This window comes from Macrosteles quadrilineatus, unplaced genomic scaffold, assembly GCF_028750875.1.
Source record: "Macrosteles quadrilineatus isolate MER2022 unplaced genomic scaffold, UCM_ALF_1.0 Scaffold_3__2_contigs__length_128488019, whole genome shotgun sequence".
Taxonomy (NCBI): domain Eukaryota; kingdom Metazoa; phylum Arthropoda; class Insecta; order Hemiptera; family Cicadellidae; genus Macrosteles; species Macrosteles quadrilineatus.
In genome coordinates this window covers 98,799,218-98,943,396 of record NW_026542596.1, presented here as the reverse complement: position 1 = coordinate 98,943,396, position 144,179 = coordinate 98,799,218, and the positions used below count along the sequence as shown (strand labels likewise).

The window sequence follows — 144,179 nt, the reverse complement described above, 5'->3', positions numbered from 1 at the left end:
AACCCTCACATCCATCAGCTGTTTCACCAATCTCTCCCAAAACGTAGGAAATCGCTGTAAGCCACATCACATTACTGACACCAACGCCTGTCTGGTTATCAAAGGTCAGTTTGTCGCTGAAGGCACCCTTGTATGTTATTATACAGTACTATGTTTAGCGCTCTACTGATGATATGACAGTGACAGCTGAGCATAGTCAAGGTGTAGGACTTCCCAAATCCACCTCCAGACATTCATAATTGGCTTGTAACTTGGCTTAAACAATTTTGGTGATTGAAATTATGTGGTTTGATCAGTGAGGTGTTTAATTTTTGACTGCGCGAGATTTGCATGATGGATATGAAACTACTTATTCAGATATTATGAGTCTACGATTAATTCTCTTGTTTAATTTGTCACATGTATATTTTACACGGAGAGGCGAAGATGGTATGGATGAAATGTAATTTGGTGGTGTATTCCTGTTATAGAGTAACAAAGATCTCTACGTTAAACTAATTTATTGTATAATCAATCATTTCCCTGCTTGGATTTGATATCAATACTTTTAATCTTATTTATGTCCATTTATCATATTGATATCTTGGAACTCTATTTTGTGGCCGTGTTCCTTCATGTTTCATTTTTATCTTGTGATTTTCACGTTTCTTATGGATCGTAGGCAGTTCCAACAGAACTCTTACACTGGATTATACCATTATATAATATTCAGTTATTCTGAATTAAAAATACAGCTTGTGAATTTAAAAAAAGTATCAAATCCTATACCGTATTTATTTTGATAGTTTCAACGCCAATAGTTCTTGGGTAAATTGTGGAATTTACTCAAGTTAAAGTAGTTTAGTAACCAATAGCAAATTATCAAGATACCAAGAGTCTTCCAATAGAGTCAAACATTGAAAAATTTTAGGCCTTAGTCACTGTGGTCACTAAAAAGACTACAAGATCGCGCCACTCATCCTACACTCATCTTCATTCATACTTGGCTTAAAATACCTACTTTGTACGGTCGCCATTTCACTGAACAGTATTAACAGTATGTTTGAATTAACTTAAACAATTCAAGCCAATTATAGCTTGCATTTAAAGGACATGTGAAGCTAACCACATTTGCAGGCAAAAGGTTCAGTATCTGCGAAGAGTGAATCAACGGTCGAGTGACGAGATAGAGGGCGCCCCTCGCCTCTTCTGCCCACCAGGATCTGTACCACGTACTTGAGACCGGTCCACCGACACGTGTGTGTGTGTGTGTGTGTGTCAAGTGTAGGTAGCAGACTCTACCCACGTGCTACACATTCGCTACCGAGGCGCCCAGATACCTGACAATCTGTAAACCTGTTGGCTTTTTCTCGCCGGTGGCACCAGCTCCCGCCTCACTTTTAATAAGCATCAATCAACCCCAGAATCACTTAACTCTGATTCTGGACGCCAACTCCTGAATCGGAAGGACAGAGTCGGCTCTTTCACTAATCGGAACATTATATTCATTTTGTTTGCGGTTACCACATCTGTTATACATCCAAGTTTTTTTGCATAATTGGTCGAATACAACATTTACAGCTTCACTCTTTAATACTTCGTCGTATCGAGGACGTGGTGACATATCTAACGATCGCAGGTGGATTTCATTTACCCCACCTGGGCTTTCAGTGCGGGGGAGATTCAGATCTTTGATTCAGGCTCTTAAACACATATTTAACGTTCTGCTGAGTATCTTCCACTGAACCTAATATTAAAGACTCTCTTTTAACTACTGTGAATTGGTGATCAATTACATGACTACGGAATTCCCAACAGCCTTCAGCGAGCGTTAAGTCCTTGTATCAGGTTCATATTTCAAGTGGTAGCAATGTCTTGCTAGCCTTAGATAACTTTGCCTCTACACTAAGGCATTGATTATACAACACTATTTAATATAGTGTTATATTATAATCTATTCAATGACTAAAGGTATTTTTATTTAATTTATATTGGAACTTGTACAGATAACAATGGCTTTTGAGATGAACTTACTAAATTCAGTAGTGAATATAGTTGAGGCTAGAGTTTTGGAGTACCTTATATCACGTAGTATAGATTTGGCCGGAAGTTTACTGATATTTCGTGATATCAAAGACGTCCAGAAATATCTAACTGTCGCAGATGGGTAATATTTACGTGCCTCAGGCTTTCAGCACGGGAAAACACATTGATAAAATTTATTTGCGATGACATTGATATGAGCTGTGAAGAAGTGTAAAGTTCATTTTGGTCTGTTCAAAGGTTGACGTCTTTGTGATTTTATAACAAGTAACGTTGCAAATCTTCAAAGGGTCATTGTGCGTTGTATAACAAATCTACAAGGCAGAGAGGCGAGAAATACTTTATTTTTTGCCACTACATAACTTCACTTATATTGCTCTTTCTGTTCTACCCAATACTGTTCAATTATTTTTATTGTTGACTCATTTTTACAAGGGGCAGATTTTTCTCTTAGAAAACATTCAACTTTTGTACCTACTAATAATTGAATGTTTACCAGTTTAATTATATATTATTAGTTCACTAGGTACCTCCATCGTCAGTCATTGAACAGGTATGCCAAATAACTTGCCACTTGAGAACTAAAACTCAAATAATTACATGTCACTAGATATCATTACTTGACCTATTTAGAATATCAAGTTCATAGCTGGTATGACTCTCATATTTATAACGCTGAATAGTTCTTTATGCTACAAAAATAATGTATAATTGACTCCTGAACATGTAAGATTCTGAACTTTTATTTTAGAGCAGTTTTGTGTTAATATTTATCTATACTATTATATAAAAATCTAATGGTGTCTGTCTGTATGTGTGTTACTAATAGGTGCAAAAACTACTGAACCAACTGGGCTTAAATTTTACAAAAATAAAGCTACCATATCAAGGACCATTATTGTATTATTCACATTTCGATACTGACCGTAGGCTTTGCCCCTTTGGCTTTAAAAGTTCTGAGGTGAACATTTTAAAAGTAAATATTGATTGGTCTCCATGGCTGCTATGAGAACACTAACAATGTTTGTTTACATTTGCTTTGACATTTAAATGTAAAAAAGAAGAACTGCTAAACTGCATATTTCACAATTTCAGACAGCTGATACAAAGAAATTAAATATAATATTTTCCATAACTATGAGGTAGGCTTATTTTAATCTAACCTTTTATCATGGATTATTTATTCTAAAACTATGTCAATGATTATAGAAAAACAAAAGATTCTATAACCATTGCTGTATCAACTCAGGCCCTGCTTTGGATTTTTAAAGCGTCTAATGAAACATATACTGTATTTGCTATTACATTTTTACTTTCTCCCCCTATACCATAGTATATGGAGAAAGTATCCATTGACATAGTTTTAGAATAAATAATCCATGATAAAAGGTTAGATTAAAATAAGCCTACCTCATAGTTATGGAAAATATTATATTTAAGTGGTTTTCGAAGTGATGTCTGTGTGTGTGTGTGTGCGTGTGTGTGTGTCTGTGTGTCTGGATGTGTACAGAGCTAGAGACCACACCTGTGGTCCGATTTTGATGAAACTTGGTATGTAGGTTCTAATCCATAGTATCTCCAGGCGTTTTTTTCATTTTTTTGAAATTTTTATTTTTAATGGGGATTTTCCCATAAAAACCCATAAAAAACCGGAAAAATCGGATTTTTTCGAAAATGGCCCGAACGATTTTGATAAAAATTTAGTATGTTGTAGCCCTTTAAATTCGAAATAAAATGGTACAAATCCCATATCTGTAAAAATTACGGTTCAAAAGTTATGGTCAAATATGTTATTTTCCCATAAAAACCCCATAAAATAACGAAAAATAGGATTTTAGAAAAAAATCCGGTTTTGATTTAACATTGTATGTTATAGGCCTTACAGTTTTTATAGTTTTTTTTTTATTTTTTAGAAATTTTTATTTTTAATTGGAATTTTCCCATAAAACCCCATAAAATAACGGAAAAATATAATTTTCCCAAAAATGGCCCGAACGATTTTGATAAACATTTAGTATGTTATAGTCCTTTATATTCTGAACAAAATGGTACAAATCCCATTTCTGTAAAAATTACGGTTGTTGTAAATTATGTCATTTTCCCATAAAACCCCCATAAAATAACAGAAAAATCTGATTTTCCCAAACATGGCCCAAACGATTTTGATAAAAATTTAGCATGTTATAGTCCTTTAAATTCTTAACAAAATTGTACAAAACCCATTTGTGTATATTTACTCTCACCACTTACATATGATTAAGGTTTTTGACAAACTTATAGGAGAAAGTATGTGTCAGAATGCTGATACCGTTTATTTAGTCCTTGATGCTTTGATAATCATACTAGTTTTTTTCCGCTGTCTTTAATGCTAAATTATTTGTTTTACATTTTTTATAGTACCTATAGATATAGTTTCTTTAATATTTCAAAAGACTGTATTGATAAGGCACAGCAATATTTCTAAAGTTTATAACAGATGACTTAGTTTTGCTAATTATTTATTGTGAGTGAAGAAACTAAAGATGGTAAGGATTTGTGATTTAATATATTATAGAAGAGATAAATTTAAAAAAAATGTTATTTAAACTTAATAATTAGTATTTTTGAAACTTCAAAATTGAAATTTAAAATGTCAATAATAAATTAAAAGATATGTAATTAAGGGAGATGAAGGTAAATCATGTATGTCAAAGTTTTATTCTAAGATTTCAGTTTTTCTCATATCAGCCTACACAAGATTTAAAATTAATCAAAAGCAAAATGGTGGTATCCACTACTTACCAGATTTAAAAGTCATAACTTAAACGTTTCTATTAAGGCCATAAAAGTTGAATTTTGTTTCTAAAAGCGTTGGTGGATGTGTAACTATTATATGCAACAGATGTTAAGATTAAAATGTTTCTATTTTGTGTCCTCTTCCCGTTGCAAAGCACGGGTACAACAGCTAGTTTCCTATAACTAAATAAACATCCAATAGATAAAATGCTTTTCCCGTTTCAATTTGTAGCCTACGTTCAAACAAGCCAACGACAAAAGCCACAGACACAGTTTTATTACAAATCCACCAATATCAGTAGCAGCACATCCTACGAGTGCAAAATAGCTAGGGATATCTACTTCTACTTTAGTATACGAAGTGAACCCTTGAACTATCTGGATTAACAATTCTACGACGTATTATCTCACCAGTTGTTCATCCTCTCTTGTTGTACCATCTGTGCAGGTCTTGACACGTGTCGCGTACATTCCAGAGTGTTGACCTCGGCCGCATGTCTCGGCTCCAGGAGTTGCTAGGAGGATCACCCTCGGTACCCCTGGAGTTTCACCCCTTACAGGACCTCAGGAGGGTCTCCGCCACTCCTCCGATCATCCTCCACCCTCCCCGAGGACTCTGCACCCCCAGGTGTTCATGGTGCGGATGGCGCCTTGCCGAAATCCCCGGCCCACGTGCAGACCCACGTTCCGCCCACCGTCCCACCTGTCCTACACACTGCTGGAACTCTCACAACAGTAATTTGTTAGCAAATTGTTTTTGATTTTAGCGAATTTCCCTATAGGGAAGTAGCTATTACCGTAGGTCTCATGGTAAGACCTAAGCCCGGGACCGATTTACTTTTTCATTTTGATGTCCCCAGAGGCCAAAAACACCATTCGTTCAAATTTTTATATATCTATATATAGAGATATATATATATATATATATATATATATATGTGTGTCCATCCGCACGATAACTTGAGTAATTTTTGTCCGATTTTGATAAAATTTGGTTTAAAGGTGTAAGGCGGGATAAACTTGAATGAGTTCGCGAACCAGCATGATCGGACTATGGGAACGGGGGTTTATGGGGGGTTTTATGGGGTAAAAATAGGTTTTCCCATTTTTGACCCTAAAAACACAAAATTTCACAATTTCTTTTCAAACCATTTTGTAGAGCTTAAAAAAACAAATAATTTAGTATATTGAAGCGTTATTATGCGCCTAATTGTTACGGAGAAAATTCAAAAAAATTGAAATTTTAAAATTCCCATGTTATTCTTATGGAGAATAAGTCAACTGTTGTAGTTTGCTTGTTTATGGACATATTTTGATCAAATTTGGAAAATACATTAATTTCTTACTAAACCGCAGTACCTTTTAATATTTTACATAAAAAAACTTTTTTACCCTCCCTGTTGCAGCAAACCTAAGTACTCATTAAACTAATTCTGTTTAAATAGGGAATAAATGTGATATTTTTAAGGAGACATTTTAGTTTAAATCCAATCAGGCAAATGGAAATTCGCTAAGTCTGCAGGTTTGCTGCGGCGGGGGTATTTTATAGAAGTTGTTTGCAAATGTTTTCGTGGTCCACGTAAAATTGTTTATTTAAGGTTCTTAGATTTGTCTATATTTATAAAAGAGGATGTTGGTTTGTTTGTGTGTTTGTATATTTTTGGCAGTGATAATCTCAGACACCGCTGGACCGATGGCCACGAAACTTGGTAGATACGTGTAGAATTTCATGGAATCTAAATATATAAAAGGCAAAGCCCTCACTGACTGACTGACTCACTCACTCACTCATCACTAATTCTCCCACTTCCCATTTACCTAGGAGGCTGAAATTCGGTACACCGATTCTTTGGGCATTAAATAGGAAAACTAAGTAGTTTTTATTCTGATCGGGCTTTCGGGCTCCGCCCCAGTGGCTCTGAAGTTTCCCATGTTAACCTTATGATTTTTCATATTTTTAAAAGGAATTAATGAATGTTAACAGCTGTTTCAATTAAACAAGTTGGTTCTGTTCTATGATGTTCAATAGCAAGTTACAAGGATTACCAACAGGGTGCAGCACTATTATTTTTTATTTATCATGACAACAGCTAATTTGCAAGCAAAAGGTGAGTGAGCGTAGCGAACGAACTTCAACCTGGAGGCGAGTTAGCGTAGCGAACGAGCTAACCTGAAGGCAAGTGAGCGTAGCGAACGAGCTCCAACCTAAAGGTGAGTGAGCGTAGCGAACGAACTTCAACCATGACGTGATTGAACCATGCTAATACTTGTGAAGTTAAACGGGACAAAGCCCGCGGGTACAGCTAGTAGGTTTATACACCATCAATTTAGTGATCCGTACAAACGGCTGCGTCCAAGGCCCCACTATAGTGGGGCCTTGCTCCGTCCCAGTCGCTTTGGAGTTTCCCCTTATTAACCTTATGAGTACTTATAAACTAGGTGTACAATGCAGTTGTCTGCTTGCAATATTGAGCGGAGCCAGCATATTCAATATCAATGATTTTTTTGCATTTTAAATAGAATGCCTATTTGCAGAGGTATCCAAAGTCAATCATAAGTCAGGATTAAGTGAATGAATCGTCTACTTGCAGGAACCGTATTCTATGTTTCATCTGGTTCTCATAAATTAAATGTCTACTTGCAGTATCCAATGCCAATGATATATTTGGTTCGCATAAATGGAATGCCTATTTACAGATTCTAAAGTCAATAGTACGTATGGTTCACGTAGACGGATTGTTTACTTGTAGTATCCAAACCCAATGGTACATGTAAATGAATAGTCTACTTGCAGTATCCTCAATAAATCAATGGTCCATTTATTTTGTTCACATAAATAAAATGCCTAATTGCAGTATCCGAAGTCAATGGTAGGCTTAGGCCTACTTCTGCTTCACTTATATGGGATGTCTATGTGCAGTATTCAAAGTCAATGATACGTCGGGTTCAAGTCAACGAATTGTGTTATATTTGGTTCACATTAGTGGAATTCCTATTTGTAGACTGCAAATAGGAATTGAACATGTTCCAATCAGATAGATATTCAAAGTCTACATTAATTGCACGTCTTGCTCACATAAAATGCTGTAAGTTATTTACAGATTCCAAACGCAATATGGTGCATCAGAACCCTTATTATTGGTTTAAGTCCTGTGGTCCGAATATTACCATTTCAGATTTATACCTTCCCATATGGTTGGTTACATGACTGTGCCAAATTTCCTGCAGATCGCTTAAGCCTGTCAGGTGGAGCCTGACCTGTATTTGTAAAACAAAGGCAGTGAGTGTAGTATAAGAGCTTCGCTTCACTCCGCTCAATAATTTCGATACTGCAAATGAATCATGGTAGGCCTAAGCAATACCTGTATTATTAAAAGGCAATAACGATTATTATTATATTATTATTACCCATTGTATGTAGAATTTGCTTTTCTTTATTTTTTTTCAATGTCTTCTTTCTTCATTATTAAAAAAAGAATCATTTATTTGTACAGAAGACTTATTTGCATTGAACATCCATAAAACTCACCAATTCTATTACCTCAATAACTGTTTACCAGTATTATTGTTGTGAGGGATTGGGGTTAGCCTCACTTAGTATAAGCCTATAACTTAGGTCTAGTTTTATTTTAGCAGTTAAAAGTAAGAAATTGTCGTCAACCACTTTCAAAAATTCCCTATTGTGCAATAAAATTTATCAATACAACTATTTTATTGTCTAAGTTACACCATTTAGTCTTAAACCTTACCTGTAAACCACGTGGTTGTGATTTCATTTCGTAAAACGATTTTGTATTTTTAGCTACAAGAACATTTTTTACAAAGTTTCTTGCAAATCAAGGGCGGTGTGATTTTTGTTGGTATAATTATGTTGTAGTGTTTTTTTAATGACCTCGTTTTATCTTCTCCTTCTCCAAGCAACATAAACTTAGGCCTAATTAGTTAACTATTCATTGTTGTTAAAAAGAACAGAACCATTTTACAATTAAATATAAACGGCATGGAGTTTAATCACTCAATATAGAACTGATTGTTAATCATTTCGTATTACATACAATATACTATAATATGCTCTTTAGTATTATCCAATTTTTTCTTTTGTACTGTATTTATCATGTGGTAGATTTGTTGACTAATGTTGAGGCTCTTGTTTACTTTTTAGTGTTTACTCGCAAATAATGACATGGCGACCAATTAACCCATAAGGCCCATGTTAAATTTCCAAAAGTTTGCATTCATGTAGGGAAAAGTCCTATGGTCCGATTTGTACCGTTTCAGATTTATACCTTCCCATGGTTGGTTACTATGACTGTGTTAAATTTCATGCAGATCGCTTCAGCCGTTCAGGAGGAGTATTTGTAATAAAAAAGCAGGAGTGTAGTATAAGAAATTGAAGAATCTTAACAGCTGTTTCAACTAAACAATTCGATTCTGTGATGTTCAATAGCATTCAATTTACCAACAAGGCGCCGTAGGTTGTTGTTTAAATTTATGACAACAGCTAATTTATACCAAGCAGCAATAAAAAGCTGTGATACAACATGAGAACTGTCAAAATAGGATGTTTATGTAGCCAGTTAATACTAATATCAAATTAATAAAAGTCTAAATAAGTTACATACAGCAAACCTAGGGAAGAAATAATTGTTTTCACAAGCTGCTTGCCATTATTTTCAAGGAACCAAAATTGTCTCTTCTGCATCTTGACCCCGTTGCAAGGCACGGGTATAGCGGCTAGTAATAGTATAATAGTATATTTCATGACTAGGGCTCTAAAAGGACTTTTTTCGGCACATGCTCAAGTTTTAAGATCGAGGCGAGGAGCTGAGGTTTTACATCCCTAGGGCTGCAAAATCAGCCAGTTTACTTTCTTAAACCATGAATAGGCTACATATTAAATAAAATTAAAAAGACAGTTAAAGAACGACCATCACACATTGCCTTTGTTTCCTGTTTGTATTTTACTGTGCACAGTTAAGAACTTTTCCTGCTAAGCAAACGAGAGGGAATCAGGAAGACGATTACGATCAGAAAGTGAACAAATGCATGGACGTTTTTCAAGCCATCACAAACAAATCCGCCGTCAACGAGGCAAGGAGGTTCGGGCAATTGCTCCTGATTGGTCGAGTGACTTCTGATCCCGTGGCGAAACCGAGGAAGGAAACATGACGGAAGCGGTGAAGAAAGTGATAACCATCAAACAAAACGTAGTGAGGAAGGTCTAGAGAGACAGTCGAATCATGGCATCTGCAGTGAGCGTGTGGGTGGTGGTGTGTCTTGTGGTGTTGGTGCGAGGAGAGAAGAAAGGAGATGTCTTGGAGATGATCAGCAACCCCTTCAGTGGACTGTACGCGAGACCTCCTGCGCAGAGGAGCAAGGAGAACTTCCGCTTCCCAGGGCCAGGACATCGAACACCTGACTCCCCGAGAGTCTACTCTGCAAGAGTCCAGAGGGAGGAAGAGGAACCCCAGCTGAAAAGAACTCCAAGATTCAACCACGGTGAGATGTACTTTCTACCAGTCAGGTTCGACATAAATAGAAACTCTTTCTCCGAAAGAAGCATCAGGTCGGACGACTACCAACCTCCAAGCCCTCGGTTGGTTATGGATAAAGACTTCAACATCAGGTTTGACAACCCGTATATTATTCCTCTGACAAAACCTTTGGCTCTCGTGTTGGATAGTTCAGTCAAGGCCAGACAAGACGGGTATTCCGGGGAGAAAATGATGATTCCATTCCCAGTGCTGGTCAAAGCCAGGAAACCTCTTCTAGACCAAGAAGGGTTTAGAGATTATCAAGACGACGACGACGTCCCAGAACACAGAAGTAGTTATGACGAAGAAGACTTGTACTTGGACTATACTTCAACTCGCAAACCGACCAAGAAGTTGATTCCTGCTAGAAGAGCTAAGAATAACGGAACCGCAGGCTATCACAGCTCGTATGAACAAAAGCCTAAAGACAGTTCAAAAATTGTTGCAGAACCGACACACGATCATTTAGTTCCAGAAAGCAGGATAGTTAATAATAGAAAGACTAACGAGACGATAGATGGTACCCAAGAGTATAGCATTGACGATTCTTCCGATGAAGTCACACCGACTGATCCGTATCCAGGGAAGATATTTGCCGAGATGTACCACAAAATACCAACATATCCGTTTGATAGTTTAGAATCACAGGAGGTGGGTAGTCACAAATACAACAGCTCTCCTACAAAGAAGTACACCAACGAAGTAACTACAGAAGAAACAAATACACTGCAAAGGCCCAGGATAAAGTCGGCCAGCAAGTATCCGATCAACAGCCAAATGTTTTCAGCTTCTACGGACTTTGAGTGGGTAACTCAAGCAAACTCGACGAAGGCTAAAAAGGTACCTAAAAGTAATGGAATACACAGTAGAAGAATTATAATTCACGATGTCATAGAGGATCCGTTTAGTGCAACGATTCTGCCACTGTTATCTACAACTTCCCCTGGAGACATAAACATCAGCGAGCAGTTTTGGAGGCAAATATAAAGAAGATGTTTTGACAGAGACAACATCGCAGTGAATTATGTTGCAATCTACTTAATCAAAGACTTATGTTTTAGTTTATACGTTTGTGTGTTGGATGTTGATTTACGATGGATTAAACTGTGTTAGGTTTCACACACAAGTTAATTTTGTAATACATTATTATTTTAGAAAATCTTGCAGTGTGTTCTTTCTCCAAGTGAAAATCGCATGGAATTGAATACATACGAAAATTGGCAATCCTGTAACCAATGTATGTACAATTATTACAAGTTTCTATGTTTAGTTATATACATATAAAAATTAAACTAAGTTTAAATGAGTTCGTAAGATGTTAAGCACTACTAGCTGTGTACCCGTTCTACGCACGGGGATCTTATAATATTCAGTTGAAACCTTCTTATATAAAGAACAGCAGTTGGTTTGCATATTTTAAGATATGCTGGCCAAACTATTATACATAGCTTCATTTTATGTTGTTTTTTGTTGTTCCGGATCGGTATGACAATCAATAAAAGGTTAAATTACCTCTGTGTCTGCCGGTCGATCCTATAACGGTAGGCTTACTTTTATTTTTACTATCTGATCTCGTTTGCATGGCTCAATCACGTCCTGGTTGAAGTTCGTTCGCTACGCTCACTCACCTGTATGTTGGAGCTCGTTCGCTGCGCTCACTTTCCTTCAGGTTAGCTCGTTCGCTACGCTCACTTGCCTTCAGGTTAGCTCGTTCGCTACGCTCACTCGCCTCCAGGTTGCAAATTAGCTGTTGTCATAAATGTAAAAGAAATAATAGTGCTAGTGCTGCACCCTGTTGGTAATCCTTGTAACTTTAATGCTATTGAACATCACAGAACAGAACCAACTTGTTTAATTGAAACAGCTGTTAAGATTCAATAATTTCATTTCTCATAAGGTTAACATGGGCTTCCAGAAATTCCACGTTAAAAATCGACAAAAACTTGATTTTCAAGGGTTTACTGTTAAATATCTAACTGTCTCATATTCGATGAAATACGTCTAAAACCATCTCATATATGTATAGTATTTGGAAAATAAGTTTCAGGCGGGACAGTGCTATAGTTATTGAGGAGTAGTTGTAATAAAGTGCGTATTTTAGCGTTACCAAGAGAATGACAGATAGACAGACAGACAGACAGACAGACAGACAGACAGAAATTGAGATAAGGTTTGATTCGGTTTCTCTGACCTATGAAATGTAAAAATAACCAAAAAGTTCATTATTCTAAGCAATGTACAGACAAAACTCTAATTTTATTTATATAGATAGATAACACCTTGGCGTCAAAGAAAACTATTTTATTTCTTTTAAGATTAAAATGTATTGCCTATATTGATTTTGATATAAGTTAACATGTAAGTTTTCAATGAATAATTACGATTTTAACTTAGCAAACGCGGAAATTCCCGTATTCCCACGACATATTATTATGTAATCGTTATCAATCCATGCGATGTTGCATTACTACATAAGTTAGATGCTTGTGTTAATATTACGATATTTTAAATTTTAATATTATGGGAATATAAGTAAAATATTGGTGTGAATGAAATAGTTTGTACGGATTACAAAAGTTACAATCAGCAAAGTGAAGGTGGTGAAGTATGTTTTATGTTTAAACATTTTTTTATTCACATTTTATATTTTTGACATTTTGTTTACCGACAATACCTTTAAATTAAATAGTTAACAAAAATAATTAATTAGGTAATTAAATACTAATGTTTTGTATTTTTTTAACTACAACTCAAAATGTTCAATAATGTAAAGTTTTACATAAAATAAATAATTCATACATGTTTCAAAGGCAAATAATGTGTCAATCTAAATTAGGCAAGTAAAGTTATAGAGATGACAATTTAAACCATAAACAACATAAACTTTGCAATAACAAGTTTTATTTTTTTATTTTTAGGAAACTGTTCTTTATACATGAAGATATTACACAGAAACCATCAGAAACTACCAAGACCAACGTATGTATTAAAATTTAATCGAGTACTCGAATTGTAAAAATTAACAGTTTTGATTCAATTACTCAATAACTTAAGTTCATTAACTCAAATTAACATTAATAACGTACCTATAAACCAATGTAACTATATTCAAGCTTTAACAACAACCGGAAAGATACCACCCACAAACATGGTCCTAGAGACAATCGATTTAAATATAGTCCTTTTGAAAACCGAGACTAAATGAATCAAAATCAGTGTGGCAGTGGCTGAGAGGCATGTTTCCTGTAGAGCAGAAGAAGAAGAGCCTATTTCCGTGAGGGAATGTGGCGGAGTTCCCTCCATTGGCGCACAGCCACGACGCGATGTCGGTGACAATATTTCTCCAGGAATAACCGTTGGAGTCGCATGGTTCCATTGATAGCGGAGACTTACTCATGTGTTTAAAACTCTAGAGGTAAAAAGACACTCGGTAGTTACCGCTGAGAAAGTAGGTCCAAGAAATGTAAAGTTTGAAAAAAGGTGCTTTGTGACACACTAAAAGTCTAATTGATCCACTGACAGCAGTAATAGGGTACTATGATCTGTGTAGATAGTTTAGTAAAGAAGACCTTGTTTGTTGACAGAACCATTAATAAAATGATCAGTGACAACTGGGCACATTATTGCAGCATAAAAAGAAAGCCGACTGACGTTTCTCAGGGTAACATTGGAAGATTGAGAGGAACACAAACAACTCAGCTACCCCAGCTCGATTAGGAAAGCTAATTAATATGTATAATAACTAGTGTGCCTGTTGCTCAAAATCTAGCAATTTTCAAGTACCGGTATTATACAAAAGTTATTTTAAACTACATTAATAACAGTCATAATTTTCGATTAATATAAAAGACCCAACTAAATGGTTTTGTAAATAATTGAAATAGTCACAATATTTAATAGCTCTTTGAAATAATAAACGCTTCTTGTAAAAATATTTTAGAATTTTTTGGACCCGGCCTTATTTTTCAATCTTTTCTGGAAATGTTTCCCAAATTAAAGCTGTTACCAGTAAACATTTCTTGCATGTATTTATTTTATCTTACTTTAGTTAGGTTTACTTTACCACTGTGACAACATGATGTGTATATTCTTCATGGTTTTTTTTTACTTCCAAAATAAGTTGCTTAGCATAATTGGCAAAAATGATTCAACTATCCAAGTGATTGTGTTCCTTGGTTTCCCTACCGTGAGACCAGGCCTCTCCTCTACTCTTCTCATACGTATAAGATTTCCTATTAATCGCCTTCTCCTCCTGTTTTCAATATTTCTTCTTTAAACTCAAGAAATTGTCTGTTCTTCTAACAAAACTGATTGACTGTATAGATTTGTCTATAACCTCTTAAATATTACAAACATCAATATTTACTCCCATCAATATGGTGAGTTTCTTTTTATATACAGCTGTTTTTGATTTTAAATTTGTTTTCAATGTAATTCTTATGGGGAAAATGAGACCTTTGAGAGCGTCTCGTGCCCTTTAGGGTAAGAGTTTTTAAATTCTAAAACCTTTATGCAAAACTAGGTCCAGAAATAACGGAGGAGTTTTGTTCACAAAAAACAGCACTCACGTATAACGTACGTTGTCACGTAACGTTGTCTGTTATAAGAGATAAGAGACAGACGGTTTCTGTATATCTATATCTGTCTGTTATATTTTTCATCGAGGTCACAATAATGTATACTAAACCAACTGGGTTTACATTGTAATCAAAGGATCATGGACACGTAATAATTTGAGAATGTCCGTTTCCCTGAAAACCTCTCATACGACGCCACCGGGATGTCAACGGTCTCGAGGGTTAGCTTTTGTAAGTAAATAATGATTGTTCCAAATAGAATAATTACAAAACCATAATTCTTACTTTTTTTAATTAACTTCTGTTCAAATTTCTACAAAATTTATTCTGTTTCTCAACTGTTCGAAATGAACGAAAGAGATTCAAAAACAACAAAATCAATTGAGTTTATAGTAATCAAATACAGGAAAATATGATTTTGCCATTTTGCTGCTACTCTGACCCTGACTATACCGAGTTTATTCACACAGGTTCAGGTTTTAGCACTGAGGGTACATACTGCATACAACTCACACGACAGAATGAGCCAAAGCTGAGGTCATTTACAAAACCTATTGCACGCTCGGTGTATGTGTTTCGTTTAACGGGCATATAAATCAGCCCATAAAGGTTGGAGACATTTATGACACAACGGTCACTCCCACACTACCCTGTTTGTGTCATTTCTACTTGTAAATCATAATTCTATAAATACCATGGTAAAATATGCTCATATTTCCCAATCCCTCTGGCCCAGACAGATTTTTCATCGAAATTCTATATTTAAGTGTTGTGTCTTCGAGATTATGGAATGTTGTTATTTATGACGTTCATGATCAAAGTCGAGCTTGTCCAATTATTTATCTCTCTTCAGTTATCATGGTGATTTTCTTTTGAATGTCTTAGCTAAAAATAAGTAATGTACACTGAAATTGGAATAGCAAGTACGTTGTTTCATAGATTTATCTAGAATTGTTTAACTATTTTAACTGTTTAAGCAAACGGAATTCTAGATTTTTAATCTGGTATAATGTTTTGATGTACTATCTATTTCAATGTTTTGCTATTACAAAGTGTAATCTCAATGATTGTTTTTATCAACTGAATGAAAGGCCAGTTTGAGCCAAGTCACCCTAACGCCAAAGTTACAGCATCTTCATTGCTAAGTTTTCTACCATGCAAAGTTGGGTTTTAATTTCAGATCCTTGCTCAGTTATAAGCTACACTTAGTTTGAACGACCAATGTCAAATCTGTAATACTTTTTAATACTTTTCAATAGCTACTTTAAAACTTTTCAATGAAATGGCAACCATACAAAGTAGGTATTTTAAGACAAGTATGAATGGAGATGAGTGCAGGATGAGTGGCGCAATCTTGTAGTCTTGTTAGTGACTAAGGCCGATATTCCTTAGACACAGCTGTTAATTATTAGCCCATACAGCTAATGGCAACCAAGGGACCTACAGTAGTGGAATCAGAACCAGATTTTTGACTTGGTATATACGAATTGGTCAAATTTTCAGGTAGTACTGCGGATAGTCGCAGAGAGAGTAATGTATACCACAAGATTTTGCCAAGTGTTCTGTGATTCATAGGAGCACATATGAACCAATCTTAGTATTAATTTTGGTACACTCTTTTTTTGGCAAAAGAGAAGTTAAAACGTGTAAATCACAGCCCTGTAAGTAGGACATCGTTATTTTGTTTTCAAGAAATATCATAATCATGTCAAGAATACCTTACTTTGGAAAATATAATTAACAAATTGGTCCAATAGCCTCAAAATCATCGAACGAGTTTCAAAGTAGTTAGTTCCCCTTGTTTCTACTTATTTCCGAATCTAACACAGGCTTAGGAGAGAAAAACACTTGATTTTTTTTTTAAGATCAAATTTGTTTCATCTATGATAATTTTATTGGCTCTAAGCCATTCTAATAACACGCCACCACTATTATAGCCACTTTCTACCTGAATAATACATTTCTATACACTGTAATCAAATAACCAATTTTAAAAGAATGCCAAAACATGTTTCTTGATTTGAACAGCAATCAAACTTAGTCAGAGGTAATTAAAATCAGAGTAGAGTATCATCAAGGGGATCTGTCTTGAGCAGTCAACACTGCCACTAACGATGATCGCTACGGAAGTCTGAAAATACGCGCCTACTAGGACTAGAGGTGGCTGCCAAAATAGGCTTATGAGGCCCAAGTATCCTAGAGTAGCATCAGTCAATCCACTGAAAACATATGATACAACTGTACTGGCTATACATAGAGAGACATTTCATTCCAAACTTGAATTTGTATGAAACTTGAGTTTTAGTATGAAAATTTACTTAGTTGTCTTGTCATTAGTGCTGATTCTTCTATCTTCGTCATCTTCTCATACCGTCTGCATCCTCGATATATATTCTTCACCATTCATTATTCTTCTTATTTAGTTCATAACCACTTTCCATATTTCATCAATTAGTGAATGTTCCTCGTTCTTCTTTTTTCAGTCTCCGCTCCATGTTCTCAATGCTTTGCCCATTTTTAAATTCTGAAAATGTATACGGTTATCCTCTGTTGCAATTAACTATTTACAAAACTCTTTTCTTAGACTTAGTGACGTTATTTTGCACATTTAGCGATTCATGATACTAACCGATGATTCCACTTGAGTAACTGAGTGGTTACAGGGCTCATTTAGCAATCCTGGCCACTGATTCGATCGCGAAGTTATGTCAGTAGCATTTTGATAGTTCTTCCAACGCTATTTTATTAATGATTCAAACCAAGAGCTTCAACATAAATAACCACCAACTCTTGAAAGCTGGATACGAAATACATGAAGAACAAGCAGCTGAGGGGTCCTTGTAAGGTCGTTCAAGGGTGGAGTAGGCGCCAAGGACACACACACTCCCACAGGACTCCTCGCTGAGCGCCCACCTCCAAGGACAGATCCCACCTGATGCCTGTATTCAGCAAGCTGACTTTTCCATCAGACTCCCACAACCACCATATAGGGAGCGGCCTGGACCTGCCCAGGTCGCTGATCCTGGATCTCCAGAGGGAGGTCACTCAAGGTTATCGAGGAAGGGAGGAGTCCAGGGCTGGATGCAGAGGTGAAGGATAAGTTAGTAAACAATTGCGTCGTGTAGATTGTTGATGTTGTGTATCTAATGTTGGAAATTGGGTTTATGGGTTTAATCAGTAACTTCTTCATTAGCGCTTTAAATGTTTGCGCTACGATTATTGCGAAACACATCTTCCAACATTTACAGTATTAGTGTAGCAATATAGTAAATTGCTGGAAAATATATTCTATTATATTCGTGTACTAACCAGTGTAGTGGTCTTTACGACATAGGTAAGACTTCCTTTAGTTTGTACAAATTCCAATGCCAAATTCATTATTGTTTAGGTCTTTAAATGGATCCAACACTAGAATTGTTACTTTTAACTACTCGAAAATTTTTGTTTTGCCAATCAAGATATTCCGACACAAAGGTCTTTGGTTTAAGAGACAAAACGTTTACTTTGAAAACAAAGAAGAAGACTGAGTAAGTTTTCATTTGACCTAATATATTTAACTTTATTTGTAATAAATTTTGTCTCTTATTAAATGTGCAATGGTTTTGGTTTGTTGTCGTGCATGTGCAACAAATACTCAAATGAGTTTTCTGAAATAACTAAAATAATTTATTCCTGTGTTAAGTTGTCTCCTATTTAACAATAAGCTTACATCCTATCAGTTTTGATAACTGTTTGGTAACTGAGTTTGTTCAACGCAAACCAAAATCATGCCAATACATAATGCCACAGTCATGATTATTATTATATCAATATCACCTTGTTTAAGAATTGCATCTAAACGGAGTACACGTCAGAACGATGGTAGTTTTTGTCAATAGGTTTACATTGAGGGATAAAATTACATTTCACAATTGAAACCCCAACCCCAAGCAAGGTAAAGCTCCACAACAGTGTGTGGGCGAGCCAGCAATATGTAACGGCGCTGGGTATGCAATCGAGCTACAGGGAGTTGTACGCATATTGTCTACCTGCGCCTGACAATACCATAATACAATACAACAAAACGAGGTACATAGCATGTGGTTTTCAATTCACTGGGTTTAATTGCTATCTATAAAAAAAAGCTATGACAGTATTTTATGTAGGAAGATATAATTCTTGGGACCATCATAACTGTTCGTAACGCACTACAGTTCAGAAGATTACTGACTCAAAACTAGTTTGATTTGCTTATTTAAGTTGGCTTAAATTCATATAAATTTGAGCAAGGAAACTTTTTGGGGTACACTTCCATATCTGTTGGCACAAACAACCGAATGAGTAATATTGTTAGATTGTTTAATTCGATATATCGTTTGGTTAGTTTGGTTAGGTTAACCTTACCTTATTAAACAAACGATATATAAAATAATCAATATATCGATCGATATTTTCATTCGGTTGTTTGTGCCAACAGATATGGAAGTATACCCACTTCTTGATATATCTGAAATCATAAACTTTGAATAGTGCAAGTATACTTCTCGTCGCATCTGAAGCCTGTTCTAATTTCATTCATACTGGTAATGCGTTGATGTAGGCTAAAACGGATCTCTTTTCATTTAGGGTATATTTGACAATTTTGTATTATCGGTTTCGCTATAACATCAGAGGATAACCTATTTCATAATGTGATGTTCTTATTCGGTTGAAACAATTTTAAAGTTTTCAAATAACAAGAATCAAAACAACTTCTTTTATAATATGAAACGGATGGAACAGATGTTTTTGTTTTTAGATGATCAAAGATGAAAAATCTAGAAATGAGCAAGTTTAATCTGTAATGAAACGCACTTGAGTATTGAAATACTTTGTTGTTAATCAGTTTTGTGTCTTTGTTTTTATTATATTTTTAAAAGTGTAATATCTATCTTCTATCTCCTATATATTAATAGGCAATCATGTTTCTTTAAAACCTTTTTTCTCAGCTCGTGTGCATCGCAGGGGGAATCTACACACACTGTTAGAATGAAATTTTCCTATAGATGTGCAGAATCCCTGTATAAATGGAAAAAGGCTCAAAAATAAGCACAACAAATAAATTGAAAATTGTTTAAAAAATTAACATGGCCCTTATGGGTTGCCATGCTGGTGACGAAATAACAACGAAATTTAAACAGAAATCAAAACAAATTAAAGAAATTCCTATCACGTGTTTTCTTTACAGCGTTGGGTGGAAATAGAGAAGTCTGTACATTACATATTATGTTCGGTCGAGTTTTCGACCACTGGACGACCTCTAGTATTACATTATGGAGCAACCCCTGTCCTTTGCTTTATATTATAAATTGTTACAAATTAAAATTGGGGGACTGATTTGAAAAAATACAAGACATGCAATATTGTCATATTAAATTAAATTAATCCCCAACATTAGATACTACGTCAAAGATGACACACTAAATATCACAAGAATGAATCGATACTATAGAATGGTATTGATCAAAACTTCTTAATTCTTCACTTCTTTGATTGAACTCTTCTTAATATTGTCCAAAAATAGAAAGTTCAATGTTAAAAACAGCAGACTACTGTTTCATATAGGTTCTTTGACGGCGCCGTGCCTGAGGCTAGGAGGAGAGGAGAACCAATCACAAACGAGCTCACCGCTCCCAAGGTTAATGTAACTACTTCGTGGTCAAAACAAGCGCAAGTCAGTGGTTCAATAAAACCAACATCTCTATTTCACGAAACTTCCACATTTAGCTAACCACAGTGGTTATAAAAGGTCCATTTTGCCTTTTAATGTTTTAGTCTTTAGAAGTAGATATATACTACTGCAAACCTCTTTCGCCAAGTATTTTCCAAATATACTCTGAGATTTCAGAAGATTGGTAAACGTTGAAACGATGTTAGTTTAGCATCAAGATCATAACACTATATTGAGTCATAGGCCTTCATGTTTTGTGTACTAAATAAGATTTCAGTGTGAGTGTGGAATCAGTAGTAATAAAGTTTAATGACAAATTACAACTTTTCCGAAATCACAGATAGAATACTAAACGAAGTATATCACGAAGTCGCGTTTAGATAGGAACACAATGCTGCGTGTTTGAATCTTAAGTAATCGAGTAAAATATAAGTGGTTAAAGTGATGCTAATATACCAATAAAAAATTTAAACCCTCCACAATCAACAAAGATACACTATATTGGACAAAAATCCTACAAGTCACACAATTAAAAATACATCAGTGGTAATCTTATCAATGTAATATTGTTTGAGTCAGAGGCACTTAGCTTGGTTTAACACGAATGTAAGGGAAATGTGTAAAATAAAGTAATAAGGCTTGTGTACAGACTAACATAGTAGTTTCTTAGGAATTGTGATTTTTAAGGCCCGGTGATGAATGACAGCTGGGTAAATTCTTACCATCAAACAGGTTACGGAGTTTTATTTGAATTGAACCAGTGACCTTCTCATTATCAGGCTAGCACTATCTCCTCAGTTAACCAGCTTTATATAAACATAACACACAAAATCCATCCGGTTCTAAGTGCCAAACATAGCCTATCAAGTCGTCTATATATACTCTAGATGTACTGTAGATATACTATAATTCCACATGGTATCTTCACGATTAGACCAGTATCCCGTAAAATGTTTGGAACGGCTTTTGTGTAGCCATTTTTATCATAAGTTATTTTGCAACACATTTTCTCTCCAATCCACCATCAGTTCAAAATCTAACATTACACGATCGCTACTCGACACAATCTATCACTCGTATCTTTCAAATCTCCTTCTGAAGTAGGCAACCACGTCTGTCGTTGCAGATATGATAATTTATCCGCTGTCACAGCACAATGAATGATTATAATTATCAACTAACCGATCTCAGATTAAACGATCTCGTAGACAAATTACGCATTCAATTCCAGAGGAAACAAGATATAGCGAGAAGGATCGCATCGCAAACAATCAAAAGTCAGTGAATCAGAGAGCTCATAATTGGCTGTCATAACAACAATGGGGGCCGCCCGCCAATCATTTTGATTATGGGCGGGGCTTAGAGTCCAATTAGTTTTATAGCTTAACGCAAGACTGGGAGTAGCTGCTACTCCAGATATGCAAGCGGCGTTAAATTGAATTTGGATTGCAGGTTTTTGAATGGACTAAGGTAACAACATTTTAGATTTATGTTGGGTTTGGAGGCAGTTACCCAGTTGCACTGATGGTCAGGGGTGGCCCTAATCTCGAATGCCCAGTTGCACCGACGGTCATTTTAGGGTGACGTCCAGATGCACCGGCGCGCGGCGGTCAAAGATCCCTGACACCCTCCTTTCTCATTGAAATGTTGTTAAACGTAGTTAATATGGTAAACTGTTAGGTTAGGTTAGGTTATGTTATGTTATGTTATGTTATGTTATGTTATGTTATGTTATGTTATGTTATGTTATGTTATGTTAGGTTAGGTTAGGTTAGGTTAGGTTAGGTTATGTTATGTTATGTTATGTTATGTTATGTTATGTTATGTTATGTTATGTTAGGTTAGGTTAGGTAAGGTTGGGTTAGGATAGGTTAGGATAGGATAGAGTGTTTGTATATGTGTTTGTAATGTTTGTTTGTAACTCCTTATCCCGTAGCAAAGAAAGGGTTAGCTGCTGTATAGTTCCCTTCATACGGTAACTATTTAGCGCAGGATACATACGATGGAACTAAATGAGGGGATATCTATATAAAAGTATTCGAGGAGGGGAAGGATCATCCAAGCGTGACAGATTGTTGACCACCGGTGCAACTGGGCACTCTTGGGAGGGAGGACTTCGTGGACCCTTGCAAATTCCCTTGACCACCGGTGCATCTGGGCACTCTTAGGAGGGAGGACTTCGTGGACCCTTGCAAATTCCCTTGACCATCGGTGCAACTGGGCATCAGCCGGGTTTGGAATTGGTCGGGGTAAAGGATACAGATAACATTAGTTAGGGTCGATTCTTTAGTGTAGCAGAATATGTGGAAAATATATATAACAATATATGATTACCTTATCTGCTAGAAAATATATCCTCAGATACTGCACTACGGTCGTTTCGGAACACCCCATCGTCGGGTTTATATGGTTGTGTAGTTAACGTTGGCTTTGAAAATTTAAGCAAAAATGATCACACATATTAAATTGCAAACAATCTATTCAGTTAGTCATCGAGTACAAACTTTGCCCAACAACATTACTGTAACGTGAGGTAGACGCCATAAAGGTGTATTTGAAATTTCAATCCAAATATTAATGGGGGATAAGAAAGTAATAAGCCAGCGATGCCTGATGTGTAGCTTTGTCGATCAGCTGTGTCCTGTGTTGATGACAGTGTCGCACACCTAGGTGTAAGAAGTTTTAGCTGCATATGGGTCCAAGATGAATGTGGAATGAATGGTATGATCAGTGTGTACATTTGCCACTGACTGACATATGTAATTTATTTAACGGGAACCAACTATCAAAGGCAGCTGATTCCACGTACGAACAATCTACTGACTTTCTTCAGGATCAGGCTGTTAGGCGGGCAATATAATCACTCAGCTAGAAAAGAGCTGTAAAAACTTTGAGTTGGTAAATTTTTCGTAAACCCCTTTTTGATATTCAGTAACAAGTTTGGATGGACATTTTCTACAAACTTTTATTACTTTAACTTTGTGACGTTTCACACCATAAAAACAACCAAAACATCACCCGTGGCTTAGTGCCCAATAATGCCCACCAGCTCCAGTAGTCAGTGACGTCACCAAGACTTGCCCACTACATTGCCCACATGCCCAGCTGTGAACAGGTACTGCGTGGGCATATACTGGGACACACACACCATACTGGGCAATACACCAAGACTGATATTGCCACAGTAGTTGCATGTCAAATGTGGCTATGTTAGTAATGATAGCTCTAGTTCATTTCCTTGGAAAAGTCAGTATATTTTTTAGGGTTGGATGCTGGACCCAGCTGTTCCAGGAACCATTAAAAATGATCCTGGATTATGAAACAGCTGATCAAACACGGATCATCACACTTCATTATACACTCGTCCTTCACTCATATTGAGTTACAATACGCACTTAGGTGGCGCCCCCATCTCAATTGGTAATAATAATAATTTGTCTGGGTGTGGTCTATTGGCAATGGAGCGGGATTTGTGTTGAGGAGACCCAGATTAAAATACCTCCAGTTAGGGTACACTAAGAAAGAATGCAGAAAATTACGCAAATGGAAATCCACTAGGGCAGTTTAATATCCGCCAAACAATAGTGAAGGCATATTGAGTCAGATGGCGGAAAAGTTGTTGGAGGCAATACGCCTTGTATTGGTTGGAGGTACCAAAAACAATATAATGAGTTTGAGTGACCACATTGCTAAATACAAACAGCACAGCAATCCGTCTTTGTATTGTCAACAATCTTGTCTGGAAACCTTAATGATTCACAAATTACGTAATAACATCGGAGTGATAAAAATCTTCTGTTTTGAGTCCACCTCACCTAAATCTACATTTTTATGTTGTACTAGCTTTGTGCCCGTTCTACGCACGGGGATCTTATCATAGTCAGTTAAAACCTTCTTATATAAAGCACAGCAGTTGGTTTGCATACTTTCAGATATGCTGACAAAACTATTCCTTCGCAAATACAGTATCTGACAGTTTCAAGCCAAAACTAATGCTTCGCAATTAAATGTCACCCGGATCTTGTTGGTCCACATGTTATATCCAATGATTAAACTAAATAAACGGTATCAGCATTCTGACACATACTTTCTCCCATAAGTTTGTCAACAACCTTTATCATGTGTAAGCGGTGAGAGTAAATATACGGAAATGGGATTTGTACAATTTTGTTCAGAATTTAAAGGACTATAACATAATGGTTAAAAGTATTTAAGGTACTACCTCAACCTCTTAATTTAACACTTTATTCGGGTTGACATTTTCATTATCAAGGCGCTCTTGTCCTTTCCGTGAAACATTGAGAAACAAGGACATTAATGCGTTACCATCATACATACACACAAAAATACCGAACTTAATTAGGGAATCTGCTACGCTTTAAGCATAAAAAGGTACATATAAAATTAGTACTTGAAATCTTTGATAATGTCATAAAATTTGATCATAACAATTTATATTTGCTTGGACCGGAGATGACTCGAAATTCTGTCGAAATGCTATCTGAATCGGTTTGCTATATGAAATGAAGTACAGTAGGCCTACTATAGACGATTTAGATTGGTAATTTGTAATAAAAATTACCAAAATAGGCCACGAACTATTGATACATAAACAACGTTCAAAGTGTTTGAACAATTCATGATGGTTTGCTGAATAAATGTTTTACTAAAATGCGTTATAGTTTTCTTAGCATAACATTTTGGAATCCAGACAGAAAAAGCAAAAATTATACAGTTAAGACATCAATTAAATTGAATAGGCCTACGCCTGTAATAAATAAGGTGCAACACCAACGAAACGCGATAACTTGAGTAATTTTTGTTCGATTTTGATGAAATTTGGTTTAAAGGTGTGAGACGGGATAAACTTGAATGAGTTTGCGAACCAGCATGATCGGACAATGGGAAAGGGGTTTTACGGAGGGTTTTATGGGGTAAAAATTGTTTTACCTACGACCGTTTTTTAAAGTAGCCATTTCAGTCCAGTTCTTAGAATTGAAAAGTTTCACTTTACAGCTGTTTACTTTCATATCCGCATAGTTTCATTTCATATCCGCATAGTTTTCTCATATCCACACAGGTAACGTACCAATGAGGTTCAAGTATTGAGAGAAAAGAATTAAAATTGTAATGCTTCGAACGTCAACTAATCAGCTGATCATCTGATCAGTTGACCAATTTAATTGTTGATCCGACTTGTTCATGTTGATACTCGCGTATGCTTAATTAAGTTGGTGGAAGTCCAAAAATAAATGAAATATTTGCCGAATTGTACCTGATACAATATTATTTATGGTAAGAATGCTGCTAGCAATGTAATATTTAACGAAGTTTAACAAACACGTAATTACAGGAATTCAGCTGATTATACAACAAGTCGTTGCATCACTTTCAGTGGCAATGACAATACACGAAATCATAACCTCTCTAAAAAGTTATCAGTAGTGATTGTTAGTAATTAAATCCAGATTGATAGTAATTAAAAAACGGTCGTAGGTAAAGTAGTGTACGCAACTCACGTTAATAGTCTTTACGACACTCGTAGAAGTTTTTAAGGCACTCGCCAAGGCTCGTAAACTACTATTTTCTCATTGTTGACACTCAAAACACAAAATTTCTCAATTTCTCTCTAGACCTTTTTAAAGAGCTTAAACAAACAAATGATTTAGTATATTAAAATGTTTTCATACGGTTATCGGTAACGGAGAAAATTCAAAAAATTATATATTTTAAATCCCCATGTTATTCTTATGGAGAATATTGTTGAATGTTGTAGTTTGCTTGTTTATCGACATATTTTGATCAAACTTGGCTAATTTATTTATTTTATACTAAGCTATTAATATTTTAGTAAAAAATACACTTTATTAGTTTCCTTGTAGCAGCTAGGTACTCGTTAAGTCTAATGTTATTTAAATAGGTTTAATTGAAAATCAATTCAGACAAATGGAAATCGCTTAGTCGGCAGGTTTGCTGCGGCGGGGGTATTTTTTACTAAATTCACCAAACTCTTTAACTATTTAAGCCAGCTGCATTTTACTCGTATTGGGTTTAAATATATGTTAAATGTTTATGGAGAGAATTGTTCAATACCCGGTCCTTTGTGGTCATACGCCAAACTGTTCAAAATGCAAAGATTTAATCATCTTAGGTATACGATTTTACTACCTCGAAAAAATACTATGTTTTGGATTTAAAACCAATAAATTAATTAACTACCTATCCTAACCTAGCCTCCAAGAAGATTGTTTTAAAGGCTTTAAGAAGAAGAAAAATTGCACTGCATGTTTGTCATTGATGTTAAGTTAGTTTCCGGCAATTCCCATGCAAAATCCAAGCAACAGTTCTGACACTAGTCTAGTAGTTATTGCCCCCGCCTGCGCCGTGCGCCTGTTGACTGACATGCGTAGTAGTGATGTAGGCTGTCTGCGCAGGCGCTGCGCCCGCCTACGGTCTGTGACGTCACGGACTGGTCTACTTTATTGATATTGGCACCTATCTCTCATTGACCGGTAAATTGCTCATTTACGCCGTGGAAAGTTTCCTGGTGGATTAAACAGGTTGTTTTGTCTACGTATCCTTGCGAGGGAACATCTATACTTATATCTATAATATATCTATCTATACTTATTTAATACGCAAGCAGGATTTTTGTGACAATTACTCCTCCGAAACTACTGAACCGATTGTCATGTTTTTGGTGTCATTGGAAAGAGCGTAGCATGAAGTTGTGCAGGAAACTTTCTTTTTAGGGAAATAATGTGAGATTGAGGCCCTGGAGCCCTTTAAAGTTTCGTATTTCTCCATAAGATTAACATTGGAAACAAAAATTGTTATGAAACTCCAGCTGTTGTCAGAAATCAAAAGTGAGAAGAAGAGCATAGGTTAACCCTAAACAGTCAATAAGTTTGCTAATATAGTATTATAACAGTTTGCTACAAATATTTACTTAGCAATTGCTCGAATTCGAGCAACAGGGACACTAGTTCTTATTTAATACGCAAGCAGGATTTTTGTGACAATTACTCCTCCGAAACTACTGAACCGATTGAGATGTTTTTGGTGTCATTGGAAAGAGCGTAACGTGAAGTTGTGCAGGAAACTTTCTTTTTAGGGAAATAATTAGAGAGTGAGGCCCTGGGGCCCTTTAAAGTATCGTATTTCTCCATAAGATTTAAATGGGAGACAACATTTGTTATAAAATTCCAGCTGTTGTCAGAAATTAAAAGTGAGAAGAAGAACATATGTTAATTGTAAACAGTCAATAAATTTGCTAATTTAACAGTTTGCTAAAAAAATAACTGACTTGGTTGAAATGAAATATTTTCTATTTTGGTGTAAATATTACATTGGAAAAGAGCGAGAGAGCCTGGATAAATTGATATCTTAAAAAGAAAACTGAATTAACACTGTGCTGCATTTCTTAGTAATCATTGAAAGAGGCGATTTGCAAACTATGGAAACATAGGAAAGTCATCGAACAACACCTTTTTTTTATAAACTTTTTTAAATTTATAATCGTTATTATGGGCAACCTAATGCGGCTATGAGTAAGGCTGTTTGTAGAAAACACTAAAAAACAAGAAATTGTGATTATATTGATCTGTTATGTACCTGCATCATGAGTATTTCCAAAATCTTTGAGTCAAATCTTTCAAAGTCATCAGAAATTATGACTGTTATTCATTTTAAAATAACGCCTGTAATACTTAGCAATTGCTCGAATTCGAGCAACAGGGACACTAGTTATTATTACTTATTTAATACGCAAGCAGGATTTTTGTGACAATTACTCCTCCGAAACTACTGAACCGGTTGTCATGTTTTTGGTGTCATTAGAAAGAGCGTAGCGTGAAGTTGTGCAGGAAACTTTTTCTTTAGGAAATAATGAGAGAGTGAGGCCCTGGAGCCCTTTAAAGTTTCGTATTTCTCCATAAGATTAACATTGGAAACAAAAATTGTTATGAAACTCCAGCTGTTGTCAGAAATCAAAAAATCTTAAACAGTCAATAAGTTTGCTAATATAGTATTATAACAGTTTGCTACAAATATTTACTTAGCAATTGCTCGAATTCGAGCAACAGGGACACTAGTGGTTTTCTAAATTGGGATTTGGGGAAATGATTCATAGTATGTGGGTGAATACTATTTAAATTTGGAAAGACAAAAATATAAATTAGCACAAATTTAACATACTTCTAACTGATGGGTAAGCTATGAGGACAATTTTATTTTTAGTTTAGTTTCGCCCGGTTTTGAAGAGGCAGGTTTATCGTTTACTATTAATTTCTTTCTTATTAATAAAACTGTGTATTATGCCAAAAACTGTGAGAGCCCTGAGGGCTTAGGTAACATGCATCGATGTATATAGTTATATACATCGATGGTCACATGTTGGCCTGACTTGAAGTAATTTGACAAACAATTCCAGGTCTGTGTCCAACAGAGTAGAGGGGGTTTTTTAGTGAGGAGTCTATGATGGATTCAGGAGTCTCACACTACAGGCTGGCTGGCTACCTGTGTGCGTAAAAGCATTTTCCCTCCTCTCCCTTAAAAAAATAAATAAAACTGTTTATTTGTAAATTATTGCTTGTCCTATGGTAATTGTGAGTAAAGTGTGAAGATCAAATCAAATAACGTAATTTAGTCCAGACCAGCACGCTAAACTAAATTAGGAGCACACTCAAGCTAACTATAAACACACATGAATATATAATCTACATTTTGTTGTGGATAGCAAGAAGTCTACTTGCAGCAAAATGTCTGTATGGACATCCAATTTAATATATTGACCAGCTTCTGCAATTTCTTGTTCAAATATAACATAGTTGAATAGTTGAATGAACCCTCTTAGAGTGGGCTAATTTGAAAACTCTACTCTCTACCTTTGTCTTTTAAAATCCGATAGTGTATGCTATAGCTTAAGTTAGGTTTTTGGTTTAGCTTGGTTAAAAAGTCGGCGTATACGACCACAAATCAATAGTCCTAATTGACAGCAGTGTCTACGACTCGTTTAAACTAAGTAGACTCTAAATGCATAATGGTTATAGCTTAAATGGTGAATCCCCCATACGTAACAACCCAAAACCCGAGCTAACTATGTCCATAGTCAAGTAAGTGTGGAATAGAGTAAAATTACCTATATACATATATAGTGTTGCTTTGTTACTGCTTAAGATCATCTGTTTCTAATGTCAGGATAATCTATTATATTGTTGTTAAAGTGATACAATCAAATGTTATGTAAACGATTAAAAATATAGGTATATGGCAGAATGGTACATCAAAATGAAGCTTAGAGTGTGTAGATTTGCCAAAAAATATTGGTATGGACACATCTCTTAAGGAATCTGGCCCTCTGGCACAGGACGATGGAACTGATAAAAAGAACTGGTTTGTATATATGTTGTTTTTTGATATTTTTGTATAGTAGAATCAGAGATGCAATGAAACATATACTGTATTTGCTATTACGTTTTTTAGTCCTTGATGCTTTGATAATCATTTTAGTTTTGTCTGCTGTCTTTAATGCTAAATTAGTTGTTTGAAATTTTTTATAGTACCTATAGATATAGTTTCCTTAATATTTCAAAAGACTGTATTGATAAGGCACAGCAATATTTCTTAAGTTTATAACAGCTGACTTAGTTAGATTTATTGTGAGTTAAAAAACTGAAGATGGAAGGATTTGTGATTTAATATAAAGAAGAGTTTAATATAAAGATATTTAAATTTAATAATTAGTATTTTTGCAACTTCAAAATTGAAATTTTAAATGTCAATAATAAATTAAAAGTTTTACTCGAAGATTTGGTCAGTTTTTCTCATATCAGCCTACACAAGATTTAAAATTAATCAAAACCAAAATGGTAATATCCACTACTTACCAGATTTAAAAGTCATTACTTAAACGATTCTATTAAGGCCATAAAAGTTGAATTTTGTTGCTAAAAGCGTTGGCGGATGTGTAACAATTATATGCAAGAGATAAAGATTAAAATGTTTCTATTTTGTGTCCTCTTCCCGTTGCAAAGCACGGGTACAACAGCTAGTTTATTAATGAAACCTCTGGTCAATGCAATTAACTGGTGTTTGTTTATTTTCTCGAAAAACATGTGTTTTATACTTTATTTAGATTGTGGAAATGTTGTTGTTGTTGTAAGTGAGTTATGTTTTGTTGAAGAAAGGTTATATAAGTTTTGTAGAGTATTGCTCACAGTTTGATTTGTAATTTATTTAATAAGCTATATAAGAGGCTTGACTAAAATTGAAGGATTGTGGTAATACATCTCATTCAGGAAGCATCGATATCACTGAGGTATGTTGTCATATTCTTTTCGATCTATTGATATCAAAAGTAGGGGTTTGAATATAAGTATGTTACACTATTTAATGAGCTTATCAAATTAAGTCATAGAGTTGCTTTATTTTTACACGCACATCAGCACCCACTTAAACACTGTAATGGCTGCCTAGGTCACATATTCTTCCCTCTGCAAAGCACGGATATTTACCCTACTGGTAAAACTGAACTTATACTACTTATGTTATATTGAACATTTTTTGCCTTATCTACCTAAATTAGACTATTTTAAGCACTTTTTACCATTGGCACTTTTGGGGGAAACGCCTATTTCACCCTGAAAATCGTGTTTGAAAATCAAGAAAAATGCTAGAAATCAATGATTCACATGTAAAACTTTTTGGGTAAAATTTCTAAACTGGACTAACTTATATGCTAATATCTATTGAAACTATAAAATTTAAAATAATGTTTAATAATTGATATAGGTATTTACCAGATATATCAGTTATAAAATTAAACTATCATAACCTAACCTAACCAACCAAACTTGCTGATAGTGAAAACATCGAATGAAACAATGTCATGTGTGAAATAATGTGCGTGATTGGTTAAGTTAGTTTATTATAATTTTAATTTGGTTTACCCAAAAATGGGGTAGGCCTAATTTTTGGTAGGTACTTTACTATTTTTTACGATTTTTCAAACCTGGTTTCCTGGGTAAAAACGGCATTTGCCAAAAAAGTGTTTAAAAAGTGACTAATAATAAAAAAAAACCCCACCCTAAGTTAAAAAGAAAATTATCAAGCCCCAAAAATCGTTGATTTCTAGCATTTTCTTGATTTTCAAACATGATTTTCAGGGTAAAATAGGCGTTTCCCCCAAAAATGCCAATGGTAAAAAGTGTTTAAAATAGTCTAATTTAGGTAGATAAGGCAAAAAAAGTTCAATATAACATAAGTAGTATACGTTCGGGTTTACCCAGCTACTTTCCCTCCGCCAACATTTTGAAGGCTCCGCAGCACACGCAAGCTTCTGTATTGCATCTGCTGTGGCACGGCGCGACTAGCAAACTGACAACTATGTCAACATTCTACAATACGTGGTTACTCACGCTTGTACAGATCTGTTACAATTAAACTTATTACTCCAGGCAACGGTGTGAATATACATTAAACACTGTGGAAAAACAACTCAAAAGTAAAAGTTTATGCAAATGTGAAATTCGATAACTCGGTTTATCAGCAATCTATGACGTGGTGGAGAGTGTCCGGAGCGTAGGTCGCACGTAGGACGCTCAGCCACATTAGGCAGTACGTGCAGGAGGCGTAGGTGTACGGACTACGTTGTCAGCTTTACGAGAACGTAAACCTCGTGAGAAATTCGGTGCAAATAAATGTTTATGTTGCGAACACCCTACGTGGGCTCCAAATTGAGGCGTCGTCGGCGCCACCTGTGATCCCAGGAGATAGCGTCGTGGGAGGAACAGGTCGTAGGAGTGGAGGCTGAGGAGGTCTGGGTAGGTTTGATAACAAAGTTTCGCATGTACTTTTCACATAGTACATGATGTCGATGTCCATAGTTATATTGGTCCTGCAGGTAATTGAGCAGCTCAGGATAACTAAGATGGGGATGTGAATATGCGTACTAAGCCCAAAAATTAACCGTGGATTAGTGTGTTGTAAAGTGAGATACATTGTGCTTTGTTAATGATTAACACCATCTTTGTCTTCAGCGAGGATCATTAAAACCCAAATACAAGGTGAGCTGGTCCAGTTTGAAACACACTAAAAACTATTGACTTAATATCGAACCATTGACCTTATGATAGTCAAACCGTCGGAAACCAAAGAATATCATAAACAGTTTGTTGTAAGTCTTAGATGAGTAGTAAAATATCATCCACAATCTTAAAATCTCTGAAATATGTAAAATCTACAATAGTGTTTTTTTGTAGCTTTATATTTCTTAGTTTTTTTTACTTTTCAGCTCATACCCCAATGGCAAGTACCGGTACGAAATTCTTTTTTGTCTTCTAAATAAACGAATTATGTTTACAACTACTTTACAATAGATCCTAAAATAACATGTCAAGATACAAGCGGAGCTGCATACATAGGTCCAGTTTGGATGAGGAACTGGCCACTTACCAGGTGGACCTTGTTCAGCTAAACCAAACTGATTTCGATATACATTTGGGATCAAAGAGAATGTTTCCAATTTGTCAGGAAACGAGAGAAACACAACATGTGGAGAGATTGATAAAATATGTGGTACGAATTAACCTATTTTCTGATCAATTAGTTTTTAGACATTTTTCTAAGTTGTTGTTTATTTTAAATTCTGCCTACTTGCAATGGATAGCTGAGTGGTTATAGTGCTCGCCTAGAAATCAAAAGGTCTCCGGTTTGATCCTGAGAAAATACAATTGTTTTGATAGTTAAACTGGACCCAGCTGTTAAATACTAATGGTGTACATATTCCAACACATTTCAGTCAGCTTGGTTATTAAATAGATTTGGAATAAAAATAGGTTGGCCTATAACCTTTAACTGGTCCGTGTGTTTGTTGTAGGTGCAATAATTTGAATTAGTTATTAGTGTTTCGGGCGAATTTGGTGGAAAGATAATAAAATTCAAGGATTGGTAGAGGAGGCTTTATATAAGGCTCAGAATTAAAATGTATGTTATACGAGAAAACCAGTATAGTCCCTACTGTTACTAGGGTAGAGATATGTTCCAAGGTTTGGGCTAAAATGGAGAGTGGAATGAACATGTGAGTATAGTCATACCTACTTTCGTATGGTCGCCATTTCAGATTACAATTACAGACTGTATTAAAGTGTTATTTTTGTCCTAGAACTCTAGGCACGAGCCCGGGATTGTTGTTCACATTACTTCAGGCTAAACCTATGGGTTGCGGTATTATCACTTAGATAAAATACATTGGTGATTTGGCGGGATTTGGACCTGGTGGCTCGCTCCCCATGTGTAATAACTGTGCTGTGTATTCCAAAGTATCATCTATTAATACATAACCATGTCAATTTATTATGAAAAGCCACTAATACACTTCTGATAGGAGACTAATTTTTATTTCTTGTTTGAACATTCAATACTCAATACTCCCATTCAAATGTTATAACGAACCTAGTAATGGTATATTAGACTCCTGACTTACTGCAGTAAGCGGTCCATCAAGTTTCAAAATGACACAGTTAGATGTACAATAACCAACCGTATATCCACGATATGAGTTACATCTTTGACCTATCCTAGTCAACTTTCACGCAGCATTCAGCATTGCTGATGCTGACGACAAGGTCAACAATGCTGATAGAAATACAGCTGTATTCCATACGTTAACACCCCCTACTGTACCTTCGGCTACGAATTGTGGATATTTATAGGCATGCACTGTGGATGCGAATGCGAGTGAGTACTCGACTATCAGCAGTGCTATCGTGATGATTAGACCAATTCGTTAACTACCAAGGAAAGAATTTGGTTCGGATTCCACTCTAAACTGTAGGTCCCTTAGTTGCCTTTAGCTATTTGGGCTATTAATTAACAGCTGTGTCTAAGGAACATGTCGGCCTTAGTCACTAACAAGACTACAAGATCGCGCCACTCATCCTACACTCATCGTTCACTCATATTTGGGTTAAAATACGCACATAGTGGCGTCCCCATCTTAAATAATTGATTAATTTATTGATTGATTGATGAACACCTGAAAACTGTGTTAACATTTTCATTTTTTTCAGTTTTTGTTGACGATCCTCGAATTTTTTTACAAGCTTATGGACCTGTATATTTTTTGTAAAGTTTAATACTTGCTTATTTTACCATAATCCAATATAAAATTGGCAATTAAATGGGGGAAAGTAGCCTAGATAATCGAGGCATTGCATTGTTACTTACCCAATAAAAAATAGTAATTCATCGCTAAGGTCCTAAAATTACTCTTTCCTACACGAGCCTAAGAAAATGAAAGGTAAAAAAGAAACTTTTAAACTATTTGATAAAAAATATGTTTTACCTTGTATATTGAGGCTTACAAATATGAATAATTTACAAAAGGAAAATTGCTTATGTGGTTTACAATTATTAGTTAGCTTTGGCTTTAGTTATACATCACTCCTTGATGCGTTACCGTAAATGAACAGATATCAGCAATTAAAGAAAGAATATGCAACAGGTATTCAGAAAATACAATGAGAAATCAGAATTACAAAATTATTTTACATTTCAATTAGATTTTCATGGAGTGAACGGATTTTGACAATCATTTGTTTGGTGAACTAACAACATTCTTCTTGTTCCCGGGTTTTATTTGTTTAAATGTCTGTACAAAATAAGGCCTAAAACATACATTAATTCAGATGGTTCATTATGGACAAATACGGTTTGTTACGTATATTTGAAACATATCAAATTAACTAAGAAGCATTCGTGGTCCTTGTGACTATATCAGCCTGACTGGACGAGGGATGTGGGATCAGATGGTTTGTATAATCAGCTGTTTATTTTCGTTCACATATGGTATCGCTCGGGCCGCTGCACTCGTGCTATTTCATTCTGACTCCTTCTGTTACAGTGTATAAATTATTATAAGCATTGGGTGGATGTATTACAAGTTAGTTGCGGAACCTGTTGATGTAGTTGGCAAACTATTGACATGAGAATTTAATTTCCCTTGTTTACATATTTCAAAAATGCGTTTCTCTTCACACTGTCCTCCAGTTATTGTCACATATGAAATCAAATAATCCATATATAAAGCTTAAAGTACCCATGAACCTTTGAGAAAACTAAAAGGCATATCCCCATAAACCATATAGGTACTCAAAATGTTCGTCATGACGAGAAACCTTGCGCAAAACTATCCATTGTTTCATAAATTGCCCTTTAATGTCGTAATTCGTTTCTAAAGAGAACTTTTCATATACCCAATGTTAAAAATACCTCAGCTGTACCTTTGACTATTAATACAACAACTTCTGTATCCAATAGTCAATGGCTGTACTTATTTGTTTGTTATTTTTTCAATTTATTTCCTTACTAGCAGAGTACCCGTCCTTCGTACGGAGTTGGAATATAAGTATAAAATGCTTATTGTAGTTATACTCAAGCTTTGCGATTGCAATGGGTGGAGGACACAGTTTGATAAAATTTGCTTTTTTAAATTTACAGTATTCTATAGTATTACACATCTACCATAGCCATAATGTTCTACCATTTTACCTAAACAATAGAGAAAAATAAATTATCAATTCGCAAAATATCACAAATTATTCATGAAATGAAAAACATATACATAACTGTAAACAATCCTACTTTGACAGTTCTCATTGCGAATCACAGTTTTTTGTTGCTGCTTAGTTCAAATTAGCTGTTTTCATAAATGCAAAAAAAATATAGTGCTGCACCCTGTTGGTAAATCTTATAACTTTTTAATGCTTTTCCATATCATAGAACCAACTTTTTTTAGTTGAAACAGCTGACTAAATTCTTTAATTCCCTTTAAATATGAATACTCATAAGGTCAACATGGGGAATTACAGAGCCACTGGGGCGGAGCCCGAAAGGATTTTTGAGATAAGAATATGCCTATATGTTAATCGGGAATGTAAGCTATCATAATGCCAAATTTCAACCCAATCCGTCCAGTGGTTTATGCGTGATTGAACTTCAAACAAACAAACAAACAAACACACAAACTTTCACATTTATAATATTAGTAAGATTAAAATCAGTTGTGATTATTTGTTTGTATTACTGTATTCTGTTTTGTTTATTTCAACTTAACTTAACCAATCAATAGTTTTATCAATACTTTGAAGCATGACTACTAAGAAAAAACCTTTGAAGTCAAACGAGGTGATGCCCGTGGGTAATAGCTAGTAATATGTCACTTGCGTTTTCAATGTTTTTCTTGTTATTTCAGTTCAATACTTATAACCACAGAAGAGAACGAGACAATATAGATCAATAGCAAACAAACGAAACACACAAGAAAACAGGCATTTTACGACACTAAGTGGATTTGACATTTTGCAGTGTCCAAAGTAAGGTATGACTGTTTTCTAAGTTTATTGATATCATCGATTGTAGATAATGTAAAAGTCTATGTAAATGCATTGGTTATAGCTATGCTAACCAGTTTTGAATAATTATTTATATAATTGTAGACTCACTTCCATTCCAAAAACAGTTGAAGTAATAGTTATAACTTATACTGTATTTACAGCATATTTAGGCGTACAAGGAAACTAATAAAATGTGTTTTAGTAATATATTAATAGCTTAGTGTAAAATAAATAAAATTGCCAAGTTTGGTCAAGATATATCCACAAACAAGCAAACCCCCGCCGCAGCAAACCTGCCGACTAAGCGAATTTCCAGTTGCCTAAATTGATTTTCAATTCAATGTATTTTATTAACATTAGGTTTTGTTAGTAAATAGGCTTGCTGCTACAGGGACGGTATAGTAAAATATTAATAACTTAATATAAAATAAATAAATTTAGGCCTACCAAGTTTGATCAAAATATATCCATAATAACAAGCAAACTACAACATTTTACAATATTCTCCATAAGAATAATATGGGAATTTTAAATTGAAATTTTTTGAATTTTTGCCTTTACCAATAACTGTACAAAAACACTTTGATTACTTTGAAAACACTAAATTATTTGTTTTTTTTTAAGCTCTTTAAAAAGATCCAGAGAGAAATTGAGAAATTTTGTATTTTGAGGGTCAAAAATGAGAAAACCATTTTTTACCCCATAAAACTCCCCGTAAAACCCCGTTCCATGCTGGTTTGCGAACTAATTCAAGTTTATCCCGCCTTACACCTCTAAACTAAATTTCATCAATATCGGAAAAAAATACTTAAGTTATCGCGTTCACCGTCATCAGATTATTCGTAAGGATGATACATTCTTAAGTAAGTAGGCCTATATTTAATCCATGTTTTAAACATAATGTGCTCTGTGCTCCAGTTAGGATTGCCAAACGCAACCCTACGGTGTGTGAGAAACCCAGATCTAATCCCGCAGGAGTTATGTGGGGTTTGTTCCCCGATATGGACTTATAACCGTTTACGTAGAGATTCGCACTTTCGCTGCCAATTATAGAGCAGCAGTGCGGCAACAATGGCGGGTTATCAGTGGCGGGCGGTTGTTTACGCGGGAACTGATCCCAACATGCACACGCAGTTGCTATCGTTTTTATGTGAATGGTATCTGAATTATATCCTTCGAGTGGTATGTGTCAGTGTAATGAAATAGAAACAATTAAAACGATTGAGAGGGACTTTTGATAAGGCATGTCCAGATAATAATCCTATCTTTACCTTAAAGCCGTAGCATTGGCTTTTGTATACTACACTACAGAAGACATACCACCTTTAGGACCACCTTTAGGACCACCTTTAAGACCACCTTTAGGAATAGCTCTAGGACCACCTTTTTTCTAGGACCACCTTTAGGAATAGCTCCAGGACCACCTTTAGGAATAGCTTTAGGACCACCTTTAGCAATAGCTCTAGGAAAACCTTTAGGTCCACCTTTAGGACCACCTTTAGAACCAGCTTTACGACTACCTTTAGGAAGTCAAAATAAGTAGTATACAAATATTTCTTAAATATTTTATACCTCCCAAATACTTGTTAATCGGCCATCTAATAGCTAAATGACGGCAGTTCCACCTGTGTAAGTGTGGCAAGGGGATACATTTCTATCTGGAAGATGAAGATGCTGACGTAGTCACGAGTATTTGTCGTGAAAGGCCAGACAGAGGCTGAGCCTTGGCAGAGACAATAGGTTACCTACAGAGATACAGGTGTGTGTTAATGAAGGGCTGGGATGTCGCAAAATAGGGTTGACTCGTTGCAGATGAAAAAATTAAAACATATTGTACATTGGATCACAAAACTCAAAAAAGACTCTTTAATGTGCACTAGAGAGTCAACGGCGAAAGATAATGGATGAAAAATTCCTCCTAACTCTTATTAATTGTTTTTTATTTCATCTCATTTAAATTTAATTTCATCTCATTTCATCTCATTTTTATTTAATTTCATCTAATTTAATCTCATTTCATCTCATTTCAGCTCATTTCATCTCATTTCAGCTCATTTCATCTCATGTCATCTCATGTCATCTCATTTCATCTCATTTCAGCTCATTTCATCTCATTTCAGCTCATTTCATCTCATTTCATCTCATGTCATCTCATTCCATCTCATTTCAGCTCATTTCATCTCATTTCATCTCATTTCATCTCATTTCATCTCATTTCATCTCATTTCATCTCATTTCATCCCATTTCATCCCATTTCATCCCATTTCATCTAATTTTATCTCATTTCAAAGAATTTGATCTAATCTCATTTCATCTTATCTCAAACATATATTAATATTTTTCACACGATTAGAAAATCAACATAGGTTTCGAGATAAATGGATGAATAGTTAGTGTTTCTTGAGTGTACTGTACTTTTCATTCGCGACTGTGTTGCAAGACAGCGAATGTGTAGTGTTAGTTAGTGGTATTGAGTGTCCAGATGACAGCAATATCGCCACACAAGGGGCCCTGTGTGACTGGTAATGACCAAACCACACCACAGCCATGGCAGATGTGATGCGCAGATGCAGCATCCACCGTTGTACAGGGTAAATATTTATTTATAACAATTTTCTATTTTTTGCCCGTAAGCGGTAAATTTTCAATAGGGTACTTGGGAGCCGAGCTTTTCTTGGGGGAAATATTTAGCATAGTTTATTTTGGGGGAAAACGGTTGTGCATTTACACTCAGTTATGGTGCTATCGTAAAAATCGGGAGATCGAAGGTCGCCAGTCATGAGAAGACTCAGAAGTCTACGCAGCAAAATAATCAACAAACTAAAAAAATTTAGACGCTTTCAATAAAGTGTGATTTCGTACAATTAGGGAGAGATGGTTCCCTATATGCTGTGTAGGCTCGAATACTCGGATTGCCCCCCACGCCGACTTGTACTTGCTTTACCCCGGACCAAATGGGCATTCTAAACCACTCTAGGATACGACTGAGAAACAAAATTGATGCATACATCTTCTCAAGAGGCTTCACTATCATTCGTATACGCGCTATCATACAACAAAACACGTCTTTCAACACAACTTGATGGTGATGTTAATTTCATTCAATCTTTATAGCAACTTAGCAGACGCACAGGTACAGCCTATCTATATATTAATTTGAAACTGTTTTTCTTTGTCATAGCTATTTTGAGAGAACGGCTGGGTGTAGAAACTCGGTAGAGGTGTCTAAAGAAAGGTCTTGGTCTGTAGATGAGCCATCAAAAGAGAAACATGGTGATTTCGCTTGGGGCTCTGACCCAGTGGCCTTTAAATTCCCGTCCCATGTTATTCTTATGGAGGAAAATGGGGTTTTTGTCATAGCTAATTTGAGAGAACGGCTGGGCGTAGAAACTTGGTAGGGGTCTCTAAAGAAAGGTCTTGGTCTGTAGATGAGCCATCAAAAGAGGAACGAGGTAAATTCCCTTGGGGCTCTGTCCCAGAAGCTTTTAAAGTTGCCTCTTCAGATTTGTTTACATTACGACCATATGCATAACTATAAACACTCCTTTTTAATGAAACAGCTATTAATATTTAAATTGTGATTTATTGAATTTGTCAAAATGAAGTACAGTATTTGCAATAGGTTTTTCTGATTTTAAATTGGATTTTCTTCTGCATCATGTCACGTTTTGCAATACAATGTTCTGCCTTTTTTACCACTTCTTGGAGATTGTACGTAGGTGATATTTGTTGGCATATTGCATCTGTAGATGAAAATTGGGTTGGTATAATTATTACAATGGAAAAGAGCGAGAAATCCTGGACAATTTGATACAGGCTAAAAATAAAACTGAATTAACACTGTTCTACATTTCTTGAGTAATCATTGAAATAACCGATTTGCAAACAATGGAAACATAGAAAAAGTCATAGAACACAACCAAGTAGAAGAATAGAAATAATTTTTTTTTCATTTATAATCGTTGTCATAGACAACCTAATGCGGCTATAAGAGAGAAAAATTTGTAGAAAACACTAAAAAAACAAGATAAGCTTTTTGAAAAAAGATAAGATATTTACAAAAGATTTTGATTATATCTAACTGTTGTGTAGATCGTGAGTATTTCCATAATCTTTGAGTCGCCTGTAATGCTTCGCAATTGCTCGAATTCGAGCAACAGGTACACTAGTATCTGCTAATTCCAGGACTAAATAGATAGGAACAACCTTTGACACATATATGCAGTTAATTAATTATAGTTAATTAGTTTGGTTTTGCATAAAACCTTGTTTCTTTTTTGTTAATTTGGTTGTGTAATTTTATATATGTGGTGGAATAAATTCATTCATTCATTCATTCATGCTATATACTTCGAACCGTCACTCCGGTCATAAGGCAATAAAGGAGATTTTTTTTCAGATATATATTGTAAATGTATAATAAACATTTGCGTATTACCACAGTATTACTCCATCCAGCTTTATAGCCTAAGTATAAACCTCCAACAACGATCTATGCAGTTAATTAGTTATAGTTAATTAGTTTGGTTTTGCATAAAACCTTGTTTCTTTTTTGTTAATTTGGTTGTGTAATTTTATATATGTGGTGGAATAAATTCATTCATTCATTCATTCATGCTATATACTTCGAACCGTCACTCCGGTCATAAGGCAATAAAGGAGATTTTTTTTCAGATATATATTGTAAATGTATAATAAACATTTGCGTATTACCACAGTATTACTCCATCCAGCTTTATAGCCTAAGTATAAACCTCCAACAACGATCTTGATTTTTACCGATTTGGAATCGCGATCTGCATAGACTATCGATACTCTAAATGGCAAGTCTTAACGCAATGGAAAAGTATTTCTCACCTTTCCAACTCGGCCGGAGGGGATTGCCCGTAAAGGAGAGTTTAGTGGATTACAAAACCTAACTAGAGAGTTTTTCTCTAAAATGTAACAGATTTAGACTGAGAGCCGAGCGCGACAGAGATGTTCGTGAAGCGATTGACGAAGACAAATTACCCAAATAAGCGACGCGACGATCAGGCGACTAAACATATGGTTTGATAAAATCACCGTTTCTAGGATACTAGGTAACGTGGTTAATCGTACCATATGGGGATGGTTGCCACACAGACGCCGAGACTAAAGCTAAAGGTTACCGTCACATCGTGATTAGCGAATGTAATCACTTGGAATTAGGTTTTTGTATAAGATTTTCCAAGTTAGTTGGTGCAGTGATAAACGGGGTTCGTCTCGCTCTAATAACAGAACACTGAGATATATTTCTTTCACTATACAGTATTTACAATATAGTATTACTCGGTGGTGGAAAAGGGTTTAAAGATTTAAAGATATTATTCAAAGTACTGTATATCGAAGCGTTGTTGGTTACGAAGAGAATAAAAAAACTGTAAATTTCAAATTACCATGTTATTTGGAGAATAAACTGTTGTAGTTTGACTGTTTATATTTTGATTATTTGACAAATCCATTGATTTTATACTAAGCTACTGTATTAAAATTTCAATAAAAACGCAATTTATTTCCCTGCAGCACCAAACCTTAGTAAGTACTCGTTAAAGTTAATGATAAAGTCTGACGATTTAAAGGGAATACTTTAGTGAAAAGCCAACCAGGTTATCTAACAGGTATGGAAATTGTCTTATTCTGTAGGTTTGCTGCCGTGAGGGTGTTTTAGTTTTATTAAATTTCTGTCATGCTTAAAATTAATTTTGTTCTCAAATAGATTTTGTTCCCTAGATAGATTCCGCATTATACTTAATTTTTTTAAATTATTTTTTAAATTTGTCAATGACAATACTGCACACTTTTTTTACTCGACCAGCTCGCCCTTAACAAATTTAACAAATATGTGGTTCGTATACATCATTTTTAGAAATTTTACTTCTTCACCTCATAACCAACAAACTATATATTACTGTATCATATTCACTGTATATTATACTATATTACTGTATTATAGCTACGCAAAGCTAAAAGCTCAATGAATCAAATTAAATCTGTTGGCCAAACCGGAGTTTCGGTCATCAGAAGTAAACACGGCGAATCAGCTGATCAAGATAACAAAGTGAGAACAGCTGGCGTGTCACCTGATAGTGGCGCGAGATGCGCTGCATTCACCCGCCAAATCTACAGACTACACTGTAGTAGCCCACGTGTCAGCCCAGTGTACATTCAACTCGAAACTCGATTGTTATCATAATTGGATTATTTGTGTATTATTTACCAACTATGCTTAGAGAATTTAGGTGCATACCTAGTCAGCTCTATGACTTTAAATAAAGCAAATATAAATCTGATGCTATTGTGGCCAGATTTAATCATCTGTGTTTTATTTATGTGAAGTTGTGTGTGCTGCTGTTACCCCTAGAGAGATATAATTTGTTTTCTGATTGAAATATCAGAGGACAAACAATTAATTGTTTACGAATACCAGTTGGTTTTGGTTAAACAGCAAGAAATAAGTCGTAAACAAAACGTCTACGTAAATAGATCCAGAAAAATACTTATGTAAATAATTGTTATCAGGGATACTGAATGAACTAATTATAAGATATGGCACAGTTCACATTCTGACTCGATTGCCATCATAAACTCCAAATGTTCTCTCATTCAAGTTGTATTTGATAAGTTTAACAACACAGCGCGGTAGGAAGAATAAGAACGCGAGATTCTAGAGGGGGCGTGTTGTCGGAGGTCTCCGTAAAAGGTGTGCAGAGCAGAGTGTTGTGCGCATGCGCGCGGACAGACGACCGAGGCGCGGCCATTTTCACTCAGTCTGTTGTGTGCCCGGCAGTCGTGCGTTCTATCAGCTGTTGCGCGTACGTACTTACAGACAATATGAGTGATACCACGGCCATCAACACACAGAGCATTGCGGACTATCTCGCTCAGCTGTTGAAGGATCGCAAACAAGTAACTGCGTTCCCAAATGTCTTCATGCACGTCGAGAGACTCATTGACGAAGGTAATTGTAAACTCTAGTTGTTCAGTTGGTAGGCGTAGGCACTGTTAGATAACAACTGGAATGTTCATGTAAGGTACGCGTCGAATGTTTTCGAATTTTGATGGCAGACCGAGTACCACAGAAAATAAGTTTTTATGTGGTTTAATTTTTATAAATGGTGGACCAAAGTTACTTAATTATCACCATAATCATCTAGTGATAACATAGTTTTGCGATTCATGTTAGGCGTATTTAACCTATAAACAAAATTGGAACATTATTGTGATAATAATTTTACGTTCTGTCATTGAACAAGACCAACTGTTTATTTATAACTTTTATCATCACGTCGGGTTTAACATTTTTGATAAATGATCATTTTAACAGTTGTTTTGTAATAACTTAAGCAGCGGCTACACTTGCCCGATTCGGTCCGGTCCGGTTCGTTTCGGTCCGGCCCGAATTTGTGAGGGGTGGCTACACTTGTACGAATCGTTTCGGTCCGGCCGGAAGAGGTAGCTACACTTGTGCGATATTTTGTAGGACACACACGAGCACGGGGCACAAGGTAGTTATATATCGATGGGCACAAGTACTGCAATACAGAAAGAGTTTAGTCAGGACCGATTAACCAAATAGGCACGGTAGGCACGTGCCTAGGGCGCGAGGCAATTGGCTTTTTTTGGGGGGGGGGGCAAAGAAAATGAAAAATTAAAAAAAATTTGGTTGTATTTGCTTGCAATTGCGGTAAACTTCCTATAATCCCTCGCGGCCGTGTAGACATTGTAATCGTCTCCCAATATTGCGGCAAAATTCACACTATTTTCCGCGATCGTGTAGACATAATTATCGTCTTCCATGATCGAGCAATATATGAACATGATTGCCTAAATTCTTAGGCCTATGTCCTACAAATAACTATTTTTCCTAATTTAATTCATCACTTTCGTAGCCGAGTGCTTACGGAACCACCCGATCCTCATCCGAATTTCGGGAGTAGGTGGCTACACTTACCCGATTCGGTCCGGTCCGCCCCGAATGCTTCCGCCAAATGCGGATGAATGCTCCCTGGACGATTGTTCCGCGCCGAACCGGACCGTACCGGACCGAATCGGGTAAGTGTAGCCACCTCCATTTAAAAACATGGGAAGCATTGTTCCGCATTTTGGAGGACCGGACCGAACCGGACCGAATCGGGTAAGTGTAGCCGCTGCTTTACGTTTCATTTAAAATCTCAATACACGAATATCCCTACTAGGTTTTTTGTGCACTATAGAGGTTTATAACCGTATAAACGTAACGTAAAAACGTTGAAATACATGAAGTTTAGCCAAACAGAAAAGCTCGTCTGAGACGACAGCCAAGATGCAGACGATCTATTTTTGAAATGGATGGCGCCGTTGCTGTTGAGAATTTCAAACAAAAACCTCAGCTTAACCTGTGAAAACTATCAGGAGACAAACAATATGAGATGGAAAATCACTAAGAAATCGATCAAATCACAATTTAGGTAAATAATCAACAAGATTTGTTTTATCGAAATAACAACGTACGGTTTCCTAAAATGGGATATAAAAATATTAAATACCGTAATAGAACACGTTGCAAAGATTCCGCAGGCAGTTGCTAAATTGTAAATAATTAAATTTAAATGCACCCCTTACCAAATGGAAAACTCTTCTTTCTTATTTTTAAAACAGATAAACATTTTTATTAGGTACAGTATTTCTAAATATGTGTAATAATTATTTTATTTATTATATTTATTGGTAATCAAACGTGCACTGTATCTACTTCAGAAGGAAAACAATTTGGACACAAATACAATAGTCATCTTGCCCTTAGTTTTTTGAACTTAAAAATCTGTTATTTCCACAGAAATTTACATTATGCATCAATGTAATTATCCACAAATGTACCGTACTCATAAAATGCCTCGCATTCAAGAACAAATTTTAAGATAAAATAAACATTGTACTCTAACATAAAATCAACAGTTATAAAGATTTCGTGTAACAGGTATACGAGAAAATTTATACAAAATAAAACAGGTTAATTGGATGTTTCTCACTAAATTGTAGATTAAGTCAAAACACTATGTCAAAACAAATCCACTGTAGCAAGAGTCCATGTCAGTTGTTATCTTGAACCGGTCAAGTCAATTATCGTGGATGACGTCACGGTTTAAAGTACCCGCATGCCGGTCTTCAGCCTCCCTACATCGCGAATCATTGTAATGTATTGTTGGGGTAATGGGTAATTTAATAGAACGCGATCTTAAATGAAGAGAGTTTTATCAGGTGATTTGACCAGCTGATAAAACATATGATTCAAAACCACGACAAAATACAGGATAGTTATTTTTGTTTACACTTGAAACATGCGTACGATTGTTCCCAGAATGTTTCATTGCTCAAGAGTTAAAAGAATACAGTACTGACATTTCTTTTAATGGTACAAAACACATAAAAAATATAGTTTGCTTTAACTTCTGTTTTTTTGCGTAGACTTCTTCCCCGGCCTAAAATAACTTACTTAAAAGTAGCTAGGGTAATTAGGTGCTGCTTGCAGAAACATATTTTTAAAGGCACAAAGTAATACAAAGAGAGAAAACTTAAGGGTTGAGGGTGTAAAATTGTTCCTCGACTATTAAAATGCTTATCGCTTAAAAGAACAAAAAAACTTCTTTTGACAGTAGGAAAAGCAACATAATGTAATGCAAATGCGTAACACAAGTTTTGCTTTTAAAAGAAGGGGATTAACCCAATCACATAGATAACGTTTTTATGAGGTTACAATTGAAGCCAATTTATTTATTATGACGCTACTAACATAATTGGCTCTGTTCTGGCGAACAACCGTTTTTATCATCAGATGGGCCATAAAACCGCTCGTTCTATTGTGCGCTGGAATTTTACTACAATCGTATACTATTCCGCATTTTCATTGGCTGGAATTTTGTTACTGGGTTGCTTATCAAGATTCTGAGTGTTATTGGTTTTGTTTATTAACCGAGTAAATTAAACGAACAGAGAATTAGTATAATATAGCAGGAATATACGTCTACTATGGCATTTATAAAAGTCTATTGGGAAGTTAAATAGCTATTTTGATTAAGTAGTTTTATTTACAGTTGAATATTTGCTCGCTTAATAACTGTGTAGCGCAACTCTAAGTGGATTGCTTGCTAACTACCGGTTTAATACTGAGACAAATAAGTGGCTATTTAATAGTTCAAATTGGACTTATCAGACCATGATTATTGCCAAGCGTTTAATAGACGGTTCTGGCTAAAACAGTTAATGTAATAAGTCTATTTTCACACACATTCTTTCACTTATAATTTTAAAATGCACACGATTGTGTCCTGTTTCAATACAATAAATAAACGGGAAAAGTGCTCAATATTTGCTAAGGGACACACTACTAAAGTGGTAAGCATAAATTAGCGAAATTTTAGATTTTGTGACACAATTTTGAATCAACAAACGCAATTTTTGCATGAATAAAACTTTGATCTGAAACATGTGAAAGCCTAAAATCCAAGTTTGTCTGGTGACATGAAAGCCTTAGGGGATTGAAATTAAATAAATAGGCGTAATATCTTTATTTGGGAGACGTAATTAGGAATAGCAAGTCCTCTAGCTACCACCAAACAAATTTTGAGTTTAAGAGATTGGGGGGAAAATAAGAGGTAAAAATTTACAAATTGCTGTATGTTCACACTGATCAGCAGAAGGATGGAGGCAGGATTTTGCATTTTCACTAAACCGTTGTTTTAAGCGAACCTACCATCTACCATTTATGGAGTCGGATAGCATGACGGTGTTCGGGATTACAAATTTTGAGAGCCGTTATTTACTAGGTGGGCTCCGTGACAAGTTGTCTGACCACTCCGGGCGGCGCCGAAACCCCGAACCGCGACTTGTGGAGGAAAAATCGTAGAAAAACTACAAAAAATCCGTTTTAGTAGGTTAGTGTAGGCGAACATATGCGAAAAATCACTTATTAGTTGCATAGATGAAGCATGCTGCGTTTGTTGTATGACAGTGATGTTTGATATTTTCATACACTCAAATATGGCCAACATGGGGGGATACGTAATTAGACGTTCACTAGGTGAATTTCAATTCATTATAATTTTTTTGTTAATTTTGTTATTAATTTTGACAGACTGTAACTGGTCTGTGCGGTGATCTAAGTACTGTAAGCTCACTTGGACAAGTCAATACAGTGAGTGCCGACCGCAATGATAAGATAACGTGAACGATCTCAAACTGTGTCTATCTTATCAGCCCAAGATGCTACTTAGCTTCCGTGTTCAGGTTTTATCAATTCGCGTGTGTATTTAACACTACCAATATTTCATTCATGCCAGGATTTGTAGAATTAAATCAGGATAGTCTGATCTGAAGTTAATAACTCGAGCTATTTTTGATTAGGTGTCTTAGTAATTTGTTTATACTTACATTGTAAGATGGAATTGGTCGAATCCCTAGTTTTGTTGCTGTAGATCGCACAACTTTTGTTAGGTCATTGATAAAAGTAATCCGGGTCCGAAACCAATCCTAGGAATAGAAGCAGCAACATTGAGATATGAACTAAAACATAAGATAAAGTTTGATACGTTTAGCATCCGTTGTAGTTTAAATACGGCCCTGGATAAAGTAGTAACAAATATAGTTTTTATACCGCACATAGTTCGAGCCACGCAGTAGCCATATTTAGTTAAAATAAATCTTAAACTTTATTTGTTTAAAACATCATGGCATTTAATACAATTTGTCGTCGTTTTATTTAATCTTTAAAATTTCTTCTAACAACACCACGCGTATATTTCCTCTTACATAACTTATCATTAGTTATGTACACTAAGTGCGTATTTTAACTAGATACAGTAGAACCTCGATGACAAGACTCTCATTGAGATTATCACATAATTTTATAAATAATTTATTAGAAGTAAAATAAATATAAGAAATTTTGAAAATGACACTTGTTATCGAGGATGATTCGTTAACGAGGGTCTTGTTATCGAGGTTTCACTGTATGTATGAAGGTTGATATGGTCTTTGTAGCAGTGGCTATCTAATATCAGCTGTTTCTTAAGCTATGGCTATTCATGGAAATCCTAGAACCGAGCACAGCTGGGCATGGTATCAAACCTAAAGTTACTGTACTGTCCAGTATCGAACCGGCGTCCTTTAGATTGCTATTTGCTAGCTACACCACTCATCTGCCTAGTTATATTACAGCAAGTAACATCCACGTCGCTACTCCAGTAGTGTTAGTGGCTACATCTCTGGACTTGATACGACCTGTCTTCCATGACGGGTCCAGTTTCAGTGGCTGGTGGCTGGTTGCTGGTTCTCTACTTGGAACCAGTTTCGCAGATTACTGGTGTATTTCCATCCCGAACTCACATTCATGTCACATGATCGGCGGAAACTTATCACTTACGGCTTATTTCGGGTTTTCCCGTTTCTGAAAGGTCAGTAGGTCTACTTGTTCGACATCTGTACACACAGATTCCAGCTGTTTTCTTCATCAAACTAAAAGTGAAATGAAAATGTAAAATTATGTGGGTTTGAAACTTATTACACTCTGGCGTGATAATATTCGGGGTTTCCGTATAGTTGCGAAAGTCAGTGGGTCTACTCATTTGTGTATTCGAGTACAAAGAGGGATATTATAATGACCTTCTTAAAACCACCAACTAAAATCAAAAGTACAAAGCATTATCACATGTAATTGAATAATTCCACAAATTGAAGAAATTCCACAAATTACATTTAATCATGTTTAAATTATCAAGTTGATTATTAGTAGTAGACTCCCTAATAATCTATATCATGTCACCTGGTTACATACCGTAGTACTAGTTGTATTAGTGCAGTTTCCTTGTTAACACGTTCATATAATCAAATGTGAAGCTGCTATTGTTTACTTTTTATTTGTTAACTAACCTGGCAACCCATATGACCAATGTTAAGATTTCAAAACATCAATATGGAAAGTTGATAAAACTTGCATGTTTTATAGAATTTCCCATATAGGGAATAAGCTACCGTAGGACACCCTGTATATTTTGATATAAACAGAAAATTGTTCATTTTATAGATTACGAAGAAGCTATTGACATTTTACTAAAAAATACACTTTAACTTTCCTGTCGCAGCACACGTAAGTGCTTAATAAATCTAATGTTAATAATAATAATAATGTTAATAAACAAGTTAATAAATCTGTAAGTTTTAAGGAAATGCTTCTAGCTTGTAGGCCTAGTACAAGTCAAATGGAAATTCACTTGAATTCACTTGGTCAGCAGGTTTGATTTGGCGGGGTAATTTATATACAGGTTAGATGAAGTAGTAAAGATGTTGTCATAGTTTAGATTCCGCCATTATATAGATGATAGAGTTTAGATGTCGATATAACATTATACAATGTTGTCATACTGTTATTGCTACGATTTAACACATTTTCACCACATACCAACCTATGTGGCGATGTTTCAACTCTAGCCGTGTACAAGTTCAAGTCTGTACTGACTGCTGGCTGCTGGCACCATGTGTGATGTGTTGCTGGTTACAGATGTTGAGGACTATTTCTGTCTCTCTCGCAGCTTGAGTGTCCGTGAACCCTCTACTCTCTCCGTCTCCTCAATTTACACAGTGTCTTGAAAAATACGTGTAATTGTCCAGTCAGCCGCGACGCGGTTTGAATGTTCTCAACTGTTTTATATGGGTAGCGGACAAATCGCGCACGGTTATAATATTGGTTGGTAGTTGCCTCAAAAACAGTGACATGAACGAAATAACAGGTAATTTCGTTAATGCACAACAGCACGAGCCACACTGAGAGAGGACTAGCGTTAAACGTGTTGTTGCTTTAATACATACTAGCTGGTCCGACAGACGTCGTCCTTTCCTAATGTGGTTTTATGTCAAATGGTCAAATGCTTGTTCATTTTCAAGATGAGCTCGTTCGCATGGGTCAATCACGTCCTGGTTGAAGTTCGTTCGCTACGCTCACCCACCTTTAGGTTGGAGCCCGTTCGCTGCACTCACTTGCCTTCAGGTTAGCTCGTTCGCTACGCTCACTCACCTCCAGGTTAACGTTCGTTCGCTACGCGCACTCACCTCTTGATAAAGTCTTCCTCAGATGTCTCCTGGTCTTCGATTACACCTGGTGATGACCAACATTTACTTTGTGATTGGTGTAAATGTTAAATATATCGAGTAATTTGTCTAGGTGTATTTAATAAAATCCGTAAATCATACGAGAGACATTTTATCATTAGGTAAAATTTCAATGTCTCTAGAAGAAACGCACAAAATATCAGTACAGTAGTTTAAAAAAATTTTTAGTTACTCGGTCTCGAGAATAACGGTCTAATAACCCTCAAGTCCTTGAACTATTTAAGTTTTTCCCCCGGAAGGTTGACATACTCGTACCATGTGCTCCACATAATGCGGTGGCGGGAACTTTTTGCCGCCAAGGAGGGACGACCTTTCACGCTTATAATCAGCTGTTTGGTGCTGGCCTCCCGCGCTGTTGAGTGGTGCTGGTGCTCCTTTGTATCCCTAATGGAATTGGACTGCTGAAAGGTTTATGCCGGTACTGTCGACTATTGCGTGTAAAATAGTTGTGAAGTAACCGATTTTTCAGTGATGTTTCTGTTTTTTGTTCAACTTCATTTTTTACTATGAAAATATTTATCAGGAACCCCTTAAATTTAGGCTTAGAGTTATAATGAACTTTCTAACTCGAGTATATCGATGTTTACTACGCACACTCCGAACGTGAGTTGTGTTATATAGTTCGATGGTTGTGATGTTTGGAAGTTGTATTGAAGTTCAAGCCAGGGCAAGTTGAAATGTACAGCGTACCATAGTGTAATTCAAGTCAGTTACCATCAACTGTACGGATAAGAAACTATGCCGCCGCAACATTCTCGACTGAAGGAGAATCTTAGTGTCCGCAACAGGTGGGTGAACTACAACGACCTTGTGGTACCCAGAAAAGGACCATAACACTAGCTATACTGTCGTACGTAACGCGAACTGTACATGACGTTACATAACGCTGTGTCCCAATGTAAGCAGGGTCCAGGACAATGAGAGTGTCGTGTAGGAGGCTGTCAGGTGACTGCAGTGACCTTGTGATAACATATCGGAGAAGGACCATAACACAAGCTATACTGTCGTACGTAACGCCAACTGTACATGACGTTACATAACGCTGTGTCCCAATGTAAGCAGGGTCCAGGACAATGAGAGTGTCGTGTAGGAGGCTGTCAGGTGATTGCAGTGACCTTGTGATAACATATCGGAGAAGGACCATAACACAAGCTATACTGTCGTACGTAACGCCAACTGTACATGACGTTACATAATGCTGTGTCCCAATGTAACGCAGGGCCCAGGACAATGAGAGTGTCGTGTAGGAGACTGTCAGGTGGCTGCAGTGACCTTGTAATAACATATCGAAGGACCATAACACAAGCTATACTGTCGTACGTAACGCGAACTGTACATCAGTACATGGCGTTACATAATGCTGTGTCCCAATGTAACGCAGGGCCCAGGACAATGAGAGTGTCGTGTAGGAGACTGTCAGGTGGCTGCAGTGACCTTGTAATAACATATCGAAGGACCATAACACAAGCTATACTGTCGTACGTAACGCGAACTGTACATCAGTACATGGCGTTACATAATGCTGTGTCCCAATGTAACGCAGGGCCCAGGACAATGAGAGTGTCGTGTAGGAGACTGTCAGGTGGCTGCAGTGACCTTGTAATAACATATCGAAGGACCATAACACAAGCTATACTGTCGTACGTAACGCGAACTGTACATCAGTACATGACGTTACATAACGCTGTGTCCCAATGTAAGCAGGGCCCAGGACAATGAGAGTGTCGTGTAGGAGGCTGTCAGGTGACTGCAGTGACCTTGTGATAACATATCAGAGAGCGACAGAGCCTGTGGTGTACGTCCGCTGGGATGGAGGAATGTGGTCCGCTTGGAGGGGGGAGAAAGCTAGGAGTGTCCGCCTCGCAATATGGCGCTAAAAATCAACCTGGAGGTGTCCCCGAAGCCGATACTTAGGTGACAAGCACGATGTGACCTCAGGGGAGGGTAAACTGAGGGTGTAGAGGGTCAATGACCTCCGGGACTGCTCCAGGAGGTCCTGAGGGACCATACATCCAGGACCAGATGGGCAACAAAGATGTGTCTGACCTCAATACCGGGCCTGCTTCCTCAACAGCGCGGTCGCGGCTCTCAATGAAAGTGAACCTTTCATCCTCTAAACTCTCTGTGTCCAGCTCTGTGTTAAATTGGGTAAACGTATCATTATAAAATGCGATTAAGACAGCTTTAATAGTCAGCGATTTGTTATTTCAAGGAATTCAAGTCATTGACTTTTGGAGACTGAAGTGTATGAATCTTCATTGTCAATGGTTGAAGTACTAGTAATTCAGAGTGGGGAAATTTGATAAGAGTTCTTTTATATGATAAGTATATTTATTGTCTACCTGATGAAGCTTTCATCTAAACTCATTGTCGGAAGTCTTTTAGTGTATTTTCATCATTATCTACTTGGTCCCTGACACTATTGTATTCTTGAACATGTAAATCATTAACGTATTTTAAGTCATCGTGTTCCAACGTTTTGTACATTCATGTTATCTTTGTAAATTATCGATTTGTATCTGCAGATCTGTAGACAAAGGAGTAATCTTATTTTTCAATGACTTGCTTGTTGGTGAGGTTTATTTTTAGGGTGAAATTTGTATGCTATACTCACCATTTTTATCTTGTCATTTCACTTACTTTTTCCAGGATGCTGGTCTGTATTTGTGTATTCGTATGTGTACCTTCCAGTTCCTGGAAAGCAGATAAGAAAAATTGAAAGAGACTGACCAACTTCACATCTACAACATCATATTATAAATTAATGTCTTTCTTTAACTCCTTCGAAGTTACCTGCCACTCCGGAACTGATCATACTTCGTCTGACGTCCTGCAGAGACGCACGGACCATCGCTTATCCGGCAACAGGTGAAAGTCCGACTTCCTGGTCGCCGCTGCAGCTGAGTGCAATGCGCTGTCCGTTGATCAGACACGGTCTCATCCGCGAGTCAAGGGAATTGCCGACTTTCCTACTGGTATTTGTTGTATTTTCCTCATTGTGCTACTTATATAGCTTCTCGGCCTCGATATCGCTGTGGTGACAGTGCATCTTTATTTTTTCGAGACGAATTTTGGAACAATACCACGAAGAGGGGAAGCTTATAGTTTCCTTGTTAGATTATATTCCTGGTGAATAATTCAGATGGTGCAACTCCTGGATGACGGAGGATTTCATCTCTCACAATGAGCCTCGTCCCACACACCATCAATCAATTTCCAATCCTCGCCACAAGATTGGTCCACGGTTTACCCAGCTTCGTCAGTACAGTACTGCGGTGGCAATGGTGCTTGTTATCCCTGTGAAAGTTGGCCATCTGGGCCCCCATATACGTCCGCTCAGCCATTGCCCAATATTGTTCTCTAGGTTTCTCCTGTTTCATTTACATACACCATATACGGAGCCAGTCTTGTCTTGTGTTGTGTTACTACGCTTTCGTCAACTTTTATTCTGCCCAACAAACCTTGTCTTGTTAGTTTATCACTGATTTATTGGTTTTGCCGGTGCTCACTCACCTTGTACAAGTCCTAGTTATCCGTTTTCGTGGGTGATATTTGTTAAGGACTTGCCACTTGATTGGTTATTGAAATGGATTACGTTGAACATCTCGAGAGATTAGATCATGAGGGTTCACGAGTGGCGCTTGATCATTGTAGCCAATTGACACATTGACAGCTTTAGTCAACTGCTTACCTTTTTAAATGCCGACTGACTGATATAATCCACGTTGTGAACCTTACGGCAGTGGTTTTGTAAGCTGCATGGTTGCAAATATCATAAAGACTCTCCAAGTTCGTGAATGGACCTTAAGGTTTTTCAAAATGTTTTGCATCGTTCTCCAAATCTGGGATGAATAAAGATATAATGCGTCAAGTTGTCTTTCAATTTTCTTGTAGCGCTTAGGTATCGAGTTCTCAGCAGTTGAACAAATCCAATCACAAAGGAATCTCAAACAACCTCGACTTGTAATTTTCCAGATTGCAATTATGAATTTGAATATCACTAGAAGATCCTCGTTGCGAAGCAGCGACGACAGGATTCGCATTTGTCAGACCACTCCTTGTGATGTTATTGACTAACAACTACAAGCGCCTCCGGTCGTACCTTCGGTCTTGTTGCTCGGAGGAGTTCTAGACCATATTTCAGCGTCCTACTGCCAATTAGTCGTGTAGAGGACGGAGTCGGTGGCCTTGAGGACTCGGTGCCGTCTGCATTCCAAACAGACGCAGGATCAGGATCTGCCCCACATCCTCTGCTCGGCACTGCATCTAGTATCCAGACTTTCCTGAACCGTGCTTGCAGTTCTGTTGCCTGCGTAAGGGATCAAGAGTAACTTACAAACACGAGAATTTACTATTCAAGAGCACATTTTACTGAAATGTTTATCATTTAAAGAGTAGGCCTACTGGTGTACTTATTGCAAAATAATCCCACTATCTCTCATCCGCGTGTGTCTCTCCGGTACAGAACAAGGTTGCAAGTAAAGGGGACAAACATTGGGTAATGCCAACTGTTACCTCATATAAAAACCGCGAAGTAGAACTACTCCACGTAGTTTAACGTCTGAACCATCTGTTCCAGTGATTGATAGTGTTTAATTTACCAACGCTACCAACAAATTCAGATTTCATCCAAACGGATGTTACAGTGTTGTTGTAAAACCAAATACGCATCACGCGACAAAGGAGTCGCATCATTTCCCAACAGATTATACAGCAATCAGTAAACAGATGGAGGAACGTAACGGCCTTGACAAAGTAATAAAAAGTCCAGTTGCGGCGAAAGCCTCACTTCAAAGACTGGGAAACTGGGGTGGATGGAGACAAATTTGACAGGAGTTTTCGAAGTAGAAAGCCTTTACAAATGAAACGCGGCAATCACGAGAATCACGGAAACGACAAGTTAGTTGTGTCTGACAAATGGAAAGTAAAAGGTGGATAAAGTAGTAAATCTAGTATTCATAGTGGGCAAGGTCGGTACAAGGCAGTCACGCTTCCATTCTCTCAGCTCACCGACTTATGTAAAGCAAAGTCTTCACACTGCGGTGGCTCAGTAATTATAACTGTGGATGTTTGCGGTGTGATCCTGGATGCGGTTTGACGTTCCCTTTCGTCTGTCGGCAAGAATTCCCACGGACGTCACGGAGGGTTTTTGGATGAAACTTGAGCCCCATTTCTACAACCGTGTTTAGCTGTGCTGAAATACAGCAGTATGCCGTGTAGATGTGTACAGTATGGCATAAATGGATAGGTGATGTCATCCTTTTAAAAAGTACTGTTACCTGCAAAAACGTGTGGACCTATTTAACTAATCTTTTGATCCAACCCTGAGAAGGACCAATTCTGGGCAAATGTTTCCGTTGGGTTAGTGTGCTCTGTAACAGGTCAAGTTGGATATTGACAATCAGCAATACAAGTTGGTCAATACAAGTGGGTTGAAGTTGGTACAAGACAATCAGGGTTTGTTCTATTGACCAACAAACCACCCTTATACAAAATTCACAAAATACTTTTTACCTACAAACTGGTTTGAACTGGATTTAACTTAGTCGTAGAACATTCTTTTAAACCTGAACGCAGACACATTTAAGATCGAATAATGTCACGTAATTTTTTTAGAATCAAAACGGAGCCTCGTGTAGTTCCCGGAGTATCGTTTCGTACTCAATCATGTAGCTGGCGTTGATAATTATCGCACCAGTGACTTTCAAGTCGCCGCCTGAGAATGGGAGGTTGCAGCAAGTCCGGACTCGTCCTCACCTCAGCGCGCCCCCGGCTGTGGGGAGCGGCCATGACTCATGGACACACCTAACTGGCTAACCATACACATCATGCCCGCAACTAGATACAAGACTGGATAAACGATAACGTAGAGCTTCTTTCTATGCGTACAACGTAATAATAGTTATCGCAAATGATGCTCAACAACGTTTCTGTTATTGCAAAATGTTGGTCCTTCGAGCCGGATAAACCAGAAATTTGCCTTTAATTGGTTGCGGTACAAGTACAGCTATCTTGTTATTGGCATTTTCAGAAACAAGTGTTTTTTTAGTGCACAATTCAACGAAGCACTTTCAGCATAAATGAGGAAGATTGTCGGTCAGAATCTGTTAGCTGTCTTCAACGCCTGTAATGCATATAGACCAGGCTACGTTTGGATAGTATTTTTTACTTTTTCATCAATTCAAACAAATATCACATTTCAAATACAAAATAATACCTGCAGGAGTTTTAATCATGATCTTATAGGATACATTTATTGTAGTTTTCTAAACTGAGACAATCTTAATGCCAGAAGTATTTGTGATGTTATGACTCGGCATTCAATCAAACAGTAGCGTGATACGTGTTTGTTTACCAAGCCATCTGTTTACATCGCATCTCGCATTAGACAGGTGCGGAACGGAAGTCTCTCGAATGACGCTTGTCCAGCTTGTCGCTTCTGTGACTAATAACTCCAATCTGACACAGTCAGGCGCCGCCTTATACAGCCAAGAAAGCGCCCGTTTTGTCGCCGCTCGCCTCTAATTTTGACGAATGACCGGACAATAAGTAGGCTAAGCAATCAAGTGGGTTCGAAGTTGTGGTGACCCAAACCCATCAAACCGTTCATTAGCGGTTCTGCTCCGGAATTAATTAATTATTACCACTAATCGCGATCGTGAGTCATCTTGAAACTTTCCAATGTGTCTACCGATTTAAGGTTAATAGGGTCACAAGTGTCGGCCTCCGCTCAAAATTGTATTTAAAAGCATATGCCTTGAAAATTTAAATACTTGCACTTGAATTGTTGTCATATTTTGGATGTTGAGCAAACATTTGTTGAAGGGGGCCAAAACGTAGTAGGTGTTGAGGAGTGAGAGTTTAGAGAACTATAGACGATTCCGACACTTCTGTTTGATATTCTTGCACCAATGCTGAATAAATTATTATTTCACGCTTGGAAGAAATCAATTTTCCTCTCCAAATCTGAGGAAAGAAGACACACCCTGAGTTATAGCTGCAGGTGCGGCTCTCGTGAAGATGTAGACGTCACGGTTCGGCCTACACCGAAACAATGCTTCCCGAAGCCTCCGGTCATCAGCCGGCCTTTGAATGTCAAGCGGCTCAGTTTCAAGCCGTCCTTAATTAATTTCCTGGCCTCTGACCTATTGCATCTCTCCGGACATGTGCGGATGACGGGCTAACTATAGCCTCCACATATCAGAGTCTTCATTAATTATTTATCACAATCTGTTGAAACGGTTCGACTGGCTTTTTATGCTCTCTGGGAACGGAGTTGGCCAAATTAATTAGCTTGGCACATTGGGTTTCAACGGGTTTTAAACAGTTCTAAATTCTCAGCATTTGTTGCCATAAGATGTCAGGAACACTTAAATCTATATGACAGTTATTTCCAAATCACCTCAAACAATAATTAGATTATTTGTTTACTCTCAAAACATTTACAATGTAAACACTTGTGCACAAGAGAGTTGCACTCATACTTCCACCAGTGGCCACTCGTGCCTTAAGAAGCACTTCTCTTCGTCGACACACATCTGATATGATAAACATTCCCTCAGACATTCCATGAAATCTGAACGCATGTTAGTTGTTTACGCACAAATTGGCCCCGTTTCGCCACAGCGGGTAAATGTCGCTCGACCATTAAAGGGAGCGAAACGACAGTTGACGGGGACTATGACGAAGATCATTAATTTGACTATCACTGCGCCGCTGACATAATGCGAGCGTCGTTAATCAGCTGCTGAACTACTTTCTCGGCGTGTCACTGCAAAAGCTACGCGGTATCTTTGTATCTCCGCATTTTACGGCTTTTAGACCAACCAAGATTGCGGTAATTTTGCAGATGGCCCAATCAGACGTCTGTAAAATATTTGAGTGGAGACTTTCTTGTTTCTTCAGCAATGTTTTTGGAAACCCACCGCGATTTTCTCTGGTTATTATGCATTCTGGATTTCAACATCAGCTTTACTGTCGTGTAAGCAATCAAAGGAAGGTGAGCATTCAAGATTATATTGTTGGTCTCACAGTTTCTTTTTGACCTCAAACGTTCAATATAAGTCCTAGGAAGCTGAGAAATTCAATATTTATTTAAGTTTTTTGTCATAAAGTGCAATAAGGATCTTTCTAATTGCTATTGGCCATAACCTTGACCAGTGCCTAAGGCTGTCGTAGTTGTGATTACATTTTATGTTTATAGATGGCCTGAGGCCGCCTGAGGCGATTGAAAGACAGATAACCTTGCAGTTCTCATCTTTACAATCCGGGAAGAATAAATTCTTTCTTTGCCAGCATCATAGTGATGAGTATCTTCAAAGAATATCCTGTGTCAACGTCATAAAAAGTGCTAAGCCCCCTTGTTCTTTTCCCCAAGAGATGGAATTTTCCGATGAATGTGTTATTGGTTAGTAGGGTGTAACATACAATTAACCTTCACAGACTATTTGAAGATACTGTTGAAGGTTGAAGCTATTGTTTCTATGAACACTACTACAGTGACGGAAGACGCAGTTTTATAATAGCCTCTTGTCGCACTTTGTTTCGTTGATTGCCTGTTCCGATTACGCGGTCCACGGTCCGGTAGGGAAGAAAGCGAAAATGTGAGAACTGAGGATGTTTGTAATTACTCGGTCTGAAGAGTCGTCCTTCACAGCTGTAGGTCACTAGGCGAACACCCCTCACGAGTTTTGGATGTTGTCATACAGTATTCCTTAACGTTAATCTGGCTTGAAAACTGTTTTAAACACATGCATATCCTGTGTTTTACGGCCATTTATGTTGACTATCACCTCTTGTCAAGGACGTTCAGGTAATTTAAATGCCGTTGTACGTTTGCCGATGTTGAAAGATGAGGGACGAGAGAGTTTAAATATATTTAAAAGTTGGCCTTTCTTCGTTTGATCCTTGAACGGTATGTTGTCTATATTTTGAGTACATTGACTTGTTTGCAAGGGGATTCTGAGTAGATGTGCTACGTCAAATACGGTCCGAGATTTAGTGTGGAGGGAGATCTGATCGTGTTGTAACCCAACTCCTTATCCGACCCAACGTCCTACTTCTCTTGTATCATTATTCACTAGTAATGTCCACATTGCAATGCCTTCAATCTACTTAATACGCTCTTTCAATTTTCCTCGTCAAGAAAATGTAGAAATCATGCGTTTCCTAGAAAGGATTGTTAGAACAGTATCCAATTCGTCCCTGACATATGTAACAACTGTAAAATACTACGACTCGGAGCTCTAGGTTGATCTTGAAAAGGTCATGATGACATTGGTATAAATTAGATTGAATATCCACAATTCATTTAAATAAGACACTTTCAGCTGTTTTCTTTCCACATTAGTAAAATAAACCTCGAATACTTTTTTTCAATGAGTAAATGAATGAATGATTGAAATCAAAATCTGGTTAGTAGGTAAATAGTTGGAAAAATGAAATTTCGCACAAGGTAGTCAAAGAAATGAGAAGTGTTGGCGTGCAGAGAGCGGAGAGCCGGCAACATGGCAGCAACGTTGCGGACGTTTTGGCACGACTCGCGGCAAACCGGGCCAAACCAGTCGGTGGTCAGAGACCCGCGGACAGGACACCTACCTGCAACGTATCCTGAGGTAGATCAAGTATATTGTAAACCTACGGACAGGACACCTTCCTGCAACGTATCCTGAGGTAGATCAAGTATATTGCAAACCTACGGACAGGATACCTATCTGCAACGTATCCTGAGGTAGACCAAGTATATTGCAAACCTGTGGACAGGATATTTACATGCTGTGTATGCTGAGAATACAATTATGTATCGGTATTGTTGAAAACTTACGGACAGGATACTTACATGCTGTGTATCCTGAGGATACAGTTACCTATATTTTTGAAAACCTACGGACAGGATACTTACCTGATGTGTATCCTGAGAGTACAATCATATACATCGCAAACTTGCGGACAGAATTCTTACCTGAGGATAGATCGAGTATATTGCAAACAGGTGGACAGGATGTTAACCTCCTATGTATCCTGAGGATATATATTGTATATGAATAAATCTCTATGGATAGGATAACTACCTGCATTCTGCAATGTATCCTGGGGATACCATCCTGTATATGTTTAGACCTGAGAACGATAATACAGTGTTTACCCTAATGATTGTATTCTATAAAATGTCCGGTACAAAAATTTATTCTAAATCCAAGATTGGATCCTATGAAATCAGCTACGTGATCTTAATTTACCACATTTTGTTTACATACAATTTTGTGTTGCAACAAAAGCTAAATATTGATTCAATATTGATTCAAAACTAAAATACGTCTATATATTTATACAATAATAACTGATAATACTTGTATTTATCTGTCTGTACACTTGGTTCGAATTGTTTGTTGTTATATCATTGAAGCGGTCTTATCATTGTGGCGTTAGAAAGCAAATAGAAACTGTTTGTTCTGTGAGTCATCGAAACCGCATTTGACAGTTATGATTCTAACTTGGATTATGCCGTATCCACAGAAATGCCTTGTAGCAACTTGCAGCACCAAGCGAGAACAACAATACTAGTTCGAAAAACCATGCATAACTTGTGCTTATTTTTATTTTATGATGCTTTATTACACTAATAGACTTGTATAGCCTTGGTAACTTATTAGCCTTTTTTTTAGAGAAATGCCAAATTAACACGGTTTTAGTTTTATTTTTAAATTATCACCGTAGATTGAGGGAACGAATCTTGGACAGATCAGTTATGCAACTAATGAAGAGTTTACCTGTTTATGGCAGAGCTTGGAGGATGAGGACTGTTCGGGTTTAAGTGGGATGGGAATTTTACATCAAACTTTACTTACTGTCCACAGAAAACTTATTTAATCTGAAAATGATTTTTTTCTCAAAAATAGTAAACGGTTTGAGACATACTGTACATAAATCAATGACTCGTAAATAATTACCACTCAAAGGGCGAAGCGGGGTAATTTCTTTACCACAAGGCGGACCTCAATATTTCATCTAATTACCCACATCCCCAGATGCTGGGATGGTTGACCATCATTTTTTACCGAGCCGTGAGTCACTGCCTCGGGTGAGTCAGGAGATGAGCCAGCGCCAAATCTGCGGTCCTCCAGCCTCCCGCCAACTGTGCACTAATGAGCGAATTTTGGCGGCAAACGCGTCATTCAGGTGGTCTCTGGTCATCGTTAACAGTATTAATTGAGCCAGTATATTATCGATGGGTAATAAATAACCTCATTTGTTTGGCCAATTTAGTGTTCATTGTATTACATTTCGCACGCAATTTCGTAGAGATAAATCAATTGTGAATAGCTCAATTAGCTGTTACTGTGAGATTAATAGTTTGTTTTCTGTTGCAGGTAAATTCCATCACGTTTTAATCAATTGGTGATAGTAAGTAAACGCTTGTTTGGGTAGATCATAAGGTATGAATGTTTTGTAACGGTTTTGCTAGTAATAAATAAGGCACTCTGTTGTTAAGAATCTCTGTACAGTACTGCGTGTGGATTTTGGTCACGTCTAAAATCACAAAACTGTAACCATTCGATTTTTGTTGAAGTTATGAGGAGTTCTGTCTTGATGAATGTTGAACGTTGATCGTTTAGTTTCCAGAAGTTAGGACCGTTGACTGTAGGAGTTACAGTCAACGCTAGGACCTAGGAAATTGAAGTAAAGAGCTTTCACTTGTACATTCCTTACTGAATCCCATTAATTACTAGACTAAATACTTTATCAATCAATCAACGTAAAATTTTAGTGTTATCGTATAAGATACTAGACTATGTTTTTGCTAGAGCATCTAATAAGTTGGTCATTCGAACCGGATAAACGCACGATATACATTGTTTTGAATGTATATTAATTATTCATTTATCTCCATTGCTTTATGCTTTTAAGAATTATTCTTCAAATATTAGTCAAATTCAAAGCATTTGAGCAGAAATTAAATGAGTGTGTCGAAATCACAGGCTGCACTAAATGCCCCAACTTTATAAAATGATGGCTCAGGTTAAATAGTTACACAGTTTGACAAACGTTTTTTAATATAAAAATAAACATTTAAAAATGAGAATAAATATTCTAAATTGACCCAATTAGCATTTAAAAGAGTTGGGGACAACAAACGAATGTTGGCCGCCAAGTTTATCAGAATACTATCCAACATCGGTATCACCTAGGTCACTTGTTATCGCTAGCAATGTCACGTACACTAATCGTCAGTATTGTCGCGTACTTGTACAGAGACCTGCTGCTCGTTGTACAGTGTACATGACACAATATTGATGTTGTAACGTTCTCGCAACAACACGTTGCGGCGATGTTTTGGCAACTGTGAACCATTGTCTGCGGCCTCATCTCCACACAACCACTGTCAACTTGCTCTGTGATGTTCGTAGAATAAAGTGATATGTCTTGAAGTTCATTTTGTTAGAGATTCATTTGTAACATTAGCGGAAATAGATGAATTAGCCAAAATCCGTTAGCTATCCGCAAGTTTAGGATGGTTATTTAATTTTCACCTTTTTCAAAATATATCACATCTCTAATTCAAAATCTTTGTTTAAAAGACGCCACCAACCTCTTAAAAAAAAAAGAAAAAAAGTAGAGCAAATGAAATAATTATCTTAATGTGACCTCCAACCTGAGCCAACTTTAAAGAAATTGGAAGCAGCTAACGAATTCGGACACTGAATCTTCATTAGTGGTAGAAAAGTGAAGATAGACATCTACATGAGTAGAAAGACTTTTGCCATTGCATTGTTAAAAAGATTAACTGAAATGGCTACTTTACAACAGCCATAGCTTTTTTTCAGCCGGTTTCCACCCATGTACTCATTATAGCTCACGTATATAACAACACAGAAGTATAAATTAGAAAGTGCCCAACAATCTCCACAACGATATCGAAATCGTAAACTGTCACTCACGAATTGGTTGTAAACGCGAGACGGTTGGTGTGATATCAGACGCGTTAGAAAGTGCTTTATCGTAATGAGATGGTAATTGGGGCTATAGAGGATAATTTTAACAAAATTAACAAGGAAGTGGTCCTAGTGAAATGCTTGTTTTGAAAGCTACGCGATGGTACAAGACTCGGATTCAGGGTATCTTTGTATTTCACTGAATGATTTTAGATGGAAAAAGTAAAACTTGGTAAAACCAGATTTGGCCATTTGTTTTTCTTCGTCGGAAATGAACCGGAAAACACGATGATTTGTTGGATTATGAGGATAGCTGAATGAACGATAGAATACAATTCATTAGGCTACCTTATGAAAGGCATATGCAAGACTTAAATTTCAGTATGATGCTTCTGACATTTTCTCTTTATCCCTTTCTAGATTCTGATGGCCAAACCACAGATAATTTTTTTTTATCTTTGCCCTAAATTTGTCATGTTTTCATTTCTGCAGCATTTCTTCGCTTACATTTAGCTTGTTCTTTGCAGTAACTGATTATTCACCAGCCACTGCCGGCCGGTTTAGGCACGTCTACGAAGGCAGTGTGAGTGCGATGGCTGGTCAGGCCGCTATTACAGCGTTCGTGTGAGGTCGGTCAAGGTGACGCTATACGCTATACGGCCCACCCACATTCCTTCATCCAGCGTTGGAAATGGCCTTCCAAAATGTATCAAACACAGTTCACTATCCATTGGCCTTGTCAGTGAGTTTTGCTTTTACAGAAGTCTTTGGTGGAGAGGAGTTTTGATTGCAACTTATCTGTTGTTGTGTCAACTGGATTTATCTCACATAACCTGAAATGTTCCTGAATGTTAGAGTCTGAATGTTTTGAATGCTTCTTTCGTGATTCTCGGCCTCTCCCGTCCTTAATTTCCTGTACCAATACTGATCATCAAAATTATTTCAAAAAAGCTTTATGATTGTTGAGTGTTAAGACTTCAAATAGATACAGAAGGCCGAATTATCATTGGCAACATATTACTTCTTACGATTATCTTGAAACTTCATGTACTAACTAGAGAATTCGATCGTAGTTCAAATTTGTATAAAGTGTTACCAGCAACATTTTCTTGAATTATTTTCCCGGTGTTTTATGTCACTCAGCTACATATAATAAATTGTACGTAATTTGTAATCATATAACCGGTTCGTTTCCGTATCCGTCAATGTCGAGTACTCTTCCTCTCCCGTCACCTCCTCCCTTACATCCGCCCTCAAGGTCAATCTTATCGATAAATCGAGCCGAAGACAGAACCTGTTCCCTGCCCCACTTACGACGTCGCTGCCAGACACATTAGTCACACGGTTTATGCCTTTAGCTCAGCCAAGCTAAGATCCAATGGTACAGCGTCCTGGCGCGTGCGGGCGGAGGACCAAGGTCAGATTTTATGTAGCCGCTCCTAGTGTTGTTTATGTATCGGTGGGCAGAAAATTACAATCAAACGCTCCTTAGACAACGTTCAAGATTATTGCCAAGGTCGAACCTGTTGCGGTTCCTATTCCCTTTGGTGTTCCTGTACGAGTCACTCTAGTCTGACAAAAGGAAAGATCTGATCGAGGCTTTCAAGAGAATAACCAAAAGCATTTCCCCATCTAGCTTCTTTTCCCCTCATTCGCCGCAACTAGATAGGAGAGACTTCCGTAATCACCAATTTTCCGGGTAATCCACAAGCTTTCTGAACAGTTGCAGACAACGCTATCGCAGAACACGGTGCATCGAACCACTCGTTGCCTCCGTTATAGCGATTCTATCGAGATGCTGTTATGAACCTGGAATTGTTCTATCAGATATCACCTGCCACACAGCTGTTCTGCGATTGGAAATCGTGGGAATTTCAATGTTTCATGATATTATATGCCCTACATGGTGAAAACCTTACTTACCGATGATTATCTCTTTACTGTTGAAATGTGTAGTGGCTGATTGGTATCGCAAGCTGTGTCTGCCATTCGTAATTGTCGTTGTTCTCCTATCGAAATTAATGATGACAAAACACGAATTCGTGAAATTCTTCTTAGGTAATCAAATTCAACTTGGCAAATAATCTTCCCTCGGCTGTTTCTTATGTCCTCGAGAATCGTCTTCATTGCCAATAATTTCTGTTTGTTTGGAAGGTTCATCTGCTCTTATTGGCTATATAATTATATTCCCATTATCACTATGTCTAGTAATATTCTTAGAACGGAAGGAAGCACCTCCTCAAGCAAATGTTATTGTTCGGAAACCCAGTTCAAAATTCTTTTATAAATCATTATAAATTTGTAAGAACACTTCCATGATTTCTCAATAGAAAAATACCAAAATCAAATTTAATTCATGTCAAAGCATTCTTTGGAGTTTAGATGCCCAGTGGTTGATGTGCGGTGTATGCCTTCCTAGCAGTACTCGCCAAGATGCGTGGGAGCCTCGTATCGTTCACCTTCTTCCGGCTGATGATATACTCAGACATGAATACAACAGTTTCAATAGATCTTGTGTAGCTGCAGTCTGCAGTTGCTGCATGCGTCATGGCCGTTACTGCGGTCAAGATGAACGGCTGTATTGTCCTGTGAGTTGTGATTGTGAAGCTCGGTCACCTCGTTAGAGTCGCCGACGCCTCTGACTCCACCGCCCTCACCTTCCTGTCGCCGTCCCACAGCGTGAACAATAGGAATATACAACTCATCACCTCTCTAAACACCTCACTTTATGGAACACACCCAGCCTTCGGTAATTAACTTGGTGAGGTAGATGGTTGCTTTGAGAACCCAAAAGTGATTGCCATAATAAGTCCGAGGAAAATTAGCAACGTTGATTGAAGTACTGTACATACCTTCGACTCCTTACTTCATCGGCCATGACGTACACTAGAATTACACCGGTAATCACTTTACCTGAAACTCTGAATCCAAATGGAATCTCTTGAGCGAGTAACAGTACATAATATAATAGAGTTTTACCCTGTCATTATGAGACAAATCGGAGCAGATTGCATTTGTCGTGAGGACTGTTGAGGTTAGGTTAGGTTGAGCAAGACTCCATGACAATCACGATTGCCAACTGTCGTGCGCCCGGGTAACTGGACACTGATCAGTTGATTGAGCAGGGCTGCCAACCGACTCCACCTTTCACCGTAGATCGTATCTTTCCATTATACTTTACCACGTGTTTCCTGTCTGTTTTGGCAACACTGCAAGTGGAACTGTCTTAATTGTATTGCACACTTTGTGATTTGTGCAATCGTGTTGTTACTGTATGCGTATGAGAATGTCTACAATGTTTTGAGCTGAGAGGTCTCATGATAAAAAGTAAGTCTCCGCAGAAAATGGATTCCGTGCTTGCTATAAATCGACAGCACCAACAAGTAGACTGAACATGGTCAACTCAAGATAGTTGAGCTGACGTACGTTTATGTAGACGGATTAGAAAGTGCCGGATGAGAGTGGTAGGGTCGGCATTACTGTATAGCCAGTGGCGCTGAGAAGATTAGTCCACGTAACAGGTAGGGGAGTACAATAGGGATGCTGACCTTGACATTCCGTCTGCTACCCCAACCCCAACCCCTGGCAGGTGCTACAGAGTACAGCCACAGGTGACCTATTGACATCTTCCGTGTCAGGTGCGCCATTCACCGGTGTGGAGTCCCCCAAGGAAATACTCGCAATAGCTTCCCGCCAGAACTGTGAATCACGTACGAAAAAGGTTCAATGACTGTTTCTTTCCCCAAATGATTCGATTGTTGATCATAATTTAAAAATTTACCAGGCACATTCTTATTGTTTCCTTTCCAGTTCCAAAGTTTCACATATGGTTCACGTTTGGTAGTGATTTAGACACTCCGTGTCTTGTCTTATTGTAGGTAAAAAATAAATGTTGAGGGACTGATTTTGTAATTACCCTAGTGTACTTTTCTAACTCGTCAGCAAATTTTTTTCATTTTACACGTTTTACTATTGTCTTTAGATGTTTATAAACACAGATGGGAACCTATGTTTCGTCCAAATGTTTTTCCATACCGTAAGGTTTTCCAATACCTTGAAACTTTGGATGGTAAAATGTCAATTCAAAATTGGGTTCTATAAACTTTGCATTGCAGGACACCACACGTGATATCAACAAATAGTGTTTCACCTTCACCAAAGCGTTGAAACGCCGCTATTTAGAGCCTAGACAGTGGACAGTGGTGACCTTTGCTTTTCAACGCTGGCAGATCCCCAACTGAGGATCGCCTCTCGTGAGCCTACGAAGGCCAAGGACTGACACCACGTGACTGGTCCTTCCTACCGCAGGATAACTAACTGTTCACCTGACCGGCGGAAGTAACTGCCACATTCTTTCTGACTTTCTCCGCTAATTTGTGCCAAGTGGGCTCGGTCGGTTTGCTCGTCAATTAAAATGCTCGCACTGGCTGATGGTTGTTAGGTAAACCAAATAATTGAATTTTGTAGGTACATTGTCTTTTCATTTTGGACGAGTAATAATAAAAAAATCTGTGTTTGTGTTTACAAGGCCATTCATTAAAGACCATTGGATGATAATGCATTTTCCCCAAACCACGCAATTTTCTATGCACGTAAATGATTAATTGTCTTTACTAATTGTGGAAAATATGTAAGGGGTCATTACTTGAATTAGAATATGCAGTTAATTTGGAAATATGAAACATTAAAGTATCTGAACCAAATTGCATTTTAACAAAAGAAATGAGCTAGACACACTCTGCCACCTCCCAAATTTTGCATAGCAAGTTGAACGAACTGCTCCCCAAGATGAGAGGCGGAGACAAGGATGGAATGTGAAGGGACCGCAGGGGGTCCCACAGGGGAACGTCGGTGATGTAAGGCAGTGTCTCTGAAACCTATATGTCACATATTGTTCTTCTCAGCCACCGCATGAGCTCTTTGTAGATTTAAAAAGCGTTTCAAATTGATCGAGTCCCCTACTTTCCAACCGGAATGTTCTAGAGACCGGTTAAAACTAATTTGTAGTATATAACAAATCCATAAAATGTCGAATTGAAAATTTAAACAAGCAAAAAGCACAGTTACTACGGATAAAGTGTATTATAGCAAAAGGAGATGACAATATTCTTGTTCAGGATCCATCTTGGCTATTTCACAACAGCCCTCTTCACACGTAAAAATGCCCAGGTCAGGACCCTGTTTCAGAGTGAAATCAAATTTATTGGCTACTTGAAGACTGTAATCGTCACCGTTATGAACGTTGGTTCGCAGTTAAAGGGTCATAACTCATTTTACCCTCAACTTGGCAGCCTGGACAATTCGACGCAATAGTCAGCAATGCTTGTCAATGGTCCTGCGATAAATCAACTTCCATTCAGCAGACTTCACAAGCCTCCGCAGTTTATTGTCCAGTCGGTGGAAAATGCCAACCACTGTTACAGGGCTGTGATGAAGGGTTGAGTAGTATTTGCGCCGAGTAGTATTTGCGCCGCGTAGCACCAGCGCCGCGCCAGCTAATTAAATGAGGGTTAGCAGTTTTGACAGGTTAGGGCCGGCGCGCACTATCCCGACCACGACCACGACCACGACTCCGACTGGTCGGATACGACCAGTTTTATAATAGGAATAAATGGAACAGCGCGCACTGGTCGGCTGGTCGGACCCTGGTCGGGCCCTGGTCGCACGACCAAAATTTTCCAGTTTGGTCGGGCCCGACCCGCTGGTCGTTGCAGCCAAAAATAGCACACAATGTAATGGGACGACGCGCACTACCCCCGACTTGCCTCCGACCCGACCAGTACACCACTCAACCCCGAGTATTCCTAGACTAATCAAACGGTGAGCACTAGTTTTTTGCGCCGGTCTGTGAAGTGACTCATTTGGTAAAATGTCGCAGGATTTTGACACTTTTGAAACCTGCCTTCATACTGACGTAGCTCTTCATAAAATGTTGCAAAATGCCCTTTCAGACCTAACAGTTAACATTGGATGTACCCAGTATAGTTTCTTCTTCCGCTTAACGTACTTACAATACAAATGCACCATAACAACTATTTCTTCAACAATCATCTTGACACTGAAGTTTGTAAAACATTCGTTGCCTTGGTCGGGTCATGGTCGGGTCGCATGGTGAATGACAACCACCGGTCGGGCGTTTGGTCGTGGTCGTGGTCGTGGTCGGGATAGTGCGCGCCCGGCCTTAACAAAGGCGGAACCAATCAACTGCACTAATATGATTATTGATGACGTAGTTCCTACCACATTTTACTTTCAGCGTAAAGTGGTTGCATGCAGTCACCTCGTGACCCGTGCTAATGGTTACACATACATAATTTTAAATCTAATAACTGCAAAATTTATGCCACCACAAATATCTGCATATATTGTTCACTGGTTGACAACAATACACAGTATACTCCGCCGTTTCAGTATAAAGGCTACCTAAAACCAATTAATTACCAATAACTCAAAAGAGAGGAAATTACGAAAAAAATTAGTTTGTTTCTGTACCAGGTTTGGCAGTTCTGTATACATCGCGGTTCGTGAAGCCTGGGAGTTGAGACAGGCCTTATATCAATTTAAGTTTATCTTAAGTCTAGAAATACTGTACAAAATAACTCTCTAAAACGTGTAGTGGCAATTACGACAAATATACCTCACTTTAGGCGTATTTCCCCATAAGAATAACATGGAGATAATTTTTTTGCCACTAATTCCAAAAATCCTGATATTTGCCTACATATCCCTACATATAATCCTCATATACTATATTCGGAATCAAGCTAAAAAGCTAATTCTTTCATTTACTGACCCATTAAATATAAAGTACAGTAGGTATAATATAACCTCACTTTAGGCACTTTTTCTCCTTAAGAATAACATGGGTGAGTTTTTTTAGCCATTTTCTAATGACCCTGCTTTCTGCCTATACAAGCCCATGCAAATGTTCAATACTATTATACAACTCAATAAACATTACAAATCCCCATCCATTTCCCACGAATATTTTAAAATTCATCAACTTGACAGTGCGAGGTTTGCACGTGAACTCGGGCGTGCTCCCGGCCTATGCTTATCGCTTCTCGTACGATTTTGATTAAATTTGGCATGAATGTGTAAGGTTGAATCACCTGGATTAAGTTTACGAACCACCGATATTGGAATGAAACCTGTTGCTATTTGCCTACACATATAGGTATAATCTATACTTATTTAATACGCAAGCAGGTTTTTTGTGACAATTACTCCTCCGAAACTACTAAACCGATTGACATGTTTTTGGTGTCATTGGAAAGAGCGTAACGTGAAGTTGTGCAGGAAACTTTCTTTTTAGGGAAATAATTAGAGAGTGAGGCCGTGGGGCCCTTTAAAGTTTCGTATTTCTCCATAAGATTTAACATGGGAAACAAACATTGTTATGAAACTCCAGCTGTTGTCAGAAATCAAAAGTGAGAAGGAGAACATAAAATGTTAATTGTAAAACAGTCATTGTGTAAATTATCTAGAAGATAAACATGGACAACATAATGTGGCTGTTGGGCTGTAAGTGGGAAACATTATTAGAAAACACTAAAAACGAGATTAACCTTTGAAAAATGATAAGATATTTACAAGAAATGTTGACTACATTAACCTGTTATGAACATCGTAAGTATTTCCATCACAGAAGTTAAATAATCATTGAGTAGTTTGAGTTGACTCTTTTAAACTAATCGATAATTATTACCGTCAGTAGTCATTGTGTAAATTATCTAGAAGATAAACATGGACAACATAATGTGGCTGTTGGGCTGTAAGTGGGAAACATTATTAGAAAACACTAAAAACGAGATTAACCTTTGAAAAATGATAAGATATTTACAAGAAATGTTGACTACATTAACCTGTTATGAACATCGTAAGTATTTCCATCACAGAAGTTAAATAATCATTGAGTAGTTTGAGTTGACTCTTTTAAACTAATCGATAATTATTACCGTCAGTCGTTTTCAAGCAACTCATGTAATACTTTGCAATTGCTCGATTTCGAGCAACATGTACACTAGTATAAATAAATTAACGATACTAACGTCTTCTGTACCATAATGTAAATTCGCAAAAAATTGATGTTATTACCGTAGGTGGCACCGTAAGACCTAGGCCCGTGACCAATTTACTTTTTCATTTAGTATAGATTTATATACGTCCGTGAACGCGATAACTTGAGTAATTTTAGTTTGCTTGTTTATGGATATATTTTGATCAAACTTTGCAAATTTATTTATTTTATACTAAGCTATTCATGTTTTACTAAAACTCCACTTTAATAGTTTCCTTGTAGCAGCTAACCTAGGTACTCGTTAAACCTAATTTTATTTACATACATTCAATTGAAAATCAATTCAGACAAATGGAAATTCACTTAGTCGGCAGGTTTGCTGTGGCGGGGGTATTGTCTGTTTAGTTAAGTGTTATCACACAATGAAACTGTGAACCTGATACCATAAGGTTTTTTTTGTGAAATAACTTTTAACCCGTTTTGATTAACCAATGTTTTCGATGTAGGTGTCCTTGTACATCTTATGATATAGCAGAGGGACGAATGGTAGCTAAAAGTGTCAATTTGGGCTTGCCCCCCCCTCAAAGTTATTGATTTATTTACATGGTTAACTTTTTTAGAACCTGTAATTATGACAAACCTTTTTATAATGGGGATTTATGTATGAACCCGTGATCCTTCACTTCGATGTATAACCTTTAGATAGCAAACAAAAGACGAAACCATATGGGTCTAAACTATATAACGTTTTAATCACCAGTTGTAAAAAGCCTTTTTAGTCCCTAGGGAGTACAAGTCAACTGTTGTGAACAGTTGTAAATGTCGATTGTAAGTAATTGCATGGTCGACATTATTTATCGATTCATTTATTCGGTTAGAGGTTTCAGAAAGGTTTTATTGTAGCTTATTGTTGCATTCTTATCAATTGTGCGACATATCGATGATATAATGTAGGCTACAGAATTGTAGTAGACGAAATGATTGAAAACTGAGTCCTTCTTTGTGGATTCTACGATGTTCATTTTGCTAAATTCTACTCAAAACTGACAATGACAACACCATTGAGTGACCAAAGGTAACATTAGGGAGTGGGTTACTACGAAAGGTATGGGGATATATACCCCTAGCAAATCCCCCTAATACCAATATGACGAGCTGTTGGCATTCCACATAGCACCGCAGACTATCCTGGTGCAACTATTTTCTAAAAATTTCATAGGAAAACAAAAGTCCCCCTTTCTCCTAAATTAGTAATGTGATAAGTAGAAAATATCTACTGGTCATAGTAATTATAGCTCAGGAAAAATATCTATACTAACTCAATACTGCATGTGGTGGTATACAAGTGTTTCATCATTTTTTTTGTGCAACAGTGCACTACTAGTACAAGTTAATTAGGAGTATGGAAAACGACACTATTTACAAGCAACTCAGTCAAGTAATGTGTAAGTAATTATGACCCTCGTCACTTCTGCATCATTGAACTAATCAAACTCCGCGGCGCTGGAAGCACGGTTTAATCCGCGGCGCAAATGCTACTCGGCGCAACTGCTACTACACGGTGATGAAGGCTGGTTGTGGGCTGATACTAGCCGATGTGGGTGTGACTTGATGCCCACTATAATGGCACAACTTGGACCTGATTTGGTATGCGGCAAGGTCCAGCGCCGCCTGGCTCCATACATGTTGCTAGTCTCGTCATCTCGTAGACTGAATCATTCTACCTACGCTTAATCCTTTGCGCATGATTTTCTTCCGTGTTATCAATCCTTCTGCGAATTGTAGTAATAGTTAGAAACTGTTCTCGGTAAAGTATCTGGTAAGGGTGAATAATGTGCGCTTTTTGTAGTAGTTGAATCCAATTGTCTATCAAATGTTTGGCGAGTCGTTGGCTCAGTTGGTGAAGCGATGCACTACGAGTCCTTGGCTGATGGGCTGATGTAGGTTTCGGCCCGCTGCGGCGACAAAAATGTAGGCTATCTTTAAACAAACTTTAATTGAGTTAATTTTAATTTTTCAGTATTAGGTTATCTAATTAATTGTGATTCTGAAATTATTTTCTTTAGATAGTGGTGCCTTGGCTCATGTTTGTCAATATCACACATACAATTGTAAATCTACACATAAAAAATAAGTTCTTTGATGCAAAGTCTTTATGGTAATTTATAACTTTCATCTACGGGATCAACTTTGCCAATCACATTTTCCAAACCGATTATACTTTACTAGTGGCTTGTAGGGACATAAGTCCCTAAAAAGCTCAAATGTAAAACAACTTTTTGCAATTCCAGTATTTAAACAAACTCAGAATAACATTATCTATGTGTCAGAATAGGCATCCCTACACCATATCTTTTGTGTAAAAACCAGTTTGTTGTTCTTCTTTGTTTGCTTTTGTTGATGTCATTTTCAATAAATAATTTGAATCACTCCAGTGGTTTAACATGAAAAGGCAGCAAACATATCATTGTTTGTGAATAAATACTGGTTTACTAAGGTAGCTTTGGTCTTGTGGTTAATGAGGATAAATAAAAGCTTCCCTGTTTGGAATTTTAAAAATTCATTGGAGGTTCACCTTCAGATGAATTGAAGACGCCTGCAATTTCATCTGCAGTAGGCTTATTATACCTACGACGATCCATATTTATCCTGTCTACAAACCTAAGTTCTAATTCACTGTCACCTTGTACAACCATTTCTTCCGAAGCTCTTTTGTAAATTTGTGCAAATGGATTTTCTAATAGAATTTCAGCTAGTTTTGACAATATTTCAGGTTTTAAGTCACTATTTTGTCGACGCCTTTGACGAATTTCTGTTGCTGTTGATGTGTCAATAATGTACAATTGGCCATACATCATGTTGAGGCAGCAAATCTGAGATTGAACGATAAATCTGTCCTTGAATTTTGAAACAGTATGGTCCTTTTCCTGGAATATCTTTCTTACTGACTGAAAAATAAGCAAAAGCCATCGCACTGTTGCATTGTCGAATGAATTTATACAGTTGTGGGCTCTCTTCAAACAAACTTTTAAGTTCTACATTAGTTTTTGACTGAGGAAGGTTAATAAGTCCGTTATGGCAACATGTCATAAAATGATTATTCGTTAGTTCTTCTCTAAAATGAAGAGCACTACATTGAATGCACTCTTGGTCCAATAATCCTCCATCATGGATCTTTACATTTCTCTCGTCTAACATGGGTCTCCTAAGGCCGGGGCCACACTCATCTTATCTCGCTGAATTTTTTCCACGGGCGTTACCCGTAGGTTTGAGAGATACATTACGGTATATGGGGCAGGCCACACTAGAGTAAAAACGTCCGTGAACGCGTTTGTCAGTCTCGCTGGTTTTACCAGCGAGACTGACAAACGGAATTGCACGTGTATTCTCTACTAACATTGACAGGGCGTTGCACGTAAAACTAGTCGCGGGGCATTGCGGCTTATGGGAGTGAACACACTCATCTTATCTCGCTGAACTTTTTCCACCGACGTTTCTATACTGTACAGTGAGCGTGGAGGGGAGGGGGCGGAACACGGACACGGACGATTTTTATTGCCAGTGTGGCATGCTCTATCAGTGTCACTGGTTTGCCCGAAAAACCTATCTCGGAAGACGAGTGTGGCCCCGGTCAAACTGTTTCACGTGCGTCGCACGTGAAAACGGAAAAAAACAGTCTCGCTGGTTAAAAATTACAAGTGTGACCCCGGCCTAAAAAGGGGTTGTAACATATCTTGATTAAGTTCGTCATTATCTACTCTTGCTCTCCTACGCGCACTGTCATTCCTATGAACAGTTCCCCGCCTTTGTGGTATTCCCCTGGCGTTCATATTAATTACAGTACTTATAATGAAAAGAATATATATCCAGCAGCCTACATACCAAAACATCTTGAATCCCTGGTGATTTTATAAAAGTATGATCGAATATGATTACTCTACGTTGTATATTCACTGCACTAAAAAAAAATACTTACGAAGGAATGCAAATACACCATTTTAGAACCAATAACATTTATAGGTTATTTTAGTTGTATATATTTACACAACCTTAACCTTAAAATGTGTAGAAATATAAAGAAAACAACATCATTTAAAATAAACTTGAACATATGATTTAAAAATAAAAACAAAACAGAAGTTAGATTTAATTTCGACTCTTTGATTATTTATACAGAATATTTATTCTATGTCGTTTATTCCTTTAACACGACAATAACGTATAAAATGTGTAGAAATATAAAGAAAACAACATCATTTAAAATAAACTTGAACATATTATGATTTAAAAATAAAAACAAAACAGAAGTTAGATTTAATTTCGACTCTTTGATTATTTATACAGAATATTTATTCTATGTCGTTTATTCCTTTAACACGACAATAACGTAAAAGCATGAAAAAATGAAACTTGAGTATATGATTTAAATATAAACAAAGAATGCAGACATTTTTCCGACTAATCTTCAATATTTCAGTTTTATTATAGTATACATTTCATAGTTGACTGGCTAAAAGTAAACCAAATGCGTGTATTGATCACTGTTTTCAAATCTGTGGCACAGCTGTTTTAATTTCAAAAGATGTAAACAAATTAAACCCCATGTTGTTTTAATGGGAAAAGTTTTATTCTGTTGCGAATTTATGGTAAAAAAATAAGAAAAATGAATAGTTTTCCCTCAAAATTCACGTCAAGACCTTTAAAATAAGACCCCTCCCATCCTTCTACGGCCATCCAGTCACTCACAATTTCTTTACAAAAATTTGACTTACGGAATTATATATATAGATGACGATAACATGAATTCTTATACATCTTGCGTTATTCTTGCCAGCAAGATGGCAAAGTGCCGCTCCGCTGTGACGCCGCAGACAGGCTTGGCAACGTCACGCAACACGCGCGTGTGAGAGTGGCGTCACGCAGTTTCTAAGAACCGACTCCCACACATTCCTAGGAATATAAGAGGAAACTGTCGTAGCACGAGATCCATAGAGAAGTCAAGCCAGAAGTCACAGGGCAGTTATCTAGGTACTAAGCTTGACTCATCTGCGTGGGATTCCAGTTGTCCTTCTTTGCTAATATCACAGAAAACATATTGATGTATATCCCACAAAATCTAAGGGGGTAAATTTCATTGAAACGTAAAATGACTAATTGTTACGTCGGACATATTTTGGCCCTGACATCGTAAATATTGCTAATCACATCAGAGTGAAGCAAAGTTTAAATTGTATACTTAGTTTTCACAAGTTATGGAATAATTTATTTAAATTTAAACAACCTTGAGGATAAATAAATTATATCATATAGTCAATGATCCGGAAGAGTATTTACTTTTTAAGGGAAAAGAGTACCTTACTACGAGTTTCACCGATAGCACGTGCGCTTTTCTAGTCCAACGCCAAACACAATCCATCTGTCAGAACAGACCTGTTTGGCATCAAGGGATCTATAAATAGTAAACAAGCAAACCTAGCACTATAGTTTGCCTCTAGTTCTCTATTAGCTTAACTTATCAGGCTTTCAAATACTGTAGATATATTTATAATTAATTCATCTGTAGTGATAGTATACAAGCACAATTTATAGGATTCGTTAAAAAATTTCTAGCATCTTTAAGCCCTGGGAGTCTCTTTGGGTACATCTTGAAATCATGAAATCAGTGTAAGTTTTTTTGAAACAAAGTCTCAATAAAGTAGAATCATTCAATATGTAACACTTTGTAACCGTCATGCCAAGTTAGAATCCCTGGACTTGGCCCCTCTCCAAGGCACTGCCATAAATTAGTTAGCATCGCAAAGTATTGAGGACGGCCTTTAGTACAGACACCAGGAAGGAAATCTGATACAGCTTATTTCCGACGAAAGAAATCTAAAGGCTCTGCATGTTACTTCAGGTCATATCACCTGAAAGTTCTTTCAGGTTATGTCACTCCTTTGCTCCAAATCACTTATCATCTTACTTTCAAGCATTGGTAAGTCTATCAAGATTTCGGATTAGTTTTCCAGGTAATTCAGAATTTTACCCCGTTTGTCTGCTAAGACCGAGGAATCGTTGTCATTCCTTCTCTTCAAGCAGCGTGAACTCCGTCAAATACTTGATCTGATCCAAAACAATTAATAGTTCCGATTCACAATCTTAATGCAGGATGCATGTTGTTGGTTTCCTGATAAGAAAGTTTTCCAGGTGATTCAAATACAATATGACCCCTTTGCTTTGCTCCAAACGAAGCAGTCGCTGTCACTCCTACTCTTCGACTATGACGAACTCTATCAAGATGTTGGATGAGTTGTGAATGCTCCATCGCTGCTCGAGATGGACGCTGGATGCTGGAAGGTGAGGCTTGAATCACCATATAAGGTGACGCCTGGAGACCCACCTCCCTGAGTCACTTCGCTCACCTACACCTCACTACACACCCCTGCCTCATTTGTATTCATGATTCTTTGTCTCTTCTGCAATCTCGCTCGACTATGTGGCTTTATAAATCTCGTATATGTTAGTCCTTGGAGAGGCTTGGTGTGGGTTTGTTTTGTTACCAGTACCTCCGGGAAATCTCTCTCGACCAAAACAAACAAGTTGGTGTTCTTGTGAGTGTTGTGTTGGTCTTGTCTTGTTTACATAATTATCTGCGTCGTGGATTGTCGTTGCAAACGCCCAAACACGTAGAGTATTCAATACAACCGGGAAAATATTTTACGCAACAAATATGAGGCCTAAATTGTTGTGGTTCTTGATCAAGAATATTTAATCACGATTCTCTTAGTCTTCATATTACATACATGTAGTAAGGTATTAAAGCCTCCAATTCAAACTAATTTAAAGAAGAAACAGTTGGAATTCTCAATTTAATTCATCAGACACACTTCAGAAACCCTTCTTTGCTAACTAACACTACTTTGACCAAACCACGTTATTAAATGAATTTCCAGGGGGGTTGGCAATACTGGCTAAAGAGAAAGACTTCTGTTCTGGAGGCACGAGTTACAACCACCAATGTGATAATGCTCTTGGGTTCGGAGACTATCTTTAACTGTAGGTAAACTGCAATGCAGGTAAACTAAACAAAACTAATATATCTCTAAGGCTTGTACGATTTCCTCCGTATTGAAGATTTATTTAGTAGACAGTCTTGTGTAGAGACAGGCCTCAATGCACCTCAAATGCACGATTTTCATCCAAAGAGTCCCATGAACTTTTGAACTCAGATTGTCATCTTGCCTTGGATGAATCGTAAAGCCTTTGATCTTGGGATTTATCAATTAATGTCAGGAAGTCAAAAGGTATAGTTTGACCTGAATTTATAATTGGTGTTCAAAAACAGCGTTTAATATTTTCATCCAAGGCACTAACGAAACGTTGTACAATTCTCCTCCTCAGCACCTAACATCACATTGTATAGTAAAGTGCACGTGTGAACGTAGTAATTATACGTCGAGGAATGCTTCAAAGCCGCCAAGGCCGGCGAGTTTCCGGTGTGACGCGGTATATTCGTTGGATGTAGGTTATCAGCTTCCGGCTGATCAGCTGACTGATAAGAAGCTCTTCCCTTTCCCACCTGCTTCTCACACCTTCTTGTTTACCGCATTGTCTTTGGAATGGCCCGCGTTATCTTGAAGAACTGCAACAACAGTCAAGTTTTTCTTGCAATCTGTCATATCGAATTACAACCTTCAATCGGATTTGTATTCACCCTACAGATGGCAAATTTTGAGGATGCTCAGACCATCAATTTTTGGACTGGTACCCAACCGACACGCTCTTTCAACTCCAGTATTTACTTGTAATTTTTGTATGACTTAATAGGTATTGCCATTATAAAAAAAAAAAAACCAAACGTGCCAAACGATTACAGCTTTAAAGGTTAGGAAGTAAAAAGTATTTTCTTGTAAATTTCGTGTAAAGTAATCCGTACGAGAAACTTTATATCCTCTTGCATATAACCTAATGGGCGAGTCTGACCCACCATTGCACATGGACAAGGACCACCATAATGAAGTGGTTTTTCCTCATCAACTTCTTTCCATATCTCGTAGCACCTCATCAGTTAGAAACATACGCCCGAACGGATTTTAAAGACAAGTGAAGAAGAGTTAAAAGCTGGCGCCCTGGGTTGTGATTTGATTTTATAAAAGAGATATCGAACTGGTTTACCGAGGCCGCGACTGGAACTGGTTCCGAGGAATCTCCCGTGAGCGTGAGTTGAGAACATCGACTGCGACTCTTCTACAGTCGGATTATCTTGACTTCTTGCTTGCAGCATGAATCAGTGTACGTACCCTTCCAATATCTGATTGAATAGTCTGTTACTAAGTGTTTGGAATTCAACAATAGGCATGTTTGATCCCCTCCGAATGGCCTTTGACTTCATTGGCCTCATCCCAATTTCAATGCACAATAAACTTAGCTTGACAGTTTTTGCAGCATACTTTTTCTAGAATATCTACTCAACACAGAATCATTAACAAGAATATCTTTATAGTTTTAATTCCTTCATATCCGATTCCGTGACTGTAGCTACAAAAGGATAAGTTTTTCCGATGATTTCTTTATTTTCTCTCATCTCTAACTGCAACGATTTACAAATTTCAACCTTGTCAATTTCCTTATCAAGGCATTCAAAACGGGAGCATTCGCTATTATTATTCTGTTCAGTACAGCTCGGAACTTCATAGTTTTGAAAAAGAAGTAGTTTTAACTCATTGAAATTGCAGTATTTAATTGTGACTTGGGAATAGAGAGGAATATGATACAAAAATTCTGGGGGTGATGATTTACAAGACACTTTTATGATCAGTATTCGTTCTATTATAGGATCCATGAGGTAGCATGTTTATGTCAATATCAGTATTTCCCTTAATCGAGAGGCTCTTGACATTGGGATATTGCCATTTTGCGTCTTTTTTATCAAGCTCTTCCCTCTGGTGACTTTGTTTATAAAATGATCCCCTCTTTTGGACAAAACTGGACTCTATTCCACCGGAGGTACAAAAGAGCCAGAAACGAGCGGTTTGTTTTCAGAATTGAGTTCATAACAGAACTGAACGGCACAGGCGTGCGTTTGTGGCAGAAGCGGAAATGATCCATTTCAACAGTCAAAACAAAACGTGCCGCTGCTGCTGACCCCAGTGGGCAAATTCGCTCACAACCTCCGACATGACCAGACTGGCATTTCATGGAAGTTGGGATTCTTTTGTTTCTTTTGTTATGAAATTACCATGGGGTTGCAAATCGTAACTTACACATATATTCTTATAACCACACATACCATATCCTTAGGAGTTCTAAGAAGTTGTTCGGTCTTTCTAAAACCATCATAACGTGTGATCACAAAATTAATATATGTTTAAGGTGATATCTATAAAAGCCACTAGCCAAATAATATTGTAAAGTCTGTATTCTTTAATGGTTTGATATGGGACACAGCTACATTTGTTTATTGAACTACAGTAGTAATAAACGGTCGTATGGGTAAAGCAACAGACTATAGAACCAATCTTAGCCGTTAAAAAGCTCCGAAGACATTTCACTTCATTCTTCACACATCCTGTACAAATATGGGCAAAGAAATAATAAAATATAGCCAGTTGCGTCTCCATGTTATTTATTTGTAATATAGCATCATGTAAGAGTGGCCGTTATAGTACTAGGACATAGTTCAAAATCATTATCTGTGCTGAGTTAACAGCTAATTAACAGCTAATTTATAGAGGATTGTTAAATATTTCATCATTCAGGCGATTTCTTACATCATGGCTTATAATTATTTCAGTGATCTTATACTAATGATTCTGCAATTGCTTCCTCAGCTGAAGTTTGATTTCGCATTTTAGTTTGGAAATATCTCAATTAATTGGAATATTTCTGTGAGCTGTGTGGTTTTAGTGCTCACCCCAATCATTAAATTTAAAGTTCAATCCTGTTTTGATTTAGAAATCTAGCTGTGAAGGTTACAAACTGAAGACACAGATTTAGTGAAAAGTAACACAATGCACGTCACTCCGTTCTACACGTACATTTTCATTTGTATTCAGTCTACACACACCCAAGAATGCGTTGTTATCAAAGGAATTGATTGATTGATAATTCAAGTTTAGGTTGTTAGGTAGTTTAGGCTTAGGTTTTTTTAAGTTTAGGCCATTAGGTTGCCTAACTTTGCGGGGTCGCAAGCCACGTTACACACGCTAGATGATGATTTCAAGGCGAGTAACGCCAGAGCCGATGTCTTTGACAGGAGCTAGGGATGATTTCAAGGCGAGTAACGCCAGAGCCGATGTTTTTGACAGGAGCTAGGGATGATTTCAAGGTGAGTAACGCCAGAGCCGATGTTTTTGACAGGATACAGGGATGATTTCAAGGGGAGTAACGCCAGAGCCGATGTTTTTGACAGGAGCTAGGGATGATTTCAAGGGGAGTAACGCCAGAGCCGATGTTTTTGACAGGATACAGGGATGATTTCAAGGGGAGTAACGCCAGAGCCGATGTTTTTGTCAAGATACAGGGATGATTTCAAGGGGAGTAACGCCAGAGTCAATGTTTTTGACAGGATACTGGGATGATTTCAAGGGGAGTAACGCCAGAGCCGATGTTTTTGACAGGATACAGGGATGATTTCAAGGGGAGTAACGCCAGAGCCGATGTTTTTGACAGGATACAGGGATGGTTTCAAGGGGAGTAACGCCAGAGCCGATGTTTTTGACAGGATACAGGGATGATTTCAAGGGGAGTAACGCCAGAGCCGATGTTTTTGACAGGAGCTAGGGATTATTTCAAGGGGAGTAACGCCAGAGCCGATGTTTTTGACAGGATACAGGGATGATTTCAAGGGGAGTAACGCCAGAGCCGATGTTTTTGACAGGATACAGGGATGATTTCAAGGGGAGTAACGCCAGAGTCGATGTTTTTGACAGGATACAGGGATGATTTCAAGGGGAGTAACGCCAGAGCCGATGTTTTTGACAGGATACAGGGATGATTTCAAGGGGAGTAACGCCAGAGCCGATGTTTTTGACAGGAGCTAGGGATGATTTCAAGGTGAGTAACGCCAGAGCCGATGTTTTTGACAGGAGCTAGGGATGATTTCAAGGTGAGTAACGCCAGAGCCGACGTTTTTGGCAGGGGACAGGCTTGTATTATCTACTTATCAAACAGTAGCCGCCTCGGTTTATGGGTTCTCACGTCTGTATTACCATCTCAAACGCGCCGCTGTATGTTGTATGATCTACTTCGTCACCGTGTCTTGTGCCAGATGAACGGTGAACGGTGATTCACCTATTGTTATGTGAGTCAACAGTGCTGATTCAATTGTTGTATAATATCATAGACAAAAAGAATTAAATATAGACCGTCAGCTGTGCTGCGGTTACCATAGGTTCTGGCGCACACCGTTGGGAGCGCCATGTAGTTACGACGTACGCGCTACGTAACTACACGGCGCTCCCAGCGGTGTGCTTCAGAACCTATGGTAACCATGGCATAGACAAATATTTAACCGCAGCACGGCTGACAGTCTATACTTAATTCTTTTTGTCTATGATATTAGGTCTATCTTGCAATAATATAGAAATGTACAAGCAGTGCTCATCTTTAATTTTATCATCACAATGATCTTGGGAACTGTATTAGACTATTTTAGAGATACTGGAGGACTTATACTAAATTTATATTCCCGGCAGTAACTTCTTTTGGATCATGCAATGGACAATTATTTCTCTCCTCTCCATTAACATAGAATGCAATCTGCGATGTTCATACCGCTGAAAGGGGTTTTTGTTGATATAAGATGGAATACTTTTGAAAGGTGCTCATTGAAATTTTGCGATTTTTTTCCCACCCGGTTTTACATTACACCGTGAAACAAGTCATATGTGACTGGGAGAAAGTGTCGTCTGGAAAAGAAAGCGGAGCTCCAGTCAATAAATCTCGAAGCCTCTGCTTTTGGGCTTAGAAAGTCCCCTCCTCGTTCGCCTCCGCACTGTGATGGGTTGTGTGATAATTTACGTCGGGATGATCACAGATTTATTTATGTTCGATCGTAAATTCCCTAGTTAACTCCTCACAGCCAGTGCCGACTTGATCACAGCGTCTCTTGTATAATTGGGGACAACAATAGGTTACAGGACCATCTGCTTAGAAAATATCACAGATATTTGAGACTCGTTTAGTTTCTGTAAAAGTCGATATTCAAAAACTTTTTTGATTCTTTGTAACAACTAGTTGAGAGGTAAACAAGTAAATGACAAATTGTGTAGTAGGTGGAACTTTGAGAAAAATCTACTCTATAGACAGAACTCTATAGACAGAATAGTAAATATTATCGACATACCTTACATGACTGAATATTGTTGTAAAATACGCCATGCTAGAGTATCGGCATGATTGACACTGTACAATATCCATACAACATTTTCTACAGAATGTCGCTGTGAGATTCAGTGCATTATAGAACATGTCCTAACGGTACTCGAGTGTCGTAGAATGTCGCGCACGATGTCGCAGATATTATTGAGCGCTAATGTCGCTGGGCTGTTCTATGCTAATGCTGTAATGATGTAATGCCATGGTGCAATGCTGACACCCGAGGCTGCTTCCTCATTGGCAAGTCTGCGGTCGGACGTTGGAAGTCATACGTAGATGTAGATGAAACAGTTCTTTGAAATCTCCTCTGTTACGAAAGATGCGCATTTACACTACTGTTTTCAGTTGCGATTTGATTGGCTACAATCATAAGTGAATTATATACATATTTTGAAGTTACAACGAAATTAAAAAGTTAGCCTACTTTTATTCGAGACAAAAAGGAAGACATTTCGATTATGTTAACCCGTGCGGATTTATAGTTTGCATCTGGAGAGGGCGTGAAAACGAAAACTATTGAAACAACAAGGATATGAGACAAGAAATTATGCTACAAGGAGAAGAAACAATGGGAAAAAACTGCAGTATATTCACATCACAATTCACAAAGTAAGGAATGGGACGACTCCATCTGATTTCTATCAAAACCCAGTAGTTTTGTTACTTTTTTACGAATACAGCACTTAAACGTGTCCATCGTAAACAATTTTCATAAATGATTGGAATTTTTGGTTCTTAGGAAAAAAAACATACTGTGATATAAATGTCCATAATTATATCAATGAAAATCCCTTGGTTTCTAAATAACCTTGATACGAATAGTGATCTTAGCAATAGCACTTTATGCTCAAACATTTTCTAAAGAAACATTAAAAACCTATTCAGTTGAACCTAAAGTATTTTGTAATTTTATTACAGACGTTTGCTACTGTATCAAGGTTTTTACTTACGAAAGAAATTTAAGCATTTACGAAAAGTTTCAAGATGTGTTATATAAATAAAATTACGCTTGTTATAACATTGAGGAAAAATACAAACAACGAGGGGCCCAGAATGCGTCCCTGAGGCACACCACACTCTGGTAGACAAGCGACATCTGTGTGTGACGTCACATCCTCCCATTCATTTCCCCCTCCAGATCTGTCTTATCACCTCGTTGTTATCAGTATCGGCTTGTTAAATACCTTCCGACACAGCTGTTAAATCGTGTAACTACCGTGTTATTGAGTATCGTGCCACTCCGCTCGAGTGGCTCCTTCAGTTTTGATTGATACTTGGTGTTTACAATTCAATTAAAGTGTGTTTGGAATGATAGTGATTTTGTGGAAGTTTTAGCTACAAAACGTTTAAGATTATATCGGATAGACGGGCTGGAATATAAAGTGAGTTAGGTTAGGGAGATTCGCACATAGGGGTTTTCTGTGTTTTTTGTTTTTAGTCTTAATTGGTGCAAACTACATGAAGGTACAATCAGTGGAGTGACGAAATGGTATATTTTGGTGAGTAAGGACGATGACATAAGTTTATGGCTATATGTAGTGTTTTTATTTGAGGCCTTTCAAGTTTTAACTAGTGTAATAAGTCGGTTAGCAAGCTGGCCATCAAGAAATATGCACGCATTCCGTTTGTATTTACAGTATTTATGAATTTAGTTGGTTTGGCCAACAGTCTTTATGCCGTAATTTAACTGTTGGTCTTTCAACCATTATTATTGTGCAACTGAATTCTTTTAACAACTGTTATACTAAGTCCACTAAGTACACATGGAAAAACTGAAGAGTGTCCGGTTAAACATGTTGGCTCATTTCAACACCTTTATAACGTTTAACGTCTTGTAAATATTTACAGTAGTATTAAAGTTTTATAAGTGTATAAGTATAAAATGTGTTTAAGTAATTTATAAGTGTATTAAAAGCGTTGGAAACCCTATTGCATTAGCGTATGTTCAGAAATGGTCTTAAGGAGAACAAGATATCGATTAGCTTATCTATTATAGCAGAATGAACAAGTCAATAAAATAAACCTCTACGTCGTCAAGTTGTATAAGTAGTGTTGATCTAATAGCTGAGAACAGCTCACTGTAGTTTGGAACCGTTCCAGCTGGAAAACAACTAGTAGGCTATAAAATATCTGTTTAGTATGTAACAGGCTATTCCTAATATAGTGACCAAAGTTGCAATCGAACTCCGACCGAATTTCATGACATGCAAGTGGTTCGGATCACACTCGGATCTTTCGAAAACCAAAAACTTAAAATATCAACAGTCCGAAGTCACCACGAGATTATGAGGCGTTGAAATGATTTCGCTTTGGAAGCGGTCCATTTGGAAAATCACTAAAACGCAAGATACAGTCCTCAGTGTATATTTATCCGTATCAGGTTACATGACGTCATTCTGGATCATCGCCTAATGGTTTGATTCATGCTTATTCTAGACGTTCTATCCAGGAGGTGTTCGGGTTGGCATCTGACTTTCATGGTTAAGATGTATTGTATTGTGGAGTAAACATTGCATCGTTCTAATTGTTGAACATAATCGCTAATAGTGTTATGATCAGTGTATGAAATGGGAAGATTGGGATGGTTGAAGAGGTCACTGACCTCAGAACTGTCAACAGAGGCTCACTGTTTGGACAAGAGGTCAGCTGACCAGCTCAGTAGCAATCACGCGTCGACAACCACATGTAGAAGCTACAGATACAGATTCACTCCCAGTTGTGGAACTTAGTAAACATACCATCTACATCGTGTGCTCCCACTATCTCCGCGTTCCGCCACCTCCGAACCCAAATCTGTCCCGCCACCTCCGAATTCTTGAGTGACCATAATCCCGTCATTGCCTGCTTTGGTAGGAAGCCCCGTGTATGGAAGATTTAATGAAAATTTAACCCGTGGGTTAGGTTAGGTCAGGTTAGGTTAGGTTAGGTTAGGTTAGGTTAGGTTAGGTCAGGTCAGGTTAGGTTAGGTTAAGTTAGGTTAGGTTAGGTTAGGTTTGGACGGAAAGTCTTAACGCAGGAAGTAACCGAGGATTATAGGGGTCACTCTGAAATTCGGAGGTAGCGGTACACGGAGGTGGCGGGACGCGGAGATAGCGGGAGGTAACCCATCTACATGACCTAACTTTAAGTAGCTTTAAATGAGTAGGTAACTTTGTTCTGTATCTGATGCTAAACACGGGTAAAGCGACTAGTATACACATTAGCCTTTGCTATGTTTTTGCTGTTTCACATACAGCTACACATGTAGTCATAGTTCCCAACACAGCGACAACCACGACTGCGGCCATGTCTGAGTTACGATCCCGCGGGAGTGGAATGTGGCCGTTCATCTCCCTCGGGATATTCATGAGAATGTAATTTACTTTGTGAGAAACCATTAAGTACTTTGGCGCCGGATCAGCTGGTGAGCTGACTTTACCATGAATAAAACAACAATTTCAAGCAGTAAACAAAAATCACTCCCTTATCAATAGTTAAATTAGTACTTAATTTTGTTTTCGGTGACTTGACGCAAGACGTATTCTAATACAGTACCTACAATGACACAATTGTAATAAAATATTTTCTCCAAGAGTCAATTTACTTGACGCAATTTCCTGTTTAAAAGCAATATTGGCAAACTGTTTTATGCTTAGTCAACTATTCCTGCTAATATACACTGTTATCCAATCTTAACGCTGTCACTAGTTTATATTGCGTATACTGTTTTTTTCTTGCGCAAGACTCACGATCGAAGACGACGTAAAGTAGTTTTATCTCCAAGGTCTGATCAGCGAGGTGCTGTAGTATCTTACCCTTGAAGCTACCAGCAAGATTTACTCGAATGGTGTGCTTTGTGATATCTAAGATTAGAGGAAAGAAAACTCATAAAATCTACTAGCGAAGATTCTTTTGGGGCGTTAAATACTACGAATAATGCTAAATGCATGCTTAAAATTGAAATTAATCATTGACCTTTTATAATTTTAATACATTTGGGTAAAACACTAACTAAACGAAATGTAGTTTACAACAACATAAAAGTCTAACTTGAAGCTTCGTTTTTTTTTTATCTGGGTCTTTTTATCTCCTTCCAGTCACTGGGTAGCCATCTCACGTAAACGCCGAATACATAGCTCGCATATTCGTCTTTCAATTGAATGTATTACTTGGGCCTACTTGTAAAAACTTGTATTAATTTAATTCTTCTTTTTTTCCAGATCCATGCCGATAGATTGCGTCATAAATTTATATAAAATAAATCATGAACAATATTTACAAAATTTATAACAATTTAAAAACTTGGCGGTTAATCGGATCGGCATGGTGGACATACACTTATCTCATGAGGGGCTCATCCTCCAATTCTTTTAGGAAGTACAGCGGCCTTTTTACTACTGTAGTAGTATCCCTTTCAGTGCCTTATCTAAAGAGTAATTCATCTGTCGCACTCGAGTGGGAGAAGTAGTATTAATTTAAATATTTATTTACAGTAAACATTTAAGTGCGAGCTTGTAATTTCTATTAGTGTTGTTTTCAACGCAACATAAACAACAAAACAACAGAAATGAGTATGACGTTTTTCGATTGCCAGTGACGTCAACTCGTCAAGACAAATTAACAATGTATTAAACTAAACCTTCAGCAAAACTTACGTACAGATCAAAAATGAAATTTTTTCGTCTTCTAGGTCCCACTAGGTATTATATTTTGCTCATCCAGGAGCCCTCCAGGTGCGCCGCAATCTTCGTCGCTCTTATCGCCACAAACTGTTTCATTTTGGATATGAAATACAATACATGATTTCTGTAAATGAAGAACATGCTATTCTATCTTACCTAACAAATCTTGCCAAATGAATTGGGGGAAGCTGAACAATTTGGCTATAACGGAATAAACACAGTATTCCAAATTTATAAAACCCGAGACAGCACAGTACGCTATGTGCTGTGTCTTGTGTGTTCTCAGGTTAGCGCCTGGTGTTTGCACGTCCCACTCCTGTCATATGTCAACAACAATGACTCTTCTCTTGCATGTTTGCTAGCTTCTCCACTCGAGATGACAATTTATGCACAGTTGGTCCAGACTTGCAACCGTTCCTTGCCAGTAGCGTCTCCTTTTGCCCAGGAAGTTAGTTCAAACAGCTGATCAATTATGAATTTTAAATTTGGTGGTAGGTGAGATCAAGAGGAAGGAGAACGATTGCTCAGAATCCTCCAACTTTGGTTCAACTTAGGTCGGGGTACTTTTTTTTACCATCGTATTTTTAATCAGACATGTAAATTTTTTTACGACGGCCCAATCTAAATATAAATATGCCAACCTAACATAATCTTGCCCAACATGCATTTAGGAGTTGAGAATAGCTAACTGGTTCTGATCTAAATTTACTGTGTTCTTTGTTGTACTCCAAGGTTAGGTGTATCTATATTCGATTTTACTGAAACTTTCCTGTTCGCAATGAACGTAATGTTTACGTTTATGTTAATACGTTTGACTGCGAAATTTGGAAAAATCTGATGTCATTTTGGATCAGGCCAGGCTAGAAACTCACGGCCCTATTCTAACCTGACCCAAATTGCAATTATTCTTATGTAGGTTAGATTATGATAGTTATTTCATATAAATATACTGCATACATCTATTATAGGAGTACTCTATAATTATTTTTTATGTGGTTTAAATTTGGAGCAGCTAACGGATTCAGACTCTATTAAAATATTCGTACTGGATATTCTGCGATTGAAATTAAAGAACTATGTTACTGCCGAATTCTGTTTGGAAGATACTGGTGCAGGTCCTATATAAGAAACTATTACAGCACATTTTTTGCTAATCGTAAACCTCAAAGGAGTCTACGGGCATTATTACAAATAATAACTTTTGTCTACTTCTTTGTACAACCGAAAAAAATACCAACTTGACACAAAGGAAAGCTCAGGCTCGGAGCGCACACTTGGCTGCATGAGGGCGAGGCGTGTTTATGAACACGCTGAGGTCATGTCCCAAAGCAGCGCAGAACGCCGTGTGAGTGTACATTCCAAAATAGACACAAAGGCATGCAGGGTGCATTTAGGATTGAGGTCTTTGTATGTAGATTTACTGGTGAGGACGACAAAGACAAACAGTGTTCGCCTCATTTGATAACTGGTTTTGGTGGCATTTGGATCTCAACTACAGTACACTATAAATGCCACCAACACCAGTTATCAAATGAGGCGAACACTGTGGAGATCCATGCAGTGGTCCGAAAAGCAGTGCTCCGAAAGGCACTGGTTCGAAAATTATTTTCTGTCATCATTCGGTGTTATGACTTTCGGAGCAGTGCCTGGATGCACACATTGTTTCGGACCAGTGCCTGGATGCACAAAATGTTTCGAAATAGTGACTTTCGGAGTTGTGACTTTCGAACCAGTGCCTTTCGGACTTGTGACATTCGAAGCAGTGTCTGACCATGTAATTTCTTTTGCACTAGTGCCTTTCGGAGTACTGTACTGACTTTCGGACCACTTCCGCGCTCCCCTGTAGTTGAGAAGCTGAGTGGTCTAACACTCGCCTGAAGGTCACTGGTTCGATCCTGGGATCAGTCTCTCGCATTTTGAGATTATTTGAACTTCGCTGTTCTTGATTTTTGGGCTTTCAATAGATGACCATGGCTAAAGGAGCAGTTCATCCTAGACAACAAAGCTACACAGATAATCTTGCTCCATTCTGCACTCACCTAGCGTTCACATTCTACCAAAATTGTGCTTGTGTCAAAACTAATGTGAGTCTGGGTTACAGTACACTCAACCTATAGCATGTGTCTATCGATAAAGTAACCATTACAAACGATAAATGATCGGTCATATTAAAACCCACTGCGATTCAAAATAAATGAAAGACCGGGATCCTTCAAATGATCAGGTAGACGACTGAATTGCCGTGTAATTAGATTGGAGCGAGCAATTCCGCTTCATTGCTCCATGGTAATTATGTAGGGAATTCCTTACTTCTCAATCCCAGCTGGTATTTAGAGAATCTTTAGTTCCTAGGAGAGAATTTGTAATTTTCTGTTGGTATTTGAATTAACAGGAAAGGTTAGAAACGTAACTCTTTTTTGGTTCAACGATCTCATCAAGCAACGTTTAAGAATGGATCTTTCATAGATACTTTGTTTATTTTGGGAAAACCGTATGTGTACGTAAGGACCTCTACTGGCTTATATATTCAATGCTTAAGGTAACCCCTGTGGGCCCCTTCTCCCAATAATTACCTATCTTAGCATCAAAGACGATCAGAACTAAGCAAATCTTAATAACACCCCAGCATTCAATGACCCCATGTTAGTTGACCACAACAATTGTTGACCACAGACAAAGCTATAGTCTGTGGGACTCGCACTCCATGTGGTCAATGATAATACTCTCCACCGTGCAAGATTCTGTCTCCGCGACAGGTAGTCTACAGACAATACTGGCTGCTTTCCAACACTCCAATGTTTGCGGAATATCTGTTATTGTTACAAAACTCCAAGGTTTGAACCGAGTCCAATCAATGCCAGGATGGAGTATTGTAGAACGTAATAGGTTTTGATAAATATCTCGATCCGGCCCGAAGGACCATAATTTACTTTCGAGACATTCTTGTCCAACTGCTGTAGGTTTCTTTACTATTCAAGCAGCGTTTACCCGTTTACCTTGTGAGTAAAGTACTAGGATTATTGTTAGTTGATCGCCTAAAATATAATTTCATTATAATTTACTATTTTGCTTTCTATCTAACTAACATTGTTGCCTGCAATATTACTAGCTGCATTTTAGTAACATAGGTGTTTTTTGTCTGTTTCAGAAATCGCAAAAGTTAGGTCTAGTTTATTTCAAGTAAATGGGATAAAGAAGGAGCCCTTAATCCTGCCAGAGGCGCAAGGACAAGCAACTACGCTTACAGAAAAAGTCTTCGTACCTGTCAAGGAGCATCCAGATGTAAGTTTTTAAATCATTTTTTCATTTTTTGTTTAGTTTTTGTTGTATTGTAACATTTTGATTACATAAAGAGCAGGTTAATGTAAAGAACATAAGTAGTGTCTTGAAGTGTGCTTCTTGGCTCAAGATACAATCAGAATGCTGATACTGTATAATAATACTGCTTTTTACTTTTATCATTTTATTACGGGTGTACTAGACATTACATTCTCATTTTGAAGTTGTATGCAGTTTTAGAATAGGACTATAAATAAACTCAGTTGATTAAACCACTGACAGATTGCGGTCAGATTTTTGCCCAATACCTCAACTTTCAACTAAGCCAAACTTAAGGAACTTTTTGTTGTAAACTATTATAACGGAAACAAGAGAAAGAATTGTTATTGCAGCACTCGCTGTGAGTTTCTCATTGAACGAAATTATCTTTAAATAAAAATCGGGCAAAAGCTTTTTCTTAGCACATATATTTCTTGATGCGATTTCTACATAAACATCAATAACACAACGCTTCGCCTCAGACCTTTTAGAAATGTAAATCCAAGTAGGCAAATTGAATCTCCTCGCACAATTTTCCCCATACACACTCTTACATACAAAGAAACACTGAGAGTTTTAACTCTGCAAAGTTGGCAGGACGTGTGGTTGTTAATGCAACCACTCACAGCTGTAACAACAGCCAGCTATTAGCACACTAATAGTCAGCTGATCTGCCTTCCATTACATCACTTCCCGACAGCCACTCCTCACTCCTCACTTGACTCTGTCCTCTACTGCGTGGCTTCCTCTGTTATACGACCGTACTAAGGTCAGAGGAAGGTAAAGGTGAGAGTGGGAACGGCTGTTTATTGGTCATGAAACTCGTAAACAATTGCTTTGACAATTGTTGAATCGTTAATGATGTAGTGAACATTAGTTGCTGATTTGTTCAGAAGTTCATGACATCATTCCTTTGATGGGTGAAATAAACAGAAACCACAGTGAGAACTTATACTTGTGCTGATACTCCTTGGATTGGCAAAGTAAACAAAGACACTACAGTAGTGACCAGATCTGATGGTCATTGAACTGAATTGTGAATATGAGTGAATCACTGACAGTTGGCCACACTCTCTATATAGTGTTTGTGCTGTCACTCATTATGTGGTCAAAGTAACAAGAACTTTACTGTAACAAGAACTGAAGTTCATAGAACTATCTTGACAGTAACATTGTACCACTGAAGGTTGTCTAACTCTCTGGTGATTGTGCTGCCACTAATTGAATTGGCAAAGTAAACAAAGACACTACAGTAGTGACAATATGTGATGATAATTTCACAAACTTTACATTTGGCATTATCGATGATTTGAGATGGGGGTACCACCTAGATTTGGTATTTTAACCCGAATTTGAGTGTAGAATGGAGTGTGATGCCTTGTGTATTTTTGTTACCGACTAAGACCACGGAACATTTATTTAGCCCCATGAAGGAACAGCTGGGTCCAGTTTTGAACCGTCTAAAAGCTGCTGACCTTTTTCAGGATCGAAACGGTGACCTTTCAATTAGCCACATTGTGTTTTATCTTTTATCGTACGTTAGACTGCAAAAGTAAACAAAGATGCCACTGTAGTTTGCTCTAGTGCTTGTGTTATCTCGTATTAGATTGACAAAGTAAACAAGGACACAACAGTAGTGAGTGGTGGTCAATGAACTAACTTGACAGTATCAATGTATCAGTGACAGCCTCTAGTCCTCTAGTGCTTGTGCTCTTTCATTGGATTGACAAAGTAAACAAGGACACAACAGTAGTGAGTGGTGGTCAATGAACTAACTTGACAGTATCAATGTATCAGTGACAGCCTCTAGTCCTCTAGTGCTCTTTCATTATATAAACAAAGTAAACAAAGACACCGCAGTAGTGTAACCTAATTTAAACACCTAAATCATACAGAACATTCAATATATGCAAATTATAATTGTTAACGCCGCAAATGTATCTAGAACTTTGTATGTCAGAGTTTGTGGAGGAATCTCTAAACACATGTTATCTTTACCAGCTAAACCAACATCTGTTTAATTATACAACTATGTGTCGCGATTCTGTGCCTGTTGCCAGTTACAATGATGGTAGCATGATAGTACTTGCAATGAGTAGATAATGTTAGAGTAAAATATCAACGAGCAATTAACATATTTATTTGGAGTGTGGTGGTTTATATTAGTAACAATTTATTTCCCTTGAGAAAGGCCTTCGTCTTTTGTGTTTTGTAATATAATTTTAAAATAATTAATCACTAACTTTTAACTGTAATATTTTGTTAAACTTACCTCATCTTCTTCAAACTATTCGGTGATAGTCATAAAAAAAATTAGTATGGAATAATGATAAAAATAATAAATTCATATTTTCCTTTTATCGCTGTGTTTTGCACTAATGTCCTAACAACTACTAAATGACCTAACAACTCGGAATACAATTCATATTCAACATTGAACTTGTTGGTTGTTCATTGAAAAACGATCGAGAAGCATCTTTGATCTTAAAAAATCTAAAGGAATGTATGGGTATTCATAAAGTTCTGCTTGATACAGCGGTCCATGACCTCCTTCAAATGCAAACTGTTTGAGTTAAATAATCCTAACAAGTTTTACTAAATTAGGTACCGTATGTTCATCCTTTCCATTGTGTTTGATTAAATTATGATGTGTAAATATTAGGGTGTAAGACTACCACCCCTTATATTCTCTAATAAGCTTCCAATTTAAGCTTTTTGATTTTCAGTATTCCATCTTGTTCGTTGTTTTTCTTTTTCCCCCCAGAAATTAGGTAACGCTTTTTCTATTGCATGAGTTAACTGTGAGATTTTAAGGAACATTATCAAATTGTAAGAGACCACAGAATTGATGAAAAAGCAAAAGGAAAATAAATTGTTTGTGTATATTAACAGCCCCCTGACCATAGCTTTCAACTTTCGAAAATTTGGAAAATTAGGATTAGGTCCACCCGATGAATATTTTACATTTTTTCATCCAATACGGTTCCCCACGAAGACTATACCTATTTTTTCTATGACTTGCGTAGTAAATCTGAAGGTAGCCTCAAACCAGCCGCGATGTTATCTCAGGGTCGGGCGTTCACCCTGCTAGAGGCTATAGAGGCATTCCCGCAGTCTATAATGGGCAAGGTAACGGGGATGGAAAGTTAGCTAATTCCGTCTTTTGATCAAAACTAATGCTTAAATGGTCATAATTAACAAATGAAGACTTTATATAGACCATAAATCGTGCATTTACTTTAATTGTCAAATGATAAGTGCAAAGTCAACTTCTAGATGAGTCAGACGATCACTGAAGAAAATGTAAATATCATTCTACAGTTTCTTTGTGTTTAACGCCGTTGGAAGTTCGAGTATTCCAACTAGAACCGACCTTTTGGTCAAGCAGGATCTTTATTTGATAGCCAATAACAAAAGGCATCTGGGTCGAGAATCTATTCACTTGGAATCGAGTAACCATCGGATTCTGTCAAACTCTTTAACTGAACAATGATGACGAGACCAAGGTAGTGGGTACGGACAACGTACGAATATTTAAAGTCACACCCCTTTCCAAGTAAATTTAAAGTAAAGGTAGAGAAATAAATTATCATAGAATCGTTCATACTCGAGCGTTGTGGTTTATGAATTGTCCAGCAACCAATGATTGAAGATAGTTTACATTTTTATTAATTTTAGTTACAACTGAAAAGCTCTATGATCTCTGAGGAAGACGTTAATTTAACAGGGCCAAAGTCACGTGTCCTCCTATATGAGGGGGGGATGGTGGGGGTTCAGCGAACTGTGAAAACAAAAACATAAATTGTGTGGAGTAAGTGTGTGTGGTGATAAAAGCATGATGAGTGGGATCTATTCGGGGAGGCCCAGGAATAGCTTCCGCCCACCACTGCCACTGTATCTTCTCCAGTGGTACAATCTACATCTACAGTTTAGACCTGCGAGTCTAGGCCGGGCGCGCACTATCCCGACCACGACCACGACCACGACCAAACGCCCGACCGGTGGTTGTCATTCACCATGCGACCAGAGCACGACCCGACCACGACCCGACCAAGGCAACGAATGTTTTACAAACTTCAGTGTCAAGATGATTGTTGAAGAAGTAGTTGTTATGGTGCATTTGTATTGTAAGTACGTTAAGCGGAAGAAGACACTATACTGGGTATATCCCAACTGTGGTTTTTTAACTGTTAGGTCTGAAAGGGCATTTTGCAACATTTTATGAAGAGCTACGTCAATATGAAGACAGGTTTCAAAAGTGTCAAAATCCTGCGACATTTTACCAAATGAGTCACTTCACAGACCGGTGCAAAAAACTAGTGCTCACCTTTTGATTAGTCTAGGAATACTCGGGGTTGAGTGGTGTACTGGTCGGGTCGGAGGCAAGTCGGGGGTAGTGCGCGTCGTCCCATTACATTGTGTGCTATTTTTGGCTGCAACGACCAGCGGGTCGGGCCCGACCAAACTGGAAAATTTTGGTCGTGCGACCAGGGCCCGACCAGGGTCCGACCAGCCGACCAGTGCGCGCTGTTCCATTTATTCCTATTATAAAACTGGTCGTATCCGACCAGTCGGAGTCGTGGTCGTGGTCGGGATAGTGCGCGCCGGCCCTAAACGTTTAGGAACTTCGAGACTAGCTTGTCTTGTGGCTCGCTCAAACATGAGATTGCAATAGAACAAACTGAAGAAAGCACAGGCAGAGAATATTACAGATTTCATAAAAGAATTAGTTGATTTTGCAAAAACTGGAAGATTATAATGTTTCGTTATCAAAATTGGGAAGTTGGTGATTTGGTCTGTAAAGCCAAGGGAGTGATGTCTTGAGATCATGTCCTTGTCAATACTAAACACACATCGGTACAGTTGTACTTTGCTTGATATTTTCCACACAGGATTTAGGAAACCATGTGGACGGCAATTCAAAGTTAAGAGTCGCCATGAATTTCTTAGATTTTGATTACTTCACACCCCATTGTTGAAGAATGGGACAAAAATCATGAACAAACTAAACACAAATACACATATTATATCGATTGGATTTATTATTAATTATTTTTACCCTAATCAAATTTTACCTCCCGTTGTTTTTATCAAAGACACACGTGCTCGAGGACGTTGAATCATCACGTTTCCTTGACCCGATTGTTTACCCACGGTATTGTGAAAAGTTGTCTTGGCTGTTCAATGAAGTGAACCCAAGTGAAAGAAAGTTTTGGGACCGAAGAAGGCGAAACAAAAGAAGTAGTAAATTGCTCGTTTCCTGAAGGCGTGGCGGGCCGAGCCCTAACTCTTGCCACTGATCCTTTGTGTCCTTGGTCCTTCATTTTTGACAGTTTTTCGTTTGAAGGTTTGTTAGAAAATATATGAGTTTGTTTCCTTCAGGATCGCCCTTGATACAATTTATGAACGTTTCAATATAAATTGTTGAATATGCTACGCAATTTGTCGCTCGGGCAAACATTCCATTTTGGGAAGTAAAAGTAGGAGACAAATAAAATGAAGATATCGCTGTGTGCTTAGTAGTATAGTTACATTTTTTCTATTATATATATAATAGAAAGATACATTAACTTAATTAAAGATAAGTTCTTGGTGAAAATATTTAATCTGGCCAATTTCCAATAGTTTAAACTGCACTTCGCAAGTTCGTTTGGCACAGATGGATGGTTTTTCTCTTCTATTTCTGATCTCATTCCAAGAACACCACATTGTTGCAAGTGAATTCTTATCTCATTGTTGTGAACGCTAAAGAATGGTTCTACCTACCTTAATCATATTTTAAATTTAAATTTGAAGATGATCCAAACTTCGTATACTCTGTTCCCATATAATTGATGGACAATAATCTTATTTCAGCTCTGTCTAAGTAAAAGGATTGTTAGTGAATTGCAAGTAGATAGGCTGTTTCATCAGCTATGGTCTGGTCCTAGGCAACGAATGCAACACAGATGCTATAGGTTGGTTTGTGGTTTGTGGTGTACCACTGGAACTAATCTTCAGCAATAGCATCTTCTAATGCTAACCTCTCATACAGAGGAATATTCTCGTTGACCCAAGAACATACCAGAGAACGTTACAAGGTACAGAATTTGATCAAAGATATTAATTTGATCACCGATAAGTAGACACTTCATTTCTAGTTATCCAGCCTCTGAAAAAGTTCCATTCAAATAAGCCACTGAGACTGTCACTGTAAACTACGTTTTCATTTCTTGTTAGCTACCTTTTTGTCGTTTAGTTAAAGTGGAAACTGATTGTAAATTAGAACATTTTTAATTCCCCGACTAGCTTTCTATGACAAACCAAATGATGGAATTTTGATTCACACCATCTAACATCCTCTTCAGTATCAAGAGCCAATAAACGTTTAAATAAACACATGTTTGACCGTAAAGTTTGGAAAATCAACGATATAAATCACTCTCAGAGGAAATACATTTAGATCACCTCTATGTTAGATCTTGGATTTCGTACTTCTTGCTTCCAAACTGTGGATTCAAGTTATCTGAAGCTATCATGCGTGTGGTCGTGACACAAAAGAAAGGTGATTATATCATCAAAGCTAACTACGTAGTGAAACAGTTTAGGGTGGTTTTACAGCTCCATAGACCAATTAACCAATCCGTCAACAATTAAGCAATAACATCGGTGGACTTTTATTGGCACCAATTGATTCGGTTTAAAAGCCATCTTGGGTGACGTCGGGACCCGAGGGAGGCTGAGTCGATGACTCTTAGAAATAGAGACAGATGACTCTAAGAAGTTGGGAAACTCTTGCTGCTCGTGTTGTAATTCACTAAAAAGATCATACTTAGGATCACTTTGAGTTTAAACTTTGGGGTCATTCGTAAAAAGGGATTGGTTTTCACCATGACTATATTTCAGAAATAGTTTAATTTATTTTGCATAATAATGTGAAGTCTTATATTTTTGTGCAAAATCCGTCCCAATGTTTGCTGTAAAGAACCTTTTTTAAGGTAATTACACAAGTTTGCAATTGATTGACAGATTGACACTTTACATTTTCTTATCGGTAATTCTTCACAAGCTCGTGAATTCTTGTTTTCACCTTTCAAACCTGGACGATTCGTCACTCTCAGAATCACGTCATGTATTTTATTTACAAAGCTGAACATTGAGTGTCATAGGACGCTCGATCCCGAAATTGTTTTTCACATTACTTCAGCCTAGACCTAGGGGTTACGGCATTCTCACTTAGTTAAAATCCATTGGTGATTTGGTGGGATTTGAACCTGAGACCCCAGGGACCGGAGTCCCGCGCTCTAACCACTAGACCAACTCGCTCCCCACAAAGCTGAACATTGAGTTCCCATGAGTTGGTCTGAAGTACGCCAAGGAGTGGCACGGGTCACGGCTCTCATCTGATATTCACCCATATATCTGTCCAAACCGAACTGTTCAGTCATTGTTCGCGTGCTTCTTTTATTGCTCTTGCGAAAATATTGTAATGAGTTAGGCAATGTTGGCCGACCCTGTGCGTGTTTATCTTAGAGTTTTTAATATTCTGTCCTCGGGCACTTTTAATAAGCGAAGGATAGTCTATTCTAGTCTTGCCGTAACGTAACTCCTCTAAAATGTTATTTGGAAGACGAAATTGTATCTGGTACCATTACAAACATTGTAGTTTGTAGTTGGATGATTTAAGAACATTTATTTTCCATTCAAAATAAATATCACATTAACAAGTATTTTAGCTGATGTAATCGTATATCTACTTTAACTATTTTCCTTCATACTGCAGCAGACATAGGAATTTTCAACACCTGCGTTCGGAAAGCAGTTCCTTTCATCCATAGTGCAAAATCAGCGTCGAAGATCCCTAAATTTTTTCACTTCCAAACCTTTTAAAATAGTCAAATGGATCGATGGTATCTCAATCTTCTGTAGTTTATTGCATTGTTTTTAGCTGGATTGCAATTAGTTTACCTATCTGACCACTAAAAAGTACATAAACAAGTCAGTAGTTAAACGTCGTTTTAATTTCTTCAAAAGTTGATAGAATTCATTTGGGAGTACTGACTGCTAAATCAGATGATAAAATGTGTAAGCTTTTTTTGTGAATTGGTGCGTTGTATAGTGCAGTATGACAAAAAATATAGTTCATAGCACGAGTCTTTACAATAATTGCTCATTTTCATTTTATCTCGTGTTGATAAAAAAATCACTTTAGGTCCTAGTGATGCAGCATATTTTTTGTACACCATATCGCAGTTAGAATCCAGAAAATCTCGTATATATTCAGGAGACTTATCTCCTTCAGTCGACCCATTCCCATACTCCTCTAGAAGGAGCGCTGTGGAATCTGCGATTGACTTGCACAGTAGACGCTCGACCTAGCACGATTCTCCAGACGCCTCGGGCCTGTGTAGGTGTCTGAGTCCAATCGAAGATGATGATGACAGATAATGGACCATCTAATGTCACCGTCGAGCTCTCAGACTGACATTATCTCAGAACATTCTGTCAATCATGCAAATGTAACCGCCAAGGGCCCACACTCCTTCGGTTTTATTGTTTTACTTTTCACACTTTCGCTTCTTTACACGTGCTTGTTTGGTGAAATCGTTTGGAAGTTTGCAAGTGTGATGAAATTGTAGAAAATTGTCATATTGTAAATAATTTATGGTTTTTACTACCATGTTGTAAGCAAATGCTCGATGGTTTTCTTGTGTTTTTTTTACAGCAAAATTGATTTGTATATAGTGTTTTACTTATTGAACTACATTTTGAAAATTTGTGTGCTTGAAAGCTCATTAATATTAAAAAAACCTGTAGTACAATTTATGTGTGCTGTTTCTGGTGATTCCTTACGCATTGGAACCACGATCTGATTTGCTCTTCGTCGACGTCTCCGAAGGAAGGTCCAAAACTTCTAACAATATTTAGCAATTTTAGTCACGCCAACTAATCCAGAAACTGGCAAACCTTCCCGAGTCATCAAGCTGTTGGAAACCGATCCGTGGTCGTGGCTTGCTGCTCCAAACAGTCATTTGTCGCATGTTTTCAAAATAGTCGGGTTAGTTGACAACGTCGCGCCGTTGCCAACCGAGTCTAGGTCGCGCACTGGGACCGATGAAGTGTCTTGCTACATTAGTCTTGCTTGGAGAAGTACGTCAGTACCTTCAGCTGGCCACATTTCACTGGTCTTAAAATTGTAAAGTTACGTTTGTATGTTTAGAACTAGGACTTTGATTTTTGTACACAATTTGATATACGTACACACTTGGAACGCCTGGGATATTTTGAATGCTTAATTGTTACACCGTAGCTGAACTCACGCATAGATTAAATCGGTGATGAACATAATAAGTTGATGAGTTGAAAACTTAATTCCATCGTTGATATTTAAAGGTTCAAGCTGGTTAACATTTTCCATCTTATTCTCTCTCTAAGCTATCGTAGTTTAAGATTCTTTCTTCTTTGGAGATTTGGAACTTGTATATCCATCTACAACACAAACGTCTTGTAAGTTCAAAACTTCTTCTCGGCCCCTTCCCTAGTCCAGTAAGTTTGATACTCCTCCAATAGTTCCCTGTCCAACTCTTACATTTCGTAAGTTTTACACTCTCCCTATGTTTGCCCTTTAGTCCTTACCTCCTGTAAGCTTAAAACTCCTTGGTCCCTCTCCAACCCTTACGTTTCCTGTTCCTAATCACGTCTGCAACACAATCTCTCTATTCCGATACTCCAGACTATTTAAAGCCGCCTCCCCATCGGCTCACGTGCGCTCCAGACCTCTCTGTTATTTCTTCCTCTTTTTATAGCCTCTTTGTTTTAATGGTGATGGTCTAATTCCGCCCGTCTCCCAAGCTCTTGTCAACAGTCCTCGGCTCTTTGATGTTTTGGGTTCGAGGAGGCGAAGGGTTACCGGATGTAATGTCATATCCACTCACCTGTTCCGGTACTGTAGTTCTCTACTGTTTGCGTTACTTCAAACGGTCGCCTCTCGGCAGTGTGCCATGGCAAACACAGATTCTCGACATGTCTTGGCTAATTTCCTTTTTTCTAATTCCTAGAAAATTCTTCAAAAAGTTAGTTTGCCATAGAACTCGTGATGACTTTTATTCGTTTTAATTCCCTCCTTCAACAATTGCGTGATGGAAAATCGGCTGTGCCAAGATAGTTTTCTCGGGGTATACATATAAATGCACTAAAGAATTTACCAGTATTGTTTAATTGTTGGCATTTGTAATTTCACAGGGACACAATACTGCATACTTAACCTCCATATGGGTGAAAGACGAGTGTAGATTGAAGTAAGATTCCGTGGAACAAATCCAAATGGTTGATCCATTGGTCTTGTTCAAGATGTAATCGATCGAATATATTTCAATGTTTTAAGTTCAGACAATAGTTCATCAAAAATGTGTCATGTTTGGCTTTACGATGGGCTTATGCTTAATGGAGGGATTGATCCATTGTTCTCGTTCAATCGTTGTAATCGATTGCATAACTATATCGTTCAATGTTTCCAAGTTCTGGCAATGGTTTATCAGAGGAAAGGGAAGGCGTATCACGCTTTAGTTTTAGAGTGAGTTAACAAATGCTCAATGGAGTGGTCTTGTTCACAACAGCTGCTGCAGGTCGTTGTTCTGTTGGCTGATCACAGTAGCACGAGTCCAACCTTGGCCCACATCACAGATCACTGCGGCTCCCATGGCTCCGACTATCACCAGCATGTCTCGCTAATTGTGCTGCTTGCTGCTTGCTGCCCCGCCTCCACACTCTTCCTTGTGTGTTTTGGGAATTACGTGGAATTGGGTGTGTTTAAAGGATGTTTTATTGGACACATATGCCAGCCACTGGAGTACGTTGAATCTGGGGGTTTGACTACTTGGGTGGACATCTCATCCAAGCGAACCAGATGTGATACTTTGAAAACATAAAACAACATACAGTAGTTGCAGAGTGTGCTGCAAGTCGATTCTATTACTTCAATTATTTTTCGATACTTCGATAATTGTTTGACAAATAAGATGTTAGAGTGTTCAGTGTGTTGTTCTTACAGCAGGGCTTGGTTAAGAAGCTAAGGAATATACAATTGAAATCGGTTAGTTATTGATAGTAGCAAGAATTATAATTTTCTTTCGGAGTTTCAATTTAACAGTATTTATTTTCTTTTTTGATAAGAGTATGGAATATCTACTTCTATTTACGATTGCAAATTGAATAACCACCAATCAATTTTGTATTGAAGTTCTGAAATGTCTTCCTTTTGCTCTACATCTTTGACATCTCTTCTCTTAGGGGTTAATCTGTGTTAGAAATTAGCAGTAAAATCAAGGTGACATAACGTTCCTGATATTGTTAGACGATGGGTATTCAAAGTAAGGACAGAGACTATTTCCTTAAATTTTAAACCTTGGATGACAGACGCTAATTTTATATGTTCTTTGTGTAATCTAAATGAGAATGAGGACACTTATCATTTTGTTGCTCGTTGTCCAAATTTAACACAAATTAGAAATAAATGGCTATTGAAACCTGTTTTAACTCGCTCAGAGTTTATAAATTTTCTTAATGGTAAGGATTGGCGTTCGCTGGCAAATTTTCTTAAAGAGGCTTGGAAGTATAGGTGGGATTTGGTTTTAGAATTCAATGTCTAGCAGCAAAACAATATAAATATTATAGCTTATTAAAAATAGTTCACATTTTTAGTTGTATAAAATAAAATGTTGTCAACCCGGCAGACGGTCTTATGACCATTGCTGTAATGTGCTGTTTTTAGTAATTTTGTTGTTGTTATGCAGAAGATTATGTTTAGTTATAAGTTCATATGTATTTATGCAGTTTATTTTTTTGTTAATAAAGCACTTTTTCATTTCATTCATTTCATTTCATTTCATTCAGAAGCCAGAATTAAAGTTTTCTTTCGGAGTCTCAATTTAACTGTATTTATTTTCTTATATTTTTGATAAGGGTATGGAATATCTACTTCTATTTACAAATTGAATAAAAAAAAATAAATTAAAATAAATAAATAAAAATAAATTGATTGCAAATTGAATAACCACCAATCAATTTTGTATTGAAGTTCTGAAATGTCTTCCTTTTGCTCTACATCTTTAACATCTCTTCTCTTAGGGGATAATCTGTGTTAGAAATTAGCAGTAAAATCAAGGTGACATAATATAACTATGTAATTCAAAGTCAAAAGCACTCAGAGGTCTTTGACTTACCTACAGTTCTAACATTTTTTAATTTTCAGAACCAAGTATTGACTTTCCAAATTGATTTGTATCATCCAATAAGCACGTGGCTGAGAGAGCGCTGTCAACATACTATCCATCGGCCGAAACGAAAACAACCAAGATTTTACGACAGCCTGTTAGGCTTTCCTGTACATTTACACCAGATGTTCCGTGTGGTCTTGGAGACTCCCAATATGCTAAGTAGGCCTAACAGTAAAGCCGCTCTCTCCGATCGGTCGGTCATTAGGAAGACATGCAAACGCTGACAAGTTCGACAGATTTCTGGCATTCCGGTCGTCCTGCTTCGTGTTGCAAAGGTGGATTTTTCTCCTTATACGCAGTGTGACCGCTTGTTCTAACAGTTCTAATCGCGGCGACATCGTCCGTGAGATCGTTAAGTAGTTTCGGCCACCAAACAACAACTGGGATCTCACAAGCCGTAAAAGGCCGGATGGCTTATTGGAAAGCGTCTTCCTTTTTTGGGATCTACGAAACGGATTATCCAATGTGATGAACAAGACTTGTGTATTCGCAGGGTAGAAAGGTAGAGCTTTGGTGAACATGGACAAAAATGGACAAAAACATGTCGGTAGTGTATAGTGAAGTCAGTTTCCACTGTCTTGCAAATACCTATGTTGATCTATGTACTGATGTTGACATGGAAGTGACAGTAGCTGTCAACGTGTAAAAGGTGGACCACACAACACGAAAACATGACATATGTGTGCAAAAATGCCATATTTTTCAGCTCTATGATTACACTGATATAGTTATTTCAAGACTGCTTTAGACAAATGGAGGACGACATAGTGGAGTGGTGTTGAATTAGACGGACGAATCAAGAAACCTCTATTTGGACGACGCACTAAAACTAGATTGTATCCAAGAGGTCTTGCACTAAACCTCTATTTAAAAGCGCGATGCAGTATCACATTACATTTTACACATCTAAAGGACGTAATCTATTTTTTATACCTCTACATTTACATCGACATCAACCTCTACATCTCACTTTACCTCTGTCTCTTTCTCCATCTCCAACTCTACCTTTCCCTCATCATTGTATGATTACCCGAGTAAAATTGAAAATTGAAAGATTCTGGATTTACCACCTGTACCGGTACATGCTGGTGGACCGAATTTAAAACCGTCAGATCTTTTCTACCGCACTGAAAGCATCTTTTGAATGCCGCAAACAGGCCAAGTCAGGAAGACTTTGCTTGTCATTTTGACATGTTGTCAGTTTCTGCCGGCCAGTAGACAGTAGTAGTTCTGATTTGTATGTGTTGTGTGCGTTGACGGCGGACATCAATATTGATGAGGCTCGTCCCTGGTTTCCGGCTACGGCATATCACTGTAGCTCAGCCACACAGATATCCTGGCAAAATGGTTTTGCAATCGTTTGCAATCAATAGCGTGAATAAAATTAGTCTGTTGAGCAACTTCCATTTGCTCATGCTCTTTAGTGTGCATGTCACAGTTGTGTTAAAGAGTCATCATTATTTAGACCACCTCGTGTATACGTGTGTGTAACACATATAAGTAACCTCTCAAAATATACCAACTACCAAATGCTTTCCTGATAAACATTGCCGTGTAGCTAGGAAGTCTTTTTAGCTATCCTGAACCAAGAGTAGCTTTTTGATGACTCTAAACTGGGCTCAGCTTTCCTAGAATAATCCTGACTAAAACCCAGCTGTTATTAGCCAATAATACAGCGATCTCTCGTTCTGTTGACAATCCATCCCTCAGCTCCTTTGCACAAGTCAGTGCTATTCGATCTGTGCTCCGAAGCAGAGCTGACCCGCCAGGTAATGCTTGTAGTGGAAATCATTACAAATGTTTAATTCTTTGTCCCACTGTCGCAAGACAGTAATCGCCCAACATTCTGAGGGTCACCGTTTCGATCTGGTGAATAGTCAGTATAGTTTCCTTTGATCATTGGGCTAAATAGTCGTAGTTAAAAAATAGTTAATACTATTTTGTACTACTAAAAAATAGTTTGTACCAACGCTGCACAACGCATTCAACTCATACTCCATCAATTTACATAAAAATAACAGTAGCTGCGTTCATATCTCATAATGCTTGACATAAACAAAATTTACCAACTACGTTTCTGATTACCAAGAGAATAGTTTCCACACTTTCGACAGAATTGATGTGCACTAATACGAAAATGACCAAATTAGCATAGGGACTGCATTGATGATATTTAGCAACAAACGTGATACCGGATACTCCGATATTTCTTTCGACAATCATCCCGTTGCCAATTGAAATCCTTTTTCCTCACCATCGAAAAACTCGCCATCGCCCCCTTCTTCACACATGTATGCAAAGATGCCGATGACGCTTTAAAGCAGCTTTTTATCTTCATATTTTCAATGGATGACACAAGTGGATCAACTGCAAGTGTATATATTTAGCTTATAGCACTTTAGTTGAGCCGTCCTCCACCAGAGGCGCCACGGCTCCCAGAGTGGCGCGTGGCTGACTATCTCATGGACCATTAGGTCCGGAGGCTGGCTGATAACGAAAGCGATGAGATTTTAAACGTTCTTAAACACGATGAACGATCGATAAAGATCTGCCGCCTGTGATTACTTAAAAGTCGATTGTTTTAATGATATGATAAGTTGCTGAAGCTCGTTATTTTGTTATTGTATGTCACTGTTTACATCCAAAGAATTTAGAACCTCGGACGGTGACTTTTGACAAATAACTTGAACTTGTAATGACGTGTCTTGTTTGATCCCTGTGATGGAATTAGATCAGTATAGTCCTCGCCACCCTAAGTTGAGGCAGCCAAAGGCCCCACTAGATATACGCCGTGCGGTCTCAACTTAGGGTGGCGAGGACTATAGACGCTAAAAGAACCATTTCGCTTCCGATGTAGTGATATATTCTGTACTTTGGATGTTTTGCCCCAAACATGATGGTTTGTTGTCAGGATATGTACAGTATAGAAAGATGTGTAGTTAAATTAAAACTCTTCTACATATTCCTATTTTACAATCCGCGACCAAAGAGGCGAAATGGAAAACTTAACCTCACTGTGTACTAGGAAGTCTCGTGACACACATCGCAACTCCTAACTTATCCTGAAATCCTCCTCCGTAACTGCAGAACAATGAGTCGACTCAGAACTATCGGTGACCACGTTTCTAAGAAAGGCAATTAATAGCAAAGGCCAGTCCTGTCCGCCATTAGTATCCGATGTAGGCTAAGCGTGGACGAATACGGCAGTCACCTTCAGATGGCATTCTTCGGTAGCGTTCACGACAAAACACGGTTGTTGTGGGGAAAGCTCTTTTGACCCCTGAACTCTCCATTGGGCCAAAATGTTAGGTTGATCACTACTGAATTCAATACTTTTCTAAATGTAAATGGAACCTTTTTTTTGGATGCCAGAAGCAGGTTCTTCTTTAGCAACGTATGTTGGTTATACTTGGAGATCAACTAATGTTGCAGTTCATTTGCGCCATTGACATTAAGTGGCTCTTCTCTTTGAGTGAGTAAATCTTTCTGTGCTTAAGAGTTATAGGAAATTGCATGTTATGGATGACCGATCTCCGGATACAAGTTCTATTGTCTTTGTTAGTCAAGGCTTTCAACCTTGGACGTACCAAGAGTCAAAATGTCTTTACAATTTCTTGTGACTGTTGTTGTTTCTGTTAGACTTTTTGAGCTGAAATGGTGTTTACATCAAGCGTGGTCATGTTGAATGAGTATTTTAAGTGCAATCACAAATGTAGAAGATCTGTAAAATGTAATTCGGTTGCACGACGGGCTGTGAAAGAGACAGAGTTGTCGGGGGTTTGGGTCCCTCCTGTTGCAACCAAATGTATCAGTACCGATATTCTTGTATATTCTTGTACTGTGCTTGCTTTGCTTGAAACGTCCACGGACTCGCCTGAAGCTCATGTGAGCGGATGGTTTCAATGTAAAAAATACTGCCCACCTATTTCAAAAAGGTTCATAAAACAAAAATACATGCAAGATTGGCCGTAGTCCGATGTCAACCACAAACGACACGTAATGCTGTTTCAGACCCGGCAACAAAAAGTGGCCTGGTTAAAAGATCCAGTGATTACATCAGTGGGAATTTAACTTTCTCCCTAGCAACACAACAGATGTTGCGATCATCATATCGCTGTTCAAAAATCCACCATAAAAGGAGCAAACATTTAGTTGAGACCTCGAGGCAGATGACGAAAAGATAGTGGCTCAATATAATGACCTGAAACAAGTGTTGTTGATGTAATGAATTCTCTACGACTCCAGAAGCATCCCAGGTAACGCACAGCTGTGAAATATGAGTTAATGATGGCATTAGAAGAGAGCGACAAGCCAATAAAGTTGAGCAACTCTTATAAATCTCACGGACATATGGTGTATGGCAGGTGAAGTCGACATGTAGCTCTGCTGACTTGTGTAATGTCAATTACTTTAGATAACGTTTCTCTTAGGCCTGATCGTGAGAATTCATTGATTACTTTTAAACGTTCGAAACTGCCTTTTGTCATGGTCTAAGTAATGATATTGAAAGCCTTCATTTGGGTTGGGTGGTACTTTGCAAATTGAAAATTACTAAACTCCAATAAATTGGAGTATGTTAACTACTTTTACTGAGCAAGGTAGCTGAGTAGTAACAGTAGCTTAAAAAATCGGAATGTGTTTGGTTCCACCCTGAGAAAGCTCAGTAGTCTTTTTTATACATCATGCTCCAGCACCCTTGATCATTAATTATGCTTTTAAAAATGGTCCTGACGAAAAACACAGCTGATCTAAATCGGTTAAAATGCTACACACATCGTCTTACTTATCCTACACTCGTCTTCCGTTCATATTTGGAATACTGAACAATTAGTGCATCCTCATAATTTATCCACCACCAACTCCTACTGTACATCGTTAGTACACTTTTTATTTTAGTCCCACCTGCGGATCCAGTAAAAATCCATCACCCCTGTGGACCACATCGGTTATCCCAAGTCTGTACGCAACATCCATACCGTCTTGATCGCAACCGTTAGGCCTCCTCTGATGAGCCCACGTTGTCTCTTGGGCGGCAACCATTGTTTTACCGTGTCCGACTTGACTGATGGTCGTATTATACGACATGACAATACCAGGAGCCGCCCAGGTCTGTGAGCCGGACTCAGGAAATAGACGTGAGACACTAGCTGGGCCACACCCTCGACATCATCGTCTCCGTGTGTGTTGTCATCATCCCAGGATAGAGTTGAGAGTTGATTACAATGATGGGTGTATTAATTACCTTGATTGGTGGAGGAAACCATTTTTGGTCCTTCGAGCCGGATTGATAAGTAGTACGCTTTTTTGTGTTCGCATAGTAATCGGTAGGTTCAGGTTTTCGGTTTCAGTGTGATGAAATTGTACATAGAAATTTTAAGTGTTCTATAAAACGTATAGCTGCCCAGTGAAAGCGCACCATAATAGTTTTCATAATACCCTACTCAGAAATTATGTTGCATGATGTACTATAACTTGTACAGCCTATGTGCCAGAGTCTTGTTTAACATTGGCAATGTTTTCTTATCTTTATCTCTGTTTGTTTCAGTTTAATTTCGTGGGCCGGATCTTAGGCCCCAGAGGGATGACGGCCAAGCAGTTGGAACAAGAAACAGGGTGTAAAATCATGGTTCGGGGCAAAGGGTCGATGAGGGATAAAAAGAAAGTAAGTACTGTTCCTCCTAGTGTAGTAGTTTATACTTATACTTAATCGCCTATTGAATTGTGACGTCGGGAAATTCTCTCAGAGGCTTAGCCAAGAAAATCTTTTCTTAAATCAAAGACACCTCACTTAGTAGACTCTTGCTTGTAACAAGATGAGCAGCCTTGAGTGTGAAATTAGCAGCTTGGGAAATATGTTTATGTTTACTGTGATAAGATAACCCCTGTCTTTCTTTACCGAGACCATAAAACTAAGTATGTAGCTGTGTGTAACAGTTGTACATGTTATGGTTGAAAATAAAATTTGCATAGATTTGCAACGCTTAAGGTCCGAGTAGATTCGAAATTGAAATACTTAAATAGTTAAGTCAACAAACTGAATTGCGAACTAAGCACGTTTTATAAATCCTTAATTATATTTGTGCAATTCTTATTTACGTTGAAATTAGCCTTGGCTTATTACGAAAATCCCATATGAAAATTGTTATAAACATTATTAAGGTTCTTATTCCTTAATTGGCGATTTTTTCAAATGTTATCTGTGCTCTTAAGCTACTCTGGGATCTAAAGTCTAGCAATTAATCATACAGCAAATATAACGATTAGCAGATCAGTCACCCAAGGGCCATCAGGTCATAGTTGCGAAACTCTATTTGATCATAGGAAGCTTACCAATATGATCTTTAATCCCAACGATTTAATTTTTTTAATGCACTCAACACTTTATTTCTCCCCTAAACCACATTATCGTTGTTATAAAAACGAATTTATTGTTATAATGATATGACTAACTATCACAATTCTCCTTTTATAATGAGGTCGAGATAAAATACAGCAGCGTTAACAGGATAACCTGACGGTAAGGTAACTGCATCCTTTATGGAGTTCGTAATCACCTTGGCGATATCATGTCGAATAAATCAGCTGTTGTGACCGCGGGGCTGCCAATCCTATTTATTTATGAACTATAACCTGTTACTAAAACAGTTCGCTTGATGAAGTTTGTGTTGGTGAGGCAAGCAACAACTATTTTTAACCCCTCAGGTCCAGGTATGAGGATGAGGATATGTTACGGTACTACGAAGGATAACTAGTCCTTTAAAATTCTACAGAGAGAAGGTCAATTACAGCTGGTTTGGACACGACAACGTTGTTATGTGATGATAAAAAAACTAGTTTACAACGTTTAGAAAAGAACGGGACTAAGGATTTAGCAATGCTTAATATAATAATCAGGAATAGAATGGTATAGAAAAATCACTAATTAATTTATGTGTTATACACTATTATCAATACGCAATCAATGGAAGTTTTATTCTTAAAGGGTGACAGTTGGCAATCATGCTAACAGAATTGGTTGGTAGGCCTGTTCGCGCGCCACACCGGCTGGCCCGCACAGCTGATTTATGTATTTATAGCGCCAAATGGTTATGAAACCCAAACCTCATAAAACGCTGAGCCGCGTCTCGCTGCCGGAGTCAAGTTACCTTCGAGATTGTCTCAGTCTCTGCTCTGGTTTCGTTAAGTTTAAGATTGATTATATTGTACTAGTGTTTGCCCTTTGGTCTGCCTCTGTGTAATAACTCCAAAGTAGCGTCAGTTCATCCGTCTACTATTTACTTGCCGGCTAATGGAGTAATGATTCCAGTATGATTCACTCTGTAGATAACTTTTCAATCATTCTTGGATTATCCCAATTTATATTGATCTAGTATATTTCTAAATTGTCAAGATTTCCGGCTCTTGAAAGGCCTTTACCAGATTATAAACATGTAGGCTATACACAGTGTCCCGTAACTCTCTGGACATACCTATATAGCGTTATTGCTTGGGTTAAGACAAACACATTTCACCTAGAAACGTGGGTCTGAGGTGCCTAGTTTTCCGACCCTGTATTTATGTGTTTTTTACAAAAATATTAATAACTCCTTAACGGTTTGAGATACAGCGTTGAGATTTTGCAAAAATGTTTATCTTATGAAGACCTATCTTTTTTTTTTTAATTATATTTAAAAATCATTAACCGTTTCAAAATGGCAAACATTGAAAATATTTGATGCCAAATTTCACGAAACCCGTTAACTTAACGAAAAAATTGCAAGAGACAAAAAAGTTAGTACATTTTATGTAGTTTTCAATGATACCTTATTTGTTAAGAATAGATAAATAATAACAGAGAAATGTCTTCTTTCCCAAATGCATGACCACTTTTCTCAATTTAAACAATGCTAATACTACTTTTACCAGCTTTTACGTTGTAAACACTATATTGTTACATGGGCAGTTTACTTTCATCCTCTTTTGCGTATTTGATTTTTTATTATCTAGCAAACTCCGTAATATGTCGACGTCTAGCATTCGTCATTGCTATTAATAAGCGCACGTTCTGCTGTTCTGCAGTCCTCGTAACTACACTACATACGACGACGAGGTTTACACACATCTGTTTATCCACTTTGGCTCGACCCACGCCAGTTCAGTACGATGACTCACTCCACTCAACTCCGCTACTCAGCAGTTACGGGGGCGTAGTCTGTGGTGGCTAATCGGTTGATTTAGACCAGCGGAACGTTGTTGTAGAGAATTATGTCTCTGGAAACTAATTGGCCCGTGAATAATATTAATGGTCTTGTCCAGATTTTGGCGTCTGTCTCCTAAGCCGTCTCTGGCTTATCCAGACTATTTTCGTTTCTTTTTGTTACCTCGGATGACTATCCGATTCGTCTGTGGGTTTGCCTGCAGTTGAGTAATCGTCATGTGAATACTCGGAGGACTATTTTGTAGAAGTAATTGCTAGTTTTAGTGCACTTACTGAGTTCTATTGTTGGAATCACGTAGACGTTAGACATGCAGATTTCTCCTTCTTTGTAAGGCTGCACCTGGTAGTAGCTATACGTAATGCTCGGTTTGAGAAGTCATCTGCATAAATGTTGATTTCATCGTTATTTGTGATGAAATTACGATGAAGCAAACGTTTGTGCAGAGAACATTTTTGCTGAGTTATTTCCAGACAAATGGCAGGAGGTCCTACCACACTCCACACTCGGATGCAGTTTTGTTAACAATGTAGCTCTGTAATTATTTTTCATCATCTAATTGAAATCAAGTTTGCAGCTGTTGTAATCCCTCCTGTCGGAATCAGCTTGCTGTTAATGTTCCACAATGCTTTAAACACCAATCAAGTTTGCATGTATATTTTTATCCTATTTTTATCAAAATCAAAGACTTTTCAGCAGTGTTGGTACATTCTTCGCCCAACACTGCTCAATATCAAGTGTGCATATTTGCTTGTAAAACAGTTGTTTTACTAGGTTTTAGTAAATCCGGGTTGACAATACTGTAATGTAGACGCTATACTGTGTTCAGTGTTCTGTCGCTCACTTCCCTTTGTCGTATTTTGTCTCACTCTATTTCCAGACACACACCCTCCCTTCTCATTTGTACTGTGTCTAATTCACTCTCAGTATGTCAGACGCTCTGTTCTCTACCGATGTTGTGTACATTGTTGTAGATGTAAACTTTTGATTGGTCAACATCTTCGTCTTGATTTTGGGGAACTTTTCAAAATGCCACAATTAGTTAAGTCCACACAGCAACTGTGAAGGTAGCCTACAGCAAGATGATATGAAACACCAAAGCCTGTGTCTCGGCTTGGGTTTTTTGTTTCTTATTCAGCTATATCAGAACGTAGGGGCAGACATTCTACAGTCCCAGAATAGTTGAGGATGGAGTTAGAGGTAGGAACATGTGGCGCTCGACTCCTGTCACCAAAGTTGAAATATCTCTTGACGCTGTTTCCTGCCACTAATATCTGCACAGCTTCTGGATACAGTTTCATTTCTCTCATGGAATGAGTCCATTGTATTTTCGCCAACTCTAAAGATTCGTAATTCTTTAAAATCCTGAAATACTTTGTTTTTGTTAATTTACCTACTTGCAATACAAATTTTATGGGAAGTGTGTAGTGTGTATCCATTACCAAATGTGCCATATGTAGGCTACATGATATTATGGATGTTTTAAAAACTATTGTTGTTTGTTTGTGCTGCCAAAGTAACTATTGGAAACACTTGTGTTTTAACACAGATAAGTTTGGGTAAGTTGTTTAAAATTTTCTGTAAACAGTGACAGTGTATTGTTTTGTATTTAAAAACATAAGTTACCCACTTTTGCACTTGTATAGGCTGGGTTGGGTATCACCACCCCTCTATGGTATCACTGTGTTTTGTAAAAATGTTTAGAGGCATAAATTGCGGAGAAGAATTTATTTTATCATTGAACTTATATTAATTTGTTATGATATATTGTTATACAAGTTACTTCTCCTGAACAATGAATGTCAATAAGTTTGTCTGCAAAAGATAATAATAGTTTCTTAAATATACTTTTGGTACTGAAAACCACAATGATGGTAATAATAAGAAGTAATTGACTTAAAAAAATACAAATGTCAAATATGTTTAGCAATTTAAAACAAAGTATTCATTTGTTTTTTATGGTAGGCCTATATGGTTTGTAAATTAATTTGTAAAACTTTGGAAAATACTAAAAGAAAGCTTTCTACAATCAAAGTACTCATCAAAGTACTTCGGGAGATGAAGTATATACTGTCAAATCTTATCTTTAGGAGATTACAGTGTTATTGAATTGGCAAAAATACTGGATGATGTTTTGGAAGCTTTGAAGCAATCTATCTTCAGGGCACTCTGCAAATCATTTGGTCAATATTTTTGCCAATTCAAAGACATGATCATCTCCCGAAGATGAAGATTCAACGCCAATACAGTAGTATTTGAATTGTCTGAGTCATCTCCCTACATGTAAAGACAGCTCATGTTGACTGTTTGTGCAGGAGGAGCTGAACAGAGGGAAGCCTAACTGGGAGCATCTGAGTGAGGAGCTGCACGTACTGATCACAGTGGAAGACACAGAGAACAGGGCCAAGCTGAAACTGCAGAGGGCTGTGGAGGAGGTGAAGAAACTGCTGGTACCGGTGAGTCACTACAACACGCAATACACCTTCAAATACATCTGTAAAAAGTTGAAATACACTACTACACATAGGAAACTCGCTTGGCTGACTGTGCCCTTTCAGCTCTAGTATTGTGATGAGCGAGGGAGAACCAGAGCGGCGAACACTGTGCGGAAATTCCTATCCCACAGCGCACAGGGTCTTCCTCCAAAGTGGGTGTTGTAATGCATGAAAGCGAGGGGAGCAGATTTGACTTTGTCCTAGACACCGGGAGTAGTGCTGGACACAACTTAACTGTACCATATTAAGTGTTTCCTTTCCTCTGTACAATTGTGACTACCGTCAACAGCAAATAACCTTCAAGGACATGAAATTTAATGTAAGCCAAGGTGTCTTATGTAAAATGAAAGGGAGATAGGATGAAATGTAACACTGCTTCTCTGAAAACTTACTGCAAAAACTGGCAGTATTGGTTTGTTATATTTTTATAACAATATAATTTAGACTACAGCATATTTGAAGTTTCAAAATTACACTGTGTAGATTGTTATTTGTCTAAAAACTCAACAAATGTCAACATATTTGGGTAGCTTTCAAAATATAAGTTGTAGAAAACGTTTGAAATCACTTACAAGAGAGAGTTAAAGGAGGTAGAGTGGTGGAATATTCCATTATACATTGATGTACTGATTTTTATAATTTCAAGTAGTCTTAATCATCAGTATTTGATCAACTACAGCAGAATTGTGTAAGCACAAATGGGAGATTTAAATGGCTAATGAGCAGTTTTGGTGACCTTGTGTTGTAAAGTAGATAACCTCCGACCTCTCAGAGACTCAGGTCATCTGTTCTGTCTGAAACTGGCACTGAAATGTACCATCCATTGTTGAGATTAGTGTGAAAATTGAACTGTAAAATCTTAATATATATATTAGCACAGTATTTTTGTTTTTGAAGGAAATTGGTAAATTGTCTTCTATTAGGTCTAGTAGTTTGTAAAACCTAAAGCTTAACGCCCCCATTCAGTTATATTGATTTGTGTGTCAGATATGTTCTTTTATTGACTTAAACCTTTGACCATATTAGAATATTTGGGAAACTTAATATTCCATTTCCATGTACTTCCCATGTTCTTTAGAATAAAAATGAACGTACCGGTAGTTGAATTGAGTTATCGACTAAAAAGGTAAACCATAGGACCATAGTAACTTTCATGCCACATCAACTATGGCAGTAACAACTGAGGGGATAAATGTTTGTTTAGAACGTAGCGCCATTTCTGAGTGGCTATTCCTACTAGTTGTGTTATTTATTAATAAAAATAGCTATGCCTGTCCTTAGTTGTGTGATTTTAGGAGCTCAGGAAGGAACTGAAATAAGTGGCACCGAAACGATAAAACTTAAAGCGTCAGTAAAACAACTTACACCATAGCTTGGCTATCCCAATAAAAAAGTGTATTTTTAATTTAGTTTATAACAATGCTGTCACAGTTCAAATTTTGAATTGTTAAAAACTAAAAAGTATGTGGTACTTTTGATTTGAAACCATTGAACACTGTACAGTATTTACTTTGATCTCAAGCGCAATTGTCCCATTATAGACACCTGTGGAATCTATATTGGCTGGGGACATAGGAGTAGTATAAGGGAGGACAAAACTATAACCGGTGGTCATTTGGCACAGCAAGGCTGCATGAGTCACAACTAAGTTTGCTGCCTGCCAGCTTGTTTCAACACCACTAATGTAATATATACTAGAAAATATGACTGAAATCTTATATAAGTTAGCTGTTGTGGAAGTGGAAGCAATAACACTAGAACTGTTTATGATTTCCCCTGAAAGCTGTTTTGCCACTTGAATAAAGTGGATGTGAGCATTTGAGATATTAAAGGAAAACTTAAAAGCACTTAAGTGGGAATCAGATTGTATGTTCTGTTTTTACCAGTAATTCGAATCCATATGGTGAGGCATTGTACTTCAACCTTTATTTAACTGATAATTTTTGAAGTTAAAGAAACATTTTTCTGTAGAATTAAACTGTCACAGGTGCCATAAATATGGTTTATTCCATGGCTTTTTTTTATTATCATGCAACCTTGGTCAGTTTTGCTAACTTTTTGATGGAATTAATCTTTATTTATTTGACAAATGTAATAATGGACGCTGATGGAGGTAAGCTGTGGTTTGGCTGGAAGTCATCTTTGTTAACAGCTGATAATTTTGTTTCTAGGCCGACGGAGAAGATGAGCTGAAGAAGAGACAGCTGATGGAGCTGGCCATCATCAATGGAACTTACAGAGATTCCAACGCCAAGGCTCTGGCGGCTGCAGGTATGTTCACAGGTAGGATCACCCTTGTATTATTAGCATGATTTAATTTTTTCTTTAAGGTGTGTATGCTATGCCTACTAGACAATAACCAAATGCTTGCAATAAAAATAGCTAACTGTGTAAGTTGTCAAAATTAATAATAAATTTGATATCTTGTTTGTAAATTTTGCCACATTTTTCTTACATTTTGCTTATGTGTGATTCTTATCTCTGGTTGATTTCATACCAAGTGTATGTTTTATGTTGCTCCTGTAGTGGTGTGCACAATTTATTTCACTGAATTCTTAAGAGTAAAACAATAAACAATGTTATTTGAGACGTCATTGTCTCTTTGTATAAATGTAATCCTAATTAAGAAGATTAACTGCTATATTAGAAAGTTTCTCTCTACAACAAACATTAACATGAGTCAGAAACTTGTTTTAATTAAGTAGTAGCTTTGACTATCAATACAACTTCAGTATGCAAAAGTCAATGGTAGTAGCTAATAATGACTCAAAAACAGGAAAAACTTAATGGTTGAGGTTTTAGATAAGGTTTCATATTGTTACGAACGAAGATTTTAGGAAAACAAGGAATTTTTCTATTTTGGTAGGTAAATTTGTGTGTGTTTTTTTTTTTAGAAACCAGGGCAAAATGTAGGATGCCCAACATTTTTCTTCAACCTTTAACTCTCTACGAAAGTAATGCACCCTGTTGACGTCTTATTTCAGACGAAGAGTGGCGGAGGATGGCTCTCACAGCGGCTGCGGACGCCCAGAGGCTGATGTCCCCGTCTATCCCCGGCCTCACCCCGTCAGCCCTGCGTACCCCCACAGCCACCCCCCTAGGTGCCCCGCTGATACTCTCCCCCCGCCTGCCAGTCCCCACGTCAGCACCACAGGGCCCCCTGCTGTCCCCCGCCGATGCCCACAGTCTCATATACACGCAGTACGCTGGCTACCCAGACTACACTGCCCTCGCCGGGTCGCCCCTTCTCACTGACTACACAACCGATCACACCGGTGGGTTCTATGTTCGGTGACACAAACATTCCTTGTAGGCCTACAAGTAAGTTAGGCTATTCTGTACCTGATTGTAGCTTTACTCACTCAGCGGCACCGTTGTGTGGGGTTCACCTGTAAATAAGATATTAAAAAAACTTAACTGATTTTAGTTTTGTACATAAACAAAATGTAACAACAAATAAAAGCTTGAAATATCTGGAGTACCGTACTGTCAGGAAATCTTGGTTTAGATGATGAGAAGAAATTAGGGTATCATTTTCTTTTAAAGAACAAAGAAAAAGAAAGAAAGTTGAGAGCATGGTACGTGACCTAAAACAAATCTAGATTCAAACTAAACGTTCAACTAAAACCAGGATTACCTGGTACTAAATAGGCGTTTTAAACTTTAACTCGGTATAAAATTGATCCAGGGGTTTAATGATTCATAAAATTATGCCCATGTAATTGTTATTTCCTATAAATGGTCTTCTAATAGGTGAAATTTACATCTAGTGTCCTTAAATTTACATAAGTTAGATCAAAGAAAATATAGATACCTGAACCAATTTTTATGCAACCAGTTTTAAACAATGTTTCAAGTTATATCTTTAGTTTTTAAATTCTAGATTTAACTTTTCTCAAAAAAAATTTAAAACTTACTAAATTAATTGTAATTATTTGACAACGATTAATTGCAGGAACACCGATACTACACGTAATGTTTAAAATTTGTCAGCTCATAAAAGTAATACAAAATTACAATAATATTAAAAATGTTGAATCGTTGCTGATTTTGCTTACAATAGTTTTTTTTTGCAAGTTTCACCGCACTTTTCCATTAATTAAATTAACGGCATGGTCTAACCCTCATCAGTGTGTCTTGGTTACTTTTTAGCCCTCATTTATGAGAATAGCACAACTTACTGTAGGCCTAATTCAAGGTATTTCACTCAACTAATCTTTGTTGTTTTAGTTCATTATTTATTTCTAGTCACCATTGCATATTTTACTAATATTTTTCAGGACTCACTATATTTTAAAATATTTTCCTCCTTTAACAATTTTTTTTTGTTTAGTAATTGATCTCAAAAGAATTTGACAGCTTATTACAAATTACTAGAATTGAAACTTTATAAAATATAGATCACCAAACAAAAACAGAACTCAAGTTATCGATACTCATTTACTTCAAATTTGGTGATAAAAAGCCCCCATAATTATTTATTTTATAACATGTAATTTTTTTATTTTTTTAAATTTGTGCAAGGAAGATATTTTTTGTTAAATCTGTATGTTCTTGTTTCTTCTTTTAAATGTCTTAATTTACAAACACTTAATTGTTAAATTTATCAATTTTTTTTAATTCTTTTTTTTGGTACCATTCCAAATTATATACAGTAGTTTCCTTTCACCATTATGGCTTATAATGATTGTCTTTAAAAATATATATATAACATAACAAGCAATAAAAAGTTTCAAAAAATAATATAAACTTCTTAAAACATGTAAAATATAAAAATTACTAACATATCTTAACATATACACAGTGTTTTTCCTAATCACTTCTTCATTCTTTAAAACTTTGTTTCTAAAAACACAATAACAATAATCAATCATTACATTACAACTTAACCCTCCAGTTTAGAGGAATGAACTGAAACTCGGAGATTTTAATGAAGGTCCAAATACAAATTTGGGGACAGAAAAAATATTTTGCTATTAATTTTTTAAAATCTAATCATAGGCTATTTACAAGTTAGTTTGACAGCCAGAAACTAATTGCAATATTTTTTAATTATCTCAAGCAAATCGGCATTAATATAAATTTTGATATTGACATTTTTTTATTGTAGAGCAATTGGGAAATTTAATTTGTTTAAAGTTGTTCTTTTTATAAATTTTCCTATAGGGAACTATAAATATATTATTTAAAGTAATACTACTTTATTTAAAAAATGAATTTTTCAACTTGACTTTGATGACCTGTCTCTGCTGGAGGGTTAAAGTATAAACTGGTAATCTTGTGTTAATTTTGCCACAGTTCACCAACACATATGAATAATTGAAACAATTGCCAGTAAGTTTTATTCTGTTGTAAAAGATTCAAAATAATCTACCATTACAGTGGCCTTCCCTCTTACCGCTACAGTACCTACTTTTCAATGGGACGTCGGTTTAACAACTGTAGTCTTTGTTATCAAAACTTCTTAAAGACGTTCTTTAACTGATAGATTAGTAAAAAATATGAGCTGAAAGCTTTTCCAAAGAATAGGCTTTTACTTTTCTGTTCAGTATCAAATTCTCCTTTAGTTGTTCTAACATTTTTATTTTTGTAGTGATTTGGAAACATAATGAGTTTTAGACCACATCGGTTTATCTGGCCAGATCATTTTCTAATCTCCTGTCCAAATAAGAGGGAAGGTATTGTGTTTTTATAGTGATTTCAAAATTTTAAACAGTCGATAAGCCCTAAAACTGAGAGGAATGAAGAAGTGTTTGTTTAGGCTAGTAAGGTAGGCTAATGTTGATTTTTCACTGTATCAGATCTGGTGAATTGTGCGTACACGCTGCGACTGGTCCCGCAATGTTTCTGCTAGCCCCCCTTACTAGCCTAGCTATCGTACGTACGTCCGTACGTACGCCTGTACGTACATCTCATACGTGTCTTGCAGAGCAGCTGTGGGACGTACCTGGGGTTTGATATATCCCCCGAGTCACTGGCACCGATACTGGATGGATCAGCGATAATGCGCCCGACCTCCGACCATATTTATATCTTATCTGTAAGATTGGGACTTCAGCGTATCAGTTCAATGTTTAACATTTCAGCTTTTGTTGACTGCAATGATCATTTTAAGTTTTAACATCAAGCTTGTAAAAGTGTAATCATAGACAACATAAGACGTAAGACGAAACAGTTTGGAATCAGGTTTGACCTCTGACTAAGAGTCAGCGCAATACTGTCTTTAACTTTCAACTTTTGGCAAAAAATTCCGATTTTTATTACCATTAATATTTTGCAATTTTGATAAGACAAAAGCAGTTTACCATTGCTTAATATTTTAAGTAATCCGTTATCTAGTTCAACACTTACTCTTTTTTATTTATTGTTCTTCCACCACCATTCTCATCATTGAGTCATGTCATGTTGAAGTCCCTTGTTGATAATTTGAAACATCTTTAAATTATCTGTTTTGCCCTGCTTAAGTATTAATGTGTATTGAGGGTTTACTATATATTTAGCTTTAGTATTTTTATATATGATTATATCCTATCGAGTTATGTTGTAATTAGATGGTTTTAGTGTTTTTGTTGTTCTGCATCGATTATTCGATTTTTAGCTGTCAGGTTTTTTTATGGTATGAATGGTTGTGAATGTCGTTGCTTTTTTTAGTCATAGGACTGCTTTTTGACACAGCCTTCTGTTGACATTTTATAGATCTCAAATATTTTCTGACTCATTTAAGTATTTTTGTCAGTATTCTTTGTATTATTTGAGAGAAAACTTGTATACAAATTTGTTTTTTGTTTTAATAACCGTAACAAAATTAGTGTCCTTAGTAGGGAGGTAAATTTTTTGTCATTGTTATTAAAATAATTAACCATCCCCGTGTGGATTGTGAAGTCACTAAAAAGCACCAAATTATTTTTAAAATCCAGTTTATTTAACCTCAACTGATGTTTTTCCTCAAATAATGTAACACAATAATTTCAAATTTCAATACCGTTTATTTTGCCGTCCACTTTGAGTACTACGTATTCCATTTAAGGTCCCCAATAACAAAATTAACAACTAAACGTAACGTGTGCCATTTAATACTTCAACCATAATTCTATAAGTACCAGAGCTGTGTTTTCAGATCAAAACTAGTTTGCGTAGTTTGACAGTAAGACGTTAGACGTAACCTCACCATGACTTGAAGGCATTTTATTCTGTTCCTAAGGCTGATTTGAACTGAACAACCAACAAACTGTAGTCTTAGCCTACTAATGAAAAGGAACATTTCCACGTTACATTGACGAGACTGACGATTCCTTGGCTTGCGTGTTCCGTAACTGACTAAACACTAACCTAGCCAGGGACCAACTGTGTAGAGAGGCCATTTTGTACGTCTAGTTGCATTTTTATATTTATGAGTTATCATATTCTATGTATCATTGTGTACTTGTAGGTACTTTAGCCACTTTCCATGTTGAATATGTTAGTATTTTAAGTATTATTTTATCGACTTTGTTGTATATTGTTGTTTTTCATGCTGCATCGGAACGGCATGATTGTTTGTGGGAATTGAATACCTATGAGATATTAAGGGATAAGTTTTAATTATATTTTTCTTTTGTTTGTTAAGAAACACGGCCTTGTTAACAATTTTAGTTTTTGAGACAACCATTTTTGTTTAGCAATAACTTTAGTAATGTAAAAATATTATCCTTTGTAATGTTTTGATGAAACCCAGTTTCATCATAACTATTTGTTATGGCATTAAAAGTTATATCTCAATTTCAGAAATGACGTCATACAGTTTTAAAATCCTTCCCTCTAGAATGAATGCAATTCCGATGCAGTGCTGTATAGTTGTATATGTATGGAGTGACCGATTGTTACCAGTAAAGATGTTGCGACAGGTGCAGCTGCCGCGGCTGCTGTAGCTAAGCAGCGCCGCCATTTGGGTCAGATCAGAGAGCATCCGTACCAAAGGGCTGGGGCTCTCTCGTGAAATAATACTCGTTCTCAGTGAAGGTTAGTTTCACTGTCTGTACATTTTTATATTCGATATTTTGTATGTTGGTGAAATGTTTATTTTTAAATTATTTATACTATATTATTTAGCTGAGATGTTTTGTTACATGTTTAGTAGATTTTATTCTCGTTCGTATAGTCGTCCTCGGAATCAAATAGCTTTATTTTCTCGGGTAATCGATTCTCCCCCGCGCATCACGTTGTTTAAAAGTTATTGTTCTTTATCTGTGATATTCGTCGTTCCGAATGCGGAGCGTCCGGGTGCGATGCTTTTACGATTTCTCGTTTCGTTTGGCATTCTCTTCTTTACCGTTTGTTATTTCATGAGGGCTTTATGAGTGTAACAAAACATTTTGGCCCTTGGAAGAGAAGGAGGACTCGGTAATCAAACGCTAGTCTGTTTTCGTTTAGTCGGCATTATTTAAACGCTTATGTAGTAGCCGTCTGTAGATTTTAAGAGCGAACAATCCAGTCGCGCATCAACGAGTCCTCCTTCTCTTCTCCCTGTCGATCCGATTTTGTATTCTGTACACGTAAGGAGATATATTGTATCTGCAAGAATCTGGATTATGTAAATATCGTGGTGCCGAGCCATCGAGAGAATATACAAAATATTTAAACAATAAAAGAAAATGCTCTTTAAATTGTTTTATTTTTTACTCCTCTTCCAGTCCATCCCGAGAGGAGACGGCCGCACTAACCCTTTCTAATTTTAGCTGGTGTTTGGGTATTTTATATCACTACTATCTAATATCTTACCGCACAGTTTTTAGTTCAACCCATTAAAAAACTTCCGATCCCATTTCATTACCTTTTATTAACCGGTGCCATGCAAACTGGTTTGTCGTTGTGGCTATTAACCCGCTCAGCTTACAAACACAGGTTTGCATGGCGTTCTCTGCAGATACAAGTTGTCCACCTTGCTTGTCGGACTTCTCACACTAGTGTCATGTCCCACCTAACCAACACTAAACCGTCAATGCTTGGCCTGTAGAGTCAAAGTCACTAGCCCGACATTTAAATCTCATAACGCATTTGTCAGATATTTTTTGTAAACTTTTACCGACCCTAATCTGAAATAACCAAAGTGTTCTCACTTGAGTTTCTGTCCTCGTAACTGAGGTGTAGGCTGCATGACACTGGTCTGGGAGGCTTACATATCTTAGTGTACATAATACAGTATATGGTCACTAACAGTTTTCTTCTTGTTTAACCACGGTAGGCTTGGCGTGATAGATGCTAACAACGCACGCCCATAACTTGCGGACGTCACTCCACTCCATCCACGACCTCGACCAGTCGCTTAACACGCTTCCAAACTACTCTAGGATTAAGTGTTACTCTTTGGACTTACATTGTGTTGAGTTAAACAAAAATTATAAGTACTCGTGACATCTACGGGTACAACTGCAAAACAGGACAATTTTATTTCGGCAATGTGCCATCAAATTTCTATAAGCGATGATCACATTCTATGAGATTAGTTAATGTTTTACTTCATGGAGTATATTTGATTTTTACTATTTCAAATGAGCTTAATTGACTGATGAGTCTAAAACTGTAAATCCCCTCTTACTTTTTTGTTAGTATTTATGTTTGTTTTCATTTAAATCATCTATTTCTCGCTGCCATCAACACTTTAGATGATATTTAGGTCGATCACCAAATAACTCTATGGTTGTTTCAGTTGAATCTGTTATAAATTTTTGCTTAAAAACCTTAGGATCATTGGAAGTAATATTATAGTAGATACGTTTGTTATCTTATTGGGGAAAGTTAAGTCCCTGATTACATAATCTGATTTTATAATATAACACAGGTTTATCATTGTTTTTGTGTAAGGTCGGTGGGTTAAGCGACTTAACATCGACCAGTATTAACAAGGCTACTTACATGGTGATCTTCTGTTTTCTGTTAACCTTGTTAGTTGTTGGTAAGCTAAGCTGACGATTCTGAAGATGCCAGATTTGTAAATATTATTAACTATCTAAAATACTAGCTTTATATAATTTAAAATCAAATCTTAGGAATTATGGCAGCATTTAGAGCGTTGAGGTTTTTGTTGTAAGCCATAGTGTTTATTGTGTGTCAAGTACTTAGCTTTAGGCTTCTAGGCAGCTACGCCACACTTAATGAGTGCAATCATGCAACCAACACGATTAAGTAGTTCAATTTATAACAAAAATTATTAATTATGGTTTAACATTATTTTGTTAACATAGGTTTTTCTACTTGACTATCTGAGAAAAGAGTGTAAAAAGTTATATATTATTTTTGTAACTCCTATTTTTGAGAAAAAATTGATTTACATAATATATTTTATACGGATTTTCTTATTACTAAAGTATTCCGTCCTTTCAAAGTGTGGCAATACTTCTCTTTTTAACCATGAAGATCTGGAATTATTTAAAATCTCAACATAGTTGTTCTGTAAATAGCATTTTGATATTTCTATTTGTGTTTCTTAGTCTTGTTAAAACAAGACAGATTTCATCACTGACATGAGTCTTAGTTGTTAGAGAACGTTATCCACAAGGCCAGCACTCTTGAGATTAGTTTAACTAAAACTATTAAATGTTATATATTATTGTTAAAGATTTCTAATCAAAGTCAAACGTATTGACCATGGATACCAAAATAGACCCATCGCATTAGCTATATCTGCAGATGGTTTTACACGCAAAATGTGATGGTGTATATTAATGGTTCTTGAGCCAGGAAAGTTTTTGTGATTTTATACGGATTGTGGTTAGAGTTTGTTCTTTAGTGATTTAAGTTCTGGAACGGGTGAAATAAATAAATAAATCATACATCATCAGGCAGTAGTAAAGCATCGAGGTAGACATTTAAACGTACACTATTTTACCTATGTGCTGCATCAATGGGACTATTTTGGTGTCCATTGCCAATTAATTAATCTAAAAAAATCTTCACATTAGATTACGTCTTCACATTGGCAAAACCGATTCTACAACAAGTAGGTAGTTAAAATAGAAAAAATACATTAAACTTACAGATAAAAACATTAAAGTGTGGCAAATTAAATTCCTCTAATCAGATGAAAATATTTTCTTTTTAATACATCTTAAAAGGAGTTGCTCAGTGAGAAATTTTTAAAACGTACATTTAGTAGAAACGTTGACTATGAATATAACTAGACATTCCATCCCCATAATATAGTTGTAGCCAATTTTAGAATAAAGTGAATGTAATTGAATTGAGTTTTCACTTTTCAACTTGCTGTAAATTATTGATTTCTGATGGGAACACAAACTTGTAGCTAATCTGAACTGGAGAGGACAACTTATTCTAAACTATAGTATCAACTAACATAGTACGAAAAACTAGGAGAATAAATATAATTTAGACAGCAGTGCACTAGGTGAGTCATTCATTCAACAGTTATGTTCCATTTGAATCAAAACTAGGCTACAGCTGATCCACCTTGGGATGTCTTGGATCTAATATGGTAGAAGTAATTTCAGGTGATTGTTATATCAGACGAAAAGTAATGAAACAACAAAATGAAACAATGATAATGCCAAAGTAAAAACCTACTGTTTCCTTTTCTGTTGTACGGTTTGTGTTTTGCCAATGCTTAGAAGGATACGTCGGGGCCATTGTGCAATGAGGGTTTCGGTGCTTGCGAGAGAATCCGGCGCCCCATTATCATCTTTGCTCTCTATTGTTACTTATTCTTGAGATTTTATCATTCTAGAGGTTACGTTTTAGTTAAACATTAGTACATTTATTTGTTAGTTCGTATTTGTAATGTTTATTTAGTTTTTTTGATATTCATTATATTGATGTTGTAATTGAAATGTTTTGAGTTAGGTTAGAAAAATATGTTCTTTTCGTTTACTAGCTTGGGTCTCAGCCTCCGTGTTGTTTTTTGCATGCAAAACACCATTGAGAATCTATTTCGAAAACCCTATTTTTGATAAACAGATTTTTTCTGAACAGGATTTCATCCTTAATAGAGTTACAAAAATTACACGTTTTCCAAGGCTGCTTTGGTTTTCTTTGATTTCTTAAGTAATCAAGAACCTACATAATCATATTTTTCTTAATAATGCATTCAAGACTGTCTTTCCTGTTTTTACCAACTTGATTTTTATCTGTTAAAAAGCTGTCATAATTTTTCTCATAACTAACCTAGATAGATAAGTTTTTAGTTTGTTGCGCTGAAAATTTCTGTGATTCTAACTCAAGCTAAATCAACACCTGTTAAAAGTCCAGATGTATCTTCTTTTTCAAGGTTCATTTAAGGTTTTTGGTTTTCTAAGAAATTAAGATGTTTTTATTTTAGCTGCTTATGAAAGAGGTAAAGCAGGTGGTTAGGGAAAAAGAGTAACTAAACATAGTGCCTAGAGCGCATATTTAAACTGAAGACGTACAAATATATTTTTTATAGTTTTATCGAGTACAAGTGAATTTATCGTAAGTCTGGTTTGTAGGTTAGTTTAGTAATAAGCTGAGACCCAGCAGTTTTGTACCCAGTTACAAGTGCCATTGCAATATCGTTATGCCTCGTCTCGTGGCTTGTATATACTCAGCCAAATCGTTCTTTACAGGCGGTTAAATCGATGTTTTAAATAAATATTTACCAATCATCTCCTGTTTTTATTCATCCTTAACCTTATGTACCTACTGTACATTATGATTTTTTTTCAACCGTATTTTTTTTTTATCAATGAGGGAAAACATGATTAAAATATACATAGTTAAAGCACTGAAAAATTCATGGAATTCAAAGAGTTAGAGATGTTCAAACCCACCCATGACGATGACAAACGTCAAGAAATTTTAGCAATAAATGTGACATTTGGTACTACTTACTAATGAATAAGAATAAAACTGTAAAGTATTTAATTTTATTGTTACCAAAAATACACCATTTACATAGTTATATAACTAACTGATACTACTAACACTCAAACAATTACGAGAAATGAAATATTTACAAATGAAATAATCACAATCTAGAAATAAATTAATGTTGTGTCAAACTACTTAAATTCAAAACAATACAACCTTAAACCTAGACAATTAATGATTATAAAGCTTAAGTGCTTAAGTGTAGATTCAATCTTTGAAATTGTTTTTGAATAAATAAGTAAGTTTTGATAATTTGTATTCTCTTTTTGAAACCAGTAACTACTTAACAAATTCTGATTTTTATTACATTTAAATTTACACATTCTTGAACATACACCCGAGTGTTGTCCTATCTTTCATTCTTCTTGTTATTATTTCAAAACCCGTTAAAAAAATTCCACAACTTTTCTATTGTTAGAATCAGTTCAAGAGAAAAACATGATTTATACCATTACTTGTAACTTGCAGAAACATATTTTAGCCAATTTTGATTTACAGGTAATTCAAGTTAACATTTATTCGTTTTTATCAGTAGATAAATACTGAATTCATGTGATCCATTATTATTTACAAATTAAAGTAAATGCCTTTATATTTACTGGAATTTTTTTGAAGCTAAAACAAAACTTTCACAAACAGTTTACAATGATTAAATAGCTCAACAAGCTTAAAAGTTGATCAAATGCTTAAGACAGGAAGAAACAAAATCTTTAAATAATCATGCAATAACACCTTTTGTGCAAAAATAAGTCAATTTTTTTAAATTGCACTCATTTGTTTCAATAAAAAAATTTTTTTTACGAGTGACACGGGCGAATCCATCCTTTTAAAAAGGAGGGGCTGCTTTCAAATCGTTTAAGAGGGTGCTACAGCCAACTGTGGGTTAGGACCTAGGGGGATGGAATGTTTGTATTTTTGGGCAATCAGAAGGCATGACATAGAGTAAAATATAAACCATGCCATGTCTTATAAATTTATAGTGTTTTATTACCGCCGTGGATCTGCCCATGACAAGTACAAAATTATTCAAAAACTGATAAAATCTTCCTAAATAATTTGCTAATATTTTAAAACACGTTCAATCTTTTATCATCAGTTATATAAGTAGACATTACTGATCCAGTGAGTACATCTCCATCCCAGACCTGAAGATTGCCTTCTACGCTGAGTGTAGTTTAAAGTCGAGTATTTCGGTCAGAGTAGAGGTGCTTCTATTCTCGTCCAGACATTCTATAACAGGTCGCCCAGTGGTACTCGCAGCTGTCAGAGCCTTCTTGATGCCGTCGCTGGAGCAGGTGGTGAGGTCGTAAGCTGCCCCCAGAGCAGCCGCCACCCGTATCACTGCCGTAGACACACCCGAGCCGTACGTCCCATACTCGCCAGATTTGTAGTCCCATGGCAGCAGGTAATGGTATTGCGGCCACAGCGACTTGTTGACGAAAAACACAAGTGTCGTGTCACCGGATTTCCTGCAAAATAAGAATAAAGAACTATTTGTTTAAAGTCCATTTTTGGAAGTTGGTAAATAAGTTTATAGTTGGTGTTCACATTTCTTGTTTAAAAGATCATTGCGAACATTTACCAACTCCAGTAAACAACTAAATTATTGTCCATAGGATTTCACAAACCCACTATAGCTGTATGTAATGGAAATGTCATAGCCTTAATGGCATTATCATTATCATGATAAAAACATGCAACACACAATTTTAAGGTGCAGTCTCAACTGAGGGGATATGAAATCCTGACGTTATATAGTAAGATATAAAGTCAATGATAGTAGTTTCTGACTGAAATCATATATACAACACACAACAATACATAGCCAAACTTACACTTACAAATGCCTATGCTAGTACAGTAGAATCCCGCAAACTCGGCACTCGATAACCCGGCAGTCTGGAAAACTCGGCCATCACCTGGCTAAGATAATTAGTGATTTTTTGTGTCCGAGTTAAACATTGACTCAAGCCAGGTCAAGTCATATAATTCACAAATCTGTACCAAGGATTTGTTGTACTATATCTGATCACTTAATACTGGCTTGTTATATAAAAAAGGCGGTTAAAAAGCTTTAAAATTGTATTGATCTTATTTTTAACCCTAGTTTCCAATAATCTGGCATTTCACAAACTTGGCACCCTTCCAATCCACATTACGCCGAGTTTTCGGGACTCTACTGTATAACCTTTGATAATTGATTCAACTTCATTACGGTATCCAATAGTCAATGGTATAACTCAGCAAAAATGGCTGGTGTGCAGCTCATGAGGAGTTACTGCCTGTGGTGAAAGAGCTTGGTGAAAGAACATCGCCTAAAATACATGGTGACTCGGGTAGAAATTGACATAAGTGGACTCATTATAAATTGCACATACCAGACCTTTTACCACTTATTTTTTCTCATCCTTAATGTGTCCATTAAGAATTTATTTAAACGGAATTAGATTTTTGTGTTCAGATGAAAGGGAACATTAATAATTTAAGCATGAATCCCTGGAGCTCATAGAGTTCATCACTCATAAAACCAACAGCAAAAAGTATTGTGATTTACCTGTCGACAGGGTCCAAGCCCCAAAGTATGTTGGCAGAGTTGACTAGCCACGATGCATGCCACAGTACTGCTATACGTAACATCCCCACCACAAACACTGATACTAGAATACTCTCTCCCCAATACTCTACTGGAGCGTTGATAGGCAGCAGGAGCCCAACAATGGGCATCACGATCCAGTACAACCTAGGTTATGGATAGGCAAGACAAACGTACAAATATTTTAAACATATTAAAATTCAAGAATAATGTTCTATTCTGTGATCCTCAAATGAAAAGAGTTACCGTACCTGCCTTAAATTGGCCATATTTTTATTTGGCTAGAGACATTTTTTATGTTATTTGCTTATTTTCCAAAAATAAATTAAAAAGTTTAATTATTAATGAGTCGGTGGCTCTGTCTGATTCTGATCCTGGTACCTGGTCGGATACTGTTACCTGCCAATAAATACATTTTTTAATCGCTAATCTGTGCTTCCTTTATTAACCGACTTCCCCACTACCAACAAAAGGAGGAGGTTCTCAATTTGTTTGTGGCGATGTTTTTTTTTTTTCTATGTATGTTCACCAATTTCTCTGTGATTCTTTTACCGATCAGTGTGGTTCCACCACCAAAATCACCAGGAGAGTTTCTATTTGGTACCTTATATATTATGTTTAAGTATAATATTTGTTTCGGTGAAAAATTCTGAAAACCTTAAATACTCAACATTTATTTTGTTTACATTTGTGCAGATTGTTTACATTTGTGCAGAGAAGGCAATAAATAATAATAACATTCCTACAGCTGTTAGTTGAAACCATTTAAATGAAGCTACAGACAATTCTTCATGAAAGGTTGCTTCATATTGATCAATAAACTATTTCTTGCCATCGAGCCTAAATGAATTACATTGAGAAAAATGCATTTTGTTTTGGTTACTATAAAAAAATGTATTTTACCGTTTGACCTGATTTGTGTATACAGTAATTCTGTTTTTAGTATTGAATATTCTGACTTACAAAAACATATATGTTTCAGTGAATAGCTGTATGATATTGACAAATAAAGGTGTATTGTGAAAACCAAAGCATTCGTAAAACAGGTCTAAATATAAATTAAATGCAATTATTCCTTACACGACCTAAGACGTGTGACAGTGCATAATCGTCAATTGTCTTAAAAGTGTTAAATATTTTAATAATTACTAAACATGCATTTGCAGATGTGGAATGTGTATTGATATTCTCTACCCAGTTACTATATCATATCAATACTATTATGCCTGCTTCGGAAAGTCCTAGAGGAAGATGATTTGCAATTTCGACTAGGCTATATCTTGAGCAAACAAAACCCCCTACATGACTTACACCACTTTTAGCTGAACCAATCTTTCATATAATATTTCCCAAAGGTACTATACGTGTTAACGACCAATTTTCCACTTTTGAGAGATTTTTTAGTGCTGGTAGCTGAGGAATAACTTTCATATTGTTCCAAAAGGCTTGAGACGTTCAGTCACTAAAAATCATGAAATAATTTATTTTTGTAAAAAAATACAACCGACTTCAAACGCTCTAAAAAGAATGAAATAATTACAATAAAGTAAACTTTTGTATTAGGCAAGCTCACGTATTTCAAGTTGGCGCGGCTCAAACTGCAAATATGATTGAAATTAAATACTGTGTGTGTATTTTGAAAATCAATAAATTGTAGCTGGATAACTTAAATATATAAAAAACATACTGAACTGTTTTGTTTATATATTAAAGGAAATATTTTCTTGTATTTTATGTTTACTTCAGAATAAATGCATTATGAAAATAACACACACAAATGTTCTATATAAAGAGGAAAATAATTTAGTTTGATATTATGATAGGGAAAAGAAGCTAGTTTAGTATTAAAACGTTACTTTTCCAAGTTAGAAACATTTAAATGCGTTATAATCTTTTTAAAGATACTCGTTAATACCACTATAATTCCGATCTCTGATTACGGCAATAAAATAACACTTAACGTATAACTATGAAAAAGACATGCAGATTAACACCTTGATAGTCACCTGCAATATGGACACCCTCTTTTAATTTTGTATCAAAAATCATCATAGAGCCGCGCTGACTTAAAATACGTGAGCTTGCCTAATACAAAAGTTTACTTTATTGAAATTATTTCATTCTTTTTAGAGCGTTTGAAGTCGGTTGTATTTTTTTACAAAAATAAATTATTAATCAGAGAGTATAGAAGAGGCTTTTTAGCACAGCACACTTTGGAGGCAGGAGCTACAAAATGGATGATTATGTTAGTGAAGCGTAAACTAGGAATATTTACCTCTTCTGGTACATAACCATGTTGTCCTGTTCAATGTCGCTCATGTCAATTTTGTCCTCCTCTCTTGTGATCCTGGAGTCAGTGTTGTTACAATGGGACAGCAGATGTGCAAACATGAAGCCCTTCTTGTAGTCAAACTTGTCCAACTCCGTATCCCTCAGCTTGTGATGTGCTCTGTGCTCCTTCACCCAATCATACACTGTCCCCTGCGGAAACATTGCAAATTACAACAAATTATCCGTACCAATAACTAACATGACGTATAATCGGGCGTGTTGTAACCAAAATATGAATGAAAGGATGACTGTAGAGTGGATTGACGTACATTGTTTAACTTTGTTATACTATCTACTAAGATTGGCTAGTTATTCAGTCAGGGCTTTTCCACCATGAGCTTGGATAAAAAATAAGCTAGGGTTTAAAGGGTGAGCTTGATGAATTGTTGCGTCTCCATTTAGTTATATTTTACCATTTTTAAGCTAACTAATTCAAAAGACAAACATTTTATAGTATCATTTAACTTGATTGGTTAGATTCATAAATTACATTAATATTTTGTTTCACAATCTTTTTTCAACAATAGCAGCAATCTAGCATTACATTTTAAGGGCAATCAAATAAATTTGAATTGATTCGTTTGATAGGTTTGAAGCACCGACATTTTTCTTGTGATCTCTTACTTGCTATCATGAATTATACAACACAACACAATACTTACATGACAGCAGAGTGTGTGTGCTATCACTAGCAGCAGTCTCAGTGGCCAGACAGCTTTGTATGTGTTATGTGCCCAGAGTCTGTGACAACCGATAGTGATGCTCAGGGTGCCGAGGAACATTAGCAGGGCAGCTGCAACAAGTGATGACAACACGAATCTCACATGAAAAATGCTTAGAAGGAGGTGGGTGATGCATCGGCACTTTCTCCTCTCTGTCTCAAATATTTGCCTATACTCTGGGCTTAGACAGAAGGCAACTCACACTGATCCCATAAATGACCATAGGGGAATGGTTATCTAAAGTAAAGAACCGACAAAGTGGACATAGGATGCAGGAAGCATGGGTAGTCTGAGTAGACTACATACCATTTACTTTACGACACAGATTTTGATGAGGAATAAAGCACTCTTTGATCCTTGGTAAGTTAAAGATGGTGCTGTAGTTCATCAAGTTTCTCAAGTTTGATTAACTTTGTGGCATAGGCGGCCACAGGGGGGCAGAAGAGGCCATTCCCTCTCTTGAGAAAATCTAAATCTAAATAATTCACTATGATCTGTAAAATTTTAAAGCGATTGTGTGATAAATATGTATGTTTCAAAGTTTTTTATAGACGATTTTGGCTTTAAAAGAACCAGCAATGATGTCAAATAATTTAAAATTAAATTATTTGTGGAAGTGGAAATTTTCCAAACCCAAAACAAAGATTCTGTATTGCCCTTCTTAAGGAGAATTCCTGCGGGGGCCATCCCATTCAGAATTCCACTCTGAGGCATAAAATAAAGAGTGTAAAACTAGGGTGCTTAGAAATAAGGTTTACATCCTCCAATCACTCATTTAAAAATGCCTTAGTTTACCAACATATGAGATGAAAAGTTTACTTGTAAGGTTTAGCGTTCATTGCATAACTCTCGTTAATATGGTTTTTACTGGTTTGCCACTTACAGAAGATAGTGGTGTAGAAGCTAGCCTGTGTAAAGATGAGCAGGGTAGCGTAGATGGCGGAGGTATGTAGGTAAATGTAGAACAGCACAACTGGCCAGTTAGTCTCCCTCTGTATAGGCTTCACAGTCTCCTTGGAACACGAGGGTTCAGTCTCACTCAGTACCTCCCCACTCATCTTGAGGTACCTATACCACGTTTGTTTAGACTTAACTGAACTTAGCTGCTAACACATGTAGTTCTGCAAACTAAAATTTAAAATTATGCTTTGTAAGTGTTTCAATATAATATGTAGTCTTGAATACTTTTCTGCCAGTAAGAAAAACTTATAACTAATTTTAACCAGATAATGACCAGTTGTACGGGGTAGGAGTTTCCATATGTTGAAACTCATCATTTTTCCTGTGTTGCTAAACACAGGATCATTATTTTCAACATCTCATGAACATAAAAAATCAAAGTTATTTTCAAAAGGGTATTTGGGGGGAGGGGGCTCTAGACACTTAGTCAAATTAGTCATATAATAAAAAAAGTAACAAAATGTCTCATTTGAGGTGAGATTTACACAGCTAATCCATCTTAGTTGTCAAGTGCAGTTGGGCCTCTCCCACCTAGTTCTGCTAAAGACATGGTCGGACTACATACTGCACATCAGACCGGACTGAGATGGTCTCTTGGTCTAAAAAGCACATGGTTCAAGCAGCTTAATGTAGGTTACATTCTCAGGTAATTAAAAGGATTTGAACCTTGGACTCCAAGACAGAGGGCCTTTACTATAACCACTTATATTACAACTATTGGACAAATTTTAAGAAAAGCCCAATAACTTCAACTAAATCCCTCTAACAGCAAAGTTTATAACTAAAAGTTTACAAGTAAAAGAAGTTGCTTTTAAAAGTTAGAGTAACTTGTGGAAAATTTTTTGTGGAAAACTTAATGCTGTTCTTCTCTAATTTAGAGCAACAAGTGGAAAACACCTGACATCGCTTCTGGGGTGTATGGAGGGGGAACAGCTCTCCCCTAGTTTTCTACAAGTTGCTTGCAAAATGCATGTAGCAACAAATCTTCCTCTTTTAGTTGTCATCTTTCTTTGATCTTAAGCCGTGTGAACACCGAAGTTTTCTACTAAGTTTTTCACTAGGGGCAATTAGTTGCTTTTCCTACAAAATACAGCAACTTTTTCTGTCCCTCCACTACTCTTCCAATAAATTTTGGATTCCTGCGGAGTGTCGGTGAAGGTCAAGAGAAAAAGTTGTTGTATTTTGTAGAAAAAGGAACTAATTGCCGCAGCTAGTGGAAAACTTAGTGGAAGACTTTGGTATAAACACAACTTTACCTATCAACTATACTATGTGGCTATACGTTCATCCTGTAAATTCCTGTTTGGTCAACAAATGTTAAAGCCCAAATGGATATTTTCCAAAATAGGATTGCACTCAGTAATAAACAGTTTTAATCCCCTGAGAAATACATTTCTTGCTCATTTTCACTGAGATGCATACTTGAATTTTATAGTTAAAATTCTAAGCTCATAAATAAATACCCCCGCCGCAGCAAACCTGCAGACTAAGCGAATTTCCATTACCCTGACTGGATTCACACTAAAATGCCTCCATAAAAATAGCACATTTATTTCCCATTTAAATAGAATTAGTTTAACGAGTACTTAGGTTTGCTGCAACAGGGAGGGTAAAAAAAGATTTTTTTTATAAAATGATAATAGTTTGGTAAGAAATAAAAGTATTTTCCAAAATCGATCAAAATATGTTCATAAACAAGCAAACTACAACAGTTTACTTATTCTCCATAAGAATAACATGGGAATTTTAAAATTACAATTTTTTTGAATTTTCTCCGTAACAATTAGGCGCATAATAACGCTTCAATATACTAAATTATTTGTTTTTTTAAGCTCTACAAAATGGTTAAAAAAGAAATTGTGAAATTTTGTGTTTTTAGGGTCAAAAATGGGAAAAACCTATTTTTACCCCATAAAACCCCCCATAAACCCCCGTTCCCATAGTCCGATCATGCTGGTTCGCGAACTCATTCAAGTTTATCGCGCCTTACACCTTCAAACCAAATTTTATCAAAATCGGACAAAAATTACTCAAGTTATCGTGCGGATGGACACATATATATATATATATATATATCTCTATATATAGATATATAAAAATTTGAACGAATGGTGTTTTTGGCCTCTGGGGACATCAAAATGAAAAAGTAAATCGGTCCCGGGCTTAGGTCTTACCATGAGACCTACGGTAATAGCTACTTCCCTATAGGGAAATTCGCTAAAAGGGGCCCAAATCTACAGAATTAAATTTAAAAGTTTCCAAAATGTTAAACATTTACACTTTGATTTTAAAATATGGCTAAATTTTGAAGAGCAATGCATGTGGTTGCTGAGCTTCAAGTAGCCAAAACTCTTGAATATACATTAGATGACTTTCAATATGTTCAGCTATTGTAGTCAATGATACATTGTAGTAGCAAATTAAACATGCTTTCACAACAAATACTTCTTGACCAATTACATTTCCTAATTTCACTTTCAGTACCTATTTATCATCCTAAAAAAAGATATTTCTTAGTTGGTCCCGAATACTTTGACTAGAGTTTAAAGATAAATTACTCAATTTCAGATTCACCAGTAATGTATATTTGAAAAATCTATTTTCGGATCTCCTTGAGGTGCTTGAACTCTGACTGAATTAATGAATTTTTTTTATTACATCGAGGGTTTTCATGTAGGAAATTGATTGAGCACTAATTTTTTACACAATTAATTCATAATTTTGTTCTTCAAAAAATATACGATTTGTTTTTTTAACAAAAGATTTTGTTTAATGTGAGTGTTATCTATAGAGAATTTTTAGTATGCTATCCTCACTATTATTGATTTGAAAGAAAATAACAAACTTGGTATGTAACTTTTGAAAATTTATATATACAAATGTATATTGTATGTGAAAGTGAACATGGCCAATGAAATTTTAGTGGGGTGCAGGCACACTTCTAACATTAGGCACAGAAACATCTGAAATTAGCAAACCACAAGAATTTTATAACAAAAACGAGTGCTTACAGAAGACTAACATAAACTAACATTCAATCATTAAATAAAGGCAATTAAATTTTAGAAAAATTAAAATACCTAAATGCTTATTGGACTAAATAGATTTCTATAAATGTAAAAATTATATTTCAATGTTTTAATCATATTTATTGCTTGTAGTATTTATTGACCCAAGTTTACATATATTATGTATGCTTGAATTAAGTGTTTTCTAAGTTTTTTTATTAATAATCAAAAGGCCACCCACCTGAGCTGCGTTTGTGTCGATGTATGAACACCAAATGGCCAATGTAAAGGAAGAACAAAAATCAGACTTCCAAATGAAGCCAGGGGTCGCATACCGTTGACTGACAACTATTGTTGTCTCTTGTAGTAGACAAGCTTGCGTCCTCAATATTAACCAACATAGGGTAACTTGTGAACAGTTCGTGTTGAACTTACCATTGGCTTTAAGAACCAACATAGGGTTACTTGTGAACCGTTAACCGTTCATGTTGAGCTCACAGTTGTCTTGTGAACAAATCATGTTGAACTCACCATTGACTTGTGAACAAATCATGTTGAACTTCAACTTACCATAGACTTGTGAACAGTTTATGAACTTCATATTGACTTGTGAACAGTTTATGTTGAACTTACTATTGACTAGGGTAAATTGTGAAGGTTCATGTTGAAGTTACCATTGACTTGATAACAGTGTATGCAGAACTTTCCATTGACTTGTGAACAGTTCATGTTGAACTTACCATAGACTTGTGAACAGTTTATGTTGAACTTTCTATTGACTTGTGTTCAGTTTAGGTTGAACTTACTGTTGACTATGGTATCATGTGAAGGTTCATGTGGAACTCACTATTGACTTGTGAACAAATTATGTTGAACTTACCACTGACTTGATAACAGTTTATGCTGAACTATTGACTTGTAAACAAATCATGTTGAACTTACTATTGACTTGTGTTCAGTTTAGGTTGAACTTACTGTTGACTATGGTAACTTGTGAAGGTTCATGTGGAACTCACCATTGACTTGTGAACAAATTGTGTAGGAAGAGGTGTTGTGTTAAGGATCAGCTGTAGCCATTTTTTTCCCAAATGGAACATAGCAGAATGAGCCTTTGGCAAGATAGGCTGCTGTCAACAAATATTTTTTTCTTTTGTTTTTTAATACCAAAATATTATATGATATAAAAGGTGCCTCTTTTTACAATAAGTTGTTCTTTTCTGTTTTGCTTGGTGTAAATAACAGTGGTCGGTAATTTACAACAGCACAATCCAATGGAATTTTGAGCGATAAGATGTTGTTGAGCCATGTAAAAACCAAACATAGAGTCCAAGTCCAAGTCTGTTTGACACTCTTTCTCGTTTCATAGACAAAAATTGTTCTGCAACAGTTTTCACAAGGACTTTTTGTTTAAAAGTAATGTCCACAGGGAACAATGTTCACACCGTTTACGCAACAAACTCTGATACCCAAAGTAAATTTGAATCAATAAGATAAAATGTTGCCATTCTATATTCAAAGAACTCAATAATTGGTAATTTGAGCTTGACGACACTAATAAAGCCCAGGGTCAGTTCATAGCAAGGGTTGAATATTACCAGCTGGATATTTACCTTTATTGAATTTTTACATTGACAACTTTATGTTTCTGCAAGGCAGGAAAACTCCTTTGGAGAGCTAAAAACAAATTTTCTGAAACATTAATGAACAAGTTTAGCTTACGAAAAGGTACAAAATATTTACATTAGCCTAAATATTGTTTAGAAAGAGCTTTTATTGACAGAGCGAGTACTTCCAGAAGATACTTTATTTTAATAAGTCTAACATGATAAATTAATCAAAAATTATTGTGAAAGTTATTTATGTCAAATTTACTCAGTTTTAATGTACCAACTCATTACTTAGCAATTGTTCAATTTCAAGCAATGGGTACACTTACACTAGTATATGTTAAAATGCAATGCAAATAGTTACACATCTGAGTCTAATAAGGCCGGGGCCACACTTGTAATTTTTAACCAGCGAGATTGGTTTTTCCGTTTTCACGTGCGACACACGTGGAAGAGTTTGACCGTGGCCACACTCGTCTTACGAGATAGGTTTTTCAGGCTAAAACCAGGTAAAACCAGCGAGACTGACAAACGCGTTCACGGACGTTTTTACTCTAGTGTGGCCTGCCCACACTCTATGTATCTCTCTGAAACCCACGGGTAATGCCCGTGGAAAAAATTCAGCGAGATAAGATAAGTGTGGTCCCGGCCTAAACAACTCTGTATCAAAATGTAAATGTAAAACAAAACCCATAAAATAGAGAGGAAAATAAAAACAATTTATTAGAGAACACACACTTTATTACTCACAACAGACAATGATGAATACATCTGTTTGTAATAGTAAAACTCAATTAAGAATAAAGCTATACAAAAATAAATAAACTTTACAAAATCTCTCACAGCATAAAATTAAAACTGAGCCTCAAAGTGGAAGAGGCAAAATAAGGAATTCTTTACCAAGGTGAAAAAGGCAATGAAACCTCTGTAAAATAAGTCTTGTTGGTATTATATTTACAAAACACTAACAGTTAATACTTTATGTTAATAAGGAAATCCACTATTTTAATGTAGTGTAACACATAATATGTAGTGCATATAAAAGTAAAAACAACAACAAAGTTCTAACATCAATAAAGTGAAAATTGTTAGTTTCTAACAAAACAAAAACACAAATTAAAAGTGAAAATGCCTTTGTTAATTAAGCGTCCACTTCCTTAAATTTTGGTAGGGGGGGGGAGAGAAGGGAGGAAATTAAATAACTATAATATGTTGGGTGAAAATTAACTTTACCATAAACAATGGATGGTAGAAATTTCAACAGTTCAATATGTTTTAGAATATAAACTAGAGCTCGCCCAGTGGTCGAAAACACGACCAAAAGTATGTATTGTGCAAACTTCTCTAATTTCACCCCAGCTGTAAATAAAACATGTAATTGGAATTTCTTCCATTTGTTTTAGCGAATTTCCCTATAGGGAAGTAGCTATTACCGTAGGTCTCATGGTAAGACCTAAGCCCGGGACCGATTTACTTTTTCATTTTGATGTCCCCAGAGGCCAAAAACACCATTCGTTCAAATTTTTATATATCTATATATAGAGATATATATATATATGTGTCCATCCGCACGATAACTTGAGTAATTTTTGTCCGATTTTGATAAAATTTGGTTTGAAGGTGTAAGGCGCGATAAACTTGAATGAGTTCGCGAACCAGCATGATCGGACTATGGGAACGGGGGTTTATGGGGGGTTTTAGCGAATTTCCCTATAGGGAAGTAGCTATTACCGTAGGTCTCATGGTAAGACCTAAGCCCGGGACCGATTTACTTTTTCATTTTGATGTCCCCAGAGGCCAAAAACACCATTCGTTCAAATTTTTATATATCTATATATAGAGATATATATATATATATATGTGTCCATCCGCACGATAACTTGAGTAATTTTTGTCCGATTTTGATAAAATTTGGTTTGAAGGTGTAAGGCGCGATAAACTTGAATGAGTTCGCGAACCAGCATGATCGGACTATGGGAACGGGGGTTTATGGGGGGTTTTATGGGGTAAAAATAGGTTTTTCCCATTTTTGACCCTAAAAACACAAAATTTCACAATTTCTTTTTTAACCATTTTGTAGAGCTTAAAAAAACAAATAATTTAGTATATTGAAGCGTTATTATGCGCCTAATTGTTACGGAGAAAATTCAAAAAAATTGTAATTTTAAAATTCCCATGTTATTCTTATGGAGAATAAGTAAACTGTTGTAGTTTGCTTGTTTATGAACATATTTTGATCGATTTTGGAAAATACTTTTATTTCTTACCAAACTATTATCATTTTATAAAAAAAATCTTTTTTTACCCTCCCTGTTGCAGCAAACCTAAGTACTCGTTAAACTAATTCTATTTAAATGGGAAATAAATGTGCTATTTTTATGGAGGCATTTTAGTGTGAATCCAGTCAGGGTAATGGAAATTCGCTTAGTCTGCAGGTTTGCTGCGGCGGGGGTATTATGGGGTAAAAATAGGTTTTTCCCATTTTTGACCCTAAAAACACAAAATTTCACAATTTCTTTTTTAACCATTTTGTAGAGCTTAAAAAAACAAATAATTTAGTATATTGAAGCGTTATTATGCGCCTAATTGTTACGGAGAAAATTCAAAAAAATTGTAATTTTAAAATTCCCATGTTATTCTTATGGAGAATAAGTAAACTGTTGTAGTTTGCTTGTTTATGAACATATTTTGATCGATTTTGGAAAATACTTTTATTTCTTACCAAACTATTATCATTTTATAAAAAAAATCTTTTTTTACCCTCCCTGTTGCAGCAAACCTAAGTACTCGTTAAACTAATTCTTTTTAAATGGGAAATAAATGTGCTATTTTTATGGAGGCATTTTAGTGTGAATCCAGTCAGGGTAATGGAAATTCGCTTAGTCTGCAGGTTTGCTGCGGCGGGGGTACTTAGTTTTTCTGTTTATATTTTGTTGTCATTTTGTCACCAACATGGCAACCCATAAGACCCATGTTATTTTTTAAATTTTAAATTCATTTTTTGTGCTAATTTTTTAGCCTATTTTTAATTTATAAAGGGATTCTGCACATCTACAGGCAAATATCTTTCTAGCAGTATGTGTAGATTTTTCCTGCGATGCACAGGAGCTGAGAAAAAATTTCAATAAACAAGCTAGTCTATTAATATATAGAATTAACCCCATGTTAAATCTCCATAAGAAAAGTTTAATTTCCATTTTTGACCCCGTTAACATAATTATTTTCAAAATACAAATAAAACTTGCACATATAGGGCCGATAATCTTTCTTTTGGTACAACCCGTGTGTAATTCGGTCCAGTAGTATGGTCAGGCCAGCTGTTAAAAGTTTTGCAAAAGTTTTTTAATATATAAGATGTATTACATTTTAATAAAAGGCTAATATAAAACATCCATTTCAGTCAAACTAATGATGTGCTCAAATAAAATGTGAACCTTTCAGTAGTGGACTATACTTAAATTGTCAATAGCAATGGAATTACCAAACAACTGTTTCCTATTTCTTTATTTCTATAATCAAAAAGCTACTGACTTTTCTCAGGATTTAACCGGGGACCTTTTAACTACCAGGCAAGCACTCTATCCACTCAGCTATCAAACTATTTAAACCTGTTCAAATTCTTAAGAAAAATTTTTTCAACACATCACTAGTTTAACTTTTCATCCAAGCTAAGACTTATAAATAATTGACATAATAAATACTTCAGTACAAAACTGATTTTATAATAAAATAATTGACAAAGTAGAAAATCCCCATTAAAATGAGACTGGTAGCAGTGATCTCATTAAATTGGAAGTAAAAGTAAAAAGTTGGTATCCAAGAAATATTTGACATATTATTAATCTGGCAGTAATTTAAACACAGAAATGTTTTATGAATCATTAGTAAATAACCAGCATCAATGTTCTAGTTACAGACATGTTATTGATGTTGCAGTTTTATGTTCTATAAATTAACAAGTGGTAAACACAGAAATATCTTATGTACTAGCCACAATCGTATAGAGGTAATTTAATATAAGCCCTAGGAACATAATTGATAAATAGGCAACTCATGACGAAAATTAATTCACTTAAGTAAAATCACAAAAATCATAGTCTTCTTCATTAACAAACTAGTTGTAGTGAAAGCTGCGTAAGTACATGAGTAAGCACATTATCCAGTCATAGCAGTACTTTAAGCAAAGCAGACATAAGCAGGGATACCACGAGTAAATCTCTATAAAAATCTAAATATCACATAGTTACAGGTAGGTTAGTAAGTACTAACGATAGCGAACGGAACAAAAGTAAATCTTTCATATAAATCTTTGTCAAGTGGACAGGTCCTAAATATTCTCACTCTCCACAGTTCATTTGATAATAATACTGTATTTTCATATACATTGTTAAATATTACAAATATAAAACCGGTTGGCATCTTCATACAAGGGTGATGTAATATGTAATATAAGAATGAAAAGGAAAAATACCATTGACTTCAAATAGTGAAAGAAAAATTCTCATCTTATTATAAACTTTGAAAATGTTTGGATGATTCAGATTGGGAACGTTGGAGTGCCCTGATGAGAAGTATACTGTATTAAACAACAATAAACAAATATTAAACAACTTTACATAAACACTTACATAAAATAATATTTATTTATCTATAGTTTCTCCACAAGGATAATAAACTTGCAAGGGAGATTGCTTAATC

General features: G+C 36.8%; 2 protein-coding genes across 7 annotated transcripts; one reads left to right on the top strand and one right to left on the bottom strand.

The window, feature by feature from the left end:
* Nucleotides 1-43,739: 43,739 nt before the first annotated feature.
* Nucleotides 43,740-127,995, top strand: LOC128990939 (protein held out wings-like). 6 transcript variants are annotated; one of them, XM_054413605.1, is made up of 8 exons: nt 43,741-43,971; nt 92,271-92,404; nt 110,240-110,356; nt 115,205-115,345; nt 117,556-117,667; nt 118,369-118,659; nt 123,268-123,382; nt 124,605-127,995. In XM_054413605.1, the coding sequence occupies exons 1-7, from the start codon at nt 43,845-43,847 to the stop codon at nt 123,357-123,359; spliced, it is 1,014 nt and encodes a 337-aa protein (XP_054269580.1). In that variant the 5' UTR covers nt 43,741-43,844; the 3' UTR covers nt 123,360-123,382; nt 124,605-127,995. The 6 variants fall into 6 exon arrangements, with proteins under 6 accessions (XP_054269584.1, XP_054269581.1, XP_054269580.1 ...); XM_054413609.1 differs by lacking the exon at nt 124,605-127,995 and having other exon boundaries at nt 43,740-43,971; nt 117,556-117,655; nt 118,369-118,705; nt 121,186-124,597; XM_054413606.1 differs by lacking the exon at nt 124,605-127,995 and having other exon boundaries at nt 43,740-43,971; nt 117,556-117,655; nt 123,268-124,594.
* Nucleotides 127,996-128,243: 248 nt separating this feature from the next.
* On the bottom strand, nt 128,244-138,165 carry LOC128990940 (acyl-CoA Delta12-desaturase-like). The gene is made up of 6 exons (XM_054413610.1): nt 138,116-138,165; nt 134,790-134,974; nt 133,847-133,977; nt 133,129-133,334; nt 130,815-131,000; nt 128,244-129,729 (listed from the first exon to the last, which is right to left on the bottom strand). The coding sequence occupies exons 2-6, from the start codon at nt 134,962-134,964 to the stop codon at nt 129,420-129,422; spliced, it is 1,008 nt and encodes a 335-aa protein (XP_054269585.1). The 5' UTR covers nt 134,965-134,974; nt 138,116-138,165; the 3' UTR covers nt 128,244-129,419.
* Between the last annotated feature and the right edge of the window lie 6,014 nt (nt 138,166-144,179).

Excerpts from the sequence above, each read along its gene's own strand:
- LOC128990939 (XM_054413605.1), top strand. The coding sequence starts at position 43,845 with ATGAGTGATACCACGGCCATCAACACACAGAGCATTGCGGACTATCTC. Across the intron at positions 43,972-92,270 it reads CGAGAGACTCATTGACGAAG|AAATCGCAAAAGTTAGGTCT; the intron begins GTAATTGTAAAC and ends TGTCTGTTTCAG. Across the intron at positions 117,668-118,368 it reads GGCTGCAGGTATGTTCACAG|ACGAAGAGTGGCGGAGGATG; the intron begins GTAGGATCACCC and ends GTCTTATTTCAG.
- LOC128990940 (XM_054413610.1), bottom strand. The coding sequence starts at position 134,964 with ATGAGTGGGGAGGTACTGAGTGAGACTGAACCCTCGTGTTCCAAGGAG. Across the intron at positions 131,001-133,128 it reads ATGGTTATGTACCAGAAGAG|GTTGTACTGGATCGTGATGC; the intron begins GTAAATATTCCT and ends TCCATAACCTAG. Across the intron at positions 129,730-130,814 it reads GGCTTGGACCCTGTCGACAG|GAAATCCGGTGACACGACAC; the intron begins GTAAATCACAAT and ends CTTATTTTGCAG.